Here is a 136,041-nt window from a genome sequence, read left to right as displayed (position 1 = left end):
CTGGCTTTGAACTTGTGATCCTCTTGCCTCAACCCCCTCAGCCACTGGGATTACAGGCATGGGCCACTTTCCCAGGCTAATTTCACAATTTAATAGAAGATATTTATTTACAGGAAAATGCAAAATTCTAATAGAAGAATAAAATAGATTCATGAAGACAAATGCGTTGTTCTTGTGGAAGAAACCTAAGGAAAATATTAACATGTTCACTATTAGAGCATATTAAATACGAGTTGCAGTCTCCAGCCCACCTCTTGACAAATTTATAGTGTAGTTTTTCAGGAAAGATCAGTAAGCAAGACTACCACACAGTAATGATGATGACGGTTATAGTAATAATAGTAGCATCTTAATGCTGGCACCCCCCCAACCCATGGACTTGGTTGGTACTCCCTGGCCCCACATCAATTAATGTTTCATCCTCACCAACTCCTTATCCAAGAAGAGGAAAATTCACATCCAGATGTAAACAAAGAAGTAGTGGGAGCAGGAATAATTCAAGAGGAAGGATGGGAGATATTTTAATAATTAAAATCTGGTGGGTTAGATTTGCTAGTAATTCCAAAAAGGTAACTTTAAAAACTATTCTAAAAACTAGGAAAAAATGGACTGGCATATATTTACCTCAGTCATGGAGGAATGAAGCATGATAAACTGTAGTCCATGTTTAAATATTTTGACTTGTTTAAAATATTAAAGGAAAAGCAATTAAAGGGACAGAAACATGTAATGATCTATTGATAAATAAGAATTTCAAGTGCATAAGGTTAGTGTCTGGTTCTACTTGCTTTATAGTCTATGTGGACAAACACTTTACACGTGTAGACTTACAGAAATCAAATTATCAAAATGAAAAATTAATAAACTTGTTCAGTTTCTAGCACGGTTCAGTGGCATACATCTGTAATCCTAATGACTCAGGAATCTGAGGCAGGAAGATTGCATGTTTGAAGCCAGTGGCAACAACTTAGCAAGACCCTGTCTCAAAATGAAAAATAAAAAGACTAGAGATATAGCTCGGTGGTAAATGCCCCAGTACCAAAAAAAAAAAAAAAAAAAAAAAAGATAAAGAAAAGACAATCTAGGGCACAATTACACATTTATTAAATTTAAAATTGAAAACAAAATAAGCTTAAGATTAGAAGCACAACTTGGTAGGAGTTGGAGGGTGGGGGAGGTAACAGATGCAGGCTTACAGCCACAAATTCATTCTATCATTCAGAAAATTTATCTAGTGATGAAACCTATATAAACCAATGCCCTTTAACTTGATCATTCCTGTTAGGGATTTTAGTCAGTGTGTCAGAAGAATTAACACAACCCTGGACAAGTTATTTAACTGCTCTTGGTTTTGTTGCTCCAACTCTACGTAATGGGTTGGGCTAAAGATAAGTTTCTCACTTTTAGTGTGTAAGTCAAACAAATGGCCCAGGCCAGTCCAGACTCTCACCAAAGAATGGGGGTGTCCAGGAGAGGTATGGAAACTTTGCTTTTCTCCTTGCTTAGAGCAGCTAAGACATGTCCATATTTTTAAAAGTAAACTTGGATTACAAAACAAAGGTAGGAATTAAGCAAAGAAGTATTGGCACCTGGTGACATCTAGCCAGAGGCTGTGTGAGGCTGACACTTTACTTAACTCTCCAGGTGACTTCAACACAGAATCCTTCAGCCCCTCCAGCTAGACCTTTGACTCTAGGAGCTCTATTAGGATAGCAAAATCAACAACTATGCAAAAACAAACAAACAAACAACAACAAAAAAACCCTACTGAGAGCCTTCTGGGTATCAGACACTTTAATAAACCAAGTGTTTTCCTGGAATTTATCTAAAGAAACTATCCCAAGTGTGCAAAATATTTTGAAGTACTGATAGATAGATCCAGGATGTGCTTATTAAAAGGCAGATTCCTACATTCCACTCTCTCCTTTCTCTTTTTTTTTGGTGGGGGGATGGGGGCAGTGGGCATACTGAGGATGAAACCCTTAGACAGCCTAAGTTGCCCAGGCTAGCCTTGAACTTGTGAAGATCCTGCTTCACCTTCCTGAGTAAGTGGGATTACAGGTATGTGCCACTGTGCCCAGCTCTGAAAGCTATCCTTAAACAAAAAGTAGACCTACAGGAGCTCTAAGATCTCTCTTGACTCCCCAATTTTCTGAATCTATAATTTATTTTTGATAACCTAAAACTTAAAAAATAGCTTACATGATAAAAAAAATTGAGAAATGCATAAGGAAGTCAGTTTCATACTAAGGAGTGGTAGAAAGGTCTATTTGACAAATTTATTTTGCAGAGACTTTAGTGCTCTTCCATTCATTAGATAATAAGAGTCCTGAAGTCCAGGGTTCCCATTTTTCTCTCACATCTATTATTCACTCAATTTAGGAAGCTCGCCTTTGGCTTATGTCTTTTGTTAGTGAGATTCACCTCTCCTCCATCTGTCACATCAGTGATTCCCCACCTGGCCTGATCACCTTTCAAGTCTCTAACACTGCAGTAAGAATGGACTCCTTAAACCTTGTATAGTAAAGAATTTATCTTACCATTCATTGTGCTACGGTCTATCCACCCCCCTACTGCTGCTGGGTTTGCGATTGCCGCTCGCTCCAGCTGAGCTCAGAGTAGCAGCAGCACTAGGGCAGGGACTGACTCCAGCCCTTGGACTTAGGACATCGCAGTACCTTCCCTTGCGTGCATGACTCTTTCGCACATCATTTCTGTTTATGCCTGGGGTGGGGAGAAAAATCCCAAACCAGGATCACTAGGCAGTGCTGAGCTGACGTGGATCTGGGGCGAACAGTCTGGGCCTCTCAGAACACACACTGAGCCCGGATCGGCTGAATTCAAGCTCCCGTTCGCCTGCTTCCCGAAGACAAAGAGCTGTGACTCAGCACTAATCCATCCGGCTGAAACAACTGGTCAGCCCTTCTGATCCTACGGAGGTAAATGCCTACCGAGCCTTCATAGGTAGTGGCCACAGGTTTGAAACGGGGCTTGGGAGAGACAGTAAGGACCCACCCGTTGCATTGGTCGCCCGGCAAAGGGAAACGAACTGTCGCCATTTGCAAGAGACACCACCATGGCAGAGAACTGACGTCATCAGACTGCGGTGGAGGAGATAACTTCATTGAAACCTGCGACTACAGGTGTGTAATTCCCTAGCCTTCCCTCTCCACACATCGGGGAAACCTTAAGGGCCCCTCCCAGCTCTACCGTGAGCGCGATAGCCAGCCCGAGGGAATCAGAGGTGGCGCGGGACCCGCGGCGCGGAACTGCCGCTCCCACCAGTGCTAACAGCTGAGGTCTCTTGCACCAGCTACCGGGGGCGTGGCTACCGGAGGGCAAGTAAAATTCGCTGAGGATTCTCAGCCCCAAGCTCTACAAACTTAGGGTCTGAGGGAATGGCAAACTGGAAGAGTGTGCCCAGTCGTTAATGAAAACAGGGCTCCAGGGCTCCCGGGAGCAGCAGACCTGGCGTGTAGCCAGTATTGTGGTGAGCAGCACCCGTGAGAGGGGCCTGGCTAGAGGAAAAGTGGGGAAGTGACTAGACACAAGAGGAGGCCCTAGGCACTCAGGATTGGAGACTCGCCCAGTCTGGGAGGAGCTGCTGCACAGTGATTGGTTCCCACGTATTGACAGGAGAAACTTGGCCTGGTGGGCACAGCGCCACCTACTGGAAGAGAAGTTAATCAAACTCTAAGACTGCATTTATTAGGTTTTTTTTTTCTTTTTTTCTTTTCTCTTTTTTTTTTTGATTTGGGTTTTTCTTTCATTTTCATTTTTCTTTCTTGTTGTTTTTTAAAATTTTTTTTACAATTTTTAAAAATTTTTTTTCTTCTAATTTTAATTTTTTAATTATTTTTTAAAAAAATTTTTTTCTTTTTTTATTTCCTATTTTTTTCTTCTTTTGTCTTTTCATTTCTTTTCAATTATCTTATCCCCCCTTCCTTGAATTCTACCTGCTTACTCTCATTCTCTTTAGTGACTTCTTCCCTTCCCTTCTAATACCTTTCCTCCCAAGCATCAAATAAATTTATAGGAGTAAACAGTAACTCAGCAGTCAAACAGAACAAGAAGTAACATGAGCAGCTTCAAAAAGCAAGGAAGAAAAGGAGTACAAACAATGCAGGACAGCATAAATATTCAGGAGGCCCTAGAGTCATCAGAAAAATGGTCATATAAAGAACTCAAGGAACACCTTAGACAGATGGAATGGAACCTTAAAGAGGATACAAGACAGCAAATTCAAGCAGCGAAAGAACACATTGAGAATGAATTACATAAACAGATAAAAGAAGAAGTTAAGCATCTTTATCAGGAGATAGAGATTATAAAAAATAATCAAACAATAATTCTAGAAATGAAGGAAACGATAAACCAAATTAAAATCTCAATTGAGAGTATCACTAACAGAGTGGAGCAAGTAGAAGCCAGAACGTCAGATAATGAAGACAAAATATATCATCTTGAAACGAGTCTAGCCAACTCAGAAAGGCTTGTAAAAAATCACGAGAAAAACATCCAAGAGTTATGAGTAACCTGCTGAATGAAATAATTACAGAAAACTTTCCAGAAATAAAAAAGGAAACAGATATACAAATTGAAGATGCATACAGGACACCGAGCACATAAAATCACAGTAGACCAATGCCAAGACACATTGTTATGAAGATATCCAATATACAGAACAAAGAGAAAATATTAAAAGCTACAAGAGAAAGGAGACAGATTACACTCAGGGGTAAACCAATAAGGTTAACAACGGATTTTTCATCACAGACACTGAAAGCAAGAAGGTCATGGAACAATGTATTTCAAACACTGAAAGACAATGGATGCCAACCAAGAATTCTGTATCCAGCAAAATTAAGCTTCAGGTATGACAACAAAATAAAAATCTTTCATGATAAACAAAAGTTAAAAGAATTTGCAGCCAGAAAACCAGCATTGCAAAGCATTTTGAGCAAAACACTACATGAGGAAGAAATGAAAAACTATAACCAAAACCATCAGTAGGAAGTGCCTCTGTAAAGACAGAGGGCGAGGGGAAGGATAATCATGGAGAAACAAACTAAATTTTTTTAAAAAAGGATAAATAATCAAACATGGATGGAAGTACAAACCATATATCAATAGTAACTCTGAATGTTAATGGCTTAAACTCTCCAATAAAGCGACATAGGCTGGTATCATGGATTAAAAAAACAAATCCAACAATATGCTGCCTCCAGGAGACACATCTGATTGGAAAAGATATACACAGGCTGAAGGTGAAAGGATGGGAAAAAATATACCACGCACACGGTCCTCGTAAGCAAGCAGGGGTGGCCATCCTCATATCGAATAAAATCGACTTCAAGACTAAGTTAATCAAAAGGGATAAAGAAGGACATTATATACTGTTAAAAGGAACCATTCACCAACAAGACATAACAATTATCAATATTTATGCACCAAATAATGGTGCTGCGACATTCATAAAACAAATTCTCCTCAAGTTCAAGAATCAAATAGATCACAACACAATAATTATGGGTGACTTCAACACACCTCTCTCACCATTGGACCGATCCTCCAAACAAAAGTTGAATAAAGAAACTATAGAACTCAATATCACAATCAATAACCTAGACTTAACTGACATATACAGAATATATCTACCATCATCAAATGGATATACTTTTTTCTCAGCAGCACATGGATCCTTCTCAAAAATAGACCATATATTATGCCATAGGGCAACCCTCAGTAAATATAAAGGGGTGGAGATAATACCATGCATTTTATCTGATCATAATGGAATGAGACTGGAAATCAATGATAAAAGAAGGAAGGAAAAATCCTACATCACATGGAAAATGAACAATATGTTACTGAATGATCAATGGGTTACAGAAGACATAAAGGAGGAAATCAAAAAATTCTTCGAGATAAATGAAAATACAGACACAACATATCGGAATCTATGGGACACAATGAAAGCAGTTTTAAGAGGAAAATTCATCGCCTGGTGGTCATTCCTCAAAAAAAGAAAAAACCAACAAATAAATGAGCTCACACCTCATCTCGAAGCCCTAGAAAAGGAAGAGCAAAACAACAGCAAATGTAGCAGAAGGCAAGAAATAATTAAAATCAGAGCGGAAATCAATGAAATTGAAACAAAAGAAACTATTGAAAAAATTAACAAAACTAAAAGTTGGTTCTTCGAAAAAATAAATAAGATTGACAGACCTTTAGCCATGCTAATGAAGAGAAGAAGAGAGAGAACTCAAATTACTAACATACAGGATGAAAAAGGCAATATCACAACAGATGCTACAGAAATACAGAAGACAATTAGAAATTATTTTGAAAACCTATATTCCAATAAAATAGAAGATAGTGAAGACATCGATAAATTTCTTAAGTCATATGATTTGCCCAGACTGAGTCAGGAGGATACACACAATTTGGACAGACCAATATCAATGGATGAAATTGAAGAAGCAATCAAAAGACTACCAACCAAGAAAAGCCCAGGACCAGATGGGTATACAGCAGAGTTTTACAAAACCTTTAAAGAAGAATTAATACCAATACTTTTCAAGTTATTTCAGGAAATAGAAAAAGAGGGAGCTCTTCCAAATTCATTCTATGAGGCCAACATCACCCTGATTCCGAAACCAGAAAAAGACACCTCAAAGAAAGAAAACTACAGACCAATATCTCTAATGAACCTAGACGCAAAAATCCTCAATAAAATTCTGGCAAATCGAATACAAAAACACATCAAAAAAATTGTGCACCATGATCAAGTAGGATTCATCCCTGGGATGCAAGGATGGTTCAATATACGGAAATCAATAAATGCTATTCACCACATCAATAGACTTAAAGATAAGAACCATATGATCATCTCGATAGACGCAGAGAAAGCATTCGACAAAGTACAGCATCCCTTTATGTTCAAAACATTAGAAAAACTAGGGATAACAAGAACTTACCTTGACATTGTAAAAGCTATCTATGCTAAGCCTCAGGCTAGCATCATTCTGAATGGACAAAAGTTAAAGGCATTCCCTCTAAAACTGGAACGAGACAGGGATGCCCTCTATCACCACTTCTATTCAATATAGTTCTCGAAACACTGGCCAGAGCAATTAGACGAAAGAAATTAAAGTCATAAAAATAGGAAAAGAAGAACTTAAATTATCACTATTTGCAGATGACATGATTCTATACCTAGAAAACCCAAAAGGGTCTACAAAGAAACTACTAGAACTAATAAATGAATTCAGCAAAGTGGCAGGATGTAAAATCAACATGCATAAATCAAAGGCATTTCTGTATATCAGCGACAAAACTTCTGAAATGGAAATGAGGACAACCACTCCATTCACAATATCCTCAAAAACAATAAAATACTTGGGAATCAACCTAACAAAAGAGGTGAAAGATTTATACAATGAAAACTACAGAACCCTAAAGAGAGAAGTAGAAGAAGATCTTAGAAGATGGAAAAATATACCCTGTTCATGGATAGGCAGAACTAACATCATCAAAATGGCGATATTACCAAAAGTTCTGTATAGGTTTAATGCAATGCCAATCAAAATCCCAATGGCATTTCTTGTAGAAATAGATAAAGCAATCATGAAATTCATATGGAAAAATAAAAGATCCAGAATAGCAAAAGCAATTCTAAGCAGGAAGTGTGAATCAGGCGGTATAGCGATACCAGATTTCAAACTATATTACAGAGCAATAGTGACAAAAACAGCATGGTACTGGTACCAAAACAGGCGGGTGGACCAATGGTATAGAATAGAGGACACAGAGACTAATCCACAAAGTTACAACTATCTTATATTTGATAAAGGGGCTAAAAGCATGCAATGGAGGAAGGATAGCATCTTCAACAAATGGTGTTGGGAAAACTGGAAATCCATATGCAACAAAAAGAAACTGAATCCCTTTCTCTCGCCATGCACAAAAGTTAACTCAAAATGGATCAAGGAGCTTGATATCAAATCAGAGACTCTGCGTCTGATAGAAGAAAAAGTTGGCTCCGATCTACATATTGTGGGGTCGGGCTCCAAATTCCTTAATAGGACACCCATAGCCCAAGAGTTAATAACAAGAATCAACAAATGGGACTTACTTAAACTAAAAAGTTTTTTCTCAGCAAGAGAAACAATAAGAGAGGTAAATAGGGAGCCTACATCCTGGGAACAAATTTTTACTCCTCACACTTCAGATAGAGCCCTAATATCCAGAGTATACAAAGAACTCAAAAAAGTAGACAATAAGATAACAAATTACCCAATCAACAAATGGGCCAAGGACCTGAACAGACACTTCTCAGAGGAGGATATACAATCAATCAACAAGTACATGAAAAAATGCTCACCATCTCTAGCAGTCAGAGAAATGCAAATCAAAACCACCCTAAGATACCATCTCACTCCAGTAAGATTGGCAGCCACTATGAAGTCAAACAACAACAAGTGCTGGCGAGGATGTGGAGAAAATGGTACACTTGTACATTGCTGGTGGGACTGCAAATTGGTGCGGCAAATTTGGAAAGCAGTTTGGAGATTCCTGGGAAAGATGGGAATGGAACCACCATTTGACCCAGCTATTGCCCTTCTTGGACTATTCCCTGAAGACCTTAAAAGAGCATGCTACAGGGATACTGCCACATCGATGTTCATAGCAGCACAATTCACAATAGCTAGACTGTGGAACCAACCCAGATGCCCTTCAATAGATGAATGGATAAAAATAATGTGGCATCTATACACAATGGAGTACTATGCAGCAATAAAAAATGACAAAATCATAGAATTTGCAGGGAAATGGATGGCACTAGAGCAGATTATGCTTAGTGAAGCTAGCCAATCCCTAAAAAACAAATACCAAATGTCTTCTTTGATATAATGAGAGCAACTATGAACAGAGCAGGGAGGAAGAGCAGGAAGAAAAGATTAACATTAAACAGAGACATGAAATGGGAGGGAAAGGGAGAGAAAAGGGAAATTGCATGGAAATGAAGGGAGACCCTCATTGCTATATAAAATTACATATAAGAGGTTGTGAGGGGAATGGGAAAATAAACAAGGAGAGAAATGAATTACTGTAGATGGGGTAGAGGGAGAAGATGGGATGGGAGGGGAGGGGAGATAGTAGGGGATAGGAAAGGTAGCAGAATACAACAATTACTAATAGGGCATTATGTAAAATTGTGGATGTGTAACCGACGTGATTCTGCAATCTGCATTTGGGGTAAAATTGGGCATTCATAACCCACTTAAATCTAATATATGAAATATGATATGTCAAGAGCTTTGTAATGTTGTGAACAACCAATAAAAAAAAGAAAAAAAAAGAATTTATCTTACCCAAAGAGAAGCCTGGTCTTGGCCCCCAGCTCATGGAAGGTGATCTCTGAGCCCTTGGAATATCTTGCCTGATAATGTGATTTATGGTGGGGCCTTTGGACCATGAAGTATCAGTAACCACCATAGGGGCTGGAGAATGAAAGTCAGCCATATGGACAGTGAACCATATCTATGTGTCTGACCTCAATAAACACCCTGCTTGCTAAAGTTGGGGTGAGCTTAACTGGTAAGACAATACTCCATGCATACTGTCTCACATCATTGCTGGAAGAAGTTAGCTCCGTCCATGACTCCACTGAGAGGGGACAATGGAAGATGTCACACATGGACTCTTCCCAGATTTTGCCTCAAACATCTTTTTCACTAGCTGATTTTAATCTGTATCCTTGAACCATAACATGAGTGTAACACCTTCCCGTGAGCTCTGGGGATCTTCTAGCAAATTACTGAAACTAGAGGTTTTCTTGGGACCTACCTAACTGCATTCTTGTAATGTTCTGAACATCTCAACGTCTTTCATTCTTCTAGGGCTTTCCTCAGCTTAATATTCCTGTCCCCATGACCCTCCTCTCCCCAAGTGCCCTGGAAAACTCCTGTTCTTATATTTAAGATGGTTTAAGACCACCTCCTTTGTGATTTCTCACTACATCTCTCTTTCAGTCAAAATTAGTCATTCCCATACTACCCCCATGATGCTTCTAGAGTTCTGTCAGGTCACCCTGCAAAACCAGTACCTAACAGGGGCCTTCCTGCAGAGTAAGTCTTTAGTACATGTAGGGATTGAATGAATTAGCTATGGAAATGAGTATTTAAAATAAAGAAAAAACCAGATTAGAAAATATGCACAAATGAAGTGCAACCCAATGACAAAAATGTAAGGCTATTAATAAGCATCCATAAGGAATGCTAAGAAATGTCTATTTAACATTTATTATTAACTATCACTTATAACTTTAAAAAGCCAGGTTTATTTTAATATGAAAAATGAGGGTAGACAGCTACAATAAAAATAATTCACCAAAGAAACAAGGTTAGGGAAGCTAAAATATAATGTGTAAAGTGTTACTGAAATAGGTAAATTTAACATTTTAACTCATAAGCAGATTTATTTTTAGCAATCCAATTACTTTTGGCAATAAAATATATCATTACATTTCCCCTCCTTTTTTCTGGCCAACTAAATTTAGTTGACTTCTTCTTTAATTGATGTTAGAAAGTATTTCAAAAATATTCTCTTTTAAGTACATTCACTCAAAAAAAAAAAAAGAATGTGCAGAAGTTCACAGAAATTATGTTGCTATTATTATTGCATGTTAATGTTTATGTTTTATTATGTTAAAGTAGCTGCTTGATTATGGCTTATCTTTTTGGACTTCCACATTTTGAGAACTTGGTTTAATCTAAATGAAGTATACAACTGATAACATTTCAAGACAAGGCTAAAGTAATAACTATATAAAGTGTTTGTTTTGATTTCAGGAGCAGGAAGGATGGCTGTTATGACCTTTTGCTTCGGTATGAAAGCATTTGAAAATAATTACTGAAACTGGATATTAGTGATTACCATAAATTTGATGGCTGCTCAGAGGCCCTTAACCTTAGAATGGTTAGGAAAACAGGACCTTGTAAATGAGTGATATTGTGCAGGTTGGTTTTGTTTTGACTCATTTGTTTATTGTTAATGAGAAGCAATTGTCCTGGTACTAAATTATCATTTTGTTTTTCCATTTGATAATCAGTTTTTAATGTTTATTTAATTTAATTAACTAATTTATTTATTTTTTCTTTTCTTTTCTTTTTTTTTTTTTTTTGAAACAGTGTCTTGCTAAGTTGCTCAGGCTGGCCTTGAATTTCCCATCCACCTGTCTCAGGCTCCCCAGTAACTGGGATTACAGGTGTGCACCTCCACACCCAGCTTAATCTTTATATTTTGGAAGTAAACGTTAGCAATGTCTTTGGCAGCAAGATAATTCACCCCTACAACTGTCTGAGATACCATAATTTATTGTTCTCATATCTACACTCAAATCAAACTTCCTTGAAATGTTTTTAATCCCAGTACTATACTGGTGAAGTGCACTGGAACTAAATGTTTCTGGTTATGCAGCCTCAGCTTAGCAAAGTAACATCGCCATCCTTTTTTCAAAAAAGAAGAATCAGTGAGGTAGAAGAAACAATTATATTTGAAGATTGGCTCATGATATTTATCATAACAGTACATTCACTGGGTTCACAGGAGGCCCCTGGACATTTTCAAGGCCAATGTTGATGGCAGTTTATCTTTTAAATTTTAGTTTCTACTTCTGGGATGACAGTCTGAGGAACTCTGAGGACCCACTCCCCAGCTTATGAGCTTAGTTTTAAAAAGGTTTTTTTTTTTTTAATTTTAAAGTCTTTGAAAATTGTCCTAACCATACCAAAACTCAGAACAATAAGAGTATATGGGAGTTGAGTCATGTCCCTCTTTTTTCTTTATAGCCTGCAGCTCAGCTGATCCAGGTGGATATGGCCAAGAAGGTGGAGCTCCTTTCCCCCTACTATTTTTTTTTAAGAGAGAGAAAGAGAGAGAGAGAGAGAGAGAGAGAGAGAGAGAGAGAGAGAGAGAGAGAGAGAGAGAATTTTTTAATATTTATTTTTTAGTTCTCGGCAGACACAGCATCTTTTGTTTGTATGTGGTGCTGAGGATCGAACCCGGGCTGCACGCATGCCAGGCTTGAGCCACATCCCCGGCCCTCCCCCTACTATTTCTCACACCTTTCAACTCCAAGTGCAAGAGGAAAAGTTCCTGAACAGTGCAACCAAAAGTCTGGGAATTCCACCCAGCACTCACTTGAAGGATGGAGGCTCTGCCTCAGGAGCACCAGGCCAAGAACACTGGGACCCCAAGTATTCTCACTTTAGTTTATTCAAAGAGTAGAGCTTCCATGGATGGAGAGGGCAGCCAAGAAGAGGAGAAGCTATTGCCCCACCCACAGTGCTTCAGAGATGTTTCCCAGGAGAAGAGGTAGTTCATAAGAAAATAATGTTTCATAATTTCTCCAGAGTAACTGATTTTATTTGAACCAGAGCATGGGAAAGTTCAAGCTTAAAGATACTTTAGAAAATAACAGCTCCTTTTAATGAAGGGCAACAGCTAAAGCATAGGTCAGGCAGCCCACCAAGGAGAACCAGCTGCACTGACAACTAAAAGTGCCCTCCTGGGGTCAAAACAAACCTCAAGACTGAACTCCAAAACTACCCCTGCCTGAATTTAATTGGGTCAGACTTCAGAGAAATTTTTGCCCTAGATTATTGTTGAAAACAATAGGGATAGGCTGGTAATTCACGAAGCCCAGCAGTTGGTTGTGCTACCAAATCAGGCAATTTAGACTAGGGGAAAAGATAGTCAAAGAAAACTCTGCTAAAATCCCAATGGGACTCTGTGTAAGCTCAAGGCAGTGCCTTCCACATATGAGAGAAAATAGTCTTTAGTAAAATGGTATAAAAAATGCAAGCAAAGAACAACAAAAAGGTTCCTGAGAGAAAGAAAATCAATATCCATAGCCACAATAACATATTGTTAATTTTTTAACAAAAATTGTAAGATAAACAAAGAAACAGGGAAGTCTGAGTCATATGTGGGAACAAAAGAAATTACACGTGAGAGGAACCAGATGCCAGATTTAACAAAAACTTCAAAGTAACCATTACATATGTGTAAAAGGACCCAAGGAAATGATGCTTGAAGGCATAATGGAAGGCCAGGTGTGGTGGTACATGCCTATATTCCCAGTGACTCAGGAGGCTGAGGCAGTAGGAACACCAATTCAAGGTCGATCTCATCAACTTAGTAAGCCCCTGTCTCAAAAAACACAAACAAAAACAAAAAACTAAAAGGGCTGGTATGTAGCAGTTCAGTGATAGAGCACCCCTGGGTTAAAACTCTGATACTACAAAAAATTAAATTAAACAAGGGAAGTTATGATGAAAATGTCCCATCAAATAGGGAATTATAATAATGAACCAAATGGAAATTCTGGAGCTGAAAAGTAGAATAACTGAAATGAAAATTCATTAGAGGGGCTTAACTAGATTTGAAGTGGCAGAAGAATCTGCAAACTTAAAGGTGAATTGACAGAGATTATGAGATCAAAACAGAGAGAAAAACAGAATAAAAAAATAAGAAGTCTCAGAGAAATATGGAACACCTTCAGTGCTAATATATACATAATGGAGGGATGAAGAAATAATTGATCACATTTTCAAATATATTGAGAAAATGTTAATTTACACATTCAAGAAATTTGATGAAACCCAAAGGAGGACAGATGAAAAGGGATATAACTTGATAGTAAAAGTGCTAACACACAGGATGAAAAAGAAAATCTTAAAAGCAGCAAGAGAAAAACATCATATAAAAGAAAACCCCAATAAGATTGATAGGTCAGGGCTGGGGTTGTAGCTCAGTGGTAGAGCGCTTGTCTTGTATGCGTGAGGCCCTGGGTTCAATCCTCAGCATCACATAAAAATAAATAAAAATAAAGATATTGTGTCCATCTACAACTTAAAAAATATTTAAAAAAAAAGATTGATAGGTCACTTTTCAGCAGAAAAAGTGACAGCCAGAGGCAATGGGATGACATATTAAAAATGCAACCAAGGATTTTATATCAAGTACAGTTATCTTTCAAAACTGGAAATGAAAATAAAAATATTCCTCAAATAAACAAAACTTGTAAGAATTCATTGCTTTGCAGGCAACATTACAAGAAATACTAAAGGAATTCAGGTGCAGTGGAGCATACCTAGAGTCCCAGCTACACTCAGAGGCTGAGGCAAGAGGATTTCTTGAGCTCATGAGTTCAAAGTCAGCCTGGGCAACATAGTGAGACCCTGTCTCTTAAAACAAAAAAAAAAAAAAAACAAAATGAAATATCACAGGAAGTTCTTCAAGCTAAAAGAAAGTAAACCTAAAGGGAAGTTTGAATCCACATAGTGACACAAAAATTATGGGTAAAGAGGTAGAAATAGACTGAAGTATAAGCACTTATTTCTTCTTTCATTTTTGTTCATTTAGCTGATTTACGAAGTAAACATATGAAGCTACCCATGTGTATATGGCCACGTGTGTACATTATTGTGTCTATACCAAATAGAAATACAGTATGCTGGGCAATGATAGCAAGAGAAGATGGCCTGGAGTAAAGTATGAGATTAAGGAAATGACACCAACTAGTGACCCAAACCCACAAGAACAAATGAAAAGTAACAAAATGGTAATAAGAAACAAGATCCAACTATATGATGTTTACAGAATACACATTTTAGATTCAAAGACCAAAAAAAATAAAAATAGGTTGAAAAAGGAAGCACTGGTAAAGATATGTTATGCAAACAGTGAACATGAGAAAGCTGCAACGGCTATGTTCAAGCAGACAAAACAGACTTTACAACAAAAAAATTATTAAAATAAAGAGTGACATTTTATAATGATAAAGGATCAACCCATTGGAAGACATAACCATTGTAAACAAACAAATAAAGTCTTATTTAAGACACCCACATAAAGACTGTATCAGGTTGAATAATAAGTCCCTCCCCGCCCCGGCCCTGAAAAAATTTAATGTCCACCTGGAACCTCAGAATGTCCTTTTATTTGGAAGTAGGGTCTTTGCAGATGTAGTTGGTCAAGCTGGAGCCATACTGGGTTAGAGTGGATGCTAAATCCTTGGCTGGGGTTCGTATAAGGGCATGTAAGGACACTAGGGAGGAAAGCCATTGATGACAGAAGCAGAAATTGCAGTGATGTGGCGACAAGCCAAAACCTGCAGGCAACACTAGAGGTTAGGAAGAAGCATAGAAGGATTTAAGAGCCTTCAGAAGTTGCATGGTTCTGCTGCCACCATAATTTCACACAGTCTCAAAAAATGTGAGAAAATTAGTTCTGTTGTTTTGTGCTCATTTGTTAACAACAGCTCTAGGAAACTAATACCCCAACCCTGAGTTACTGGAATACATTTTTGTTTATCTTCTAACTACTTAATATTGTAAGTAGGGTAAGAACTCTACTATCATTGAATTGTTTATTTGTTCTGTCAATTTTTCTTTAAGTATTTTGAGGCTAGTAACAATTTTTTTATTTGGAAGTATAACGATCTGATATTAGTATAGCCACACTGAACACTGAGTCCCTTTGGGTTGCTGTTTGCATTTTGTGTGTGTATGTGTGTGTGTGTGTGTGTGTGTGTGTGTGTGTGTGTATAGTATGGTGCTGGGATTTGAACCTAGGTCTTCACCTGTGCTAGGCATGCATTCCACTACTGAGCTATCCACCTAGGCCTTCTTTTTGGATATATTTTTTAATTTTCAACCTGTGTCTGTGTCTTTAAATCTGAAGCATATCTCCTGCAGTCATCATATAGTTTGGTTTTTTTTAACCCAGTCTAACAATCTCTCTTACTTGTATTTTGTTCCTTTTCCAAACTACTTAAATGTTTATTGAGTTCTTAATTTTAGGTCTTGCATTTTTCACTTCTAGAATTTCTAGTTGATTTTTTAAAAACTAGATTCAGGCTCTTATGAAATTCTCCATTTTGACTTATTAATCATTTTTAAGTCTATCTCTGATAGTTCTAGTAACTGTATCATCCATGGATCTGGAAGTTTTATTTATTTGTTAGTTTACCTCTTTTTCTTTTAGCATTCTTGGGAAATTTTTTTTTATGCTAGAAATTGTATATGACACTTTGTAGAGTCTTTGAATGATATCTTCCTTCAGAGAGGGATCACCCTATTTCCTAGTAGAAAACAGAGTAGTAGCAGGTAGATCACATTAGTTCAATCAATAATTCAGGTGACTTGAACCAGGTTGCTATTTTAATAAGGTTTAATTTACTCTGATTCTCCTGTGTTTCTAGGTTATAGCTCTCCAGAGTTCTGGGTTATATTTTTGTTTTGTTTTTTATTTGTGGAGCTGGGAATTGAAACCAGGACCTTGTATATGTTAAGCAAGCATTCTACCACTGAGCTACACTCCAGCCCCTCTCCAGAGTTCATAATTGAGATTCCTGGATGTGTCCAAGGGCCTTTCTCTCAAGGGGTCCCCAGAGACAATTTTTGCCTGATTAATACCATGATGCAATTAATACAAGCTTCCAAAACCTATGCTATGGCTTTCATAAGGTTTTTGTCTTCCTTTTCTTTCTTTTTGTTTGTTGCTGGTTTTGTTTTGTTTTGTTGTTTTAATCTTTCTGATTTGAGCAATCCAAGGATTCAGCAAATACTCAAGCAGGGAATAGGCAGAGTGTTACAGAATCACTTCTCTGGGCCTCTGGCCTAATTGGGATCCTTGCTCTCCCAGTGCTAGTTGGCTTAGTGGCTCTTAACTTTCACCTCTCCAGTCCAGTGCATGGTTGCCATAATTTATTTCCTTCTCTGATTCTTAGCAGTAACTAAAATATTTTTTGTGCCCAAATTTGTGCCCCAAACTGGCCAATTCTGTAAAGGAAAAAGTAGCCATTGGCTATCTGCTCATTTCTCCTGTTATCTTCTGTATTGAGAGTCCTTAAGATCTCACTGCCACCCCAGGCTCAACAGACAATTGTATTCATGGCTATCATTTATTACAGAAAAACAATACACAGTAAAACCAGCAAAGGTGCATGGGGTGAAATCCAGAGGAAACTAGGCACAAGCTTCCAATAGTCCTTTTCCCATGCAATCATGCAGCATGAGACTAATTCCTCCAATACTATATTGTGGTACGGTTAACATTTTGTCTGCTAGGGATGTTTATTAGAGACTTATTGCCCAAACTGAATATTGAGATCTGGGCATAGACACCCCCCGCCCCCGCACCTGCCCCCTGCCTCTTGCCACCTAGCACATATCATGATTCCAGACTCCCAGAAGGAAACTAAGTATTCAGTACAGACCATGTTGTTTGTATGAACAGTTTATACAGCAAAAACCACCTTATTACTAGGGGAATGGTGTGACCATTCCTGTAATTCAACTTCCCAGACATAAACCAAAGCCCAACCTTCTAAGAAGAGCTAAGGATAGTGTCTCAGCCTACCACATTAACTCTTTTGGCATGTTTTCTGAGATTTTGGCTCCTAGAGTTCTGTTTGGCTGAAAGTTCTTCAATGGTTTTAAACGGATATTAAGTAATTTTACCTAACGTTGCTAGTTGATACTGAGTGTCACTCTGCTAAGGAAGCATCTGGCTATATTTTATTCTCTGCTGAACATTATATTTGAGAAATTGTAGAACTTGGGGCTTAAGATGATGGGACTTTTCCCCCTCCATGGAATATTTGTTTATTAACAGGCACCTAGAGGATTACTTTCACACAGTTTCAGGAATTGGGATGATTTAAGGCTGTGCTGAATTCCTTGTCCATGTATCTGTGAGAGAGTTGTACTTTCAGTTCACTTTTATTCCCATGGTGGCACATCGTAAGGCCAAAGCATAGCAGTTTTCCAGTCCTTTCCCTGACTGGCTGGCATTGACATCCAGCTTTGTCCTCCTCCAAAGCATTCTTTATCTCCTTAAGTACTGCTTCTCCAGGAAATAAGTTGTGCCAGTGCTGGTCTTGTCTCTTTAGATTTTCATGTTTAGAAAAAGAATTGTTCAGATTATCCAATTGCCAATGGAAAAATAACATTTCTGGAAGTGGATTTCTACCTCTACTTGACTTCTTATGCTTGAAGGTTTTCAGATGGTGATAGGGCTCTTAGTATAACCCTTAGAAGCCTGTCACCCTGGGATTTACGGGGATCAATTCCAAGAAGACAAACAGCTGCTTCTCCAAGAAGAGGAGATTTGATCAAATCAATCTTTCATTAAGCAGCTGTCTGGTCACCTTGGGGCTCATCTTACGATTGGTCAGTACTCCTGGAAAATTGGGCTCATGGCCATGGTGGTAATCAAAGTAGCCTTGGTGAATGGAGGTCGATCTTGTTGAAATCTGTGTAGAGCCAAGATCCTTGCAATATAGACACTTGAATATAGACTAGTTGAACAAGGATAGGATACCAAAGAGCTCTACTGACATCCTCGGAGTCACCCTAGCCACCTGGTTATCTATCGCCTCCTTCACAATAGGACCTTTGCTTAGTGTTTATGTGGGAAACAATCATTGTTATGATCAAAATCCATTTTAAGAAGTCTATCCATAATTTTTTAATTTTTCCTTCCTTCTTTTTTAATGGTACTGGGGGTTGAATCTAGGGGTGCTCTACACTAAGTTACACCCTCGCCCTTTTTATTTTTTATTTTCGAGAGCCCCCTCACTAATTTGTCCAGTCTGGCATTGACCTTACAATCCTATTTCCTCAGCCTCCTGAGTCTCTGGGATTATAGGCATATGTCACCACTTCTGGCTCCAACCATATATTTAGCACCCAAATTTTATCACTCACCCTCCAATACTAATAATTCCATGTCCCCAGCCACCTGGGTGGGTGTAAATGGCATATTCTTGTGATATCTCCCCTTCCATGAAAAGCAGCAAGAAATACTGCTCAGATTTATTCCCACTGGAAATAATTATTTTCCTTGCTGTCCTCAAGAATTATTTGATGGGATTGTAATACCACAGTCTACTTCTAGCTAGTAACAGTGTACAGTGTAGTTCTGCTGTATGTATAAGCAGGCTTAGTTTTTTTCTCTTCAGTGAACTGGCAAGTTTACTATTCCTAATACACATATAATTCATAGCTTTTGTTGCTTGCATTTTTCCTCCTTTCAGGCATATCGCTGCTTCATCAAATTTAACTTGGTTAATGTAAATGAATTAAAAGACTTGAAAGAATAAACATTCAGCTGGGGAGCAGTGTCTGTAATACCAGCAGCTCAGGAGGCTGAGGCAGGAGGATGACAAGTTCAAATCTAGGCACAGCAACTGAGCAAGGTCCTAAGCAACTCAGTGAGACCTTGTCTCTAACAAAATATAAAAAAGGGCTGGGGATGTGGCTTAGTGATTAAGCACCCCTGGTTTCAATCCCTGGGACAAAAAAAAAAAAAAAAGAATAAACACTTGAACAAGATTTTGAACTACTGTGGAATTAGAAGAGAAAGTGGTACCATGTTATTTTGGTGAGGGGTTGTCTCATTTCAAGAGAAATGAGAGAAGAAAATGTTAGCAGAAAATAATGGACAAGACTAAAGTGGAAACCCGTGGCTGACTGAGGAACTTTACAAATTCTAAGGTAAATGTACTGTAGGCCTTCATGAGTAGGTGTATGCCTACAATACAACCATCAAATAAACTTGTAGTTTCTACAAAAGGAAGCAAGTGAGATAAAAGCGAGAATTCATAGCATTGAAGTGTGACCCAGTGCTGTAGGGGCCAAAATCTTCAGTAAAACTCTGAAGGGTCACTACAGACATATCTATATGCTATACATTTGACTTACTGTCTTTGAATAGGGAGAGATGAAAAAGAGAACTGAACCCATCAGTGTCACTCTGGCTTAGACTGCAGCCCACCTATGTCCATGAAATTTAGTTGCTTATACCAGAAAATCTGTGCCCAGGACAGAGAATATTGTAAACAAACAAAAACAAGAATGGGCTCTAAATTTTTGTTTGTATAAGGGGATTCTGACAGGTTGGAAACAATAATTGCTTCTTAAACATGTTGATATATTAAGACTTTTGAAGAGCCTTGCTTACTGTGACCACCATTCCTAAACTTCCCTTCCTAGACAGAGATGCCTTAAACCATCTGTGCACAGATCCCAGAGTCCTACAAATATCTCACTTCCCAGATCTGAAACACAGCTATGCATATCAAGGTGGCACATTGTATTTTTTCAGCAGAGTTTTATTCTTTGGTTTTTCTTTAATATCAAATTATCTAATAATATTTTGGGAAGTTAGACAATAACAGTTTTTTTAAAGAATTGCTCATGTTAATTTGTACATACTCTTGTACAGAAAAACCAGGTTTCTATGCCAGGTCAATTCATCTTTCACTAACTAGTCTATGTTGATGTTAATCAGTGTTAGTTGGCTTCATATTAGGGAAGCCCCATTTAAAAGACAAGACCCTTGCGATAAGTCCTTTCTAGCTAAAATCCATTATCAGATAACCAAATCATTGCTGTCAACTACTATACCAAGTCTGAGTTCATGAGTATCAAACTGAGGAACTTGTTGGGAATATAGGTTTACAAGTTTCATGCACAGTGATTCTGATTCAGGGGAATTAGCACAAGACCTAAGAATCTACATATTAAAAAAAAACCTGTTTTTCACAAATGTAAACTGCATTTATACCTCCCTTTGAGAAATAAATGCTCTCCTCCCCATATAGCTGTAAACACATGTATATTACGCATATATACACACCCACCTTAACTATTCCACTCACTTACAATGAAAGTGGGGTCATACTACATACATATATATTTATATATATTTAAAATATATGCAACATTTTATAATACATTTTCCATGGCATGCTTTTTCCAGAACATATTATATAATTTGTCTAAATCATCACATATAGATTTGCATTTTTTAAATGGCTATATCATATTCATATATACACACACACACACTATGATTTATCCATTTCTCAATTAATGATGCTTAGATTGCTATGGGGGATGTATGTTGTAGATGGGCACAATACCTTTATTTATTTTTTTATGTGGTGCTGAAGATCAAACCCAGTGCCTCGCATGTGCTAGGCAAATGCTCTGCCACTGAGCTACAGCCCCAGCCTTGCTGTGGGTGGTTTTTTTTGTTTTGTTATTCTTTTCTCTCTTTCTCTCTTTTTTCTATTATAAGCAATGCACAATGACTACCTTGCATGCTTATGTTTATATATTAAGCTAAATTTTATACAGAATATGGAAAACGGAATAAACATAGGAGAGTAGGACTGCTAGGTCAGAGGGTATATGATGCATTTTAAAGATTGATAGATCCTGCCTGTTGAATTGCCCAGTAATTCAGTTTGTACCAATTTGCAGTCCTAATTGTCTCAAAGTAATGACTTCTTCTTCCATACTTATACTAGTATCAGCCTTTTTCATCTTTATCAATCTAACAGATTAAAAAAAGCATATTTAAATTTGATTTTACCATATCTTTAATATCAGAATAACCAGAATTCGGTTTACTATGGAAATAATTATCAAGTTTTACAAAACATATCATAATTTCATTTTAGGAACTTTTACTTTATTTTATTTTAAAACTTAGCCCTATAAAAAAGACTAGATGAATGAATTTCACTAGGTAGCACTTACTTAGCATTTTCTTTTACAAAGTGATATAAAAGTGAGAGTTCTAAGACCTGTGTTCGAAGTCTGGCTTTACCATTCATCAATGAGATGTTCTTGGGCAGGTCACCTACCCATTCTTTTTTAATATTTACATCTTTTTAGTTGTAGATGGACAAAATGCCTTTATTTTATTTATTTTTATGTGGTGCTAAGGATCAAATGCAGTGCCTCACACATGCTAAGCAAGCGCTCTGTCCCTGAGCTACATAATCGCAGCCACCCCGCCTACCCTTTTGAGAGCTTCAGTTTCCTCTTTTGTGAAATGGGGCTTCCACTCATAAAATGATTGTTTTGAGTAAGAAATGAGGTAATCATCTTAGTTACAAATATTAGCTGTTACTACTGCCACATTAATAATGCAAGGGAAAGTATCAAATAACTAAAATTGCAATCTTTCTTTGTAATTATAAGTATGTTGATGTTAACAAGTCAGATTCTATTAGGTGAGTCAACTATTTAGTCATATATCATAGGCTACCACACTGTCCATGAAATTGGATTCTGGCTCTGGTTTTCTACAAGTCCTCCCCTAAAAGCAGCTCAGGAAATCTTTCCTAAAGTACTTAGTTCCTTATATGAAATGGAATTATCCAAATACACAGTTAATTATACACCAGAATTTTTTGCAAGTTTCTAAGAGGGTTTTTTTGTGAAGTACATACTTCATGTAATGCCTTTGAGATTTCCTAAAGCCAAAGAATGAAATTCTAAAATTTTACCCTAAAATAATACACTAAAGCTGGCATCAACCCAACTCAATCAGTGTCTAAAGTGCCTAGCATAATTCCCTACATAATCTCTGTATTCAAAAGGTAAACTCATATTCAAGTTACAAAAAAGAATAACCTAAACTTGCTTGTGCTTCTGGTATAACAAATAATCAACCATTGCCACATGACCCATGAAGCACTTCTTCTTTGGATAGATACTAATGGACTTCCTGCACTCCTCATCCCTAGGCTATGTCAAGTACAAAAGCAGGAATGAGATATCATCGTCCTCTGGCTTACCCCTACAGCTCTCAATGGCTCAACTCACCTAAGTCTTCCTCTTTTACTTTTTCCATATCACGATGTTTGCAAATTTATATAATATTTTTTAATGAATAAAATGATCTGGAAAAATATTTTTTCAGTTTTTATTTCAATAAAACAAGAGGCAACACTTGCTGTATAAAGTACTACATATGGAGAACATTTACACAAACATACAAAACTTAAAAAAAACTAAACTCCAGTTTATTTCCATAGCCTTAAAAAGGTATAGAGCACATAAAAATATCCAAAATCATGTTTGTTCTTTAGGAATGTAAACTCCAGGAATACAATTAGAAACAGTTATGCTTGCTAGGAAGAGATTAGTATCACTACATGATTTGAAGTAAAGATGAAAAATATACTCTCAGGTCCTGATGACAAAAGAAACAATCTGTGAAATAGGATCTTGTGTTTTCCAGTAAAAGCTTCATATTCAGACACAGGTACTCTAGAATTCTACTATCAAAACACGAAAACATCAACAAAAGTGTTCACTGCCAGTCTCTTCAGACATGCACAAGTTATAAAGTACAGAAGACAACATATTTATACTCTCTGATGAAGAAGTTAACAATATTAAATATAAGTCTGAATGAATCAAAGTATTAAGTACAATTCCACTAGAAACAAATCTAAAAGTACACTTTCATGCTAATTAAAGGACTACAGAGTTTTAAGTTTTCATTCAAAGATTGGGAAAACATTATTATACATTATTTTTTATCTACAATATTTAATTTAAGTATCCATCCAATCATTTGTCTTTCTAAATGGGTTTTTAAAAATATATCCTCTAATTACATTATTCACTGTATGTATTTCCTTGATGTGCTTTCCTTTAATATAGATTTATTGTGCCTATAGACTCAAACATTAAACTGCCTTGTTTTAAGTACTTGTTTAAAATTAGGTGAGTGCCTTTTTTCCCTCCATAACTTAACAGTTTAAACTTTTTTTGTTTTATTTTTCCAAAATAGGCAAAAATCCCTTAAAACTGGGATTATGTTGATCTATTTTGGTTTAAAATATACATTTCCCCTTAAGTCAACTTTTTTTAAAAAAATGAGCAATATTTGCTGAACAGCTGCTTCACAATTGAAAAGAGCAATGAAATATATTGCTTTTTCAAAACAAACTTTAGTCATCATTGAAGGACTAAGAATTTCCACTCTTCAAGTCTGCAAAACTTGTCTTAAAGAGTTCCACAGTGATATACAAAAGACTCCAGGGTGCTTTCCTGTGGCTTCAGGAAGAAAAAGAAAGACACCTGCCCTGGGTACTCTGGGATATTCCCTTGAAAAGTGTACTTTTTTTTCTCTCCTGCTTAGATTCCAAGAGGCTAGTGCTGGGTCCAGTGTAGCCAGACCACTGTACCAGCTGGGTTTCAAGAGTGAGAGACTGAGTGATGTCAAGAATCTTTGGAGTTTTAAAATGTGCAGTGGAGCTGCATGTTTTGCTTAGATCCTCTGAACTGAGTGTGAGACCCCAGTTCTGTGTGGAATCCTTTTGGTTATTATTCTGGATACACAAGAGGTCTGTTAGCATCTTTATAGGAAAGTAACCTACCAAAGCTACCACCTTTCAAATTTGAAAGGTGAGTAGAAAAAGAGTAGTAAGCATAATAACAATTGTTGCCACAGTTAATATTATTCAATTTTCATAATTATTAGAAAAACTTTCAGGGTATATCCTTATTTGGAAATAGTATCAAAGGTATTACCAAAAAAATTTATTAACATGATTCCACACTGCAGAAAATCAGCTGGTACAAATCACTTGGAGCAGAAATTCAGAATCACTCATTCAATGAGTAAGCTTTCAGAAAAAAAAATTTAAAAAGTATATACACATGCAGATTTGTTGTGCATTGTTTAAAAGGATACCCTTTTGTACTTGAACTTGGAAGCATCTATAGCTGATTTCATTTGTGGTTAACAATAAAAATACTAAAAGTTACATTTGTATCACAAAAATTAATGAGAATCATTAGGAATTTAGAATTAGAAGACTTAAGAAGTCATGCATCAATGTTATTAAAAAGTTAATTAGTTGTCAAAAATAATGACAATTATAATGATCTACTATCTAGTATGTTTTATCTACGGTTGTGAGGCCACTGAAAATCCAACATATTCGACAACTAATTTGTCTGAACTCTGATACTCTCTTTTCAAATACTAATGTGCATAAAAGTCACTTGGGGATCCCATTAAAATGATGATTTGATTCACTAGGTCTGGACCTGAAATTCTGCATTTTTAACAAGATGCCAGGTGACACCAATCCTACTTACTAGTCTTTGAACCACTTGAGTAGCAAAAGCCAAGAATAAAACCCAAATGAGGTTTCTTTACAGTACTACAACTTCAAGATTTGATCTTGCATTTGTGACAGATAATGTTTCTGCAAACTTATTCTGTTTTCTAAGCACCTCAAATTGCTTAAAAGGCCAGTCTTTAAAATTAGTTCTTAATGTTTTCAATACTGTTAGTAACTATGCCTAGGGGAAATTTTTTTGTTAAGGAGTTACAAAAAGACAATAGTAAGTTCACAGTGACATTTTACAAATATTTTACATTGTACACAGAATTACTATTAAATTTAATACAATGTCAGCTTTCATTGTCTGGTTTCCCTATAGTTTTTGACTATACTTCATGACAATCAATATTATTCCATTTTATTGCTGGAAGTAAAAATATCAAATACAGTTATGTTAAACTACACTGTACTCAAGGATAATGGATAAAAACTAATTCATGCCTTTTGAAGAATTAGGTTTAAACTGATAGGCAAAGAAGTTATAGTCAAGCTGTATTCAGAGTGTAAATGCTTTAGCACATTTCAACACATCAAGTTTTTCATGTGTTTGAGTTGTACAGAAGCCGGAAGAAGAAGAAAGAATTAGCATGTTCTCTTTGTGAGAAGAGACCAGAGCTAGGGACCACGAGGAAGGACACCACTGCATACAACAAGTAAAGCAGCTCAAGAGGTGGACAGCTTCCCAGGCCCTCTTCCCCAGTCACCTTCTTTAATCTGCAGCCCGTCTTCCTTTCTCTCACTCTAAATTAGTTCTTAGATATACTTGCTTTACAGGGAACTTCAACCAGAGCTGTACTGACCACTACAAGAAAACAACAAAAATTTTTTATGTCCACCTAGAGGTCACCTAGTTCCCAATTGCTGCCTAAAAATTTGTTCAGCTTCTACCTTTGTTGCCGTTCTTATTTTTGTTTTTTGATTGGGAGCAACTGAATTGACTTGTTTCTATATCATAACAAGAACATTGAAAACAGGCCTGTTCACAAACAAGAAACACATTTCACTCTTCATATTTTAAATTTAAGAATACAACCATAAGCAAACCTAAATTAGTTTACATGTAAATGTCCTTTGTTCATATTTCACTATCTTTATTTTTTTCATGTCATTTTACAGATGAAAAAATGTATCTAATTTCCTTCATTTGCAATTCAATATCACAGCATCGATGCTGGTTTCTTGAGAATTGTGTTGCAAGATTTACAGTGATTTCCAGGATGTCTTCAGTGATGTGTGCTCTAAGTTAAAGGGCTCCACACTAACTAGGATGTCCAAAGTCCAGAAGCAGGGTCAATCAGATGTATGGCCTATCACACCTTCAAATTGACAAGAGATTTTTTCACCTGCCAAGTTCAGATCAAACACTTCAAACAACATTTTCTACCAGCAGTCTGAGTTTTGACATAAAAATGTTCCAAACATATCAAGAGAAATGCCCCTACCCATCTCTGGAATCACATAATCATCTCAAATAACTGAGTTGTCAGGCATTTTCCAGTGCTTTGAACAAACTGTTCTAATCTTCAAGATGATCTGGCGACAAATATTTTTTATCAGGCACTTTTCATACTCATCCCTTTTGTTTTCTCACATGCCTGCTTGTCAGCGTGGCTTGCTGAAAGACCAGCTGTGCAAATCGTGGACTTGCTCCTCTGCCCCATTCTTTATGACACAGTTCCCTTACATGAGACCCCCTTTGACTCTGAAGGGCAAACACAGTTATGAAAATAGGAGGCATTAAAAACCAACTCACAACCTCACATGAGATGTAACCAACTTGATTAGACAACCTGCCAAAATTTACTGTTACACTGACAATCTCAGGGCAACAGTAACAAATAAGATTAAAACAAAACAGAATCAAAGGAAAACAGGAATGGGCAGCGAGGTGGGGTGCGGGGAGAGACCAAATAGCAAGAAATAACAAAATCGTATTTCAACTTACTGCAACCTAAACATTGTCTCCTTCATATAGTCAAGGGAGCCTTCAGAATTTAAGACATGGGGCTCCCATCAGGAATAGACCTGGGCATTTTCATAAAGAAGCAAAGTCGTATTTTAGGTGCACTGGTTGTAGAAGAAAAACATTACAGATTAATCTGTGGACAGAGTAATGCTAATACTAGGAGGTCTCTGTGGACCTGCTTGATACTTCAGTGGAAGGTCAGTCCTTTCTGAAACGTAAGCGAGCCTTTCATCTTGGAGACTACAAGCAGAAAACCTATTGGCATCTGTCCCAGTCCCGAGACCCACGACAGAGGGTGGGTTATGCGGAACTGTGACCCCACTGACTTGTTCAAAGGATTTACTAAAAACAGTTGAAGCAGTCTTAGCCAAACTATGGCTACTAGGCTTAGGCAGGGACTGGCTCGTGGTTAAAGTTAGTCTCTTCAAAGAGAGAAGCTCAAGATTCTCACTTTGGGCTCTCTGAGTTTGTTTTCGAGCAAAGTGATCTTTGCAAGATTCCCCTGGAGTTTCTTTTTCTTTTCCTCCAGTTTTGCTTCCTCCTGACCGTCTCTGGTTCTTTCCTACACTTGTCTTGTTACTACAATTTTGACTACTGTTTGATAAACCCGACTGGCTGGTACTAGACGCAGCCCTGGAATAAAATCCCTCGTCAACTTCAGATATCTCCATCAGTTCTTCTTGACCTGTTAATTCTGTATTTCCTAAACAAAGAAATGACAAAGATTAATTAACATTAAGTATCTCAAGCAATTCTTTTAAAAAGATTAATACCAAATCAATTGATCATACTGAAATCAATTAAACTTTATCATAATTTCACAGAGCAACAGATTATAGAAAAAAATCAAAGGATAAATCAAAACAGCTATTCTACAAAAATGACAAAAAAAATAGTTTATTGGAATTAAATGACAGCTATTTAGAATGTATTAAACAAAAAGCATGCCATAACCACAACCCACTATGTTTTTAGAGAGAGTTCTCCTATTATGCATGCAAAAGATCAGAAACAATTAGAAAATTTACCACACATTAAAAGTAGGGGTAAATTCTCCCCAGTAGCAAAACAGTATAAAAGCAAAGCTCTTACACCAAGTAACATTAAAAAAAATAGTATTAGAATGTTTTAAAGTGCTTTTTTTAGAAGGCTGAATTCTCCATTCCAGATTGTTTTATCAAATTAAAAAAATGACTATAAATATCACAAGCTCAAAACTTCTTAATATTCTATGTACATTGTCCTTCATATCAAATATGACAAAAATACAAAAATGGATAACTAATTTTAGATACCAAAACACAACCAGAAAATTACTTTGGAAGCAATTTTCTGTCTCAGCTTTCATAGCAGTTTACTCAAGAGACAACATAGGTATTACCATTCCAAAGAGCATTAAGAGTCATTGAGAGAGTGTGATGCATAGGTCATGCACTTTGATTATTAGATGACATGCAAAAATTTTGTGACTGTGCAGCTGTTGTTTAACATGCATCAGTGTCCCTTTGCCTTGAGATACCTTGGAGTGCAGCTATAAAGTGCTCTGCTAAAACTGCACTCTGCCAGGTGAGTTTATTCCATCCTCCATCATTTTTCTTACAGATTTTTGTCTCCTGATCTCTGGCAAGCCTTTGCTCTCAGTTCTAGGATCTGTGGCTGTTTCCTGCACACCCTGCATATGCTGAGCATCAATCTCTCCTAGTGTTCTGCCTTTTTCCCCATTTCCGGTTCTCTCTCCGGACACATTTGTGACACTAATCTCAGGAATGACAAGGATGCCCAATTCAGTAGTATCATTATTGTTGTCAGGTTGCTCTAGAATTGAAGATGATAAGACAAAATAATGGCTGAAAACAAAACAAAATAAAAATGCAAAACAAGAAAAACAAAAGACCCAAAACAAAAATTGGACAACTGAATGTTATGAATTAAGCCAAATATTTACACCATAGAAATTTTCATAGTTTACAATACTCTGACAGCACTGGAGACAACAGGATCATTTTCTTTAATTTTACAATGACAAAAAAATTCACAGAGCATCAGTTAATGTTCTGCATTTTTCACACAAATATTTTACATGGAATATGAAACAAATTGTTTGTAAATCAAAACAGAATTTCTATTGTTTTTAAGATAATACTGTGACCACATGAACTTATGTCAAGCCTTAGGCAAATGCTCAAGAATGTACAACCCTAGCTCTTAACATCAGGAATGAAGCCACTTCGAAATTCCATTCTGTACCCTTAAAATTCTATTTTTTATTAGACTATACTGAGACTGATTTAATAAGCCATGATATTTGGGAAAGTGATTTTTCATTTATGATACCATGGTTAGCAATGCCACAGGTATAGTTTTTGTCTCACACACCCACCATAAACATGAATTTGGCTGTGAGAGAATTAAGCAGTCAATTTCATCAGACTCATACTGATTCCATAAATTTAGGCCAGCTTGTTACACTTCACTACTATCCTGGAGAAAAATAAAAATTGATTTGAACAAAACAATTGGCTGTCAGTTCTTTCTTTTGAAAATAGCCATTATAATAGAAACAACGGAACAAAACCCCTAACTAGTTAATATCTGTAGATGTGATTTTATTCTGTGTCTTAAATCACAAAGTCACAGTTCTATTCAAAGCTGTTAAGTAACTATCTGTAGCAAATGGAGGGGAAAATAACATAAAGAGATCTAGAATAGTCCAGTTCAAAACAACACAAGACTACATGAAACAGTATATACTCATTAAAATTGTAGACACAAATCTGCCTGAAGAGCATTACCTTCTATTTTCAAATATTTTTCACTAATGGTGCAAAAGGCTGATAAACAGTATCAGGAAGTAAAGAACTTAGACTAGAGCCACACAGTTTCATTGCCTAAGTTTGCTGCATAATGGTATCACTGGGGCATCTGTAAAAACTATGGATGCCTGCCTCCTCCTACCCCTAGACATTCTGATTCACCATTAGTGTGAGGACCTGATATTAGGGGTCTTAAAAGCTACCAGGTGACTAATATGAAGAAAAGTTTGGGAAGCACTGCTCTGTTCTGATTCTTTCAAATTGGGAAAACTTAGAAGTTGATGTGGGGGTCCTGCACACTCTGCCCCGCAGCAGTACACACTCCTGGAAGTGGGCACGACCCCCAGACTGGCCCTGAGCCTGTGAGCCAATGTGCTGCTTTGAGTAGTTCCCCTTAACTTAAGTGCCTCACACACTTTCAACCAAAGAATCCGTAAATGAAATTTCAAGTTTCTAGATAGGCTAAAGACTGGGTAAAGCAGTAGTGACCAGCTGCTCCTGGATGCCCTGTACTAAAGGTTTAATGAGACTAAAAAATCTAACCAAACCCATTTCCCATTGCTAATAGCTGTCTTCAAAGTCTTACTGAGGTAAATACCAGAGGTCACTGGAGCTGAGAGGAAAGTCACCATGGTGCTGTTGGGCAACAGCCAAGACTTGTCCATTTACTTTGTAGAAGCCATTTCACAAAAGACCATTAAAGGGACCTTCAGTCCCAAAAGAAAATCATAAATGGTTGAAATTATACAGACAAAAAAAATAGCTTACAAATATTAAAATGTAACAAAATTAAAAGATACACACAGGCAGCCTAATACAATAGAGAACACTGAATGGCACTAAATAGGTTTTTATTTTTGAGTATTCATATAGATTATTCAATGATATTCATGATATTCTCAAAACAATATGTTGGTGAGCCTCTGAGGTAAGCCGCTTGATTCTCATTTACAGAAAAGGAAACTGAAGTTCACATAGAGCTACACAACTATTCACTGGGGAAGCTAAATTGTGAAATATTTTGACTTCAAATGTCCATTTTAATATACTAGAAATTCTAACTCCTCAATTCATTAGAGTCAATTTGAGTTAAATATCCTCTGACATCTCCCAATTATGTTTAAGTTATTTGCTTAGATTCCTGGTCATTTCATAGACAGCAAATTATTTTACTTTGGCTGAACACAGGGCTAGACCAAATAAATTCTGAAAGAAAGTCACAACTCCCAAAGTTAGGTTTTTTGTTTGTTTTGTTTTTTAGTTATGGGATATATATATATATATATATATATATATATATATATATATATATATATGAAAGTTAATAATGTAAATATGCTTCAATGGTGAAAATTTGCAAGAAAAACTAGAAAATGAAAAAAAATATTATATAAAGCAGCACTGGGCAATTGAATTATTAATCACATTTATCAGGTTAGTGGTAAAGATCTTTAGTCTGAGGAGAAATTATACTTATATAGTTATAAATTATATACTTATAAATAATTATAATTTTTTAGAAACATGAAATTAAATGGCATAGAGAAAAACGAGATCATATGTTTTTCTACAAGAACAAATCTTTGACTAACTGATGTATGCTAACAGTAAAAAATGGTGATAATGGGAGATTTTCTAAAACTGCTTATTAAACTCATAAAAAGAAAAGCATGTAATTCTATACAGAACAAGAAATAATAGAAACATAATTCTCAGGAAAATTACACACTGAGAAGGGTAATTATGTAACACAAACAAACATTTGTTACTTGATCTTGCTCCTTAACTAATCTGGTGATTTCTTCCTGTATCCAACTCTGTGACCTGATCCCCCAATCAGCCTCCACTTTCTTACTGGTCTCGTGGCTGTCCTCCAGGCGGAGAGTGCTATCCCCCGAGTGGCTCCTTAATACCTCAGGTCTTTTCCCAGAACACTTTTCAGTGAAGCTTCCCTGGTCAACTCCACAAAAGTTTCAATATTATATTTGAAATGCCCTCTTTACCTATTTTGCTTCTTAGTATTTATCACTTTCTAATGTACAATTACTTATTGTTCTTGTTTACTAGATAGATTCTTTTCTTCTGGTCACCACTGCATACCTAATATTTGGAAAAGAAGCTTCTATATACTAGGCATTCAATGAATGTTTGATGAATTGAAAGAATCTCCTGTTATGAGGTGAAATTACTATTGGAGTAAATCAAGGTGGAAAAACATGCAGAAGACCCAAGAAGTGTAACCTAGGAATGTATTTTTTTTCCTTTTATCCAGTCAAGTAATATACAGATTATGCTAATGAGAATTTTTAGATGGCAAAAATCAGCAAAGGATCTTTGTTTTGGAAAAGTGAAGCAGCTATTTCTAAATATAAATTCTAGTAAAATGCATAGTAACATCAAAAAGATCTTTTAAAAAGTGTATAGTTGTTTTTAATGCTTTCCAAAACATAACATACATAACTAATAAGAGTAATTAATCATTTAAAAAAATTATATAAATGATGTTTTAGGAGAAGATAAATACTATAAAATAGAATTTGGTTTTCCCAGAACTTAAAAAAATCTATACAAAAGGAGTCAGGGTTAATTCATATCTATAAAATGTTAATACTTAGATTTGATTTCCAATAATTTGAAAAGTTCAAAAAGATCTAAAGAGAAATTTCTTAGAGAACTTTTATTTATGTAAACTCTATGAGTGTAAATTCTCTCTGTATTTGGAAAAGAATACTTTTAATAGACATTTCTAAATTGGTTTTCAAAAGCACTAAAAAATTTCTCCCTAAATGATTTCTTCTTCACTTTGAAAAAAAAAAAAAAAAGTACAGCAGATGGGCCGAGTGGCACACACCTGTAATCCCAGTGATTTGGAGGCTGAGGCAGAAGATCTCAAGTTTGAGGTCAGCCTAAGCAACTTAGGGTAAAAATAATAAGGTAAAAATGACTGGAGATGAAGCGTTAGTGTTACAACACCCCTGGACTCAATCTCCAGTACTGAAATAAATAAATAAATATCAAAATTAAAGTTTAAAAAGGGGATGTAACATAATGTAGAGTTTTTGCCTACCATGCACAAGACCTGGGACTTAATCACTGGCATTGCAAACAAACAGAAACAAAAATTGCAAATATCATTAAAATTGTTCATAAAAATTTATGATTTCTCTTAAATATTGAATTTTATAATCCCAAGTATCTATTCCATATGTCACTTGTGAAACAACCCCAATTTTTGCTATTATAATTTATTGTATGGCTACCCTGCTTTATTAAAGATGACAATATTAATAAAGAAACACTTTGCATATTTATAGAATTTACACATCTTTGTGAGTCTAAAGAGACTGACTACGATATGAGTCACTTACAAACTTACTTATGAAAATAATAAAATAAGCCAAAGCTTTTATTATACTTATAATGTTTGTATAATACAACTTTTGACATAATTATGAAAAGTATTTCAGAATAAACTCCAAAAGAAAGTCATACGCATACCTTTACAACTTATTACATAGACATTTTAAATGGCATAAGATGCCTGAACAAATTCATACTCTTCAACCCAGTCATTTTATAATTACAATTTATTCCATCCAATGGAAGAAAAATATCTACATTTAAATCTATAACACTGTTCCTTGCAGTGTTATTTGTAGATGTAAAAAATAGAAACAAATTATTTAATATATTAGGGACATGGATAAGTAATTGACAGAATATCAACTCAATGTGATATTATTTAGTCGTGAAAATAACTAAATTCACTAAGAAAACTTGAGGAAATGCTTGACAATATTAACTGAACAAAAAAAAATACTAAAAATATTTAAATAGGGTGCAATTATGAAAAAATCATACATATATGGAAAAAACTCTAAGCACTGGAATAAATGAATAACTCCTTACCCAGTTTACTATCATTTTATTATACTATATTTCAATAAGAAGGAACAAGTTACTTTTACCCTGTCATAAAATTTTTTATCATGCATTCACACAGCCATGCATTCAACTACAATTTATTGAACATCTAGATTGTGTCAGATATTGTTTTAGGTACTGTGGATACAATAGCCAATAAGACAGACAAAGACTTTGCCCTTGCTGCAATATAAGAACTAAGTAAACAAGAGAATTGAGACAGAAAGTGCAATGAAGAAAGTAACCAGGATGGTGAGGAAGAAAGACTTTAGATGGGCTGTCTGGGAAAAACTCTCTGTCAAAGGGATATTGAAGCTGAGATTTGAATGATGTAATGCTGGCTACATAATGATCTGCAGGAAAGTGCAATTTGACACAATTTCATAATCCAAATTTTAGCTCAAATATCCCAAATAACTAGATCAAGCACTTAAGAGAGAAATGATTTAGTATGTTAAAGGGATAGAAGAAAAGAGTCTAGTGGACCAGGGTGAAGTAGTCTTAAACAAGGTCAGAGTAGTAGGTCATAAATGTCATAATATAAAGGCTGGATTTCATTCTGAGTGAAATGAGCAATCATTGACAGGCACAAATATAAACTATTTGCACTTTTTATGAATAGAAATAACACTGTGTAACACAAAATATTGAGCATAAAATATACCCAAAGTTAGAAGAGATACATTGTAGCAATGTTCAACCTCAGCCAGTAATTTGCAAAGCAGATTAGAGAAAATGTAAACTGCCACAGAAAGAGTAAGTATCAAGAAGTTAAAGGGCTGCCCTCTGAGCAAGGATGGAAACAAAGACTTGGATACAGAAATCCTGCTCTTTAGGTAAGAAAAGATCAGCCTAGGGCACACAGAGAAAGTCTGGACCAGAATAATTTATTTAGACTCATTGGAGCTATTTCCAGTTTTCTCAAGTAAAAAAACAAATATTTCACTTTTGTTGTGCACATAGAAAATGATAGAATTCTCCTTACTGAGGTGAATTCAAACACCCTCAATTACTTCTTTTGTCATCTTTATTAAGCCTCAAGTTAAAACACACACACACACACACACACACACACACACACACACACACACTTTGAGAATTGCAGCATACAAACACTGCTGGCCCAGGTGAATGCTTTATGACTATTAAAGATCCTTGTGACTTGAGAGACCAACAACAGATAAGCAATACCTATTACAAAGCTATCTATAAAGTCTAATTTCTTCCTTGGTATGCAATGTGCAGCAAATGCTCATAAAAAAAGTGAAGGGGCACAATATTCATTAATAAACAATAATTTCCTTAACTATAGCAAGAATTATATAAGGCCTCCTTAGTAAAAACGTAGAACACAGTAATTTACAAACCAGTGCTTTTGACTCATAAGACCAATAATTCTGAGCTGTCTTGCTGCTGTGCAGATTTTTTTAAACTTTATTATATCTGGAAATAGAGTAAGATTTTTTGTTCTCTTAAAAAACTGGATAAGACAAAATTCTCTACAGTCTTTTCTCTCTTGAGCCTAATGTTCACATGTGTCAAATGTACCAACAACATAACATTTTAGCTCTTTAGCTACTATGTCCTTTTTTGTTGAATCATCTAACATTTCCTAATATTTTTCTTTGCTCTCCATGAATATAAAGTTTTCTATCAAAAATGCCAGTTCAGTCAGAAGGAAATTTTTGGCCCAAATGTTTTATCATCTATATTGGGAAAGGAAAATTTGTTCCTCAAATAGCATCTGAGAATGAAGAAATAGAGCTTCTCAAAAAACTGTCTTTTTTTATAAAACTTCCATAAATTGTTTTATTTTTTAATTTTCCTTAAGTATAAATAATTTCTAAAATAAAGCATGTATATTATAAACTTCTAATTGAAGCTAAAGAAGTGATTCCAATAGCCACTTCCTAAAAGTTTGCACTTTGGAGCAAAAGTAGGTTTTGCTACTTTTAATTTTAAGACTAATTTAATTAATTTAAAATAATTTTAAAACTTTTAAAATCATTACCATTTCTTTGTTTTCCAATGCTTTTGTTAACTCTAAGGAATTTTATTTCTCCTCAGTTTAAGACTTTTCTCATAAAGTCATGATTCACAAAATAAATATTCCATCTGAGGATTTATGACAGTCTGTTTTCTGCAGTATCTAGAAAGACGATCTTAATATTTTGAATATTTATAAACATTTATTTAAAAATATTTTACTGAAATATGTTTACAATTTTTCACACTTGTTTAATAGTTATAAATTAGTTTCATGCCTCAAAAATGTTATTATATTAAAAATTCATTAACATTTTCTATATCACTAACCAAATTTAAATAAATTATTTTCAAACATGAATTGTACTTTTTATTATTGCTTATTTCCCCCTCATGTAACAAATTAGTACTAAACCACTGAGAAAATAATAACACAGATTTCTTTCTTTTATAATCACAAATCTCTAACTTAGTTACAATAATTTAACTTTATTTAAATGCTATGGCATTCATTAAATAGAAACAGTTTTACAAACCAAAAATGTAATAAAATTGTTGTAACAAGATGAAACTGCACTTTGTTTGGATTCAATATATGTAAACTGTATTTAGTTTGAGTTTTCATTTAAACATTTCATATGATTATATATTCTAAAATTCTCAGGATATTTATTTTATATCAATAATTAGAAGATTTAAAGAGATAAGAGTTCTTGCCAGGTATGGTGGCACACACTTTAATCCCAGTGGCACAGGAGAATCACAAGTTCAAGGCTAGCCTCGGCAATTTAGGGAGAGCCTGAGCAAGTTAGCAAGACCCTGTCTCAAAATAAAAACAGGGTAGAGATGTGGCTCAATGGGTAAGTGCCCCTGTTTTCAATCCCCAGTACCAAAGAAAGAGGGGTGAGGGATCCATCTTATTTTCAATTTATATTAAATACGTTTTCTAGTAGATGGACACAATGCCTTTATTTTATTTATATGTGGTTCCTAGGATCAAACCCAGTGCCTCACATGTGCTAGGCAAGCACTCTGCCAACTGAGCCACAACCCCAGCCCTCAATTCTTTTTCACTACTTAAAATTTTATACTCTTAGATTTTTCAAGTCAAAATAATTTAAATACAATGTTATTAAAATAAACTACTTAACATATCTGAGGACCAAAAGTAGGACAAAATTCAAAGTATCTAGTTTGTAAGTATTATTTTTATTATTGCAACCTACCTGTTTGCAAAGGTGTAACTATACATAAATGAGAAACACAAGTTCAATCTAATTCTATTTTGACATTAACTTGAGATTAGGTGAGGATAATAGGTATTAAAATAACATTTTTAAATTTTAAATTTTGTAGCAATTTTCTTTTTTAAATTTATTTTTAGTTGTAGTTGGACACAATAGCTTTATTTTATTTATTTATTTTTATGTGGTGCTGAGGATCGAACCCAGGGCCTTGCACACTAGGTAGCGCTCTACCACTGAGCCACAATCCCAGCCCCTGTAACAATTTTCTTGAATCAGGACACAGATAATGTTTATGTTGTGATTGGTTTAAATATGTTCAGTGTTTTTAAAATGTATTTCCTATATATTCCCTTTGCCTCTTCAATAAATTAGGCTATTTGTCCTGAAGAAAAAAATAAAAAATAAATAAATAAAATTCTGACTGCAATAGTGACTTAAGTGTTAAATAATACAATTCTATATTTTAGGACTACAAAAATCATTAAGATGATTTTTACGATTTCATAACATATATATACTTCTGTGCTTTATAGTACTCTTAAACTATACAAGTCTATCTCAAAGTATCCAATTTATTAAAGGGCTAATCTATCACAGAACTATTTGAACAGCAAAGTATTCAACAAAAACCACAGATACAATTACTGTGTAGGTAATAAAACTCATTATAGTTCTTAATTAACAATTGCCTTTATGTGGTGCTTTAAAGTATACTAAATACTTTCCACTTACTTGTCGAATCATCTCACAAATACACAAGTGGAAAGAATGGTAGGTAGTAAAAAAGATGAGGATTTTACTGGTTAAGCCTTTTTAAAAATATTAGTTGGCAAAAATTATAAGCACTCACTATTTGCAACCATAAATAAACCAGGGGACTTTTATAGAATGAATGAGTGATATTTCAATAACTATTTTAAAAGAAAGAAAAAATGTTTATGTTGGAACAACAACAAGTATAGATAATTTTTTTAAAAAGTAGAATAATGAGTCATATGGTGGGGGGACTCAGGGGAAGCAAACAAAAAATAGCAAGGAAATTTGCTCTGGAAGAGGGGCAGCAATGGAAATAAATAAAAATATATTGTACACTAGAATCAATGCTAGAGACCCACTCAGGTTCAAGAAAAGGGGCTCTTACAGTTACAGGGGTAGATGATGAAGATAGCTTTAGAAACAATATTTAAGAAAAACTATAAAAATAAAGCTTAATTATAAAGAAATTCTTTGTTTCCATTTTAGCTATTGTGTTTATTTTTAAAGGAAATATTTAAGCAAAATTGCCCTTTTTGATTAACTTTTTAAAAAATTATAAAAAATTAACATATTACTTCACTAAATTTTAGCTTATTTTTCTTAATGGAATTTTCATTTTGATTCTTGTTATTGTGATCATCATCTATTCATTTTTCTCTTCCTTTATTTAATACTTTTTGAAGTTTACTCTATTTTTATCTTCCTGTAATTGTATTTTCCTTTCCAATAATGACTTCTAGATAGCCCACAATTGTAGATGGCTTGAAAAATATAGGTTTGAAAAATAAACCTTTGCCTTGAATTATCTACCATCTAGACTGAATGAAAACTACCACTATGCAAATAAAGCTGCTATTTATGAAGTTATATTCTTTAAAAGTCAAAAGCAATAACACATTCTAACTTTAGTTTCCAAACATATGCATTGATATGGATTCATAAAAATCAATATAATTTTTCAAAGGATTAAATACAATGTTTAAAATTTTTGAAACACACAAAATTTTAAGTTAAGCCATGTCAGTACAATGTTAAAATAATCAAAGTGAAAAGTGGTGACAATCAGGTGAACATGCTATTAAATGTCAAATAATTCTCCAAAATAATACCTCTATTGAAACCAAACTTTAAAAAAATTCCATTAAAATAAGGATGCACTGTCTGATCAAAATTTGAATTATAGGACCTTATGAATGCACTCTAGTGTGGGATGTTGGTAGTGGAGAAGGCTACATGTGTCGGGGGCCAGAGTAGAGATGAGGATGCTCTGTACTTCCTACTCAGTTTTGCTGTGAACCTACAACTGCTCTTAAAAAAAAAAAATGAAGTCTATTAATGATAAAATAAAATACAGGGTCAAGCAAATAATAGAATGGGTCAGAATACAATTCTGAAACTTTGGGTTATTATTTAACAACAACAATAAAACTGCAGCAAGGGATGTATAGTCTGAAATGTGTGAAAATGTTAAGACTAAAGTAATTTTTTACCTTTCATTAGGATACTTTGCACTAAAACATAAACAGTGGATGGATGCGTGGAGCTTCAGAGAATCCTGAAATACATTCTAGAATAGTTAAAAAATCTTTTAAGATATAGTAATTAAAAATAACTTTTAAAACACCAGAGTGTAATTTTTGGTTGTAAAGATAATTAAAATTTGTTTTCTGTTACTAAAAATAGAAAAGAATAAATGTGGCTTATTGTTACAATTAACGTATTTGTTGCTGTATAATAATTTCTGATGTCTCAGATATGCAAACACATTTGTTCACTAGTTTAATTGTGTATAATGATAAAAGGAAATGGAAAGGAAACAAGTGAAAAAAGAAAGTCCTGCTTGGCTGCTTCAGTGGCAGAGCCTCACTTTTTCCCTCTTCTACCCAGATACAAAGGAAAGAAGGGCAAGCAGAGAGATATGGGTGGAATGGGAAACATATTTATGGCTCCATAAATAAAAGAATCCTAAATGTGTTTTCAAACGGTCACAAATTGAATTTACATTTTACAGTACTATATTCTTCAGAAACATTGTGGTGTAAAAAGGCCCTTGTGGGTTATCCTGGAATTTGGAAGTCTTTTAACACTGTTTAAAGAAATGTATTAATTACATTTTGTTGTTATATATATATAAATATAATTTACTTACAAATATAATTTTATGTATAAATAAAACCAAATTTAAAGATTTATAATCTGAGAACTATCTATATATTTAAGAGATATATAAAAGATATTTATCTTCTCCACAGGAATTCCATGCTGGCCAGAGAGCTCAGAATAATAATATACCCTTAGAGGAAGAAAGACCATGAGGATTGAAAATTTTAAAAAAAAAGCCTTTAATTCAGCAAAACATGGTAACTTCATGAGAAATACTGCTTTAGGAAAGTGTCATGGCTTAAGTGTGTTTCCCAAAGGTCCATGTGCTGTAAGCTTAGTCTCAGTGTGATACTATGAGAAAGGCAGAACCATTCAGAGGTAAGACCTAGTGGCAGGTATCTGGGTTACTGAGGATGCTACCCTTGGAATTAATTGATATAGGACCCTGATAGAGTGGGTTGCTATAAAGTAAGACCACCCACAATGGTTGGCCTCTTCTGTGTGCAGCTACTTCTCTTTCCTCTCATTGACCATGTTGTGACCATCTGGCAAGGGGGGCCTTGCCAGATGAGGGTGCACCAAACAGATGATGCTGCCTGATTTTGTTTGGACTTTCAATCTCTAAATCTGTGAGCCAAAAAAAAATTTCCTTTCTTTTTAAGTTCTCAGCTTCAGGTATTTTGTAATAGCAACATAGCAGGAAAGCTAAGACAACCTTATAAAAGGAGAATGCAACCTATCTGTAGAGACAGAAGGACCTTTGACTAGGAATACCATATAGTCCACCAGATGAAGAGAATTCACACTACAGAAGGTGGCAAACAAGGCTCAACTGTATTCTGTATCTGCTCATGCATATGACCTGCTTTTCATAGTTGACTCTCTTCTATGACCTTTTTTGCTATCATAAGCAGAAGTTGCTCAAGTGTTAGAGTTGTGAGGTCTGAATAAGTATAGGGGGGAAAGGCTACTTTAGTGAGGCTGCAGCCTTGAAACAGTGCACAACCCCTCAACTGGCAGCCAAAATTGAACCTAGAGGATATGTAAAAACTTAATAGACAATATATTTAAATAGTCTTTTCTCTTGTTTTGGTAATTTTTTCCTTACAAAATATTTCTGGAAAACAGCTTCCATTTTAACCAGTGTAATACCTCCTTCTGTTAAATACACACTTAGACATGCACACACTCTCACATATACATGCTCAAGAGAGCTTTGATACTTTTCACATTTTTAACTATAGGACCTACATTTTCCCCCCTAATTCCCCAAATGACAACCTAAACAGCAAGAAGGGAAAGTAAAAGAGAAATTAAAATTCATTCTTGCATTTTCTGTAGCAGTATTTTGGTCCAAGTATGGCCATAGTGTCCTATAGGGTCTAGTTGGTTGCTTCTGTGCCTATTTTCATACATTAATGCCATCACAGAAAATTGGAGGACTCCCATATCTATCTAAATTACTTTCTACCTATAATATAGTTTCATTCAACAGCATAATTTTTATTGAAAAAACTGGAGTATGTTTAGATTTTGTTGTTTTAAATAGTACCATAATTTGATAATTGCAAACATCGCCACCTTTTTTATGCCTTCCTATTGGACTTTAAGAAATTGTCACACTGACTTAAAAACAGAAAATGAGCAAACATAATCACTAGTTAAATGAGATCATTTCATCCTCATTTTTTTTTGCACACAATCCCCCAGAGTGTTTAAGGGAGAAAATGGCAAATGTTCTCATCAGCTTTCTACTCCACCATACATAACCTCTTCCTTCTCACTTTCCCTTTTCTCTATAGAGACCATAGAGCAGCTGAACTCAATACAGTATACCAAAAGAGCTACAATTTTCACCTCAGTTTATAGTAGAAAAACAGAGACAGGAATTTGTTTTATCCCCAATACACATTTTGCTTGGGGCAAAAAAGTAGCTGCTTGCCTCTCATCCAAAGGTCACCTTCTGAGGAAGGTAATAATAATCCTCTTCATGCACTGATTCTTGCCACTACAATGAATTCTAGGTAGGAGGAAAGTTATAAAAAGAATAAGCAATTAAATAAGGAAAAAAATAAAAGACAAAGGAGGAAAATGGGAAAGTATTAAGACCATGAATAAAATTAACTTCCAGTAAAACTTTAAAATAATAAAATTAAGCAGACAAGAAGAAAGATTAACACAAATAATCTTGAAAGAAAATTAACATAAAAAATTGGAAATGCCTAGGGTTGCATCAATACATCTTTACCAGGAAGTCCAGACAAGATGTTTAAAGTCCTTGTTAGTTGTTCTGCTTTTATACGCAAATTTACCTGCTAAGGGTTCATTGAGAAACAAGAAGCATTTATTAAGAGAATATCTGAAAGTAAGAATAGAAAACCAAAAGGCATGAATAATTGAAAATGCATTTTTCTAACTTTCCTATTCTATTGAAATTCAACTTAAAAACTAATACAACTTTTAAATAAATTTTCATTCATATGTGTACCATAGGGACTCCATTTTCCTTGTCTATTGCCGCTGGATGATAAATTAGGAATTAAAGTGACTCAGTAGTCCCTTCTTCCAGGATACTATTTACTAAAGTTATAAGTTCCAGCACCATAAGTGCAGAGCAGAATGTAAAGAGCCATGGATGCTCTAATTGGAAGAGTTATGTATTTCTTACCATGTCTTTTCCACCTATGACCTCTTATTGACATGCTGGTTACTGCATTTCTTGATATTCTAGAGGAAGTTGGTGTGATTTCAACTTGAATACACCGTGTACCTTCCTTACTAGATTTCATGGCACCATGAGGCAATGAAGCCTTTATTGCATTAGCAACCTAGGAAGGAATAATACAGTTTGAGATTGACATTAACAGACGTATTATTTTGCCCTGAGATAAAACAGGATAGGATTTTTTGAAAAAACACTCTAAAATATTCCATAAGACAATACATAAATCCTCTAGAATAAGGAGTAAGAGGCTCAGAAGGAAATTTACCGTTAAAAACAATACGTATGTGATGAGGTTAAAAATTTCAAAACATTAAATCAAGCTTCCGAATGTCTACATTAATTAACAAATGTACCTTAAGGAAAACATTATGTTAAGTTCCTAAACATAAATGCTAAGGAAAAATTCTCATAAGTTAAAAAGACTCACATATCTAAGAAGTTCATGTAATGAAATTTTAAAATTGTAAACATACCCCTTTAAGTGTAAAACTTCCTATATATAACAAGAACAGAATCACTGAGTAGTAATGACATATCAATGCACTATGAATGACTTCTTCTTAATTTATAATTCTAAACTGAAAAAGCATAAATTTTAAAATATATATAAATAAGCGAGGCACCTACCAGCAATGGCTCTGGATATAATTCTAGCTGGGCTCTGTATGTAATATCATCCAATGCTTTTTGAGCTAGATCCCATTCTCCATTATATCTACAAAATTAAGCAAATTAAATAAAGTGTTATTATTTTTAGTTAATTTTATATTATTGAACAAAATGTAATGAAGAACTATTTACTGAGGAAAATAACAGATCACATTAGCACATTGCTTAACGTTCTATTCTCCTTAAAAATGAATTTTCAAATCTTTTGAGTTTCTTTCAATTGTATCTGAAATCCTATTAATAGCAAAGAAAATTTTATAGATGTACATTTCTTCTCTAAAGAACATGACTATTTATAGAACAAAATCAAAAAAGCTAAGGCAGTTTCAAAGCATTTTATATTTTTAAAGCAAACCAGAACATAATAAATTATATACCTTAGAATAATGTTCAGAACACTTTATGGTCAAATTATTCTGTATCTCCCGTGGCTTTTAATGAGAACCAACCACTACTCAGTGTTCTGGGTACTTATTTCTTAGTGCACATGATGTATGAAATATGAGGGGGAAAGTGTGTGTATGTTGGGGTGTGTAATACATAAGAATAATTTTCAAAGGTGTACCAAACCCTTCCTAACCATCAGCTAAATAATAGAGGTAAACAGAGATATAATGACTTGGTCATCTGTCAACAAAACAGAGAGTCATGAATGATATCTAAACAACTGGAAAGAGAATTACTTCCATCCTAAAAAACAAGATAGATCCAGGTAGTCTTTAAAATCATTACTTTTCATGAATCCATCAAAGAGCTAAGGTCCTAGACAACCAAACAGCCAGAACCCTAAGATGTGGGCTCCAATATAAGTGCATTTTGCATCAAATTCATCTAAACCTCTTAATAAATTCCTTAGAGCCAAAGTGCCAAATGGATGAGTCACTGGCTAGTGGGAGAGTAGAATGTCTGGGGAGCACATACAAGGTAATCCTTTATCCTCTCAGTCTCTTCTCCACACACCTCTCATAGGAGCTCATGTAGAAGCTCACAAGAAATACTGGAAACAGGGCAGGGGACCAGTGAAAGCTGCCCTGGAGTAGTACAGGGATGAAGGACCTGAGTGGCCACTCATATGGCAAAGGCACGAACACCTAGCCAGACCCTTTTCTCATGTGGAAAAAAAATTTTCAAAGCTTTAGGGGAAAGAGCAGCAAACCTTTTCACTCTAGGGCATAGGTAAAGACTGTGGTTCTGAGGAAAGCAAAAGAAAGTTTAAAACCTCATTCTATGTGAGATCACTAGGGGTCATTTACCTAGAGAGGAGCAGAGTCACTGAGAATTCAGGGGCAATAAGCCTGCTTAGAGCTGAGGCTGGACCAGGACAATAGAAGACACTGTTTGCTACCACACCCCCATACCAAAACCTGCAGGCTACTGCACACCTAAAAACAATCAGCAACACTCTACTGCTAGAGGAGGGGAAGAACACAGAGAGAGACCCTCTGTGAGGTACAGGCACTCAGGAAAGCTGACAGTGGAGCAGGAATATGGAAGAAAACCCTCCAGCAACCCAGCTCCCACCCTAATACCAGGTAGAACTAGAGGAAAGGGAAGTAAGTGGTACCCTGGAGGTAACCATAGCAACAGCAAAACCCAACTCCCTGCCACACACACACACACACACACACACACACACACACACACACTCCTGCCCATAATAACTCCACCAGCAGCCTAAAAGAAAAGAACCATGCCCATTTCAGGCATAAATATTTACCTCAGTCTCCACTGTCCTATCTCTGAACAACATCATAAACAATAAAAAATTACAAGGCATTCAAAAAGCAAGATTAAAAATAATCCTGTCAATAAATAAATCCATTAGTAGACCCAAATTCAGAGATTATCTAGATATTGAAGTTGTCAGGAAAATTAACAACATGCACAAACAGATGGAGATTTCAGCAGAGATGGGAACTATTAAGAGTTGAGTGAAAAAGCTAGAAATAAAACAGAAACAGAGATGAAGAACACCTTCAGTGTCCTCACAGTAGGTTATGTCAAGTCTACAAATTGATAAAAGAATAAGCTAATGTGAAGATAGATCAACAGAAATTACTCAAAATGAATCAGCATCAAAGAACTCTGGGACAATATGAATGATGTAACACAGGGAACAAAAAACTTTTTAAAGGACCAAACAAATATTTCAGGCTTATGGGCCATATAGTCCTTCTCACAACTACTCATCAACTCTGCCAGTGCAGCAATAAAGCAGCCATGGTGATACGTAAACAAATGAGAAAGACTGTTTCAGTAAAACTTTGCAAAAACGAGTCGCAGGTCAGATTTGATCCAAAGATCTATAATTCTGCCTTCAGCCAAGAAGCATACAATCAATGCGGGAAAATTAAAGTGTCAAATGAATATAATCCAAAGTATAGTATGATATGTATGATAGGAGAATTACAAAGAAAAAATTATGGTTCAAAGAAATAACTAGTCCCTACCTAAGTCATTAGGTAAGACTGTACCAATATAAGAAATTAATAGTAAATTAGTAGCAAACTATTTCCAAAGTGGTTCTAAAATGCTTTGGAAGAGAAAATTTCTGGAAACAGTAAAAGACATTCACTGGGGGAAAAACCAATTTGGAATTTATTGCAAAAAAAGAGTAATGAAGAAAGGAATGATGGATATATTATGGTATTCATTTTCATTCTGTCCTTTAATTAAAGAAAAATGATGTGTTCATAATCCCAGATACTCCAGAGGCTGAGGTAGAAGAATTACTGGAGACCAGGAGTTAAAGTCCAGCCTGAGCAACATAATGAGAACTCCCCCACCCACACACACAAAGTTAAGTCAGGCGTGGTGGGATATGCCTGTAATCCCAGAAACTCTAGAGGCTGAAGACAGAGGATCATAAATTCTAGGCCAGCTTGTGCAACATAGAAAGACCTCATCTCAAAAGGAAAGGAAATGAAAGGGAAGGGAAGGGAAGAGAAAGGAAGGGAAGAAAAGGCAAAGAAAGGAAGAAAAATGACAAAATATTTTAGTTGGTTTAAAATTCTTCAGAGCTTTAAAAGATATGCTTTAAATAATAAAACTATTATTAAGATATTGATTCTTATTCTTTCATAAAAATATGCTGATTGAGACTATAATATAGTAAGAAATAATAATAATATAGTATAATATGCTATATTATAATAATATAGTAAAAATATGCTATTGAGATTATAATATAGTAAAAATAAATTAACAATATAAAATTTTCCAAAGATCAAAGGTTTGCTTTGTATATGAGATAAACTTACAAGGCAAAATAAATTCCTGTTAACATTTGCACCATGAATCCTGAAGAAACTGGTATCCTGCTACTTACACCCTTGTATTTTCTTACATGTTGTCGAGGATATCCACAAACACAGATTCTAGAAAGACAAAAACAAGTACATTTGTAAAATTCATAAAAGTTTAAGTAATTAATTTTTAAACATTTTAAGACAACAATAAATTAGGTATATTCTTATAACAAACCTCGTGGTATCTATAAAGTCAGAAATCAGAACATTTGTTTGCAACATTTTCCTGAATAAGTTAGATTGGAAAAAATTTATAAAGTTAGAGGAATGCTGATATATAGTAAGTAAACCAGATTCATTACTGGTTGGTCTAATAAATTTGGTCAATTCAATTATTAGTGATTTTTGACAACAACAAAACACATTACACAGAACTTGTCATCAATAGATCCACAGTATGACTGTCAATTCCTGACAAAGTTCTTGATACAAACTTCAGGATCAAAAAATTACTATAAATTTGATTCAAAACTCATGCAATATACCATAATAAATTTCAGATATATTATTCAGAATATGTTATGATACAATTAAACTTGATAATTTGAAAGTCTAAATGACAGGAAAAAGCTGTATAAAATGACACATCTGAATGATCACACTTTGTAATAAACAAAGAAGTGTCTAGTATGTTCTAAAACTAACATATACACAGTCACAGTTATCTCTGATTTGTGGGATTATAGATCTATTTTCTAATTTGTCTATATGTATTTTCTGAATTTTCTACAATATATATGAGCTTCTTTTAGAATTATGCATTTCTATTTTTAATAAATTTACTAGAAAATAGCTGCTTTCTCATAATGTGTTATGTTTGGTATAGTACTAATTAATATAGTACTAGCCAGTAGACTGTAATCAGTTATCCACTTTCTCCTCTGCTCACTGCCTAGAACTTAGTACTTAGCCCTCTATTCAATAAATCTATACCTTCATTTCAAAATGCCTAAATATCACAGATCATTTCAAAAATATCTCCCTGGGAATGTTTTTCAACCAAAGCAACTTTATAGAATAAATACATACACATTTGATATTAAGAGGATCTCAGAGTTATTTGGAACTAAGAATAAAAAGTAAGAGAGAGACTGACATGGTGCCAAATAAAATATTAAAATTAAGTCTGGGGATATGGCTCAATGTTTAAGCGCCCCTGAGTTCAGTTCCCAGTACCCCCACTCCCACCACCAAAATAAATAAATAAATAAATAAAAGTAAGTGGGAAAATAGAAAACTTAGCTTCATGTGAAATAAATAAAACAAACTAATTTTGTCTGAAGTTACAAAAAAATTATACCCAAACTAGAGTAAAGACTCATCTTACTCTTGTTATCTAAAGAAGCAAATTTAGTTTTACTTTCTTACTTTACCACAGAGTGGTAGCAAATAACAGAGAACTAATGTATGAAAGGATAGGATTTTTCAATTAATCCATTTATCTATTCAGTAAATGCTTATTAGAAATTGATATTGTGCCAGATACTAGTAATGCAGATGAAAGATGTAGTTCCCATAGAGATCCACAACTGAATGATGGAGAATGTGCAGTAGGCAAATATCTGCAATGAACAAGTTCCAGAGTTGGCAAGAGAAAAGAATGGACCTCAGGTGAAAGAAGTAGATGGTCAGAAAGGGCTTCTCAGAGAAGTGTTCCCTTTGACCTGAGTCTTGAGAAAAAAAAGTGATACTTTCCATTTGGAGAACAGGAAAGGGCAATGGCAGAGGAGAAATAAACAGCATGACATTGAGGAGCCCGGGTAAATTCTAGTCAGATGATTGCTGGAACACTAGCTCAGAAATAGCAGAAACTAGCTAGCAAGGTCAGATCCTGAGGTGTTTTATAATGAGTAAGGTTTTATTACATAGAAAATGGGAAGCAAATAAAGGTGTTTGTTTTAAGCAAGGAAGTAACATGATCAGATATATTTTCTCTTCTCTTTTTTTCTTTTCTTTATGGTGCTGAGTATTGAGCCCAGGTCCTCGTGCATACTAAGCAAGTGTTGTACCACTGAGCTACATCCCTAGTCCTTTTTATTTTTTTTATTTTGAGACACAGTCTCACTAAGTTGCTGAGGCTGGCCTCCCAAGTAGCTGAGATTACAGGCATGCTCCACTATGCCCAGAGAAGTTGGGTTTTTTTTTTTTGTTGTTGTTGTTGTTGTTGTTAATATTACTGTAGAGAGGGAAAAGTAGTACTTTAGAAAAGATGGTCCTGGAAGGACTTTCCAAGGAAGCAACATTGAGCTGAGACCGGAAATCTAGCTGTATCTTAACTAATAGCAGGATCTCTTTTCTCCATTTCTTTTAGTACTTGAGAATTCTTTGAATCATTCTTGCATTATCTGATCTCTCTATCCAAAGATATTCATTTCTCATATACCCTTCACTGTATTTAAATAAAATGCAAAAACAAAACTAAAACTGATACAGAAATACTGATGTTTCAGTTCACCAGGGCTTTTCCCTGAAGTCCTTTGATTTTCCTATAAAATCCAAAACACAAAAGTCCAGCCTTGACAAAGGGTAACTAAGTGGTATCATCTCTATTCTGTGTTCAGTTTACTCTGTGGTTATAGATGTCTGTCAAATTCTTAAACTATGTTAAAATAAAATCTCTTTTGGTAAGTATTGTGCCAATACATTTGCGGGAGAAGATCTGAGAATCAATTTGTAAGTGAGGAAAACCTGGCTGTGACTCTCATTCTCCATTGAGAGACACTTGTCTCATTCTTAGGGTAAAGTAAACTTTTGAGATTGCTGTTAATAAACTTCTGCATCATAAGTTCTAAGGCAATCAGAAGCCCCATTCCAGTGAGGTTATTTAGGGAGCTCATGTACTCATGAATATACCAGAACCTAAAGTGGAAAAGAAAGGCCAACTACTATGATCAGATCTCCAGATCACCAGACCAGTGGAGAAGTCTGCCTTAAAAAGGAAGCAATTGTTTTTCTAATTTTTAGTTTGAAAAAATATTTAAAATTTGGTCCAGTTGCACTTCATAGCCATCTGGAGAAAAGATATGGAATATGAAGTGATATTAACCAATATCAAAGCTGCTTTCCTTTCTGTTCTGCTTTTTAAGAAGTAGGGAGAAGAACAGAAGCCTAGGAAAGCAGAAGAAGGATAATTTAGGGAGAAAAGAGAAAATGGAGAAATTGCCTAATTAGTAATGAGTGCTTTTCCCCCCCCTTGGCCTTTTGTTCTCCCAAATTAGGAGATTAATAAAGACTGCATCTTCTGTTACTTCCCATAAGTGAAATCCACACACTAAAACTATGATCAAATAGTTGGAGGAAAGGTTATTTTGATTGGACTAGGAAGGATGGACAAGATTTAGATAGGTTAGAAAAAGGTTTCCAAATAAAATAACAAGCAATGGAAAAATAAGCCTTAGATTCTTTCAACAAGGAATCTAAAACAACCATCACGTGGCCAAAGGACTAGATTTGCCCCACAACCAAGGGATCACTTTAACCTCTGGGAAACCCTATACCATCCCCAGCAGCATCATGAAGCTCATAACTACTGTCATCATTCATAACTTACTGAAGTTTTGTCAACAACTTTCTTTCCATAGATATGAATCAGGCTTAGTTTGACTAAATACAAGTGTTTCTAATTATTTCTGATTCATCTTCAAAACCTACAAAGTTTCTAAATTAGAATGCATCATAATTGATTAAGGGAGCCAGGAGTTAATGAATAACTGGATGTCACCATTGAGAATAGAGCAATAGGGAACCAAAAATACAAATTAAAAACCTAAACTAAAAAAAAAAAAAAAAAGGAATGACAGTTTGATGGAGTTCCTCTTAAATACTGGCTTAAGAGTTAGTGTAATTTAAATCTTTTGAAGTACTCAGATTTCTTCCCCCACCCACATTTCCTTTACAGCTGGTGAACATAGAAATAATTTCTCTTGGGGTATAAATTCATCTAATACATTCCTACTAAAATCTTCCTTGGCCAAAATCCTACAGCTAGAGAAACATAGGCCAATCTATGTTTCTCTGCTTTCAAAACAGACTTTTACTTGCATTCTTCATTGAAGTGTTACTCAGTTCCCTGATTAGGTAAAACTGTCAACTGTCTACCATAATTATCAATTGTCTACCTATAATGTAAAAGTAATTCTATTAGAAGGCAGTGTATTAGAGTTACAGAGGACAAAACAAGCCACACATATTCTTTCCTAACTTTTCCATCAGTGGTTTTGGGGAAACATCTACAATGGTTCTTATTAGGGCAGTATTCGAACATCTATGGAGCTTCAAATTTACATATTACACGTAAACAAACACATGTTCACACATACACACACATATACATACGTGTGTGCACATAACATATTCTTGGGTCCTATCATCTGACACATTGCTTCAAAGTTTCAGATCAAGACCTAGATGGTGTAGTGTGTTTCAAATTCTACAAGCAAAAACTGCTATATCAAGTTTCTACTTAAACTAGTATTTCTGAAGTGTTGGTCCTTATACACATTTTAGTACATAACAAAGTATTTACTGGACCACAGTGAAATCAGAAACAAGGAAAGCTAAACTTAACCCACTTTTCATTTATGAATTGTTGTTCTTCCCTTCCAATTTTTTCCCTTTTTGATTTTAAAAATAGTCTCCCTTGGGGCTGGAGATATAGCTCAAGCCCCTAGGTTTCATCCTCAAACACACACACACACACACAAGACTCCCTTTTGATAAATCATAAATAATGTTGATGTTAGATACTTACAAAAACTTAGCAAAATAAAAAGTTGGTAACACCACGTCGATAACCTACATGCTCCACCTCTTTGAAATGTTTGTAGATCTGTGGAACTCAAGCCAGGCACCTCTGTCTTTAGAAGGTTTAAAGCAAGGATTATATCAGAAAGTTTCCATAAGTGAAAGAGATGGCACTGGCATTATCTTTCAAGTTTGCTGTAATTCAGAAATTATCTGAAAGACTCTTTCACTTCTCTAACAAGCCCCTTGTCTTTTTAACTCCTTCCTCAGCTGATCTTGCATGACCAAGTTCTGCTTTTTTTGTTTATTTTATTTTAATTGATTTTATTTCTAAGTATTGCTCAATAGACTCTCCCTCTGGCTAAGTTTTATGTTCTCAATAATTTCCCCAAATACAAATTGTTTTCTACAATTTCCTTAAGTTTATTTGGGCTATCAAAAGCAATAATTTCTCTTTTTTGTTTCATTTTTATTTTATTTTATTTAAAGGTAACATGTTCATCACAGAGAAGTAGAGAATCATGGAAAAATTACAGAGGAGATAATAGAGGGCAGCTATAAGTGAGCTATTATGTTATATAAGCTTATCAGTAACAATAAAAAGAAAAAGGAAAAAAGACTTTCCAAACCTTCAAATAAATCATAATTCCACAAATGAGAGACAACCATTGTTAATATCCTTGTCATATTCCACAGATACAAAAATAATAATATACCTTATAGTACATATGGTTGCCATCATATTATATATGCTATTAAATATTTGAATACTATTAAATACTTGTTGATAAGGGAAGGAGTTTTTAATGTTTGCATAATATACCCAAAAATATTTATTTAACCCACATTTTCACTCAATTTTTCTTTGAAAGAAAAAAACTTAAAAACATGTATCTCCTACTTATTTCTTGGTACCAAATTAAAGGATGGTAAACATAAATAAATAATAGCAAACAACACAACAAAAAGCCCAACCACATTCCAAAAATGGTAAGGTCTCAGGCATTCTACCCTTTCAGACATGCAGCATAATCCCTTTTTGATTAAATATTTCATTTAAATGTGATCTAGCTTGACAGTCTCCATTATGCTTTTTGTGGCTATCACTTAGAGGGAGCTTTCTATGTATTCCGTAGACTGAGCTCCATAGGACCTTACTTAAAAATTTAAACAAACAGTTACATAAAAACAAAAATAACTGAGGTATGTAACAAACTAATAATCCTAGATTAAGATATTCCAATATTAAAACATTTAAATTTCAATTTACCTTGAACAAATTTGACACAGTGATTGAAGAGAAACACTGGGCATATAGGTTAAGGCAGCGTTGTAACACAGCAAAAGGAATGTCAACACTTCAAACCTAAGGAGGAGACAAAGGAATGCTAACACATCTTTAGAATTCTAAAAAGTCAACCATAACAGGGAAGAGGGCACCTTAGGTGAGCTATTATGTTAGAGAACAGATTTATACAACATAAGCATATCAGTAACAATAAGAGCTAAAAGGAAAAAGGACTTTCCAAGGGATAACAGCCATACACAACATTTTAAAAACTCAATGTTCCAGATGACATTTGAAGCAGGGTGCAATGACAAATCTAGATGTTTTTCTATTCTACAAAATGACTCAATATTCAAATAAGTTACTACATATAACTTCATTAAACAGTATTCAAAAATTTACTGAAATCATTTTTTGAAAAATTATTGTGGTAGGATAAGAAGTTTTGGCTCCACAGCATACCTATTCTGTGCTGTCAGCATCTCCCTTTGAGGATGAGGTCCACTGTACACGACTTTTGATAAACCATGTTGGGAGAGCGCACTCTCGGTCAGAGCCATGGACCCAATACTGGAAGGCTAAAGAAAAGACATTTGAACAAAGGAGAAAACAGCTATTCTGTTAAAAATGTGATGTTTAGAATATATACCATACCAAGAATGGCTCCTAGAAACATAAATCTTAACAATATTCATTCAAACTGCCTATCAAATTTTCTGCTCAAAGATTTAATAAAAATTAAAAACCAAATCACAAATGACAAGTAAAAAAATAGCATAAATTCCAAATATTCTACCATGAAAATATACAATTACCATGTACAAAAAATTTTAGACTAGTCTTACCTATAAAAAATAGCAAGTATTTCAAAAATAATATTTTCAATAGATCTCTGAGTATCTGATTTTAGATCAATGCTTAATGATTTTGATTTTCCATTTCATCTTGGAAATAGTAACACTTTGGTGCTTTATAATTTTTTAGACATTAAAATTTATCAATATTTTTGCATATGAAATTATAATCTAGTTTCTGACCATATCAAAGCTTAGGACCCAATAAGCTTACTTTGATAAAATGTCACTTACTTCATGATATACAGATGGTTTGGATAAAGATGGAATCGTAAAACTCAATACTTTGCTATGTCCCTGTTTGTCAACTATTTCCTACAAAAGTGAAAGAAAAATGCCTTAAAATATTTGCTTTTATACACACGAATCTTAAAACTAAATTTATATTGTTAGGCTAAACTATTTTTTAAAAAACTGAGTAGAAAATTTTAAATTCTTCAAACTCTTAGACAATGACAATCCATTATCAATTATTCATAAATAACAGTCATTTAAAAGTACATTCTTCTACATTTAAAGTAAAAAATAGGGCTGGGGTATAGCTCAGTGAATGTTTGCCTCTCATGTATAAAGCCTTGGGTTTAATTCCCAGCCCTGGAAAAAAAATTCTAAAATAAAGGTAATACATACTTTCTAGGATAACTGAGATATAGATATACTATCTTAATAATCATTGATCTTTTTCATGCAACAAGCTACAGTTTCTAAATTAATTAATGACTTAAACATAAAATATGTCAAGAAAAGAATCTTAAAATTCCTTTCCATACAAAATGTACAAGCCATTAAGTTTATCATCATAATTAACACACAAATTACTAATAATGCAAAATACATATAAAACAAAGATGTAAACTCTGGAGATAGCACAGATTTTATAGAACTATGACTGGTGAATATTAGACTAAATCTTTTCTAAATTTTTTGAGAAGCAGCCTATAAAAGTTTAAATTGTTTTTATTTAAAATTTTATATAATATTAATATTTTGCAGATACCACTATAAAAATTTTGAAATCATATGCTTTTCAGCTTTCAAACAATTCATAAAGGTATATTTAAATAATTATATGTGTTGACTGTAGAGTTCCCAATTTCCATAAAAAGTTATTTTGGGGAGAATACATAAAAATAGTACTAGCTTTATTAAAACAAAAAGTAGTTGCAAAATTATGTATCTGATTTTGCCAAAAAAGCATTTGTTAATACATTAAATACAAACCAAATTGTAAACCCCTAGAAGAAGAGCTTCAATACATCCACTGCTATGCACATTTCTGCTGGCTGAGACTGCAAGGTAGCACCAAATCAGTTCTGGGAGAAACTGCAGTGTAAATCGAAGCAACTGTTCCTCTCCACTTCGATAGAATTCAAAGAGCTGGTGGCAGACAGGTTCTAGCAACTGAAAGAAAGAAGAAATGTTAGTTCAAGAACTGAACTCTGTTTGAATGACACTATCATATAAAATATAAAAAGTTTTCTCAGATCGATAACTACAGAAATATACAAATGTTTTAACTTTTTAAGCAAAGTATTCACTGCTAAGCTATTAATAAACCTTTTGAATTCTGGTAGAAGGACAAAAATGCAATGCAAGTATTATGGACACATGTTATCTTTGACATATTCTGTAACTCTGAGGTAATATTGTTATTTAAAACATGTCTTTGAATGTCTTATAATAGCTAAGTTATAGGAAGTTTCTTCCTTAACGCCTTTCTTCTTAATAAATTACTTGTGTGTGTGTGTGTGTGTGTGTGTGTGTGTGTGTGTATATATATATATATATATATATATAGTTATAGGGTAGAAGAAATTGAAATGGAAATCCTGGGCAGTTACTGTCACACATCACCCCTGAGCTTATAATTAGGCAGCATGTGACAGCAATGACTGAAGTAGAGAGGCTAAATAGTTACAGAGTGCCTAAATCTAGATTCTTATTGCAGCCATGGTTAATTGTCCCTGGATAATCTAAACATTGCTGTAATTTTGTTTTAGACATAGTTCATAGTCACTTACAACATTTTCCTTTCCCTCATGCTACCAATTTTATCAAGTTAGTAGAATTGACTGCATCTTTATCATACTCTTCTTAAAAAAACAGCCAAAAGGCAAGATAAGAGAACCACTTATGGGGCTGGGGATGTGGCTCAAGCGGTAGCGCGCTCCCCTGGCATGCATGTGGCCCGGGTTCGATCCTCAGCACCACATACAAAGATGTAGTGTCCGCCGAGAACTAAGAAAAAATAAATAAATGTTAAAATTCTCTCTCTCTCTCTCTCTCTCTCTCTCTCTCTCTGTCCCCCTCTCTCTCTCTTTAAAAAAAAAAAAAAAAAAGAGAACCACTTAGGTAAGTGTTGTCTTAAAGCCTAAACAATGATCACACACAAATCATAATCAAATATGCAAAGAGATTAACAAAGGTACTCATTTTTCAAGGAAACTATCAGTTTATTGTATTTTTCAATAAATTATATTTCACTGACAGTGAACAGATTTGAATCAATTTACTAAACAAATTTTCCATTACCAATAATTTTAGTGAGCAGAAACCAACTTACAGTAGACATTTTTATTTCATATAAGTCAAGTATATAAATAATATAAAGTCAAATATTATTTGTACAAGTTTAATAAACACTGACTATATCAATAAAGTCTATCCTAAAAAATTATCTAACTTCTAACAATTATTCTTCCATAAAGAATAGTTTTTCCAATCTCTAATGGTCTTTGGAAGACAACTGATATCCATTCTATCCATGGAAGACAATAGGAAATTTAAAGGCAGGAGGCAAAGTACTCCATCCATAGATGGCAAGAAAAGGTTTCAGGGTAGGAAATTGGAAGAATGGGATTAGAGGTGCCAGGAAAAAAGACTTTTAGAGAGAAAGGTCTAGCTTTTGGAAGAGTTTTTAAAAATTTTCTTTGTAGACCAGCCAAAATAATCTTATAATATCCCTAATTTCTAAATCCCTGGGCAAACTTTGATTAAATCATTTCATAAAACTTGATAAGTCTAATAAGTGTTTGCAAATTGGAAAATTTATTCAAGACAATCTACTTGAACATAAAATCAATTTTAATCAAAACATACTCAAAGACTTTATAAACAGTTTCCAAATCCCAAATTAAATGGGTTTTTGCTTAATGAAAGCAGAACAAAATAAAGGTGGATTCAAAGGGAGGTAGAATTTATGTTGCAAAAAGATTAAAAGAAATTACCTATTTGAAACCATTACAGATAAATATCAACATATGTTCAATATTTTATAGCTTGCAAACAACTTCCCACATATGAATCTGGTCAATTTCCACGTCACTACAGGTAGAATAGCACTATTTACACTTTCCACATAATGAAATTGATACAAAGAGGCTATCCACCATGAACAATATCACACAGCTTACAAGGGCCAGAAAGGAGTTAGGTCTTTTGACTCCTTTACAACCACACCTTTAATATGTCATAAAAGAATAAAATAAAATACAATGTGGGAAATACAGGCAGTGTTTGACACACCTAACTTGAATATATTTGAGGCAAGCCATGGAGCATTAGAACATGCTGTGCTCTTAGTGTCTGGGTTGAATTCTTTAATGTATTTTCTCATGGAAAATTGCCATATATGGCAATTGGGGTTTTAAGTACTAGTAAGAAAGAACCGCACCTCAAGTATATTTTCATGAGTTAGGTGGGCTTTTATGAGTCTAACAAGAACCCAATCACTATTATTCTCTCCATTTTAACATACTTCCTAAGTTCTAAACTAAGCTCAAATGAACTTCTACAACAATCCATTCATCAATTAGAAGTCTGTATCCTAAGAGAAATTTCTAAAGGTAGAAATACGACACAAAAATGTCCCCTAATCACTAACCTAGGAAAAGGCTCTTAACTAAGCAAACAAAGAATAAAGTTTGAAGAAAATTTTAATTGAATAATTACTGATGAATATGAGTAGGAAAAAGATACAGAGAAGTTGTGAAGGCACTGTTCTGGTACCAGCAGTCAATGGGACCTGACCTCCTTCACGCTGGGTTTCCTACTCCTAGAACATAGGAGACTCTATGTCGCTCTTTAAAAAAAAAAAAAAAAAAAGAAAGAAAGAAAGAAAGAAAGAAAGAAAGAAAGAAAAGAAAAAAAACCAGTTGATTTCATACAAGACTTAAGCTTTGTTATCTTATAATTTCATATTTATCTTAAAATTACAGTTAATGAAAAAGCACCATCCAAACAAACTGCAGGTATGCCTATACAAACTGTCTCTTTGTACTTTTCTTGAATACAACACACATACCTTAGGGCCCCATGCCCACTGTTCCCCTCCTGGAAATCTCTTGCCCTTCCTTTTTTTCTCTGATTCAAATGTTGACTTTACCATCACCTCCTCAGTCCTGATATATATGTCCCCTACTCCATTTTATTTAGCTTCTCCGCTTTGTCATAGCATTTATTATAATATACATTTAGGTGTTTGTTTAATGTCTATTCCACCTACTAGAACACAAGTTCTATATATAAGATGAAGAATATAGTATATTTTATTATCTGCTATATTCCTACCTGGTTCCTGACATGTATTCAATAAATATTGATTAAATGAATAAAACTGAATAATAGAAAAATACTATTAGTAAAATACAAATACCAAATTTCCAAAACTTCAACTAACACCAAAATCAATGTTCCAAATTTCAAAAATGCCAAGAGACAGTCATATGAACTCTTCAGGAATATTTCCAAATTCAGACACAAAGTATTCTAAAGAACAAAAGGGAGGCAACAAAGTTAAAGTAGAGCACATTATTACATTTTAGAAGACTGGAAAGGCTTACATTGAAAAGCTGAGTTGTCTTTTAAGAATACACAGTACACACTGCCTCACCACATTAATCAGAATGAAAACATAAGACAAAACATTTATAAAACTTCTGAAACCAGTGCTTCTCCAAGTGTGGCCCTTAGACCATCCACAAACTGTCACCAGTCCCCAACAACAAAAACACAGAAATTGAGAGGAAACATTTAAACACTCTTAAAGCAATTTTATACTGTTGTAGTAACCAAGTGGTAATCACCAGACTTACCAGAGTTTAGGTCAGTTAGGGATAACCAAATATGTGTGATGCCTCACATCTGATGTGAGTTGTGCCTCATATTATGCACAATACTAGTCTGTGACAAATTGGAAGCAATTTTTAAAAAATATTGTAGTGAAAGACTACAATAATTTAAGAAATATTGCTCTCAATCACTAGAGCTGTAGTCACTAAATTTATCTTAATAAAAGAAATGCTCTAATTAACATACCCAATCAGAAATTTATCCTATGAACTCTTTCCAAAGTAGCCTGGTTAAAACACATGTCAAAAGAGGAATAATTTTTAAGCCTTCCAAAATAATAAATAGTACCTGACAAGCAAGTTTAATTTGTTCAAAAAAAAAAAAAAACATAGCTATACTTACTTTATTAGGTCAAATAATTCTGAAACAAACATGGGAAACAAAAACAGTTCCAAAAAATGGTTTTGCTTTTAAGGCAAACCTTTCAAGAAAACAGGCTAGCTGGGTACAGCAGCATGCACTCATAATCCCAGCTTCTTGGGAGGCTGAGGCAGGAGTATCACTTTTTATTATTATTATTTTTTTTTAGTTGTAGATGAACAGAATACCTTTATTTCTTTCTATGTCATGCTGAGGATAGAACCCAATGCCTTATAAGTGCAAGACAAGCACTTCACCACTGAGCTATAACCCCAGCCCCAGGAGGATCACTTGAGTCCAGGAATTCATGATCAGCCTGGGCAACATAATGGTACCCCATCTTAACAAACCAAATAAATAAATAAATAAATAAGAAGAAGCAGGCTATCCATACATTCTATACAAATTAAGAAGCTCTGCTTTGGAGAAGAGGAGGAAATAAATCGAATGTAATTGTTAATTGTTATTCCAGTTAAAGTTTGTTGGCTTGTCAATATAATCCCTGTAGCATTTAAAATGTATAATGAATGTATTTTATAGTACAATAAATAGAAGCTGGGCTATTCTACACTACCACCAAAAGAGATTAACTATTCAAATAACAAAAATGCTGGGTTGGGTAGTTTCACTCTAAGGATATATGGATCCACTTAAGACTAGACTCAAGCCTATGTCTCTTTACCATTGAATGATGAGATTAGTGGTATTAGAGACTATTACCTCATTTGCCAAACTTAAGAACAAAAGAAATTGTGCAGATCTCTCTCCTGTACCCCACTTCTCTCCACCACCACCCAGCCCTATCCAGGTTCAGGTTCTTAATAGCTCCCTGCTAGGCCATTGTTTGTTATAGACAGCCCCCTGTCTTCCTGCTTATACTTTTCCCATTCTCCAATCTACCCGCCAGTGAGGGGGCGGGGAGTCTAAACTACTTAAGATAGAAGTCCAGGCTCATCCTGGTTAAGCCCTATGGCTATCCTTTCAGCTTCAGTTCTACCAGTTGTACCCTCTTCTTGTCAACTATTGCATTAGCCTATTTGCCTTTTACCAAGTGCCATGCCTTTTTATTTTTCATGCCATTTTCAATCCTTTTCTATTTCTCCTGTGAGTAGCAGGATTTATAAACATCAGAATCTGTAGTATAGATTATCATCTTCAAATAAACTGGCTTCCTGACAAAAAGAAAAAGAGGAGAAAGGGAAAAGGCTCCAGTCTATCCAAACTACTTGTCCTTACAACACCTTGTACATTCTCAGGCCTCTCTTGGAATGTTATTTGCTTTGCCTCCTGGAAAACCTGTCCTTATCCAAACTCTTAGTCTATCTTGTGTTGCTGCTATAACAGAACATTACAGGCTGGATAATTTATAATAAATAGAAATTAATTCCCTCATAGTTCTCTGGGCTAGGAAATCCAAGCTTAAGGGGCTTCTTGCTGCATCATCCAACAGCAGAAGGCAGAAGAGCAAGAGGGTGCCCAATTGGCCCTCTATAACAGCACCAGTCCCACCCATAAGGATGGAGCCCTCATGGCCTAATCACCCCTTCAAGGTCCCAACACTTAAGACTTGTTACAGCGGCATTTAGATTTGCAGGGGACAAACAAGCAAACCATAGTGCCCATAGACCCAATTAAGCATTGCCTTGAAAACACATTTACTTATCTCCTCCTCATTTTCCCTGTTAGGATAAAGATCATGTGTTATTGATCTCGTGATTCGCTATTGAACAGCAGAGCAGACAGCTTATGATGGGCACAGATATTTTCTAAATGAATAAAATGTATGTAGCTACCTAGAGTTTTCAAAAGTACAGAGATACTTCACAGTAAAAAATCAGCAATTGATCAACAGAATGGTACTAGCATAATAAACCATAAGAGTACTTACCTCACTTTGTGGCTCCTGGATGACTTTATAGAGTGATGAAACTAAAGAACTCTTGTCTTTCAAATTTGTGGCATAATTTGGTAAAGATGTTTCTGGCAGTGTCTAAACAAATTTAAAAAAAAATTCATTTTATTTTTATGAAATTCCAAAATAAGCAAAAAAAAAAAAAAATAGATTAGCTGTTGCCAGAAACTGGAGCAGTTGGTGGGGGCGGTGACTGGAAGTCACTAATAGGCACTGAGTTCTTGGGGGATGGGAATGTCCTGAATTAAGATGCTGGTGTTGGTTGCAACATTGTGGATGTACTAAAAACTATTGTATTCACCTTAAAATAGTGAATTTTATATGGTGTGGATTATATCTCAACAAATAAAATAAAATGTATTTTATTCTCTTATCAACAGAAACATAAATTAATACCAAACCTTCATCTTTAATTACAGTTTGGGGTTAGAAATGAGAAAACAAACTGGGTTTAAAGCTATAGATATATTTTTGTAGCATTGTATAAATTATAGTTTCATTAACTATGTTGATCCTGCTTCATGTTATATACGGATTTGATAAAATTTCCACCTAAAAGCCACAGATCACCTGATCCAAGTAACTACTGAGTTACATGTTGAGATTATTGAGCTGATCTATTTTCTGGATTTGGGCAGAAAATTTAAGACTTTTCAGAACTGGAGAAAAACATATCCATACCCCCAGCAAACTAAAATGTCATTAAATGTGTGGATAACCAATCACAGCTTGCCAGGCCTACCCACCCACACAGGACACCAAGACCAGAGAGGAATGGAAAGAGACAAAAATTCAGTAAGAAGTCATAAAACTTTGGGTAAAATAGCAATAAGGAAAAGGAAAGAAAGAGAGAAAGAAAGGGAGGGGAAACAACTCATTATAACAATAACAAAAACATATGCTTCTAGAGCATACCCCCTTCTGTAGCATTGTTATTTTTCCTCTACCAAATGACTTTTTTTTTTTGAGAAAAAGAAAAAATAAGTTTTATTTCTTTGCTAGCAAAGAAGAAACATATGAGACTCCTGTCCCAGAGGTTGGGATTCTGCCCATCCAGGGATCAGGGGGCTTTTTTTTTTTTTATTGGTTGTTCACAACATTACAAAGCTCTTGACATATCATATTTCATACATTAGATTGAAGTGGGTAATGAACCCCCAATTTTACCCCAAATGCAGATTGCAGAATCACGTCGGTTACACATCCACAATTTTACATAATGCTCTATTAGTAATTGTTGTATTCTGCTATCTTTCCTAATCCCTACTATCCCCCCTCCCTTCCCCTCCCATCTTCTCTCTCTACCCCATCTACTGTAATTCATTTCTCTCCTTGTTTATTTTCCCATTCCCCTCACAACCTCTTATATGTAATTTTATATAGCAATGAGGGTCTCCCTTCATTTCCATGCAATTTCCCTTTTCTCTCCCTTTCCCTCCCATCTCATGTCTCTGTTTAATGTTAATCTTTTCTTCCTGCTCTTCCTCCCTGCTCTGTTTATAGTTGCTCTCATTATATCAAAGAAGACATTTGGTATTTGTTTTTTAGGGATTGGCTAGCTTCACTAAGCATAATCTGCTCTAGTGCCATCCATTTCCCTGCAAATTCTATGATTTTGTCATTTTTTATTGCTGCATAGTACTCCATTGTGTATAGATGCCACATTTTTTTTATCCATTCATCTATTGAAGGGCATCTGGGTTGGTTCCACAGTCTAGCTATTGTGAATTGTGCTGCTATGAACATCGATGTGGCAGTATCCCTGTAGCATGCTCTTTTAAGGTCTTCAGGGAATAGTCCGAGAAGGGCAATAGCAGGGTCAAATGGTGGTTCCATTCCCATCTTTCCCAGGAATCTCCAAACTGCTTTCCAAATTTGCCGCACCAATTTGCAGTCCCACCAGCAATGTACAAGTGTACCATTTTCTCCACATCCTCGCCAGCACTTGTTGTTGTTTGACTTCATAGTGGCTGCCAATCTTACTGGAGTGAGATGGTATCTTAGGGTGGTTTTGATTTGCATTTCTCTGACTGCTAGAGATGGTGAGCATTTTTTCATGTACTTGTTGATTGATTGTATGTCCTCCTCTGAGAAGTGTCTGTTCAGGTCCTTGGCCCATTTGTTGATTGGGTTATTTATTATCTTATTGCCTAATTTTTTGAGTTCTTTGTATACTCTGGATATTAGGGCTCTATCTGAAGTGTGAGGAGTAAAAATTTGTTCCCAGGATGTAGGCTCCCTATTTACCTCTCTTATTGTTTCTCTTGCTGAGAAAAAACTTTTTAGTTTAAGTAAGTCCCATTTGTTGATTCTTGTTATTAACTCTTTTGCTATAGGTGTCCTATTAAGGAATTTGGAGCCCGACCCCACAATATGTAGATTGGAGCCAACTTTTTCTTCTATCAGACACAGAGTCTCTGATTTGATATCAAGCTCCTTGATCCATTTTGAGTTAACTTTTGTGCATGGCGAGAGGAGGGGATTCAGTTTCATTTTGTTGCATATGGATTTCCAGTTTTCCCAGCACCATTTGTTGAAGATGCTATCCTTCCTCCATTGCATGCTTTTAGCCCCTTTATCAAATATAAGATAGTTGTAACTTTGTGGATTAGTCTCTGTGTCCTCTATTCTATACCATTGGTCCACCCGCCTGTTTTGGTACCAGTACCATGCTGTTTTTGTCACTATTGCTCTGTAATATAGTTTGAAATCTGGTATCGCTATACCGCCTGATTCACACTTCCTGCTTAGAATTGCTTTTGCTATTCTGGGTCTTTTATTTTTCCATATGAATTTCATGATTGCTTTATCTATTTCTACAAGAAATGCCGTTGGGATTTTGATTGGCATTGCATTAAACCTATACAGAACTTTTGGTAATATCGCCATTTTGATGATGTTAGTTCTGCCTATCCATGAACAGGGTATATTTTTCCATCTTCTAAGATCTTCTTCTACTTCTCTCTTTAGGGTTCTGTAGTTTTCATTGTATAAATCTTTCACCTCTTTTGTTAGGTTGATTCCCAAGTATTTTATTGTTTTTGAGGATATTGTGAATGGAGTGTTTTTCCTCATTTCCGTTTCAGAAGTTTTGTCGCTGATATACAGAAATGCCTTTGATTTATGCGTGTTGATTTTATATCCTGCCACTTTGCTGAATTCATTTATTAGTTCTAGTAGTTTCTTTGTAGACCCTTTTGGGTCTTCTAGGTATAGAATCATGTCATCTGCAAATAGTGATAATTTAAGTTCTTCTTTTCCCCAAATGACTTTTTCTTCTTCAATCGATGCTAATTCAGTGGATACCATGTCTCAAGATATTCCTAACTGTCACTCCAAGATATACACTATCTTACATATCTGATAACCTTGCATTTCATGATTTAACATGGATTGTGGTATGTGATATAGGTATTTGTGTGCATAAACAGGGGTAGAAAATTAAACCACCGACATTCTCATAATTAGGATACTTGATTCATTTCTACTTTATTGTGTGCTCCTTGAGGGAAAGAACACTCTTATCGTGTTTCCCATTCATGTCACTCAGCACAAAGCCCCATACTCAAATCTTTGCTGAGGGAACATATTACAAAGAAACAAAATAAGAAATAGAAGCTGTCACTGTTTACCCTTCAGAGGGTTCTTTCAAAAGAAGTTATATTTCACCTTAGGATACAAAAGTGGATAGTTTTGTTTTAATCTAATGAGAGAATTTTGTTTACCAGAATGGTAAGTTAATGTGAACTATTTGGGAACCTTCCACCATTTCCAGAGGAAGAAAATACTTTCAGTGTACTGCTTACATAAAGAAGAGATTAGGGCATTCTTCAATATTTCAAAAGCAAGTAACAAAAGATATCCAGGTAACATTTCATTTCTGTAATTTGATTAAGAGTAACCTCACACTGGGGAAATTTATATAAAAGGGAGTAATGGTCAAATATACAGCAGATTTCTAATCCCTGAATAGAAACCTACAAGCCTAAATTATAAGTATAAAATAGATATAGATAAATATAGTCTATATGAAAACATTATATAAATGCCTAATATACATACCTAGTTACATATATTTCTAGTATAATTATATCTATAAAGTTTAAGAATAAATGAATTAAAAATACAAATATTTTAAAATTGCTATTGAATAGAAAATTATAATATTATCTATACTATCTAGGCTAAAATTGGAACAGTCACTAAAAACACAAATTATAATCCTCAGTGTATGTATCAATTTAGCTTCAAAGAGTACAATCTTTTCTGTGAAACAGCCAAAGGAAGAAAAAAAACAACTTTTTTTTTTCTGAAAAGTCAAGGCCTGGGAAATACTTTGAATTGGGGCTACTACAGTTGAATGAGAGAAAGGCTATCTTAAAATTTAGTGCAAAATTATTATATATTATTCACAATTCTGTCATTATTTCATTTTATGAATGTCTGTAAAAGCAGTGGGATATAACTGCTATGTTTACAAGGGATGCTTTGAAAAACTTAAAATCTGAAAGAAACAGATGAATATAAGTACTGTTACAAAAAACATTTAAATTAGTAAGGTTTCTCATGTTTCAAATGAAGATGAAAAGTAATAATGGGAAATTATGTTGAAATTATTCTTGGCAAAATTTGAAGAAGACAGATGCTTCAGACTGAAGTATCATTTGGCAGATGGTTTTTCAAAAATGTAAGGAAATAATATGGGTTGGGTGGAAGAGAATTAATGAAGATGGACAGATGGGTAAAGAACCACTAAATAAAACAACCTTGATCAACAATATCACACTTAAAACTGGATTTTGAGTAATATACTGAGATTTAGTGACTATCAGGAAAAAAAATGGAGTCTGGAAATCTGTTAGCTATTCTGAGAAAAACAATATAATTTGCAAGGTAATATTGTATAAATGAATCTTTGGAAAGATAGAAATTAAACCATTCATGAAATCTTAAAATGAAAAATCCAAGTTTCACTTGTTTATAATGAAAATACTAATAAGAGATTGGATAGCTTTTCCAAAGGAAAAAAAAAATGTTTCTTTCATTTTTAAGATTTTAAACAAAATATTTGCACAAAGCAAATTGCTGTCTCTGCATTTCAGAGTCTGTTGAGTCAGGTTTTGAGGTTAGGAGTTCAAATTGTCATCATGGAAGAGCACAGAACTAAAATCATCTTCACAGAGCAACTACTTCAAATTTTCTGAAGACACTGAGATGTGGAGAAGTTATATGATTTTCCCAATGTCATAAAACCACCTAGTAGGAGAATTAGGATTAGATCAAAGGTTATCTGACTCTAGGTCTACTTAATAAATCACAATGATTTTGGCCTTATTAATGCCATGGTTATTATTAAACAACCAAACTGAGATTTCTCTAAAAATAAGTATGTACCCTCAAAACCTTCCTTCTTAAGTATTTTAACTAAAATATGCAATTTAATAACACAAACCATTTCAAAAGACAAGTTACTCTAATTTTAAAAGTACTTTGCAGATTTGTTCCCAAGCAATTTTCTACCTTCTATTACCTCTGGTATGCTGGTTTAGCCTGACAATCTTGTTCTTTTATCAAAACACAGAGCTGAATTCAACACACATTAACATAATTCAGAATAACACTCAAAATCATTTTCAGGAATGCCTATCAAATTAGTCAAGGAATAGGAAATATCTTTCCTTAAACTGGCTGTCATAAAGACTTGAAGATAATTTAAACATTTGTGCTAACAAATTTATTGGAAACTAGGTAAATTTAATATGGAGGGTAGGGAGAAAATAAATTATATTATTTTTTATTCCAGGTGGCCTATGATTTCACTCTTTCCTCCCAATGGAAAATTTTCCTTAACTTTACATTAAATTAATTTTAAAATTTAAGAAAATATTGCTACCCAGTGTAAGGATGGCCTTAGGTTTTAGCCTAAGCAACTCCATTTTAAAACTCCAGTTTGAAACCTGCAGTCTCACCCGGCACCTATAGAGCCCTCCAGTATGGCCCTCAGGCACAAACAAGTCACTTCTCTCCACCCTGATACAAACTCAGAATGAAGTCTCTGGCAGACCTGCCTCCCCCCCCCCCAAAAAAAAAAAAAGGGGAAAAAAAATCATGATACTACACATCAAATCATATTCAACACTTTTAAAGTAGAAAAGAAAAAGCTTAAAAACATCTTGAATGCTTACTACTAAGACAAACTTAGCAGAAAAAAAGCACATACAAAATTTAATCAAATTATTAAAAATTATATAAAGCACTATATACTGCACACTTTTATAACATTCTGTAACACTTCACGATGACAAGGGATCCATATAGAAGGATGCTCAATTCATGACTATAAAAGCTGAGAAAGTAAAAATCTACCCAGACACTCAACAGGATTAGATAAGAGACAGATAAGGCCAGCTGCAAAATGAATAGGATACATTGCTTCTCCCAAGGTCACACTGCAATTGAAAAGTGTCATAACAACCTCCTTTTTTGAATGATTACTGAATTCTTACTCCCTGAAAATCCTTGTTGTCCAAAAGAGATTATCAAAAACTTTGTTATTTAAACATATGTCAGTAACAATGAAACATCCCACTCTTGTCTGAGGACATAAGTCACTTTGACACAGAGAATCAACCTTGATTTCCAATGCAGGCGCAGAGCTTCAGATAAAGGGTTTCTGAATACAACAGTCCAAATCCACGTTACTGTTATAGTTTTCCAGACTGCAAGATCCTGGATCCACTTTGAAGTCCACACCAATGTGCCCATTACAAACAGCTCTGCTTTGTTTTGAATTTATCAAAATACAGACAGCTTTATTTAAATATCACCTATATTCTACCATTCCTTTTATACTGTTTATCTTTTCCTTTATTTGAGGAAATGTCCTTTCTTGTGCAATCTCCCTCACTGCAACAAGTCAATAAACCTGATAATGTCAGACTATAAGTTTCTCCCTGAGGTTTTGGAAGTGATGGGTTGAACAAAATCAAAGTGACAATTTCAGCCCAAACCTTTTGCTTCTGTGGTTTATGATCATGAAGCTCACACAATTTTGGTGTTGTATAAGGACAGAAAAAAGGAATTAGCTGGTTTAGGGAACACAATTTTAGTTGTGATTAAAAAGAATTCATGAAACAAGCAAACATGAGATTTATGTCCTTCACCAACTAATAAAGATTATATACTTCTTAAATAATCACTGGGTTAGCCAACTGAGAAAGACCCATTGGTAGAAACCTGGGCAAGTACTTTCCCATCTTCTCTCCATTGTTGATCATGCCCGGTGCCACTGCCCTCCCCCATGACTGGGAGAAACATTTTGACAATGAATCATTGATGGTCACTGGAGAGTCACATCAACATTCATAACCATTCTTAGTGGAGCTGCCGTGAAGGGAGAAAATACGCAAGCAAATAAATGGATAAACTCTGAACCACCACTCAGGAGAAAACAGAATTAATTTTCTAGAAAAAAGATTACCATGTGTAAATAGTTCTCTATTAAGATATTATTAACATGCTTGTCCCACAGCTATTTATCTTTTCAGTCATATACAATTTAAAAAGTCACTGAAAACTTCTCTGAAATATAATTTTTAGATTAACAGTAAATATTACCTTAAACTCTGACAACCATTCCTCCACAACCCCTTTCTCTGAAGTAAACATCTTTCCACATCTGTTCCAAACCTTCAACCTGAAAATCAACATAGAAAAATGTTAAAATATGAATATTTTTTATTCAGATTACTATACATAGAGGTAATCCTATAATGTTAAGGCCATTTGTGAAATTAAAATCATTCAAACATAAATTACCACATTCATTTCAAAACCAATGTGCTTAAACAAGACTTAAAATGCAAGTATTTTGACAAAAGTATAAATACCATAACATGATAAAATTGGCTGTGTAATTGATTCAGCTTTCAGGAATGCCAGCTGCAAAACATATTGAAATTTTTTCTCTAGTTTCCATTAAATAATTTCAAAAAAGATCATTTGTCTTAAAATTGCGGAAAATATTTCAAAACTGTGAAAAATTAAGAATACACTCAAAACTGAATCTATAGAAAGAATTAAAGTAATTTAATTTGCTTATTTTTCAGCTCTTCACAGCAGCAACTACCTAGACAAGACATTCAGTTCCTGAATACCTTAATATTCGTTTTTAAAAAAAGTGACAATATACAAAATACTAACCCTATTCAACAGTACTTATTCAGAAGATTGGGCTTTACATAAGTAAGAAGGGAAAACAACAACAAGCTAAAGGAAATGTGTAATTTTTTCTGGGGGTGGGGGTGGGGGTTACCAGGGATTGAACCCAAGGGTTCTTAACCACTGAGCCACAACATCCCCCAACCCTTTATATTTTTTATTTTGAGAGATGGTTGTCAAGGCTGGCTTTCAATTTGATGATCCTCCTGTCTCAGCCTCCTAAGACACTGGGGTTTTAAGCATGTGCTGCCATGTTCTGAATAATATTTTTATTTCAAGCAAATTTTTTGTTAAAAGTACAATCTATTTTCCTTCAACCATCCATCTGTATGCAAGTATACTTAGAAACTGTTTCCTAAGGGAAAACTTTAGCTCTGTCTAAACTTCCTAACCCCTTGACTCTACACAAATACTGGAGTAGCTTTCTTCACTTTCATCAATGTTACAATGTAGCAGAACCTGAGGCAGAACTGCCAAAAACTGAATCCTGATTGTTCTATTGCTTATTTGTAGGATAAACTTTGGGCAAGATATTTGACTCACTTTTCATCAGTGAAAAAGCAATAACCATAGAACCCATTTTCAAGGGATTACTGTGAGGATTAAATTTTAAAATGAAGATAAAAGCACTTATTACAGGGCCTGGCAATAGAGTATTATTACAAGCAGTATTATTATTAAAGAACATTACAAACTCACATAATCTTTGCTACGCTGTTCATCAAAGTATACTGAGCTATCTTAATGAAAAACAGAGATTCTTGCGGATGAATATATTAATTCATTCATGATGACTTGAGTTTTATGTATCTCATTTTTTAGAATAAAAAATAGCTCATTTTTCCTTCAATAGAGTCACACTAACAGAAAAATCACATATTTCATTACATTATTGATTTGTCAGAACTGTATGGACAAAGTTGGCTTTGGAATGTTATCCTAAATGTTACCAAAAGCATGCTAGATCACATTATCTCTCTTATAAGCCAACAAAGGACAAAATTCACATCCTCAGTTTTCAGTACAGGAAAAGTCTCCCTTAAAATAACTGGGGCTGTTTTGTATTATGAGTATTTTGAATCTCATAGCTGATTAGCTTTGCTCTAATTCTAACAAAATTGGGAGCCAAAGTTTCTGCCCTAACTTTGTTCACATAAAAAGCAAGCCTAGATCAACTTTTCTATTACCTTAATTTATATCATTACATTTGTTTTCTTTTACCCTGTATCTACTTAGTTTTACTCCTTTATGCATATTTATGAAGCAAAGTAAACATAAATACACAAAACTTTTCCTTTATATGCTCTATTGTTTAATTAGGATTAAAAAGTCATCACAAATAGTACACCATATCAAGTTACAAAGAATGCGGCATGTATTTTCCAAAAAAGTTCCAAATAACTTTATAGTTAAAATTAAGGCAAGGGCTGGGTTATGGCTCAGGGCTGGGGCTGAGGCTCAGCAATAAAGCACTCGCCTAGCATTTGTGAGGCCTTGGGTTCAATCCTCCACACCACATAAAAATAAATAAATAAAATAAAGGTATTGTGTCCAACTACAACTAAAAAATAATTTTTTAAAAAAAATTAAGGGTAATTTTTAAAAGAATCAGTAGGAATATGCAAAGTTGCCAAGTAAGGCATCTTTGAACAACAGTGATGGAGCTACACTTCTAGATAGCAAGGCTTACTATGAAACTTACCAAAACTATACTAAAATGATATTGTCATAAGGGTAGAAAAACTAACAAGGAATAGAACAGAAACAGACCTGCACATACATGGTCACCTGATTTATGGCAAAAGTGACACTGAATTCTTCAAGGAAGAGACTGTCTTCTATAATAAACAAGACCAGGCCAACTGGACTATTACATGAGGAGGGAAAAGAGAACTATGATCCCCTGGCTCATACCATATACAAAAAACAGTTCCAGTGGAATCATCTGATTATGAATGGTAAAACACAAAGTTTTCAAAAGAAAACATTAGGAGAGTAATTTCATAACCTTAATGTAGGGAAAGATTTCTTAAACAAGAGGCACAAAAGCACTAATCATGGAGGTGAGAGAATAAATTGAATTTAAAATTGAATTTTACTGTTAATGAACAGTAAAAACCTCTAATCATCAAAAGGTACTGCTAAAGGAATGAAAAGGCAAAGTCACGGAATAGGAAGAATTACTTAAAATTCATATATAGATGATAAAAGCCTTATATCCAGAACAAATGAAGAACTCTTATAAATTAAAGGCAGACAACCCAATAGGAAAAACAAGATCATCCCTTAACCAAGTGGAAATTTGACACAGGAATGGTGCTCAACTTTGTTAGTCATCAGGAAAGTGTCAACTGAAATGTAGAATGAAATATACTGCACGCGCACTAGCGCACATACATATACACACACATACACACTCCAAAGTATGGCTGAATGAAAGATAATACCAAGTATTGTAAAGTTGGGAGCAATCATAATATTCACATAGAACTAGTGTGAATATAAGCTGGTATGATATATTGGAAGACTCTTTAGCAATGTATATCCTCTAAACTTGAACATATGCACGTTCTATGCATTCAACAATTTCATCCATAAAAATTATACCCAATAGAAACATGGACATATACATATGTTCAGGAATGTTCATAAGAGCAGCAATTTTTTAAATAGCCCAAACAGGGAACAAATGTACATCAAAAGTAGAATGGATAAAGTTTGGTATAGCACACAGAGTATTTCACACAACAAAATATCTCTATGAATAAATAAATTAAAACTACAACCATGCCATGATGTTGGGCAAAAGAAGGCAGATAAAAGAGTACATACTCTATAATTCCATTATATAAACTTCAAGAAACAGGAAAAATTAATTAAGTTAGAAGTTGGGGGAGTGGTTGCTCTTGAGGTTATGGAAACATTCTGTTTCATCATCTAGGAGCTGGTTACATAGGTGTGTGCATTTGATGAAAATTTACCAAGACTAACACTTATGATCTGTGCATTTTTCTACATGAATATTATACTTTAGTAACAATAGTCAGCCCCAGGCATCTTATTTTCCATCTGGGATCAAATGGGAGAGCTCCTTGTATATCTGAACTCACATGAATATTCACTTGGTTAGTATTGATGAGCTCAGGGGAAAAAAAAAAAAAAACCTGTCCTTCCCTGTATCTCTTTGTCTCTTTTTGCAGAACTCAAAAAGGAGTTAGGGAAATGACTTCCAAACAGAAACTTTTGGTCTTACCATTCCTCTCCGCCTTAGGTCCAATGGGACTAAAGTCATTATTCCCTTCATCCTTGTTGGTATCAGCACCACAAAAAGCTACAAACTCCCAGGCTATCCTCATCTCCTATACACAAATCTTCATAACTCTTTGCACATCCTCTACCTATCCTAATCCTATCTCCTATCCTACCTATCCTAATTCTGAAGAAGAAATCCCTCCCCTGTACCCTCTGCAATTGACCAGCAGACACTGCTTTCCCTGCATGCAAATTTCTCAAAGTGACTCCTTTTCCTCACACTGCCCTGGAAGAAATCACTGGGCCTGAAGGTAAAGCAGGTATCTTCCTTCCTCCATGTTATCACTCCAGGTCATTTTCCTTCTCTCCCACTGAACCATCTAACCAACACTACTTTGGAATGGGTAGTTTTCAACCCACACCCATGCTCTGCAGTCTTCCATCCCTCCCTCCATTTCCAGATGAGCTGAGCTCCGGGCTCACTATCACCCTGTCAAACCACTCCTACTTAAATTCTTGGTGATTTTTTTCCTCACCCCCATGATTTTTAATTACTCCAGCAATATTGTTTTCCTCCTTGTCTGAGCTACTTAACTTTACGATCATTGAGCTGTTCTCAAACATGGTCATGGGCACTTTATGCTCTTAAATGTCAATGTAACCTTAACAAACACCTAATGGTCAAAATAAAACAAAAGTGTAGTCCTGATATATAACCCAAAGTATAAAATAAATATATACAAGACCCCACTAATTGTTATTGTTTGGATATAAGGGATCTCCCAAAAGCTCACGTGTGAAATAATGCAAGAAGTTTCAGAGGAGAAATAATTGGATTATAAAACTTTAACCCAATCAGTGAATTAATCACTAATGGGATTAACAGAGTGGTAACTAGATGCAGATGGGGTGTGACTGGAGGAAGTGTGGCTATGGGGTATATATTTTGTTTCTGGAGCTGGAGTCTCTCTAGGCTTTTTTTTTTTTTTTAGAGAGAGAGAGAGAGAGAATTTTAATATTATTTTTTAGTTTTTTCGGCGGACACAACATCTTTGTTTGTATGTGGTGCTGAGGATCGAACCCAGGCCGCACGCATGCCAGGCGAGCGCGCTACCGCTTGAGCCACATCCCCAGCCCCTCTAGGATTCTTAACCACCATAATGTGACCAGCTTCCCTCTGCCACACACTCTGCCATGATGTTCAGCTTCACCTCAAGCCCTGAGGAATGGAGCTGGCCTTCTCTGGACTAAGACCTCTGAAATCATGAGCCTTCAAATAAACTTTTCCTCCCCTATGGTTGTGCTGATCAGATCCGTCAGAACAGTGAAATGGCTGAATAAAACACTGATATAAATCAATTATTAAATAAATAAATAAGAGATAAACCCTTCTTTCAAAAAAAGTCCCAATAACAAATGTAGACCCTTTCCCCTCCAGGAGAAGGAGCTTAGTACCTGTCTCACCTCTAAGGGTAGGCTGGAAACAGTGATTCACTTCTAAAGAAAAGAGTATGGAAAGGGTGAAATGATAACAGTATAGTGGAGAACACTGGGTTGACCATAGTTATCATCATCTATGATGCCAAGTGAATATCATATATGATTTGATGTGATGAGAAGGGCACCTTGCTCTGTGATAGTCTTTCTAAAACTCCATAAACCCAATATAACTATGTGACAGACACTAGAGGAAACTCATTATGAAGAATATTCTACAAAATAACTGACTAGAGCTCCTCAAAACTGAGGTCATGAAAAACAAGAAAGAATGAGAAACTAAAAACTAAAATGAGACCAAAAGAGACTAATGATGAAACTAAATGCAATATGGTATCTTAGATTAGATTCTGGACCCAAAAAAAAGGATAATGATGAACACAATGGTGAGATACTAATAAAGCCTAGAATTTAGTTAAAAGCCATGTAATAGAAGGACAATGTACATTGGTAAGGTAAGATGACAGCATTGTGAGACAAAAAGAGGTATAGGGTATAAAGATATTCTCTGTACTATCCTTGCAGCTTTTCTGTAATTCTAGTTATTTGAAATAAAATAAAATAAAAATTATTGAAATCCCCAAAAGACTTTTTGCATATGTAGGTTAATAGCTATTGATATTTACTGTGTCATAAATTATAAGACTTAAAAATTTCAAATGAAAACATATAATTTTAAATTACCAAGTGAAGCCAGCTCCTGGAGGATGTTATGCTAAGTGAAAGGAGCCAGGCTCTGAAAGATAAATACTGCATGATCTCATTTATATATGGAGTCTAAAAAGGTCAACTCTGAGCAGTAGAAACTAAGAGAAGAATGGTTTCCAGGGGTTGAGGGTAGAGGAGATATGTTAGCCAAGGGGTACCAAGTTTAAGCTAGACAGGATAAATAGTTCTAGAAATCTAATGTATGTGAAAATTTGCCAAAAGACGAAATCTTTATATGTGTGTGTGTATGTGTGTGTATACACACATACATATATATGTATACATAATTTTTTTAGTTGCCAATGGACCTTTATTTTTATTTATTTGTATGTGGTGCTGAGAATCAAACCCAGTGCCTCACACATGCTAGGCAAGTGCTCTACCACTGGGCCACAATCCCAGTCCAAAAGACTAAACCTTAAAAGCTCTCCCACCCCACCCCCCACAAAAAATAAGTATCTTAGGAGATGGATAATTAGATTTATTTAATCATTGAACAATGTATACTCATATTAAAATATTACATTGCATACCATAAATATGTGCTGATTTTATTTGTTAATTATACTTTAATAAACTGAATATCCCTCCCCCAAATCTGCATAGGGTAAAACTTTTTAAATTCTTTCAGGTGACAAGTTTCTTTTAACTTCATGAAAATGAAAATATCTTAAAAACAAGATAAAGCATATAAATATTAAAAATGGTATTTAAAAATTATTCATTTTGTGAAAAAGAGGATTATGTGGATAGGTAAGTTTTAAAGAAATAGAAGATAAAAAAAACACTGTTTGTTGACTGATACTTTTCTTTGTCCTCACCACACTGTATTTAAAAAAAAAAAAAAAAAAAAAAAACTTTCCATTTGCCCTGGGCTCCAAGATGAGTAACAGTTATAACTACAGGCATCACTAAAGACTAGGTAGGACAAAAAATAAAGTAACTACAAAATAGAAACAATGATTTAAAAACTGTTTCTCTCTACCAGCAGGCAGCAAGAGTCTTTCTACAGTTACTAACCCAGCCCTATATTTTATACCTAATATGTAACTTATTAACATTATGGCAAAGCCTTGATTATGTAACTCTGTAGGTTGTATAAACCTAAATAGATACATCAAGTAATATTCAAAACATATTCTCACATCTTTAAAATATATATATATATATATATATATATATATATATATATATATATATATATATTCTTCTCTAAGGTAAAAGGAGTAAAATTTAAAAAGAATCTTCCTGCTGTATAACAAAACTTCCTATTTTTCTCAAATATGTTCAAGAGAAGAATATTTAAAATTGTATTAGAAAGTTTACTGAGGTTGTATGCAGTACTTCACAAGGAGAATTAATCTGTACAAAATTAATTTTTATATGTAATATATAATAAAATCATTTTAATCAAATATATTATTCTTCAATTTTTGTACTATATTCTTATCTTAACTCTAATAATGACTACCAGATTTCATCTTCCAGTGTTGTCACCAGAGACACAAAACATTAAATTGTTTTACTATTACCCAATTGAGGAAAAAATACAAAAACAAAAATCTGAACTGTAAAACTAGAAATTTCCTAATTTCTACTATTATTTTACATTATCTTCTTTATTATGTGGTATTAACTATAAACTACAACAACAAAAAATTGTATCCATTTGCCTTGTGTATTATGAAAATCAACCTTCTATAAATTTAGAATAACCAAATTTCTATACACAGATTATGACATATCACTAAGTTTAAAATTTCTGTCCTATGCAATAAAGCCATTGAAGTGTTTAAATTAAGTGCTGTCAGATTAATAAAATTCTCAGGTGAAGTTCAGGAAAACAGAAGAGAAAGAAATGTCCAAATTATATTACAGAACAATATTGATACCATCTTAGGTATTTGTTGTTGTTGTTGTTGTTTAGAAATGGACAGATCAACTGAAGAGTCCTATGAAGGAGCAGGAACTCATGAAGGAACAAGGAATCTGTGCTATTTCTTGAAATGAGGGGTTGTTGAATGCCTCATGGCAGGCCTGTGCCCTTGAACAAATAAAGCTTCTGCTCAAGGCACAGGGAGATGCAATATAATTCTAAGCAGGAAGTGTGAATCAGGCGGTATAGCGATACCAGATTTCAAACTATATTACAGAGCAATAGTGACAAAAACAGCATGGTACTGGTACCAAAACAGGCGGGTGGACCAATGGTATAGAATAGAAGACACAGAGACTAATCCACAAAGTTACAACTATCTTATATTTGATAAAGGGGCTAAAAGCATGCAATGGAGGAAGGATAGCATCTTCAACAAATGGTGTTGGGAAAACTGGAAATCCATATGCAACAAAATGAAACTGAATCCCCTCCTCTCGCCATGCACAAAAGTTAACTCAAAATGGATCAAGGAGCTTGATATCAAATCAGAGACTCTGCGCCTGATAGAAGAAAAAGTTGGCTCCAATCTACATATTGTGGGGTCGGGCTCCAAATTCCTTAATAGGACACCCATAGCACAAGAGTTAATAACAAGAATCAACAAATGGGACTTAATTAAACTTAAAAGTTTTTTCTCAGCAAGAGAAACAATAAAAGAGGTAAATAGGGAGCCTACATCCTGGGAACAAATTTTTACTCCTCACACTTCAGATAGAGCCCTAATATCCAGAGTATACAAAGAACTCAAAAAATTAGGCAATAAGATAACAAATAACCCAATCAACAAATGGGCCAAGGACCCGAACAGACACTTCTCAGAGGAGGACATACAATCAATCAACAAGTACATGAAAAAATGCTCACCATCTCTAGCAGTCAGAGAAATGCAAATCAAAACCACCCTAAGATACCATCTCACTCCAGTAAGATTGGCAGCCACTATGAAGTCAAACAACAACAAGTGCTGGCGAGGATGTGGAGAAAAGGGTACACTTGTACATTGCTGGTGGGACTGCAAATTGGTGCGGCCAATTTGGAAAGCAGTTTGGAGATTCCTGGGAAAGATGGGAATGGAACCACCATTTGACCCAGCTATTGCCCTTCTTGGACTATTCCCTGAAGACCTTAAAAGAGCATGCTACAGGGATACTGCCACATCGATGTTCATAGCAGCACAATTCACAATAGCTAGACTGTGGAACCAACCCAGATGCCCTTCAATAGATGAATGGTTAAAAAAAATGTGGCATCTATACACAATGGAGTACTATGCAGCAATAAAAAATGACAAAATCATAGAATTTGCAGGGAAATGGATGGCACTAGAGCAGATTATGCTTAGTGAAGCTAGCCAATCCCTAAAAAACAAATACCAAATGTCTTCTTTGATATAATGAGAGCAACTATGAACAGAGCAGGGAGGAAGAGTAGGAAGAAAAGACTAACATTAAACAGAGACATGAGATGGGAGGGAAAGGAAGAGAAAAGGGAAATTGCATGGAAAAGAAGGGAGACCCTCATTGCTATACAAAATTACATATAAGAGGTTGTGAGGGGAATGGGAAAATAAACAAGGAGAAAAATGAATTACAGTAGATGGGGTAGAGAGAGAAGATGGGAGGGGAGGGGAGGGGGGATAGTAGGGGATAGGAAAGGTAGCAGAATACAACAATTACTAATAGGGCATTATGTAAAATTGTGGATGTGTAACCGACGTGATTCTGCAATCTGCATTTGGGGTAAAATTGGGGGTTCATAACCCACTTCAATCTAATGTATGAAATATGATATGTCAAGAGCTTTGTAATGTTGTGAACAACCAATAAAAAATATAATTTACAGGGCTAGTAAGAGAGGTGTAGAGAGTCTTTCCCAAAGCCCATTGCATAGGTCTTTTCTCCTCTGAATTAAAAAAAAAAAAAAAAAAAAAACAAGTATCTGGCTATCAAGAAGTGAACATAAATTTTTACTTAGGGAAACATTCTTTGACTAAATCATCTTTTGCACAACCCATGGATAAGATGACATTGGGATTTCAGTGTACTATGACAACCAGCCCAGTGTTTTTCTGTTGGGAAAGCTAGAGTAATAGAAGGAAAGATAACAATCCCTCTTCTTATTTCCATCTTCCTGTTCTTCTCAAATCTTCTAGAACTTCAGAAGAATATCTGATTTGAGCTCTAATAGGAGTTTAGAAAGAAGTATTTTTCAATAACCATGTTGATATCTAGATGGATCCTCTTAACTAATTAACTAATTTCTCACAAGAACATAATGAACACAGTGCCAGAAAACCTTTGAGGCCGGCCTTAAGAAATCTGCAGCTTCCACCTTCATGCATGTGTCCCTCTGGGAATCCAGTGGGCACACTGTATGAAGCCCAAACCACCACAGAAGCTTGCAGGAAAACAGCTGAGGTGCCTGCTGAACTGCCAGCTGAGAACACACTACATGCCGACCATGGGACTGAAACATCTTAGACCTCCCAGCCGAGTCAAACCTCCAGATAGATGATTGCAGTTTCTGCTACCAACAAGCAGAATATCTGCCCAGCTAAATTTAGTCAGCCTCATATTTTTAAGAGATAATAAATAGTTGCTATTTGAAGCCACTAAGTTTCAGGATAGTTTATTAGGCAGCAACAGAAAAACCAAAACACTATCTTAACCAAATATTTGGACAGATCGGCTTGGTGCAAAGCATTACAGTAACTCCTAATGGAGTTTAGCTTGAGCAAAGAGATGGTCCCTCCCATCAAGGAGCATTAGGTTGAGCAAAGAGATGGTCCCTCCCATCAAGGAGTTAGACTTTTCTCTGAAAACTTGTAATAAAACCCTTTGTACACAGGACATAATTCCTGAATTGTCCAATAAAGGTGATTACATTCTTCTCAGGTGTACTTTTTTGCTTGATCCCTATTGTCAATAATGACAGACATTATGAAACAGTTGGCTAGAATTCAAAGTTTAGAGAACCATGGCCACAGAAGAAAAGAAAACTCACTGGCTAATAATCATCTTGTCATAAGTGTTATACTTAATCAGTGGAGGAAGCAATCACAATTGCCACAATATTATATAAAAGCTTTTTATTAAGCATAAATAATCTAAATACATACATATCTTGATGCCAGTTCCCTAGAATACAATCTTCCTGAAATGTCAAATGATTTTATTTAAATTTTCAGTTAATAAAAATTGTTTCATCTGGATTTTTCTGCTTTCTGGTATTAGATCTTTAAATTTTCGATGTAATTAATATTAAAAAAAAACTTTTAAAATGTAGATACAATAAGGAATTCAGGTTTGATAGAATAATTAATAATCAATAATGCTTATCAATGAGAACTTCAGTGTAAGACAGACTATTGAAAGAAAATAACATTTTCAAAATGATAGATTGTTTTTTCCTCTTTCTAGGTTTAAGAAAAACTCATAAAAATTAGGGGGAAAACTAGAAGATTTCTAAAGTCCCTGCTTAACCTACAACCATACATAAAAATAAATTATTCAAAAGCAAGTTGACTAAGATATTCAATGTAAAGTAATACTTGCTACAATTAGACATTTTTACAGACAATGCAATACTTTAATGTTATAGATAGGGACATATGTAGAAGACCATAAAATTCATTTGTCCAATACTCATACTGACTCAAAGCATCAGATGAACATACAGGTTGCTTCCACAATGTTGATGTTTTCCCAAGGGATGATTTTTATTAATTTGATGGCAAAATCCAGAACATAATTCTACGTAAAATGAATTCAAATTAATCCTAAATTTGGGGGTTTATAAAGCCATCCATTCCACAAAATGGAGGGATAAGATAGACACAAGAAAATTGGTACAATGAAACTAAGAAACACATTTCCACTCCATTAGGAAACCACAGGTCATAAAGCCCATCACAAGCTATGGTATGGAACAGAATGCTTTAAAGAAATTACTGAACCACTCAGGCATGCATTATTCTAATATCAATAAAAAAAAAGTGCTCATCTCACCATTCTGGAACCTCTTAGCTCAGAGAAATCTAATTCATCAATAAATTGCACATGATTTTAGTCTAGGCTATTTGAATGCTAGCTCAAAAAAGTGGGAGAGAATAATTGTATATATATTTTTAAAAACTGCAGAAATCTAACGATAGGAATTGTAGCATAATGAGGACTTAAGGAAACTGGACCTAAAGCTAGAAACTAAAACCCGGATCTGTTTTCTAAAGGTAGCCAGTTTATTGTGACTTCTCTGATTTGTTCGGTGCACTCTCTATTTGCTGACTAGTTTCTTAATTACCCTGCTCTTTTGGTTTAGACATATGTCTTCCTAAAGCTCATATGTGAGACAATGCAAGAAGGTTTAGAGGTGAAATGACTGGATTATGGTCCACATAACCCATCAGTGAATTAATTCCCTGATAGGGATTAACTGTAACTAATAGGTAGGCAAGTAGGGTGTGGCTGGAGGAGGTGGGTCATGGAAGGGTGTGTGTCTCTCTCCTTCTTTCTCTTCCTCTCTCCTGCCATGTCCAAAGCTGGTTTCCTCTAACACTTTTTGCCTGATAATCTGCCTCATCTTGGGCCTGAAGAAATGGAGTTGGCATAGAATAAGATAGACTAAGATCTCTGAAACTCTCAGCCTCAAAATAAACTTTTCTCTCTCTAAATGTTCTTGTCAGATCTTTTAGTCACAGTGGTGAAAAAAGCTGACTGTAAGACACTTTCCTATGGCCCATGGTGGTTATTCTAATCTTATCATGACCTTTTTTTCTGTTCCAGGCCCACATTCTCCTCTGCAGCAAACCTGTATTTCTCAATTTCCCAACTCCAAATTCTTTATATAAATCTCTGATTTTGCCAGTTCTTTATTTTGAGTGTGACTAAAACTGGCCAGTCCAGAGATGGCCTGTCCTTGAAATAGATGTCTACCCTTGGGCCAACATTTGAGACCAAAAGTATAGGATCATGTAGATACAGTTTTATTTAGAAGAGTCTTTGTATGAGCAGAAAAGGTAAACATATCTAGCATCTAGTGCAAATGTAACAGCTTAGAATAAATCTAACAAGCTATCAGGCTACAACACGTCTATCAAGAAAACCTAAAATTGTATAACCTTCCTTAGCAATCAAGTATCACAGAAAGTGTTCATACTAGGCTTGGAATCAACAAAACAAGAAGACCATTTTTGTAAAAACTCCTTTCAAATAAGGCTACTCTTATCATGTATTTACCCAATTTTTTAACACCTGTTATAATGAAACCTTGTTAAATTGATTTACATATAAACAGATACATAAACATTGTCCAGAGAATGAATAAGTGAACAAAATTATAGATCTTTACTAGTTTGAACCCAGGGCCTCATGCATACTAAGCAAGTGTTCTACTGAGATACATCTCCATCTCCAGGAAGACAATCATATTGTTTTTATTTTGAGACAGGGTCTCACTAAGTTGCCTGGACTGGTCTCAAACTTGCCATCCTCCTCACTAGCTGGGATTACAGGCATGCACCATGTCTATCTTCTAAGTTTTAAACACCACATTTACCTCATTAGTTAACTCTTCAAAGTAGTTGTTAATAGTTTGGATCCCAAATGTTCCCCCAAAACCTCTTGTTTTAAAGGCTTGGTCCCCCATGCAGCAATGTTCAGGACTTTTTGGAAATGATTAGATCACAAGGGCTCTGACCTCATCAATGGATTAGCCTATTCAGTGATTTGTAATTTGATGGCATTATTGGAAGGCAGTAGAAACTTTAGGAGGTGAGACCCAGTTAAAGGGAATGTTCCTTGCAGGCATGCCCATAGGGACTCTGGTCCCTCATCCCTTCTCTCTCCTCCTCCATGTGCTTCCTGGCTGCCATGAGCTGAGCAGCTTTCCTCTGCCCTGCCCTTCCACCACCATGATATACTCACTGACCCAGAAACAATGGAGCCAGCTGACCATGGACTGAAACCTCTGAAACCATGAGCCAAAATAAATATTTTCCTCCTTTAAGTTATTTTACTCAGATATTTTCTCACAGCAAAGAAATGCCAACACAGTTGTTGATATTATAACATGCAGTAAAAGTTGTTCTAGAATCCGGGAAATTCATACTAGAGAAAAACTAAAGAAATTCCAGTGACATGTTGTAAAGTCATACCAATATAAGTAATAGTTAGTGCAATATCAATAAATAAAGATTCCCAAAGTAGACATAGTCTAGGCATAGGGGGGCCCACACTAAGTAACTATCCATGATAAAAATCCAAATCTTAATATGTTTAGTATGGGAAAGAAATAGGGGTCTATGCAGAGAAAGGTTCCAGATTCAGCCTTAAGATAGAAATCTCTGAAATATATAATAGGAGATTTACCAATGAGGAAATAGTAAATATGTATAAAAATCAATTACCACAAAGAATATGATTGTCCAGGAATACAATGCAGAAAGCAAAATAATTTTAATGAAGTAGAATCATCAAAAGCCAGGTTTTCATTAGGATCTAATGGAGAGAATATAAAAACAATGATGTGGGCAATTTATTTGCAATTATAAAGGTAAGAAAAAAGTATTTCTGCTTTTTGTAACTGAAGACAATGCCATTAATGGTAAATTTTTCACATTTAACTTTCTCATCAACAAACCAATGCATCAATTACTTGTAAAATGATGAATAATTGAACATACTTCCATTGCCTTACTCTGCCTTTTGCCTATATTCCAACATGAAAACTATTATACATTAGCCAATATTACTTATAAAAATATTCTAATGTAGTTTTTACATATTTTGGTGTTGAGAGCCACAGCCAAAGGGGCCCTAGCAAACTTCCAGCTGCCAGCAAACTTCAGACTGCCAGCTGATGATTGGCTCACAGCGCCCCAGCAACATCTAGCTGATTGGCTCCTCCACGGAGCTGCTCATTGGGGGACTTCTTTGGCTCCGCCCACGCAACCCAGCCAATCAGCCTCAAGAGCAGGAGGATTGTGGGAGGTGGTGAGGTGTGTGGGGGTGAGAGGCTTGTGGAAGCGGGTGGTGGCAGTTGGGCTCTGAGGGTTTTTTCCTGAGGAGCTGTTTTGTTTGGGGTTTGTAGTTCTAAAAATAAAGTTAGTTTCTTTTGACAAGTGGCTCCTGAATTGTGCCCAGCCAGACTGCAGCATTTTGGATTCATATATATTTTGTATCATTGGCTTTAACCAAAGAAATGACCTTGAACTTAAAGTACTTTTCAGTTTCCTTTAAACTAACAACCTTCTCTAGCATGCTTGATGTAAAAATCACATTTACAAATGTTTAAAACTATAATATAAAGTGATAATTTCATTGCAAGACTGAAGAGAAATGGCTTTTATTATGCACTTCTAGAACATTCATAATCATTCAAGAATATAAATATAAGCTGTCTTTAAAAATAAAGCCCTCTGGTCCATTTTCTTGCCAAAGGATTTCTTACATTCGTGATTAAGTAGCTGCCTTTCAACTTGTTAATCAAATAAACCATAGAACAGTTAGGAAAATTAAGGGGGAAATGTTTGCTTTTCATTTAAGAAAGGTCCTCAACATTCATTATTTTTAACATCACAAATTCCCAGAAAACATTAAGAACTTCACCACCGGGGCTGGGGATGTGGCTCAAGCGATAGCGCGCTCACCTGGCATGCATGCGGCCCGGGTTGGATCCTCAGCACCACATACCAACAAAGATGTTGTGTCCGCCGAGAACTAAAAAATAAATTTAAAAAAAAAAATTCTCTCTCTCTCTCTCTCTCTCCTCTCTCACTCTCTCTTTATAAAAAAAAAAAAAGAACTTCACCACCAGTGTATATAATTCATTTTTTGAAATCATAGTTTTTAAAATAAAATTATATAACAATTACAGGCCAAGTTAGTTCAAATATTATTAGCATAACCGCATATAGTATCTAATAAATAGTTGTTGAATAAGGGAATAAATTTCATCTTTCATAATGCCTGTCAAATTTACCATCTGCTCTCCATCTCCACAGCAACACCCTGAGTTTGGGCTCTTACTGCTTCTGCATAGGCTGCTCACACAGCACTCCTGTTTCTGGTCGCCTCCCTTCTGCAGTACACTAGGCATGTTACTACCATACTAATCTTCCTGAAATACCACTCTTATCCTGAATATATCATAAGATTAATGAGATCTTTAACTGCAAACTTGCCCTGTAACATGGCCACAATTTACCTATCCAAATTTCACTTATCATAATCTTCAAAATACACTAAGTCATTCCAACTTCCATGTGCTTCCCATTCTGGCTTCCTTTTTTCTCCTCTGCTTTTTACAGACTACCCAGGAAAAACTCAGCTCATTCCAATGAGTTATATGAGTTGCCAAGGCAAACTGTCAGGAGAGAATTATGGCACTGTACCTGTGAGCCACAATAGCATCATTTGATGGTTTAAAGATTTATTGATGGATGTAGATAACCTTGACTTAGAAAATCTTCCATTACCATTTTTAGAAATTCTAGAATCCATTCATTTAGGCACTTCATTAAATATCACAAGTGAATTATTTTAAATGTAGTAGGTAGAAATCTGTAAGAGCAATTATTGACTGAAATAATATTTTCCAAAATGTTTGTATCATCTTTTACAAAACACAATGATGGCTATATTAAATGATTCAAGTATTGCCTCCGTAAGTCAAAGTCCATTTAACCCTGACAACTAATACATACATTATAAAGTCTATGATGACAGATTTTAAGAGATTGCTATAAAAATTTGAACTTTAAAAATTATCTCAACAGCATTTATTGACATGATTATTGTACAATTGCATGGTAAATAGCATAGGGATAAGGAATGCTTTTAACATATAGACCAAGATCTCAAGTTGACATATTTGTTTTCTATCCTTCAAGTTCATACTATTTATTAGACTATAGGCTCGATAGGTAGGAACAAAGGAGAATAGGACTAGGCAAAAACAGACATAGACTGGGAGGTCATGTTAAGAGATAATGCATTCAACATTTTTATGTACACAAAAGTCAATACTGCTATCTATTTAAACTGAAACATTAATAATTCAATAAGCCATTGAGTGCTTTAAGAGTATAATGCAAAGTGATTCTATTACTTCGAACAAATGGCAAAAGAACAGTAAAATATGGTCTATGCCCTTAAGGATCATATAACCCAGATGGCAAAAGAAGAGAATGGAATAAATGAGGAGAAAAATGAAACAAGGTAGCACCCTACATTTTCCAGATGAATAATTACAAGTGTTAGTATCATGATAAAATTATAAGAACTACACAAAATCATTCATGTAGAATTTAAATGCAGGTTCTGTTTAACTATGCAACTATAAAACAATCGCAAAATTTCTGTTGAGAAAAAAAATAAAGCAAACAAAAAACTGAACACTTTGGTAGAATACATATCTTCTATATCCTCTAATACTTTTAGTCATCAGAGTTCTTTTTTAATTGCTATACTTACATATGGATTTCCAGTTTTCCCAGCACCATTTGTTGAAGATGCTATCCTTCCTCCATTGCATGCTTTTAGCCTCTTTATAAGATAGCTGTAACTTTGTGGATTAGTCTCTGTGTCCTCTATTCTGTACCATTGGTCCACCCACCTGTTTTGGTACCAGTACCATGCTGTTTTTGTTACTATTGCTCTGTAGTATAGTTTGAAATCTGGTATCGCTATGCCGCCTGATTCACACTTCCTGCTTAGAGTTGCTTTTGCTATTCTGGGTCTTTTATTTTTCCATATGAATTTCATGATTGCTTTATCTATTTCTACAAGAAATGCCGTTGGGATTTTGATTGGCATTGCATTAAACCTATACAGAACTTTTGGTAATATCGCCATTTTGATGATGTTAGTTCTGCCTATCCATGAACAGGGTGTATTTTTCCATCTTCTAAGATCTTCTTCTATTTCTCTCGTTAGGGTTCTGTAATTTTCATTGTATAAATCTTTCACATCTTTTGTTAGGTTGATTCCAAAGTATTTTATTTTTTTTGAGGATATTGTGAATGGGGTGTTTTTCTTCATTTCCATTTCAGAAGTTTTGTCACTGATATACAGAAATGCCTTTGATTTTTGCGTGTTGATTTTATATCCTGCCACTTTGCTGAATTCATTTATTAGTTCTAGTAGTTTCTTTGTAGACCCTTTTGGGTCTTCTAGGTATAGAATCATGTCATCCACAAATAGTGATATTTTAAGTTCTTCTTTTCCTATTTTTATGCCTTTAATTTCTTTCATCTGTCTAATTGCTCTGGCCAGTGTTTCGAGAACTATATTGAATAGAAGTGGTGATAGAGGGCATCCCTGTCTTGTTCCAGATAAGTACATGAAAAAATGCTCACCATCTCTAGCAGTCAGAGAAATGCAAATCAAAACCACCCTAAGATACCATCTCACTCCAGTAAGACTGGCAGCCATTATGAAGTCAAACAACAACAAGTGCTGGCAAGGCTGTGGGGAAAAGGGTACACTTGTACACTACTGGTAGGACTGCAAACTGGTGCGGCCAATTTGAAAAGCAGTATGGAGATTCCTGGGAAAGCTGGGAATGGAACCACCATTTGACCCAGCTATTGCCCTTCTCGGACTATTCCCTGAAGACCTTAAAAGAGCATACTATAGGGATACTGCTACATCGATGTTCATAGCAGCACAATTCACAATAGCTAGACTATGGAACCAACCTAGATATCCTTCAATAGATGAATGGATAAAAAATGTGGCATTTATACACAATGGAGTATTACTCTGCACTAAAAAATGACAAAACCATGGAATTTGCAGGAAATGGATGGCACTAGAGCAGATTATGCTAAGTGAAGCTAGCCAATCCCTAAAACACAAATGCCAAATGTCATCTTTGATATAAGGAGAGTAACTAAGAACAGAATAGGGAGGAAGAACATGAGAAGAAGATCACCATTAAACAGGGTCGAGAGGGAGGAGGGAAAGAGAGAGAGAAGGGAAATTGCATGGTAAAGGAAGGAGACCCTCATTGTTATACAAAATTACATTTAAGAGGAAGTGAGGGGAAAGGGGAAAAAAACAAGAGAAGAGAAATGAATTACAGTAGATGGAGTAGAGAGAGAATATGGGAGGAGAGGGGAGGGGAGGGGGGATAGTAGAGGATAGGAAGGGCAGCAGAATACAACAGACACTAGTATGGCAGTATGTAAAAAAGTGGATGTGGAACCGATGTGAATCTGCAATATGTATATGGGGTAAAAATGGGAGTTCATAATCTGCTTGAATCAAATGTATGAAATATGATATGTCAAGAGCTTTGTAATGTTTTGAACAACTAATAATAAAAAAAATAATTGCTATACTTAAATCTTTACCATGTAATTGAGAGAAATGTTCAACCTTCTCACTGTTGCTATCATGTTCTTTAGAAAAAAAAGTTAGTTGTGCATTATTTTGAATATTTTTCTATGCTACAAAAATAGCAATTCTCAAAACTTTACTCTTAAAAATTATTGAAAGCATCAGTTTATACCCAAAGGACCTACAATCAGCATACTACAATGACACAGCCATATCAGTTTTTATAGCAGCTCAACTCACAAATAGCTAAACTATGGAACCAATCTAGGTGCCCTTCAACAGATGAATGGATATCACAGGGTGACCAACATCTCTGCCAGGGAATTCTTGCCTGCTCAGAGGAATAAACCTCCTGAGAAATTAAAGTCTAGAATAATTAGTGAAGAACAAAAAACAAAGAGTCAGAAAGGATAGTTTTAAGGAACTGGACCCCCGATAGGTCCAGTCCACATAGGAGCTGGAGCTAGACAATGAGAAAATGGCTCCCTTGGTTTATTTAAGGGAGTACATCAAAGGTAGGGGAAGGTTTCAGGGGGTGGAGTCTTACTTCCTGACATCTTGCAGTCAGCAGGTTGATTGGCATCTTAGCAGGTCAACCCCATCTCCAGTGCTGTGTGGGATGTGGCAAAACTTGAATAAGGTTCACAATGTGTCTGGGCAGTCTTCCACAGAGGAAATGTCCACTAGAAGTTCTCTGACACCAGAATTCCCTATTCATTAGGCTACAATGCACAACAGTCCACACATAACTCCAACAAGTGGCTCCCAACAAATGGATAAAGAAAATGTGGTATATATACACAATGGAATATTACTCAGCCTTAAAGAAGAATGAAATTATGGCATTTGCCAGTAAATGGATGAAACTGGAGAATATCGTGCTAAGTGAAATAAGCAAATCCCCCCAAAAAATCAAAGGCTGAATGTTTTCTCTAATAGGCAAATGCTAATTCACAATAAGGGGAGGGGATGGTTAGAGAAGAATGGAAGTACTTTGAATTAGGCAAAGGAAAATGAAGATGGGTAGGAAGAATAGTAGAATGAATTGGACATTAATACCTTATGTGCATATATGATTACACGACCAGTGTTATTATACATCATATACATCCAGAAGAATTAGAAATTATACTCCATTTATGTATTATGTGTACGAATGCTTTCTACTGTCATATATAACTAATAAGAACAAATTTAAAAAGTAAAAATAAAATTATTGAGAATTTGAAGAGTTTTTGGTTATGGTGGTTATACTTACTAAGTTTTATCATATTTGGAATTTTTAAAGGCAAAGTTTTAAATATAAATTCATTTAAAAATAACAATGATAAATGTATTATGTGTCAACACAAATAACATTGTTATTTAAAAATAATGATTTCCTAAACAACAAAAATTATTGAGATGAGTAGCATTATTTCACATTTTTGCAAATTTCTTTAATATCTTGTCTTAATAGAAGACATCTAGATTCTCACAATTGCTTTGGAATTTAAACTAATATGATTATTTTGTTTTGATTGAATATATACATACACACAAATACACACATGAATGAAATATATATAGCAAAAATATGTATAGCAAAGCACGGTGGCACGTGAATATAATCCTAGCAGCTCAAGAGCCTGAGCAGGAGGATTACAAGTTCAAAATCAGCCTCAACAACTTAGTGAGGCCCTAAGCAACTTGGAGACACCCTGTCTCAAAATTTAAAAACTAACAAACAAAAAGGGCTAGAGATATGGTTCAGTGGTTTAGTGGGCTTGGGTTCAATCCCTGGTACCAAAAGAAATACATAAATGGCATACTGGGCATACTGATGGCAGTTAGACTGCAAACTACAGAGTCTATAGAAAGAACATAATAGGGTACTGAATTAAAATCTTCACAGTTAGATCCAGTACTGCCACTTGTTTGCATGTCATTTTGAGGAAATTCTTGGTTTTAGTATTTTCCTCAGTTGGAATGAAGGGAAAGAAATGGGATTTTTAAAAAATTATACTAGAATGGGAATGGGGTATTGCTCAGTGGTAGCATGTGCTCAGCATATATGAGGCCCTAAATTCAATCCCAAGAAAGAAAGTAGAGAGCAAGAGAAGAGAGAAAGAAAGAAAAGTATATCACTGTTATTTACCATAGTGCCCACATACCAGTAGCAAGGATGCTCCAAACATATACAAATTTGACTGATGTTTAAATGCCAAAATTAGACAAAAATTCTCACATCTTTATAAATTGGAGGTCTCTTGTCTATTTTTCTTTGCTTTATGACAAACATATCCCCACCCACCCCGGGACTAGACTTTTATCCCACTATCTAGTTAATTAAGTTTACCCTACTTTCAGAACTCTAGTAAACTACCTCCAAATAATGAAAGAACAACTGTTTTATTTTTTGCATATATTCAAAACTATCTCTTTCAGCAAAGTATCTCAAAACATTATAAAAGAATGACTAAATACAGCACTATTTGATATATGACTCAATTTTTAAATGTCAAGGAGAAATAAAGGGTAAAAATTGCATACATAGTTAGCATGTAATGAAAAAATTTTGAAAATGGCCATAGCAACTCAGTATGACTGGCTGATGATTACAGGGTGTGGCAATTACCAAAGCAATGTGTATGAGCCCAAAGGTCCTGCTTTACCCCTGTTTCACTATACTGCAGACAGAACAATGTTACTAATATTATGCATAAGCAATAAGCATAAATTAACACCATATTTAAAATTATTTTACTCAATCTCCTTCCATTTTCTACTTTGAAAAAGCAACCAAGTCTATTAGCAGAGGTTCTTGAACACTTAAGAAAACAAATGACCCTGTCCATCTCCTCTCTAAAACAACCCATTCTCTCCCTTGAGAGCATTTTTCCCTGTCTTCGTTCTCTTCTAATAAATTTTGCTATACTTAAAAAAAAAACTTAAAGCCCCATAAATACTTTGTCCTTGCCAAACCAAATAAATCCAATAAAACTAAATATTAACCAGATGCTTGCCACTGTATTGGGAGAAATTTGAAAGGAGGAAAGTAATTATTACTGTCTCCATTAAACTATCCAAATTTCTCTCTCTCCCAGGGGAAACAGTAAAAAGTCTTGAGGTTTTGGCATTAAGTTTAGCAATCTGTTATTTGGGAATAGGCAAATTAAGGGTATTTGAGGTTTTGCTACATCCAAGCATACAAGCCATCTACATTAGTTTGCTAGAGCTGCAATAAGAAAGTACCACAGACAGAGTGGATGAAGCACAGAAATTGATGATGTTCTCATAGTTCTGGAGGCCAAGAGATGTCAGCAGGGTAGATTCCTTCTAAGAGCTATGAGAAAAGGATTTGTTTCAGGCCTTTCTCCTTGGCTTATGCTTGGCTATCTTTCCCCCCATGACTTCACCCTGTCTTCCCTCTGTCTGTCCTAAATGTCCTGTTCTTTAAGGACACCAGTCATTCTGGATTAGGGACCACCCTAAAACCCTCATTTTAACTTCATTGCCTCTGTAAAGACCCTACTTCCAAACAGAGTTATAGTCTGAGGTACTAGAGGTACACATTTATTTTGAAGGGGACACAGTTAGCCCATACAAGCACCTAGGACCCAGCCATGAATCTGGCTCTTTTTTTCTTGTACTAAACATGCTTAAATATCAACCACTTATTCATAAGCTACTAACATGTCTACTCTGCCCTTGATGCTAGGTTTACAAAATGAATATGACACAGTAGCTGACTTAAGGGATATGGTCTATTAAAGGAGACAAGTAAACCTAAAACACAGGAGAAGGAAGCACCTCTGAATCTTTTTTGAAATAAATCAAGGTATAAGCAATAAAGTAAAGTAATAAAAATAAATGCTCTGAGGAAAATGAGGAGGCACATAAAAGAAAACACAAAACAAATATTATGTTTCAATTATTTTGCTATCATTTTGCTTTTAAGGAGGGTAAATCCCCTCTTTCCTCTCTCTTCCTCAAACATAAAAGTATACAGAAATACACTTTCCAAAGCACAGCTCTACTTTAATTCCTTAAAGCTTTTTGCGTTCTAAGTAGCAGTTTTCCCTACTGCAATGGTGGGGACAAAGGAAGAGGGAAATGTCAAGAGAACCAAATTCCAATTAACTTGTGGGTTGATGTTTTAGCATGAGTCATTGCCCTTTAATAAGCTGGAATGAGACTCTCAATCATTAAAGAAGTGTGCCAGTTGAGACCCAGATGTTCAATAGAAAATGGGGGGCAAAGAGGGAGGTGCAAAGAGAAAATGAAAGAAAATGTGGTTGATGGTAGTAAAGTCTCCTGAGAGGGCATCAAAACAAAAGAAACAAATCTTGACTATGCAAAATTCTATTTGATTCTTCCCAATCAGAAACTTAGTGGATCTTATTCATGTAGTTGTTTTTCTTGGTTTAAAAAGATCACAGTAAGCAAAGCAGAAATAAATAGTTCAGTATAATCACCATTGTTTGTATTAACTGGGATAGAAGCTGATTTGTTTTAGCAAAGACTGAATTATAAAATTATTTTTCAATAATATCAAGTCTTATACTAATATAACAAATGTACACTATACATTGCTGTATAGCTGAATATGAAACTAAAATTGGTATGGCAAAAAAAAAATTCTATCTTGGTTCCTCCCAAAGTATGTGAAAGTGCTATAAGAATGTTTAGATCCCTAAAGTATTTTAAGCATTTTTTTTCCATTATGCATTGCTTCTGAAGAAAGGGTTTATTCCAAAAAAAAAAAACCCAAAAATTTGCTTGGACCCTTCTACTAGTAATTCATTCCAGATTGATGGAATCAAAATTCAATACTTCACCTTATATTACAATAAACTCTCTGGAGCTTTATAACCTGGTGATATGAAGAATATATCCTCTGATTACTATCTTGTGACCAACTCAATAAGACTGTAATGAAGAGGCTGACCTTTTTTATGAGAAATTCTACAATATATTTATGTCTCTCATGGTGAAAACAAGTTTCATTCTTATTTATATATTCTTTCTTGACCTATCCTTTCTTTCCTCTCAACCTTATTATCATTATTATAAGTAAAAAAAAGTATTAAAGAACATTTTATCTACAAATAACAGCAATTATTAAAAATTAGATATTAGTATATATAAAAGGTTATTAATAGGATTCCTTTTATAAAACAATTTAAATTAAAGAATACAGTTAACACAAATTATGGCAAGCATACTTGAAATTTTGCCCATTCTTTCCTGTAAGGTATGACACCTTATATTCCTCTTACAACATTCAATAAACAGAAAGCACATGGCATAACAAAATTAATGCCAACTTCAGAGACAAAAAAAAAAAAAATGACACCTCAGCAAGTTACTTAACTTTCTGAGTCTATTCTTCCTCAACTATGAAAGGTGGATGGTAACTTATACCAAATGAAAATGTTTTAGAGATTAAAAATAATACAAATAAAGCAGCAGCATATAGTAGATATTTAACAAACAAATTATCACTAACAGAGTATTTATCATTTGGACAACTGAGAATTTATTTCAGGAGCTTACAGTTCCAAAAAGAGGGGTCCAAGAGGGGGGTTTCATCAGATTCCAGTACCTTTATTCTTCACTGATCAACTCTAATATTGTAGCCTTTACCTCCAATGGCTCACCATCAACCTATTCCTTAATGTACTTTATAACATAAACTGGATTTTCATCATATATTCTCCATGACCTTATAAACAAATCTATAAGCTCTTTCTCAATGCTCATTCTTTCTCTTTAACTTTGTAACAAGTGTCTTCCCCGCTGAAACTCTGTTTCTTGACTTCACTTACTTCAAATCTTCTTGTTCCATCACCCATGTAACCATTTCCCAAATTTTGAACACTTATTTAACAGTCTGTTTGATTTGCACATTCTAGTTGATGATGCCTTACCTTATATTCCTTATACTTTATATCCTCTTACAACATCATACCTTATATTCCTCTTACAACATTCAATAAACAGAAAGCACATGGTCTCCCATTTCTAAACTACTATAGCCATTCTCTGTCCCCCATTTCTAAACTACTATAGCCATTCTCTGTCCCCCATTTCTAAACTACTATTACCATCCTCTCCATTTCCTTATCAGGACCCACTTGAAGTTTCCTAATTTCACAAAATGGTCCCTTCCTCTTCTCAACTACTCAAGTGTGCACTGCTTTAGGCACTGTGTTGTGTCTCTGCCATAATAATATCCATTGACTAAATAAATCAGCAGAAACTTTGAAATTCAGATCAAACAGGAATAGATATGTCCAGAAAGTTCCAAGAGGCCAAAAGGACTTTTTATATCTCCAATGGAAGGAGATGGGAGTACTGTTTATGTATTGATTAGACCCAGGACCCTAAATGAATTAATTAAACAATGTATATTTTAAAAGTGGAAAGACAAAAGAGTTCAATTTGATAAAAATGGAGTTTGTAAATGTTGCCCAATTTAAGCACTTTTAAGGCTTACATTATTCTCTTAAATTTCCAAGCCTACATGTCACTTTATACAAAAGTAAATGTATATCTTTCCATAGCTGAAAACTAAAATAATTTGCATAGTACAGTTTTAGAAATCATATATAATATTTTCATTAAGTCAAGCACAATGACTGATGAATCCTTATGCACATATAGGAGAAAGAAACTTATGTTCATCATCTAACCAAAAGGCTTTTTGTTCAAAAATGCACAACCAAACAAATATCACTTACCAGTTACTAAATGCTACCCTGTTGCAAGAATCAAAAACAATAAATGTTTGAACTACAATAAAAAAAATACTATGTTTCCAAAACTCCTCTATCTCTTCTATATGATACATTTAACATAACATTCTTTACAACATACAAACAGATTCCAGAATGCAAATTAATCTTGAAGACCCACAAGTTGAAATGTGAAGTATAATCTTGAAGACCCACAAGTTGAAATGTGAAGTAAGTATATTATGCAAATATCAATTTTAAGTTTCTCCATCTCACCCACCCCACTCCAGGGTCATTTACTTTAACTTTATTAGGCTATATTTATTAAAATAGCAGATGTGAATTCATCACAGAACTGACTGGTAATAATTGTAATGGGGTTACCAAAATTTGAAACAAATTGTACAAAAGAAAAACTTTAAAATGCTCAAATAAATGATTAAATTTACTTATCAAGTATAAGTGAGAGAAGTGTCACAGAAAAAAATTAAAAAAATTGATTTTCAAATAGAATGGCATCAGAAATTGAGTTTAAATTGTCTGTACTCTACCACTAACAAGGTGTTGATTTGAACAAGACTTAATCTGTACAATAGGAATAATGATTCTTACTTCATAAAATTAAATAATTAAATGAAATTAATTATGCAAAATATTCTGTAGTACTTAACCACATATTAGGATTCAATAAAGTATATTAAAGACCTAGATATTTTTACAGGTAAACTACTTTAATCCTTCCAAGGAAGAGATTAATTGCCAGAGGATACAGAAAAGATGGACAGCTTTCTCTCCCCGCCAAACCTAGCATATTCAAAAACCAAAATGTTAAAAGCAAAATATAAAGGATATTTACTATATCACTCTCACACAGCAAATCAAATATAGCATTACTTTTAAAAGACAAGTTATTATCAAGTGACCTTTATCCTAATTTGGTGAAATATATTGAAAATTTTCTAATACAACTCATTAACCAATAGGTAAAAGAACAAAACCATATTATCATCTCAATGTAGTATGAGAGAGTTTGATCAAATTTAACATCTATCTCAGTTCCAGAAATGGGAAGGGGATAGAAGAGTATTTTCTCAACATGCCATAAATAAAAATTTTGAATTCACAACTGTGAAACCCTAAAGTAATTCTCATTTAAATGAGAAATGAGCCAACAATGCTCACTATTTATTACTATAATTCAATGGTATTCTAGAAGTTCTGATCAATGCAACAAAAGAATTTATTGTTGACAAGAAGACCAAGTGATAATCATTTATAAATGGAATAAATGAGTTATTACAAAACCCATTAAATGGGTAATGGTTAGCTAACTACTATCTCTTCATTCAGAATTATTAGAAAGAGCATAAATTTTCAAAAATTAATTTGGTAATTAGACAAACTATGGTAAATCCATATGCTGGAATATTACACGCACATTTTAAATTAATGTTATGTTGTAAAATATAATATTTTATTGATGTGAGTAAGCATTCACAACCTGTTAAGGGAACATAAGCTGGTGAAAAAGCAGCACATAAAAAACATTTTATTTATTTATTTATTTTTTATTGGCTACACAGGACATTACAATGATCTTGGCAATTTATACATTTGAATCAATTGGGGTATAAATTCTCATTTTTCTGAATGTACAGATAGCAGATTGTGTTTTTTTAAAAAAAATGTAAATACCCATTCCAAAAGACCTATAAGGATATTAATAATAAGTATCTCTGGATGATGGCAGGTAAATGATAAACATTACTTATCATTTGGAAAATATTAAATAAATATTGACTTATCATTTAGAAAATTCATGAATGCATAATAATATTATCATTTATCATTGTCCTTGTCCTACAATGACATTAGTAATTAGGAAAATGTAGAACATTTATGATATTCTTGTGACAATAGGGACAATTATATCTAAAATCATGCTAACATTGATTCTTCTATTGTTTTAAGCTGCATTTTAATCGATATGAAAGAAATTTTCAGAGTTCTAGAAGACAATCAGACAAAATACTTCACTCCATCTTTACTTATAATCAAATACAATGCCAAATAATATTCAGATATTAGCCATACTATTCTCATTCCCCTGCAAAAGATAAGATTCAAGAGTGAGGAACAAGTTCTGAACCTCGATATCCAAATCCTGAACTAGAAATTGTAAAAAGAAAATGAAAGTGGTAGGGAAACTTATGTATTATCTTCCTCAGGTGAAGAACATGGGTCTTTGACAACTAATCTCAACTCTCCTCTGTCTCATTTTGGAGACATCTCTCCAATGATTTATAAGGCAATATCCAAAGGGCAAGCACACAGGATTTCTTTTGAGTAAAGATGCTTTAAACAGGAAATTGTCAAGTGTGAAATGTTCCCTTTCCTCCAGGCAGATATGCAGCCTAAGAGAAGGCCAAAAAGACTCTGGCAGTACTTGATTCTCAGTAATAAGCAATTGACAAACTGTTGATTCCATCTGCTCTCCTCCAAAAAAAAAGACGAAGCATTCCACAGTGGTGCCAGGGGTCTCAGGCTTCATGCAAGGGGCTTTTCTAAGTGTATCCATTTTGACAACATTAAGATGCTCTCAAATATTTTTGAGTACCTGAGAGATACTACATAGACCCAATATTGACACTATACAACAACAATGCTGGTAATAAAGGAATATACTATCTTTAACACAATTTGTTGTTATTGTTGTTAGAGATGTTTTTTCCAGAATTTCTTACTGGCCAAGGCTCTGAATTCCTTCCATTTCTATTTTCTCAAGGACTTAGTTCCAATAATCATCTCATCTTGCCTGCATCTCTTACCTTCTAGTCTCTACTTTGACTTTTCTTATGTGTGTAAACAAATAAATATAACCTTCCTTCAACCTCTGTTCTTTGGCAGTAGTTTTCAACCATGTCTGCAAATTGAAATTATCTAGGGAACTTTTTTTAAAAAAATGCAAGTAATCTGACAGGAAGTGGATTGCTGGCTTCCTTGGATGAGAGGGAAAGATTATGAAGGCACATGAGCAAACTTAGGAAGGTGATGGATATGTTCATTATTGTGATAGTGATGATAGTTTCACAGTTGTAAATGTGTCAAGCATTAAATTCCATAGCTTAAATATGTGTAGTTTGTTATATGCCAATTTACTTCAAAAAGCTCTTGTTTAAATAAATATCAATGTCTGGGTCCTATCTTGACCTCAGTGGAAGGTATAAGACTCCTTCTGGCAATCAAAATTCTCAAAATTCCAGGATATAGGCATGGCTATACATGCTTATAATCCCACAGTCAGGAGGATTGCAAGTGTGAGGCCAGCCTGGACAACTCAACAAGACCCTATCTCAAGATAACATAAAAGAGGGCTAGGGATATAGCTCAGTGGTATAGCACCCCTGAGTTCAATCCCCAGAACTGGGGGGTAGGAAGGAAGATGCCAAATGTGTAGTCAATTTCAAAAACGACTGCTCTACAGCTATTATTTTCTCCTTTGTTCACTTTATTCTTCCTGAAAAGCCTCAAACACATCCACTTTGTCACTATCCATTCTTTTTCAACCTTCTGAAGCTTGGTTTCTGAACCAACCACCTCTCAGCTAACATGTACTTGCAGAAGTTACTTCTGAACTCCTGACAAAGTCACTGGTCACTGGGTCCTCTTCTTATACACCACTTTGCAGCATTTAAAATTACTGACCTGTTCCTACTCCATTTGAAAATATCTCTACCCTGAGCATCTCTCCTGCTGCTCTTCCTATATTTCTAACTACCACTCCTCTATTTCTTTCAGACTATTCTACTTGTTTCTGCTATCTATCAGAGTATGTGCTCTGGCTGCTATTTTTATCATGCTGAAGGCTTTCTCTGAGTCATTTCTACAAAACCAAATCAATACAGCTTCAATTCAACCCCAAATCTTCTCTCCAATCCTGATTCCCTTTATAAATTCCACATCCATAGACCTAAACATCTCTCTACATCTTTATCTGCCTGATCCACTCACTGCTTCCTCAAAGTAAAAAAAAAAAAAATAGAATTTATCATCTTTCTTCAATGTATGTGCTCCTCATTTCCTATCAATGAAACCAGTTCAAATCCTCATAGTCTTTATTCCTCCTCTTTTCTTCCTACCTCACTAAGCCAGAGTGAGGGTATAAAATATAAATCTAATAAAGAATTTCTCATTCATCACCTTCAAGCCAGTCTCTTTAGCTAAGAGTAGAATGCCCTGGCATGACCCTCTACCACCCTCACTACCTTATCTCCTGCCATTTGCTTACTACCCCTTCATCAAGCCATGTCAATATCAATGTTATTGACTTTGTCAACAATGTTAATTGACATTGACCTGTCACCATCAGTGACTTATCTAACTGCCACGGTTTTTCATACCTCCTTGCCTTCTCACTCATTATACTTCTTTGAAAACTCGTTACTCACCTCTCATGATCAAAACTGAGCTGCATGTTTCCAACCTCACCTACAACCAAAGTGAGTTGGCCATCTTCTACACAAGCTCCCTTACTACACCAGGCAATCTCTATTCATAGTTATTACATGGTATTATAAATGTTGCTCTACTGTAATATTACTAATATCTTATACATTAGACAGTAAATTCCTTGAGGACAAGAACTATGACATTCATCTCTGTACTCCTAGTAACTATTCAGCTTGGGGTAATGTAAAGTAAATTTATTTTGACATAATTTTAATTATACAAAATGTCTTGAATACTAAAAAATTTTAAAGATTTTTTAGGATTCACTATAAAATAAATATTAGGAAATAGAATGTTGAAAAACAGAGTTGACTGAAATGTATTTCTATCTATTGTCAAAACTACACCACTCTAAAAACCACAACCAAGAGCAGACTTTATAAAACAGAAATACAGCAACAACAACAAAACAAAAAAAGCACAGCAGGGACATCACACAGGCCTAGCCCATCTCTCATTACGTATCCACACCAAGGTACTGTTCAGGGATCTTCTAGTCCCTCTATGGTAATAATTTTAATAAATCAAATAAGGATAAAATGAGCCAAGTCTAAATGTGTTTTCTAACTATGTGATGGTTTTTCCCCTTGTCCGTTTATGATTTGAACATCTGACTGAAACCATTCTTGATCAAGCAGATCCTAAGGATGTATTTTTCATTCCTGCCTGAAATTCAGGAATATGTTGAGTACTAATATTCATCTTTAAACCTTAAAATGTATTAACCTATGGGTGGGGGGAATGCTTACAAATGATGACTTTGGATGTAGAACGTTCTTATGGAAAACAAACCTCCCAGAACTACCACATTGACTCAAGGTTACACAAATCCTTATGCCTTAAAGTCGACAAAATTTTTAAAACCTCAAACTGTAAAGTATTCCATGAACCAAAGAGTTAGCATACCTGCTCTAAAAGCTACTGTGTAATCCAAAGGACAAATAATTTGCCAAAGGACCCCTTGGCCCTTCTGCCTGTAGTAGTGCAGTCTCTGAGATAAGTAGTAGCTGCCAGTGCAACACACTCCCCCTACCTGAAGAGTGGAGCCGCTGCTAGGCGTGTGATAGCGTATTTATCTGAGAACTGATTCTGTGCAGCACCAAACCAAGAGGGCAAATTAAAATCTTTCAGGAATGTCTAAACTCTGAAGGTACAAAGCACACATGTGCACGCTGAAGGGTGGCTGTCTAGTTTTGCTGTAGCGTGCAAAACTTGGGGTCTTTTAATGCAACAATTTTGAGCTAAAACCCCGACGATTCTCGAATATGATAAAGTCAGCCTCGGAAGAGAAATAACTCATGGAATGAAGAGGGCAAGGGCTGAAGAGATTTTCGTACATAAATAACCAAGGAAGGAAATGTGGTTGCTTTCTGAACCTTTCTGCCTTGCATGGGACCAAAGATCAAGAGGAGAACGCTGCTTTCAAACAGGAGCGGGGTCTACAGTGACCATTTTGGCAACCAGACTGGCCGAATAGCGGTGGCCTCCCCAGAGTGCAGAGACAGCGTGGGAGGGATAGGAAAGGCGGGAGCATCTCCTGCTGTGAAAAAGAGGCAAGGGGGCTCCCACTTTAGGCCGACTCTGCAGAGGGGGCCGGGGGTCTGCGGCACCCGAGTCACGCCCGGAGGCTGGACCTCTCCCTGCTAGGAAGGAAAGATACTCGTGTTCGCGCGCACAAAGCTGCAGTCTTCCAGGCACCCAACTTCGGGGCAAGCAGCGGCCGGCCGCAGCCCACCCAACATCCGTCCCGGACGCCCCAGCGCCCAGCGTCGCCTCGCGCTCACCCACCGAGCCTAGCGCGAAGCCGTTACCCTCAACGAAACCGCGGCCCTGGGGACAAAGCCCTGTCCCCTCCCCGCCGCCGCCTCGCCCCGGCTCCTCCCTGACAAAAAAGTTATCGGTCGCCGGCCGCCCTGGGGCCCCGGCGTGGGTCGCTCGGCCAGACTCACCAGAGCAGCTTCCAGAGCTCCGGCTACAGAACCTCGACTTGTGCGGCTCGCAGCGACCACGGCGGCGGCTGCTCTGCTTTCTCCAGAGTAGCAGCACCACCTGCCCCCCTTCCTCCTAGCAGAACGGGTCCGGGAGAGCCATCTTCCCCCTCCTCTCACTGACTGACAACCCAGCCCCGAGAGCCGCCACTGCCGCCAGCCACTCTGACAGGCACTACTAGGGACCCGTCCCCAAGCAGCCAACCACCACCTCCCCACACCAGTTCAGCCTATCGCCGTCCACCAGGGTGGGACCAGAACAACTTCTCCACCAATGAGAGTCTTCCGCTGCTGGGCTTAGGGCGGGGCCATTAGGTGGGAGGGAGGGCGGCTTGAGTGGGCGTGGTCTGAGCAATGGGCGTGACCGGGGCACTTGGGGGAGATGATTGACTGTAGGGTTTGCGGTGGCCGCTAGGAGATAGCGATCAGTGAAGGTCTCTTAAACTCTGAGCCCTTGGGGGTTTATGGTCTTCTCACAGAAAATAAGCCTCACCAGTTGATGTGAACTGTAATCAGATAAGAAAAAACAAATTGATATTTTAATTTATTAGTCAAGAGGATTTACTTTCCAGTAATTCAACACACAAGAATTTATCAAAATCTTATCGGATCCCCTTAGGGGAAAAAAGGTTGGGGGGGGGGGGGTTGCAAAGGGTAATTTAAAACTCTCCTCCACTTCTTATATCATTGTGTTTGGCCTTAACCTGAAGAAAATTCCAATATATTTCCCTAAATTGTTTCCATGGACTGTTTTTATTTTCTCTGTCTTACCTCCCCTAGCTTCCCCCAAGACACTACACTAAATATGGTGTATAAGGACTGGAAACCTGACCATATCTGAACCAATTCCTGCATATAGTTCCACCGTTTTTTACCTTGCCACATCCCTCTCTACTCCAATCTAGATTAATTAGAAGGAAAAACAGACCTCCAACCTGGAAGACAGGAAGTCATTCTAGCTTTACACTAGAAATGGGAAGGATTTCTTCAAAAGCACTCAGTGATCTTTTCAAACATGCCAAACACATAAATAACAAGAGGGAGGGGAGGGAAGAGTGTATGGGGGCAGGAAAGATTCATTACCCTAGGTATATGTATGACTGCACAAGTGGTGCGGAGCTACATCATGTACAACCAGAGAAATGGAAAGTTGTGTGTAGTTGTGTACAATGAACCAAAATTCACTCTGCTGTCATATATATATATGTATATATATATATATATATATATATATATATATATATATATATATACATATATATATATGTATATATATATATAATTAAATTAATTAAAAATATGTCTGGGTATCAAAAGGGTATCAAGCAAGCATTTTCAGGTAATCATTAGAGCAGATTGCTAAAATAGTAAGAATCCCCTCTCCGAGGGCATAGCCAGATTTATAAGAAAATAACACAAAATATAATCATAAAGGCACCAGAGCCAGGTTCATGAGCAAAAAGAATTCAGGGCAAGAAACGATTGGGTTTTAGAAAATCAGAAATCTTCAAAAGGAAGATGATGTTTGAGTTGGAGCTTAAAAGATAAACAGGAGTTTGCCAGAGAAGAAACGTAGCAGTCATTTTAGAAAAAGGGAACACCATGTTCAAAGTCGCAGAACTGTGGAAAGGCACAAAGTAGTTGGGGAACGTTGAGGAAATAGATGAGGCTAAAAGGTGAGAAATAGTCAAAAATTGGGCTAAAGCAAAAGATTGAGATGAAACTGTGAAAAGCCTCATGGGCTGGTATAAGGTATTTAGAGCAGCTCTGTCCAAATGTGCTTTCTGCAATGTCAAAAACGTCCTCTATTTTTGTTGTCTAAAATGGTAGACACTAGACACATATGGCTATGGGGCACTTCAAATAATTCATGACCAAGGAACTCAAGTTTTAATTTTACTTTTAGTAACTCCCTGTTGGACAGCTCAAGTTTAGATTTTATTCTAAAGGCAATAATGGACCAACCGAAGTTTTTAATCATGTAACCTACATAATCAGATTTCTTTTAAAGGGTGAGAATTCTAAATAACAGTGTATAGAGTATCTGTTCCCTTTGAAAGGAATCTTAATAGATCAGACCAGGGTACTGTTGGAGGATTGACATGAACATTTATATCTCCTGAGTTAGAACCTGGTAGGTGGGAGGATTTACCTAAAGCAATATGGACAGGAAATTCCAGAGAGTATATTATGCCCTAACTTCTTAGAAAATACATCCAGTGAAATCCAAGAAGTCCTGGGGAATAAGGAGTAAGGGACCAGATAGAGAAGGAAAGCCAAAGGATCAACTAGATCATAAAATAAGGAGAAAAATAAGAGTAAGGAAAGAAGTGCACATAAATGTGCTTGTGCACATTCTCTCTCTCTCTCTCTCTCTCTCTCTCTCTCTCTCTCTCTCTCTCTCTCTCTCTCTCTCTCTCATTTAATCAGCTTTTACTGGCCATTGGCCATGTGGACCACTGATGTGTTAGCTGGATTTCAAGAGTCAAGGAGTCTGGTGGCAGGAAAGCTGGTTAGGAACAGGGCAGAATTGCAGCAGCTGACGACCTGAACCACACCTGCAGAATTGGAAATAGAAGGTAGGAGAAAATATTGACTTCCTGTGCTCTGCAAGGCATTTGGTTTGTCAAGGATGCAAATGAATGCTAGATGCTTACAGTGTAGATGGCTGGATAAGAAACAGGTGAAAAGTTAAGCAAAGATTCATCATTTAATGCAACAGAAGAGATGACACAAGGCAGGGGTTCAAGTGATTTTCTAGGGGCAGATCAAGCCTTCCAGTCACACCCATCCCCATCCCATCAAGGGTGGTCAGGGAAGGCTTCATGAAGGAGGTATTGATAACCTGAGCTGGGTCTTCAAAAATGAGAGGAATTTGAATCAGAAAAAAAAAATGTGAGAGGAGGAAATTTATAGAATGACTAAGAAAATAAAAGGAAGAGGGGAAGCAAAAAGTTCAGAGGGTGTCAGAGGAAATTGGGGCCAGACAGAGCCTGGCAAGCTTAACTGTAAGTAGATAATAGAGAACCTTGAAGACAGAATGAATGTTCAGAAGGAAAATATTCTCTTTGTGCCACGTGGCTTCTTGTCTGCTCATTAGAATCACTTAAGATACTTCTAAAAATATTAATGCCCAAACCACATCCCCATTCCAAGTAAATCAGAAAATTGGGGTTTGAATACAGAAACTTTTCTTAAAGCTTCCCAAGTGGTTAGAAAATCATCCAGGGTTGAGATCAGGGGGGTGGCATTGTAATATTTTAATTATGCTGAATCAGGATTGTACATAGGATGGATTGAGTAGATAGAAACTGAAACCTGTAGGGGCTAGGTTGTGGCTCAGCGGTAGAGTGCTTTCCTTGCATGTGTGAGGCACTGGGTTCGATCCTGAGCACCACATAAATAAAATAAAGATATTGTGTTGTGTACAACTAAAATAAAAAATAAAAAAATAAAAGAAACTGAAATCTGCCTATGCATATTTTTATATAATTTGTTTTCTTCCTGCCAAAAGACAGGAAGCAGTTATTGCCTAACTTCACTTCCCGTTTTACAGTGGTAAGGTAATATAAAAGTCAATCTAAGACTTCCTCTAAGTCAAAGTAAAACCAAAGTACAAGTTTCACTCTCCACCAGAGTTTGTGCATATAAAAATAATTTCCAACAATAACAGTCTGCAGTTAACTGTTACACATAACCATTTATATTTTAGTAGCAAAACACCAGGAAAATGCCTAAGAGAACATTCTGTTTTAAAAGGGAAATGCTTTTAACCTACTTTATAATAGGCAGCATATTCTAGACCCTTCCTATCCATCTTTGCTAGTCTCTGATATCTGGAAGCACAATTCTACATTAGCTATTAAAATACATTTACCTTCTTTAAAATAAGTTTTTGAAAAGGCCTGTGAATATTATAAAGCCTAAACATTGTCCTTATAATATTAAATTTCAGGGACATTAAGGAAAAAAAATAGCTCAAATATATTTCTGATAAAGTCAGCTAAGTAACATGACTTTTACATAAAACAAGAGATTTTTTGTCTTGAAAAAAGATGTAAAAAAGTGTTAATATTTTACTTTAATGTTTTTATGTTATGTTATAAGAAAATGAGAGAGAGAGGGAGGGAGAGAGCATGTGCATCTCAAGGGTCACTGAAGGACTTGCTGTGTCAGAGGTCCTTTCTAAGGAAACTACCCTGACCAGAGCCCCCAATTGGGGTGACAAGCAGCATGAACCCTGATCTGTACCATACAACCCCCTTCACAGAACCATGTAACCTGGGGGCAGTCAAGCTTTAAGTAACCTGATACAAAAACTCTAACGAAACAGTGATGGCAGTGACTACTTACACCCAGTGTCATTTAAGAATGTGAACTGGAAATGGGAAGAGAAAATCAATCACATGGTGAAGCTAAAAAGGCATTAGAAAGCAGATTTGAGAAGCCATAAGTGGGATGAGTAATGAGTAAACTGAAACCATTAGGTAGAGAAGAGATGTACATAGTGAAGAGCAAAGTGATTGGCAACAAAGGTCCAATATAAGTAGAGATAGCATAGAACAGGTGACAATCACAAAGTAAGGTAGGGAAGTCCTGTTGTTAAGGGAACAACAAGATAATCCATTTCCTGAAGCCACACTGGAGTGCCCCAGTTCCCACATCTGTGAGGTCTAGTTGCATCTGTTCCCAGAATCCCATAAGATTCCCATCTCCCTCACCTAAACGTATCCTAAGAGAATATGGTATTCTAAATGAATTGTCATAACTTTTACCCTGCATAAAACACTAAATGGATTTCCAGAATTGTGGACTGTGACGCTATGATACATATTTTGGTTTTCATCCAAATTCCTGACTCATAACTCCCATAGCCTTTGTTATTTTCTAAGTGACTAGAACAAGTAGGTTAAAGTATTTATTTGGTCATTAGTCTTTGGTTCCTGAGGCAGCCTTAGAACAGCTTCAGAGGGATAAAGTTGAAAGATGATCTTTTGCTGTAATGTTGGACACTCTAGGCCTCAGATGTAGGCCCTTTGACCTTCTCTGGGCCTCCTTTCACTTGCTCCTCTTTCTCCCTGAGGGAGGCCAAAGAAATTAGAAACATACTCTAATCGTCCCCTGCCTTTTAGTCTTGGAGCTAATCTATAGAGAAGTTCTTGGACCTACCTTGTCTGATGGTAGATTATAAGACCACATTTCAGAAGGGGTCCTTCCTTACACCGAGGCAGAAGGAATGCTGCACAGAGAAGCTGAAAAGAATCTGAACAGACAGGCTTTGCCGGGCTTCCCCACTCAGTCTGTTAGCATTGGATCATGCCCTTTTGTCTAATCACATATCTAATGATTGTCCATGCTTCAATCATACTTATGCAATGAAGTCCCCATAAAAACTCAAAGGGACAGGTTTCAGAGATCTGGAGAGCTGAACACATAGAGGCTCACAGGTGATTAGGAATTCATCCAGGTGCCGGAGGGTGGTGCTACCCCACTGAATGGGGACAGAGCTCCTGCACTGGAGACCCTTCTGGACTTCACTCTATATATCTGTTCATCTGGCTGTTTATTTGTGTCCTTTAAAATATTCTTGGCAAGCCGGCAAACCTAAATAGTATTTCCCTGAGGATAAAAGATAGGGGTCATGGAAGCCCCAATTGGTAGCCAGACTTTCAGAAATTCTGGAGGCTCTGACTTGTGACTAGTGTCTGAGTGCTCAACCTGTGGGATCCACGCTATTTCCAGATAGTGACAGAACTATATTGAATTAGAAGAAACCCAGCTGGTGTCTGCTGCAGGATTTCTTGATTGCTTGCTGATGGGGAAAAATTCTCACACTTTTGGGGATCATAGAAGTGATTCCTATTGTGAGGATATAAGAGGAGAAACTGCATTTTTTCCCTCCATTTCCTTAGTTGGATAAAGTGAAAGAAGCTGGACCAATTTCATTATGCAAAGAGAACTTTACTCTTCAAGGTTGGTAATGGGTTCTTCTAGGAATAGCATTTCTGGAAAGAAGAAAATATTCTTCATATCTTAAAAAAGACTCATAAATTAAAACTTCATAGTAGGTATTTTAAGGAGGAAAAAAAGTTGTCTTCTTCTTGTCTTTTAATAGCTGAGCCAGCCTGGCTCATTTTTATAAGCAAGCTATACAGATAGGGGTGGAGAATCCAATGATTAACTGCTACCTCAAGTGATTGGAAATGAAAAATATCCACATATATCTTCTAAGACATCTTATTAGCCAATGCCTGCTAGAAGAATTTTTATTGAGAGAGAAATATCACACATCTTATAAATCATATTTTTGAAGAATATTTTATGATACAGGAAAAAGACATTTCTTTTATTACATTAGATGAAAAAGATGGACTACATGCATTCCATAGTCACAATTTCATAAATGTTTATGTCAGGAGGACATGTCAGCAATAGATAAGCATCGAGAAATCACATAAGAATATTACATTCTTTTTCATGCATGTTTTTAATTTACCAAATGTACTACAATAAATGTTAGTTTTATAACCAAATAAAAAGCAATACACATTATTTTTTAAGATTAAAAGACTGTACATTGCTTATTGTTAATTCTGCCTAAGTGAATCTCAATTAAACATTCTTCCTTTCACTTTAAACCAATGCATTATTTTATTTAAAAAAATTAAATGTACTCATAAATCCTAGAGAAAAGCTCTTCTTGTTGCTGACAAGCAGAAGACCTCACCAGAGAGTATAAAAGTATGAACTTGTATATAGATTTTCTCTGCCAAATGAGGACCCAGAGAACAAAAAAAAAATAACACAGAGGAAATATGTTGGTAAATATGATAAACAGTGACTCCCCCAGAGGAAATTGACTGTGGTTTGTCATCTTTGGGTCCTCTGCAGTAGTAAAATGCTTAGGCCATAAAGGAACTTAAGAAACACAAGTTAAATGAACACATGAAATGCTGGTAGCATTCTTCCTCTGTCTCAGTTTAGTTTATGAATTTTTTTCAGGTTTGCATGCCTATCCCCAAGTCCCGAGGCCAAGTATTGGAAAACATGGCATTTCCCCTTTTTGACAACTTTCTGCATTCATTAGAGTAATGCATTTAAAGTTGTGTTCAGTTTAATATCTCATTGTGTGTCACTTTGAATGTTTCCAAAATCCTATCTCTTGTGTTGACCTCTGTGCCCAAGAGCAGAGGCAGCACCCGGCCACACACTTCCTTTGTTCCCTTGCCCTTGGCACTGGACTGCCAAGTCAATTCAACAAGCTCAAGCACTGAATGAAGGGATGGATGAGCCTGAGACCTCGAGGCATGAAGAGGGATGAAAGGAATGGCAAGAAGAGGCACACCCTCAAACAGTTCTGCAGCCCACTGACTCTGATTTCTAAGGGCTAAGGAAGTCCAGCAAATGAATAATACTTGCATTTTTTCCATTTTGGTCTCATCTACTTAGTCATCATCACCACACCCTGGTATTTATGCCAATAAAAAAAAAAGTGCCAGTGAGTGAGCACACCACCACTAAATGTTCAGTAAGAACAAGCCTGGCTTCCATCAATTCCACCACTACTGGGAAGTGGCCCAGCCCATCATCGAGACAGTCTCTCATAATGCTGACAAGCCAAATCACACATCCTTTCATCTCCTGTGTTTACCTTAGCACAGACATGTTCAGGACAACTGCCCTGTGTCATTTAAAGAATACCATCCACAAAACCTCTACCTATGGGCTGGACACGGTACTAACCCTTAACATCTCTCTTGAGGATTTTTTTCAAAGCTGAGGAGAAGAAGCCACTCAGCCATCAAAAACTAAGCAAAGATTAAGTGGTAAGTCCCTAAGAAGGAGTGGGGTTTCAGGAAAGTAAATGGGAAGAGTAGAGAAAGGAATGTAGATATCTCAGTACATAGTACATAGGACTCAAGTTCTGGAGACCATGGGCAGGATGACACTAACTGGGGCTGAGAAGAGTCAAGATGATTGTTTAAGGAAATTAGACAAAATAAAGATCAAGGAGAGGTGGGCTATATAGACCTGGGTCAGTCCTATCAGTTCTTCAATTGTAACCTTTTAAAATCCAAGTACAGTACTTCCCCCTTCATGGCAAAGGATTTGTTCCAAGACTTGCAGAGGTGCCTGAAACTGAGTATAATGGCCAACTTGATACATGCTGTTTTTCCCTACACCCACATACTTGTGAGAAAGTTTAATTTATAAATTAGACATAGATTAACAATGATAACTAACAATAAAACTAAACAATTAGAATATGCTGTAAAAATTGCTAGCAACATTCTGCTTGTACCTTGGGGCCCTATTAAATAAAATAAGGATTGTTTGAGCACAAGCACTGCAATACTACAATGGTCTGACAACTGAGATGGCTGCGAAGTTACTCATAGGCAGGTAGTATATATGGTGTGGATACACTGGACAAAGGGATGAGTCATATCCTGGGCTGGAAGAAGCAAGACAGCATGAGGTTTTTATCATGCTACTCAGAAAAATTTTACAGTTATGAGCTATTTATTTATGGAAACTTCCATTTAATATCTTCAAACAGCTGTTGACCATAGATAACTGAAATGGTAGAAAGCAAAACCTTGGCTAAGTATGAGACTATTGTACCATAAAAATATAGAAAAATAAAGAACACAAAAAATATGATTAGCTCAATGTATTGTCACAAGGCACACACTATGACCAGGTCAAGAAAAACAATAATGATTCAATCTAGAAGCCTACTCCCAACCACCACTACTACTCTTCTCCCCAAAGATAACCTGTTCTGACTTCCAATGCTTTAGTATATTTATGCCTAATAACTTTCATTAAGTATAATCAAATAGAATAGGTACTTTCCTGTCTGGCTTTTTTCTTCTAATATTATGTTTGCAGAGTCTATGTTTCTTGTAAATTTGATTTGTTCATTTTCATTGTTGCATGGTATGAATACACCGTGATTTATTTGATGATTTAACAGCTGATGGACAGTTGGGTTGTTTCAATCATGAAGGGGCTTTAACAAAGAATGCCTCTGGGAGAATTCTGGTACCTGTCTCTTTGGGCACATAAATTAGTACTCCTGTTATATTTGTCCAGGAGTGAAATTGCCCAGTTAGGATCAGCACATGTTCTCCTTTAGTGTCAAATCATTTTCCAAAGTAATTGTGTCTCTTATACACCCACTAGTGGAATATAGAATTCCAGTTGCTCCAAATCCTTGCCAATATTTGAATTATCAATGTTTTAAATTCTAGCTATTCTGGTGGGTGTGTAGCTCTATCTCATTGTGGTTTTAATTTGCATTTCCCTGATGACTAATGCAAACCTTTTCGTGCTCTGCCATTTTAAAGCATCTCCACATGTCTGCTTCATTACAAATCACTGCTCAGCCACATTTAGATTTGGAATCAACAGTCATTTATTAAGTTCCCGCCTGTGAGTCAGAGTCTACATGTGTTTGATGCCTCTACATACTCAATGCCTCCATGGATTGGGCCTAAAGATGGTACTGAGAGAATTTTTCTGGACTGGGTAGTCTCTGGCCAGGCCTGCTGGTTTAGCTCTAGGATATGTTATCATTGACATTGTGAAAGGAGAACTTCTGGGTGAAGAATGTTCCAGCACAGATAGGAACAAAGGGGTAGGAATAAGATTGAATGTGGAGAGTGAACACTAGGGATGGATTTTCAAACTTTACAGCTTGAAAAGAGTTGATGACAGTTTCTAAAACTAAATAATTTAACCTATCAGTCATATAAATAGGATGATAATTAATACTGATCCAGATAATGCCAGTGCTCATAAGCAAGAAAAAGGTGAACTGGTATTGGATGGTATTGTGAAATAAAACTTTCCCAGGAAAAGCTTTCCCTGAATGACTCAGAGAAAACAGGCTGTCTGAAAATGTGGGTGAACCTCCAGTAACATGATGTACTTTGAAGGCCAAAGACAGGTTACCTTCCCTTCAAATTCTACCTACCGACAGAATTTTGCCCAACGCTGATGAGAGGCTCTTTCTATTTTAGAAAAAGGGTCTCTGAATTACCCTCCTATGAATCCCAGCCAAGAGGTGGCACTGGCTGGACCTGCCCTTGCTGCTTCTTTTTCAGGATGACTGAAGTGTATGAATAACCCATGCAGGGTCTACTGATTATACTGAGATACTATAAATGTGTAGAGAGTGGCCAGTAATAAGAAGATTGGGAGACAACTTGGGAAGGGTAACACATTACAAGTCAAATAGCAACCATAAACAGGCACACTTTAGTTAGCTGAAATCTCACTGAAAGGGAAACCCTACAGGACAGATAGGCCTCTAATGAGTAGAGAGACCAAGAAGAGCCTAAAATAGGGGGCTACATTCAAGGAGCAAAGAGAGCAGCTCCAGGGCGAGCCAGGAACTAGCTGGAAAGGGAAGGAGGAATTGTGGAAGGACATGGAAGCATGAGGTCACCTACAAATTTTCCCTAAAGCCAGCCTTGCCACCTAAAGAACCCTGAGTTCCTTGGGCAGCCAAAGCCACCACTGAACTTAAGAGAAATAGCATTTTGGCCTCTTCATCCCCCATTCAGATTGCCACACAGCACACCTGGGGTGCACTTGGACAGATCAGGTTGACCTCACCTGGTGAGCCAGTTCTTCAGATCCATCCAGCTGGCCCAAACAGACACAGCTGGGCTATAATATAGGCATTGTATTAGTCAGCTTTGTGTCACGAGAATGAAATACCTGGAGCAGGCTGCTTCTGAAGAAGAGGTTTATTTAGCTCACAGTTTTGGAGGGTCAAAGTCCAAATGATATATGCAAGTTTTAAAGTGAGGGTTGACTTGGCTGCATCATCTCATGGCATAGATGTCAATGGTGGGAGCAGGTGCAGGAACAAGAAAGAGGGACAGAGAATAGAGCAACACAGAGGATGGGAAGGCCCTTGCAAGGCTTGCTCCTTTTCTACCTACTCTCTCACAAGAACTGCCAAGTGGTAATGCAAGAACTGCCATACTATCCAGTGACCTGAGGACTTCTCACTAGGTCCCATTTCTTAAAAGTTCTACTATCTCAGTGGTGTGGTGGCTCACACCTGTAATCCCTGCAACTTGTGAGACGGGAGAATCTCAGTTCAAAGCCAGCATCAGCGACTTAGTGAGACCCTAAGCAACTTAGAGAGATCCTGAATCAAAATTTAAGAATTCTTTTAAAAAACAGGGCTAAGGGTATGTCTCAGTGGTTAAGTGCCTTTGGGTTCAATCCCTGGTACCAAAAAAAAAATAAATAAATAAATCCTACCATCTCCCAGGAGCACCAGCATGAGGACCAAGTCTCTACAACAGAAATCTTTGGGGTGGGCGAAGGACACAATTAGATCATCTCCAAGCCATAGTGGGCACATTTTAATTTCTGTGCAATTTATACCTCATTTTGTTTGTAAGAACTGAGAACACCCTCCTTATTCAGATGGCTAGGCCTGTGCCAGTGGAATATATCTCCCTGGAGAGAGCTCTTCATCTCTTTTTCCTTCCCTGGGAGACAGAGGAGATCTCGGTAACTGAATTTGGATTCAAAAGTTAAATAACTTCTAGAACCAGAAAGGTTGTAAAAGATACCAAGCGGGGAGTAGAATGAACTAAAAGCTGAAAGCTCACATTTCTCATGAAAGATGGGTGACCTTGGACAAGTCACTCATGTTCTCAGTTTTCTCACCTGTGAAATGAGGGGCTTGAACTCTGATCTGAAAGTTAAATATTTCCTTAATTGACACACAGTAGCTTTGCTCAAAGTTTTTCCCTGAGGTTGGAAGTATGGCAAAGGAGGCCTGGAGATGCTCCATTTCCTCCTCAGATCCTGCCTTGTTCTGTCCCTAAAAGGCTCTCCTTGCTCTGCATCTCCTAGTTCCCTTCTCTCTGCATCTGCCTGTATCTGGCCAATGGAGACATCTGCAGGAGAACTAGGGGTTGGAGGAGAGGTTGAGAGAGCAGGTGTTAGGGTTTCAATGTTTCTCCCCTCCAAAATTCATTTGATCACACTCAAGTCATGAGGTCTTTCTTGCCTTCTCTCTCTGCCCTTGGGCCTTTTGCCAATGCTTTTGACACGGCATTCAAGATGTCATCTTGAAATCTAAGTCACCAAATCTGTTGTCACTTTGATATCGAACTTCTCAGCCTCCACAACTGTGAGCCAATATATCTGTTCATTATAAATTACCCACCCTGTGATATTCTGTTACCGTCGTGCAAATAAGCTAATACAGCAAGGTATTTCTCCTCTGCTTCTTTTTGCTTTGGTGTCCTGCATCTGCAGGAGCAAACTGCGACCTTTTCCCTTTTCTCCCCTTGCTATCTCTGCCTACCAGCAATAAGAGCCTCCCACTGCTGCTTATCCTTGAGTACCTCAGCATTGTTGCTGACTCCCCTAACCATGCCTTCATCTCTGTAAATAGTCTAAATATGAAATCAACCTAAGTGTTTATCAACAGGTGAGTGAATAAAGAAAATGTGTATACACACACACACACACACACACACAGTGGAATACTATACAGCCTTTTAAAAGGATGTAATGTTGTTATTTGCAACCATATGAATGAAACTGGAGGGTATTATGTGAAATAAACCCAACACAGAAAAACAAATACTGCATGATTCATCACTTACATTCATCCACTTACATAAAAAAAGTTGATCTCATAGAAGTTGAGACCAGTTACATTGCTTAGCAGAGGCTGGAGAGGAGAGAGGAGAGGAGAATGGGAAAAGATTGATTGATGAGTATGACAGTATGATTACATAGGAGTAATGAGTTCTGGTTTTCTATTACACAGTAGGGTAACTATTGTCAATAATATATGGTGTATTTCAATATAGGTAGAAGAGAGAATTTTGAATGTTTTTACCACAAAGAAATGAGGTTTAAAGTAAGGAATTATTCTAATTACCCTGGTTTGATCACTATATGTTGTGTACATGTATCAATGGATCACATTGTACCCCATAAATATGTACAATTATTATGCATCAATCAAATACAATTTTTTTTTTTTACAAAAACTCTGCAGTGGAACTATTTTGAATAGGGAACTTGATTTCCTATCAGGACTTGGATATAAAAACTTTCTCTTTGAAAAGGAAATTATGAATTATGGCCCATGACTTCATACATATACATGCTGAGGCTTTCACTCTTTTCCTGGTTTCCAAAAAGAGATGCGATCTTGTGGATTTTATTTACTTGGAGAAGAGAGAGAAATACAGAGAGAGAGAGAGAGAGAGAGAGAGAGAGAGAGAGAGAGAGAGAGAGAGAATCAAAGAGCTTTCTTGCTTTTTAATCACTTCGACTTTTGTTTTCCAATTGGACTTCTTGCCATGCAACAAACTTCACACATAAGAAATCCAGGAGGAGAACTGCTTCAGTTATCTGACTAACACAAATGGCCCCTCTCCTCCCTCTGCACACCTCTTCCTATCCGAGTTATTGGACTGACTCCGAAATGGAGCCAGATTCATCAGGCAGTTTCCAAGTTTTCCCTTTCATTTTGCATCCCAAGATAGACATGATCCATGACTTTCATTTGAATACATTTGGGTTTCAGTCGGGAGTTGGCAGTTTTTCAGAAGGGCTGTGCCAAGTTTTCATTTCCTTACTGAAATTTACATTCTCCATTCTTGGTTACAACTTTCCTCTTCATGCCCTCTGACTCCCCATCCCCCAGCCGGGCCACCCAGTCATTTCAGATGGAGGTCACCACCTCATCCAGCAACTGAGGGATCTGAGAAACTGAACGTCTGTCACAGATACCCTAAATTTGACTAAAAATGTCTATGAGGCCATTAAGAACTAGAAGCATTGAAAAAATACACAAGAACTAGAAATGTTGAAGTTGCAGAAGATTGGGACAAATGGGGAGTTTGCACTTGTGGAGAGATGAAACCTGGAGCTTTCAGAGCAGTAGAGAACTTCGAACTAGAAGTAGGACTGAAAAAAAAATTTTTTTAAAAAAGAAAAAATAGCACACATCAGCCTTTTCTGGGGAGCCTACCATAGGACATAGTGCCAAATGTGACTCCTCTTAGCCCCCAAAGCATAGTAAAAGCTCCTACAGTCATAAAGCCTTTTTAATGGTTGAATTCCCATGCCCCCCCTCAAAATATTTGGCACAAAAGCTTTTTAAAGATCACCTATTATCACTATCTGGTTGCAATTTCAAGGAACACAGTTTGAGAAACACATACCAGAGTGGCAACAGAAACTCAGGGAAAAACATGATTTCTCTTGTCCCCATCTTCTGTTTCCTGAGCAAAATGGATCTTGCCTTGGAATCCCAGACTGCTGTTCTTTTTCATCCTGATGAACACCTTAGCAGAAAATGTTCTGCCGTACCACACTAACAAGCGTTAGGTGTTCCTCAAATGTTCATTGAATGAATTACTGATGGAATGAAATGAAAACCACTCTGAAGCACTTAGTGGAGGGTCTGGAACAGAGTGAAGTGGGAACAATGTGATTTTTTTTTAAGTTCAACTAATTTTTTTTTAGAGAGAAAATTTTAATATTTATTGTTTAGTTTTCGGCGGACACAACATCTTTGTTTGTATGTAGTGCTGAGGATCGAACCCGGGCCGCACGCATGCCAGGCGAGCGCGCTACCGCTTGAGCCACATCCCCAGCCCAACAATGAGATTATTGCTAGTCAGCATAGTCTTTGGTTTGGGGGACACAGAAAAACTTAAAAACATGTTATTATTGGTTCTCCTTCCATATGACTTAAGACTTAGACTCTGTCCTAAGGTAACACATTTTTCTGAAGGAGAATCAAATATTTCTCACAATAAGATGACCTTTCACACAGAGAAGCCTACATGAAACTGTATCCAAATCACAGGCAAAATATTGTCTGCTTGTGGTCATAAACAATGAATAGCGTGTTTCTACAAGTAAGAAATGAACTGAGTAAATAACATACATCTTCCAATTCTGTGGTGCTACGAGGCAGATCTAATATGCTATTTGAGAGTTTGCCTCTTTCTCTTTAATATCCTTATCAGAGTTGCAGTTATTTATGGGAACAATATAAAAGCATGAAAGAGTCAAAGTAATTTATTTTCACTTCTGGCCCTACCTGGACTCATAAAACAGAACAGAAGCTCTAACTAACTGGCACTCGTTAAGATTATGTGGACCAACTTCCTTAGAAGGAACGTATCTTGTCTGAGAATTTCAAGTGTTTCCTAATTTAGTAATGTACTGGAGTATGTTTCTCACCAACATCTACTAACTAATCGCACTGAATCTTTTGAAAGAGAATTCTTTTTCCTGCCCACAGTATAGCAAGAAAGCATTAAGAATAGGGTCATGGTTTTTTTTAGCACTTTCTTTGATTTAAAGCTCAGAAATAAATGTGTATTTTATGTATTTATGTATCTCATTAATGAAAGATAAAGTCTCCCGTTATTAACAAGAGGAAAAGCTGGCACTAAATTAAAATGATTGTTTTGAATACATATATTCAAATGAAAATTTGACTGAGTCTTAGGAATTGATCTGACTTTAAGTAGTTAAATATGACCAACATAACAGAAGCTCTGATTTGAATTAGCCAAACAACAAGGACATTTGCACAATGTGGCATGCTGGGAAGTACAGAGGAAGATCAGCCTCAGGCTTGGCTGATTCCATGGCTCAGTGATGCCATCAAAGGCTTGGGCACTGTCCATCTCTCTGCCATCTATAGCACTGGCTACTGAGGCTGGTTTCACTCTTCATGGGGATAAGACTGCCACCAGCAAATTGTAGAGCAACATCATTTATTATTCATCGGCTCTAGGACAGAGTAAACCCTCCAACCAACTACAATGAATCCTTGCCTTTAATCTAATTGAACCAACTGACACACAGGCCCATCCCTAGAACAGGGGAATGACATTGGTCGTCTTAAAACCAGGATTCTCAAAATGTGGCCCATAGACCATCAGTTTAAGCTGCCAAAAAGCTGTTGGGAATGCAAGTTCTTGGGCCCCACTTCAGATCTACTGAATTGGAAATGCTGAGGGTGGGGTCCAGCAATCTGAGTTTTAACAAATCCTCCATGTATTCTAAAGTTTCAGAAGCACTGTTTTAAACTAATTAGAATTCACCCCTAGAGATGGGGAAAGGGTGGATATGTGGAACAAATTAGATTCTGTTAGAAAGAAAGAAGGACAAATTATGCCCTTCTTTCAGTGTCCAAATCTTGGAATTTTCAAGAACAGTTTCCAATTTTCCTTTTCACTGGGGGTTGCAAAACATGGTACCATGAAGACGAAAACCTCAAACTCTCTCGTATGGTACAATGTCTTGGAAAGATAGTGAGAATATACCGTGAGAGCTGAGTTCCAGTTTCAGTTCTATCACTGATTAACCCCATGTCCTTGAGAAGTTCACTTAGACTCTCCGGATCCCATGTAAGAGTGTTGGTCTTTAAATTCCTAAGGACAAAAATGTAGCCAGCATTTATTAAGCGCTTATTATGTACATGGACCACCAAGGATTTCACCTATCACTCTCTCATTTAATACTTGAAATAGTCCCTTGAAGTATGTAACTTGCCCAAACTCATTGGGCTACTGAGGGAATAATCTGGGATTCAGGTCTGTCTGACACCACAAATTGATTTGCTTAGCCACTATGCTGTACTTTCCCACCCTCCCCCATCCCCTAACAAACTCTCTGTGATTCTGTCATTTATTTGCTATCTTTTAGGACTAGCTCTTTATACTTTTTAACACAGAGGCAGTTTGATATAATGAAAAGAATGAAGACTTTGAATTTTAGCTATAATTTTAATCTTGGTTTCACCACTCCCCTGATAAATGATTGGATAAAAGTTATTTAGCTTCTCTGAAACTTTAATTTTCAATTATAAAATAACACTTTACGGGAGGGGAGGGGAAGGGGGATAGTAGGGGATAGGAAAGGTAGCAGAATACAACAATTACTAATAGGGCATGATGTAAAATTGTGGATGTGTAACCGACGTGATTCTGCAATCTGCATTTAGGGTAAAATTGGGGGTTCATAACCCACTTCAATCTAATGTATGAAATATGATATGTCAAGAGCTTTGTAATGTTGTGAACAACCAATAAAAAAATAACACTTTACATGGTATTTGTAAAAATTAAAAGAGGATAGATAGATAGATAGATAGATAGATGAAATTATACATATAAAAGTGCTTAGCTCAGTGACTGGGCTATAGTAGATATTCAGTAAGTATTCATTTCCTCCCTTGGTTGTTGCCCTGTGGGAAATGTTTTCTGCTGAATGAAGGGGGATTATTTTGGAACATTTATTTATTTATTTTCCCAAAATAAATATTTCCATTCATAAGTGACCTTACTAAGTACCACCAGAGATGACGGAAAAATTCTGCCTGTGACTTATTGCCTAAAACTTTTCTAGACATAAAAACCCAGACAGAGGGCCCTGTGCATACAAGAAAAGCCCTCCTCTCCATCTCCCCTTGTCCGTCCTCTCTCTCAACATCTCTTCTCATACTGTTCTTCAAGTGGGATGTGCAAGGCGTATATTTGAATACCAAATAATATTTTCAAATTTTGGAAGTACCTCCTCTTAACCTGTGTTTATCTCAAAATAACATAGTCTCTATGGGGTATGGAATCTGCTCTTTCCTTTCACAGGCCCTTCTGGAGGGGTGGACAGCACCCATAGGGTTTAGAGAAAGCTATTTACCTCATAACAATGAAGACCATGTTTCCCAAGAAAGAACATTCACTTTGAGCAACCACATCAAGGAGGAAAGAATTTTGCCCTGTGAACTCAGAAGGGTGTGAGTTGTACATATTTCATGGTTTGCTTTTATAGTTTTGGAGGATTGTTTAAGACATGTATGTTGTAGCATAATCATCATATTATTTTTAACAGCGAGAAGTCGTAAATTAGGAAACATTCATTTCAAATGCTCGAAAAGTAAGAAGCTCCTTATGTTTGCTTTAAATTTTAATGCTCCATTGGTTGTGAATAACAGACACTTGAACAATAACAGACACTTTGTAGTAATGGCTTCTGAAGTTACTTAATGCTTATGCTTTTTTGCAACATTATTTGAGCAAAGTGGTCATTGATGGCTGTGTGTTTTCCAAGACCATGACCAACACCCATTATAGTCAGATTTTGAAGTAAATGCTTGACATCAGATAATTTAACTAGAAATAACCCTCTAAAATGCCCTTTTATTGTAATCAAGAGGCAGTAACAGATAATGAAGATGAATGTATACCACTTCCCTCTGGTTGATACATAAAACCCAAAATCATAAAACAAAATTTTATGATCTCTTTAACACAATGCCAAGAAGTCCAATAGCCATTTATTTTCTGTCTTTATAAGAAGGGAGAATATAAAATTGAGAAAATATCCAAAAATATCACTGCTGGTAGTCATTCTTAATCATTCAAACCCTATAATTGTGTCAGATTTTCCTGTAAGTTTATATATAGACAGATAGATAGATAGATATGCATAATGTTTAATTATTCTAACTCTACTGTATGAATACATGTTTTTGGTTACTAGAACAATAACTGGTTTAATACCAAGGATCTTGAGATCTTTGTGTGGGGTGAAGGCCAGGAGCACCAGTATTTTTTAAAGTTCCCCCAGGTGACTATAAGGTACAGGCAGGGTTGAGAATCATTCATCCCAAAGATTCTACCAATGACACTTAAACATGATTGTTTTTGTTTTTTGTGGAGAGTGGAGTTTATGGTACTGGGAACTTAGGGGCACTCTACCACTGGGATATATCCCCAGGCTTTTTTATTTTTATTTTAAGACAGAGTCTCACTAATTTGCGAAAGCTGGCCTCAAACTTATTATCCTCCTGCCTGAGCCTCCTGGGCCTTGGGGATTATAGGCATGCACCACTGCACCCACTGAACACATGTATTTTTAACTTCACTGGGAAGGTATTAAATACTTCTAGCAATATACTTTTCCATCTATTTCTGTGGTATAGGCAAATTCTGTACAGATTGTCACCCAGATCTCTCTTTAACTTCCCATTGAGCAGAAAAACCAAGACAGTTATTTGTTGGTGTGTGTGGTGTGTGTGGTATGTGTGCGTGTATGAGCGCGCATGCATATGTGTGCAGATATTTAATAGCAAAGCTCTTTGTCCTCTTTCCAAATGAAATCTCCTTCTGAGTTAAACCAAGGACACTGAACAAAAGAGAACTGTCAGCGTTGGACAGGAGAGGGGAGGGCTCATGCCTGTCCTATGTTGCTGTTCCTCCTCCATTACCACTGGAACCCAGGGGCTTCCCACAGCATCATTTTAAAAATCTGCCTTTTAAACACTAGGGAACTTCACTGTCTCCCAGAGTGACTCTCAAGGGAAGGCCTATTTCACAGGTGACATGAAGGCCTCCAGAACAATCTACTGAAGTCATGAAACAATCAACCCCGCCCAGAAAATCCTGGATCTACCTCCCCCTGACCATGACGCACTATGAAACACCCATGACTGGAAGATTGCTCTCCTTTAACTCTTGGTAGGGATAGCGGTACACAGAGCATTTTCTAATGGGTCTAAGAATGAAATGAACTCAATGGTAGACGCTTCTTCCTCGTACCCACTGTCCCTCTGCCTCCAAACTGGGTCTCAGGGAACATCCCAAAGAATCCGAGAAGGAATACCCACTATGAGAAGGCAATCATTGTCCTGAAAGTGGTATGTGGGAAAACTCAGCCATTTTGCTTTAATGATCTAGGGATGGAGTTGTGGGCAGGTGGCATATGAATCTTGGTTTTTGTTTAAAACAAAACAAAGAAAGGCTAATTGGCAATGGTTCCTCTCTGTTGCCACCTTGAGTCTCCACTCAAGTCCTCTTCAGGCTTTGTACTGAATCACAAAGACATACACTGATCATTGTGATTCATCATACAAAAGAGAACTTGGAGGAAGATGCCATCTGAAAAGTGCAGCGTGCAGAAATGCCCCCATGCTTTTAGGCAATCCAGTGTTTAATTTTGTTATTTTACAATGACATAAACCAATGGTCAGAGAAGTTAGCCAACTCCACCCAGGTCACATAGTGGTGGAAATGAGGCTTTGCCCCATACCTTTCTGACTCCACAGCCCACTAGCTTTCCACTGTTAGCCTAACCCAAGGGGAAAGAGTTTTGTTTGGAGAATGAGATTTTTTTAAAAAGTGAGCTATTTTTGAGAGCAGATAAATCTGGGATCAGACCAGGCTGAAATCAGTACTTTAGTAAGGATCTCTAGAAAGGCATACAAAAATAGGGACCCCAGTTCCTCGCAATCAGGGAGCTGGGAAAGAAGGAAAAGGAGAGGAAGGACCTTAGAGACAATCATACCCAACTTCAAAATCTTGATAATGGATTCTGATATCTAGGTATTAACTAAATACATACAGTTCTGATAGGATTTCAAGATGGCAAAAAAGAGAAAGTCATTTTCTTGGCTATGGCATGAAACCAAGAGGGCGGCTGGGCAGCTTCTCAGTAAGGTGACAAAGTGGACTAAGAATTGGCTCCTTTACTACACAAGTGGAACCCAGGGGAAATCCCAGGTTGCAGTCTTCAGCATGGACCAGCAACTGCTGGGCCCTAGAGGTGCACTGATTTAAAATTTCCAGACCAATTGACATTTACCAAAGGGCCTGGAGCCCAACTAAGCCTAAACCCTGCCTGCAGGAGTTCCACCTATGGAATTACCTCTCCCACTCTAGGAACCCCACCCTGAGTGTGGAGCCAGCATCATACTCCAGACAACCCCACCTAACTGCTGAGAAAAAAAGATGAGAATCTTTTGAACTCCAACAGAAACAATTCTTTAACTTTTCATTAAGATCTTTTTTTTCTTTCCTTTTTTAAAAATTTTTGTTTGTTTAATTGTGACCTTAATGGTTCATGGATATTTGTACATATTCATTATTGTTATTTTCTCATTTCTAACATTTTTGAAGCCAGTTGTTTTTCATTGATCAGTTTTTTGAGAACTAGATGTTTGGTTAGTATATTGCAGTTTGTTTTCTTTATTTTTATTTTATTTTTAATTTTTAATATTTTTACTTTTATATTTTTTTTCTCTCACTTATCTGTTTTCCTTGATTCTTTTTCTCTTTTCTTCCACCAACAGCCAATCTCTATTGTTCTCTCTTTCACTCTTCCTTTAATTTTTTACTTCTATCCTCTCTCCTCCTCCTTCACAATCATTGTATCCTACATCACCTCTGTTCTCTTCCTGTCCACCGTTTGAAATTAGAAATCCTTTTGCAAACTTATGGTTTTTATTGTAGGCAATAACTGATCGTAACATTTCTGTTTATTGTGACAACAATGTAGACATCATAGCAGGAACTATTTGTTTTACTGCTGGATAGTGTTTGCATTGGTTGTTGTAAATATTTGTCTACCCCTAAATGGTAAGGTACTGGAAACATTCAGGGACACTATAAGTTCACAGGGTATAATCTCTACTGCTTCAGATCCATAGTGTTCAATGGGTAGATACACAAACAATATGAAAAAGCAAGGTTTGGAAAAAATTACCCCAAACAAACCAAGATACTTCAAGAATAGGATCCATCAACACCTCAGTGGAAGAAATATCAGAGAAGAAGTTTAGAATGTACATAGTTAACTGATCTATGAGATAAAGGACGATTTAAGGAGTGAGATCAGAGAGAAAATACAGGAAGTTAAAGATCACTTCGATAAAGAAATAAAGATTCTGGGGAAAAAATCATGCAAAAATCCTCAAAATTAAGGAATCAATAAACCAAACTAAAAATTTAATGAAAACATCACTAACAGATTAGACCACTTGGAAGACAGAGTTTCAGGCAATGAAGACAAAATATGTAATCTTGAAAACAGAGTTTACCATACAGAAAAGATGTTAAAAGAAAATCAAGAGAACTTCCAAAAAATGGGATAACCTGAAAAAACCAATTAAGATTTATTTGGATAGATGAAAGCTTGGAGATACAAAAGGAAGGAATTCCCAAGTTTTCTGTGAAATAATATCAGAAAATTTCTCAAGCCTAGAGAATGAAATGGAAAATCAAATACAAGAGGCTTACAGGACCCGAGATTTACAAATCTCACATCATTATGAAAATGCCTAACATACAGAACAAGGAAAGAATTTTAAAGACTTCCAGAGAAAAATGAAAGATCACATTTAGAGGGAACTAATCTGGATCTCAGCTGATTTCTTAGCCTAGACCCTCAAAGCTAGGAGGTCTTGGAATGATACATATCAAGCTCCCAAAGAAAATGGATGCCAGCCAAGAATACTATACCCAGAAAAATTAAGCTTCTGGATTGATGAAGAAATAAAAACTCCCACGATAAACAAAAGTTAAAAAGAATTCACAACTAGAAACCCTGCACAATAAAATATACTCAATAAAATATTTCACAAACCTACAGAATGGGAGAAAATATTTGCTACCCATACTTCAAATAGAGATTAATCTCTAGGATATATAAAGAACTCAAAAAAATTAACACCATAAAAACAAATAACCCAATCAATAATGGGCAGAAAAACTAAATAGACATTTCACAGAAAAAGAAATATGATTGGTCAACAAATATATGAGAAAATTTTCAACATCTCTAGCAATTACAGAAATGCAAATTAAAACTACACTGAGATTTCATGTCACTCCAGTGAGAATGGCAATTATCAAGAATACAAGTGATAATAAATGTTGGTGAGGATGTAGGGAAAAAAGTATACTCATACATTGCTGGTGGGACTACAGATTGGTGCAACCCCTCTGGAAAGCAGTATAGAGATCCCTCAGAAAACTGGGAATGGAACCATCATTTGACCCAGATATCCTACTCTTCGTATATATCTAAAGGACTTAAAATCAGCATAATATAGTGATGCGGCCACATCAATGGTTATAGCAGCACAATTCACAATAGCTAAACTATGGAAACAACCTAGGTGCCTTTCAACACATAAATAGAAAAGAAAATGTAGTGTGTGTACACAGTGGAATATTACTCAGCCATAGTGAAGAATGAAATTATGGCATTTGCCAGTAAATGAATAGAACTGGAGACTATCATGCTAAGTGAAATAAGCCAGTCCCCCCAAACTAAAATCTGAATGTTCTCTCTGATAGGTGGATACTAACACACAATAAGGGGGTGGGGAGGGAAGGGTAGAAGTTCATTGTATTAAACAAAGGAGAATTAAGGGAAGGGAGGGAGTATGGGAATAGGAAAGAAAGTAGAATAAATCAGATATAACTTTCCTATGTTCATATATGAATACACAATCTGTGTAACTCCATGTCATGTTCAGCCACAAAAATGGAAATTTATATCCATGTATGTATAATATGTCAAAATATATTCTAAAGTCATGTATTACTAAAAAGAACAAATAAAAACTATATATATACACACACACACACACATACACACACACACACAGTTTTTATATTTCCTATCATGTGACATTTTAACTGTATAGATCCACATTCAAATTTTTTGCTCATTTTATTCTTTGGCTTGTTGAAGCAGTTAGCAGAGGAAGCCAAGATATTCTGATTTGTCACAGGTGGACAAGCATGGTGACATTTAGCTTTGGTTAAGGCACCCAAGTGAAGAGTGATGTCCTACAGATGACTTCTGGCAGTCTACCCAGATCTATCTTGGTAGAGATCCACAGATCACTTACTGATCATTAGTTTATTTGCAATTTGTCCTTGAGTAATTCGTAGGACTTGTGCTTGTGGATAGGATGATAAATCATAATGAAGTGAAGCTTAAACAAATTTAAACAATGAGCCTTAAGTAAAAATTAGCCCAATCATCCTCATTCAAATAACCAACTGCAAAAAAGAATGTATAAGACAATCAAGAAAAGATGAATGCTGACTGTATATTTGATAATATTAGAAAATTTATTCCTACTTTTTCTTCCCCCAGTACTAGGGATTGAACCCAGAGGTACTTTACCACTGAGCTATACCCCCAGTTCTTTTTATTTATTTATCTTTATATTTTGGAACAGAGTTTCACAAAGTTACTAAGGGTCTTGCTAAATTTCCCAGGCTGGCCTTCAACTTGTGATCTTCCTGCCTCAGCCGCCTGAGTTGCTGGGATTACAGGCCTGCAATAAGCCATGTGTAGCTTATTGCCTCTTTCTACTGGTGTAATGGTATTATTGTGATTAGTTGGCTTCTTGTTTGTTTGTTTAGAATATTTATCCTTTAAAAGTACATATAAGACAATCTGATACAGGCTTTATCTCTGGAGCCTGCATTCTTGAAATCTGTCTCTAGGGTCCTTCTCATAAGCTCAAAGGCCCAGTTAGCAAGTGTTGAAAGATCCGTAGGAACAATGCAGTGCACCTTGAAAGCCAGAAAATGTAATTGCTGACATTCAGGGATGTGGCCCTGCAGTTCTCTCAAGAAGAGTGTGAATGCCTGGATCCTGCTCTGTGGAATTTATATAGGGATGTGATGCAAGAAAACTATAGAAACCTGGATTTTCTGGGTCTTGCTATCTGTAAGCTATCCCTGACCACCTTTCTAGAGCAAATGAAAGCATCCTGGAATTTAAAGAGACAAGAGACAATGGGCATATATCAAGAAAACTTCATTTTTGCCAAAATAATCACCTCTACCATGAAATTTCTCATCCTAGGGTTGGGTCTAAAACCACAGTTTGCTAATTATTCACTCTAGAGAGTAACTACATTTCTAGGAGAATTATTTGAAAATCCAGTGCATTTAATCCTTTTTCTGATTTAAAGAAGAGAAACTTGGCAGCAATGGCAGATCTTGCAAGTAATTGACAGCGTACCCCATGATTTCTTTCCACTGATACCTGAGAGTCCTGGTCAGACAGCACATTACTACAGCTAATTTTAGTTTTTATAATGCCTACAAACTACCTGCTTATTCAATGGTGTTTGTTGCTGCATGCATAGGGAGTCAAAGAATTGCAGACTCCAAGGACAAAAAAAGTGCAAATTTCAGAAGACTATTTTTTCAATTATTTTAAATATTCTTTGCAATATTATTTGATGGAATGATTGAAATATCTAAAATTTCAAATATTCTATAGGGCAACATAGATACAAGAAGGCAAAATGAAATTGTAGCAAATTAACTTACTATTTGAGAAAAAATTTTCATTGATAAAAAGCATATTTTCATTATAAAACCAACATAATTTGTTAATAGAAACAAATAAAACCATAATATTTAACAGTCATCTTTAAAAGAATGAATTAAAAATATATTTTTTTAAAGAGAGAGAGAGAGAGAGAGAACTTTAATATTTATTTTTTAGTTTTCGGCGGACACAACATCTTTGTATGTGGTGCTGAGGATCGAACCCGGGCTGCACGCATGCCAGGCGAGTGCGCTACTGCTTGAGCCACATCCCCAGTCCCTAAATATATATTTTTGAGATAAGCACATTTTTTTTCAAATGTTTTCCAAATGAAATCATATTTAACAGGTTTAAAAATCTACCCAAAAATCACAGTTCATGTAATTAGAGTCAGCTTTGTAGTTTGACAAGTTAAGGTTTTGATGTATAGATTTTTCTTCCAAATTGAACCCAATATATACATTCCTTGGGATAATATCTATAACTTTCATTGGGATATCTATAATTTTGATTTTGGAACATTCATCATTAAAAAGATAATATCTGCGTTTTGGAAAACTGATAATTATGGGGAAAAAATCAGCTGTGATCAACAATGAGAACATTTTGCTTTATTTATGTTCAGCTCACAAACCTATGTATAACTATGCTGTAAATATTACAAGTACAATTCTTGTTTCTTATATACTTTATTTCACTTGGTATTAAATTGATATGCATTTTTCAAGTCACTAAAATTATTTTAAATTGTATAAAAACTACCTTCAAAAATATTTACAAATGAAATGACACGATGTCTGGAATTTATTACAAATAATTCCATGTTGGGGGGCAGAGTGGAGTGGAGAAATAGGTGGGCAAAGATGACACAAGACTGAGTTAATAATTAGAGAATCAGAAAACTACTTGGAGGCTTATTATAATATAATGCACATATATTATCTATTACTTACTATTCCCTGTTCTACTATGTTTCAAATTTTTCATTAAAAAGTTTTGGTTTTTGGTTTTTGTTGGGTTTTTTTGTTTGTTTGTTTGTTTAGTTGGTTGGTTGGTTTTTGTTTGTTTGGGGTTTTTGGTGTGTGTGTGTGTGTGTGTGTGTGTGTGTGTGGTTCTAATCATGAAGATATATGGAAATTTTGAAGTCTTTGGAATCAGATAGACCCGAGTACCAATACCTGTTTCATTTCACTCCCTAGTTAAAATCTTGCCTAAGTCAAGATTCTTAAGTTTATAGAACTTTTACTTCTTTATCTTCAAAGAGATGAGACTAATTTATACTTTATAAGAAAATTCAAAATTAAAAGAAATCAGCTCTACAGCTAGCGTAGTAGACATTCAGCAGCTATTGTTACAGAGGTAGAAGTCATTAACCATGTAGGTGTTTGAAACAGACTTGGAACAACATGTCTTAAGATTTCAATGGAAATCTCAAAGCAGAATGAAGTAAACTAACAAAGAAGAAGAGGTGGTACCTTTTCACTGAGAGCCTGAGGTTAGAATTTTTCTGCCCAGGCAACAAGACAATTATTCAAAACACAAAGGAAACAACTTTCTACTTAACTCATTTCTAAGGTAACCATTGTATCTCTAATGACACAGTTCAGGCATAAATTGGACATGGTCTGCAAGGTCTCAGATTTCATTCCTTTTAGGATTTGAATGAAAATTGCAAAGAAATACGTCCTTGCCTGGGGGAGAGAATAGGATCCAAAGGTTTTTGGGTTTTTTTTAATTGACATTTTTCTCTAATTTAAATTTGTGCTGTTTTTAAGTCTCTTGTGTGAAAAATGAATGCTTATTAGACATCTGTGTTTAGAATCTCCTATAATAACTTGGTTACTACATACTTTCAATTGATTATCAAGTCCATCAGTTTCATCTCTCAAATCTCTTTTGTAAATATCCATTAATCTATACTTACACAGTCATTGCCTTTGGACAGGTGTTCAACATCCCACACCTCAATTTCAGCAGTAATCACTATACTGGTTCCCTTTCTAGTATCTTCTTATTTTAAAAAATACTCCAGCATGCTGGCAAAATAATCATTTTAACACACATATCATATCATATAATTATTCTGAATAAAATATTCCAGTTACTTCCAACCATCTACAGAAGAAGTCCAAATTCCTTAGCATGGCATTGTTGGGAAAAGTATAAACGGCAGCCGTACCCCAGAGAAAAAACCCCAACATGGCGTCTAAGGACTTCTTTTTCCTACCTTCTTCTTCTCTGCAGTGGCTCGAAAAGTTCCCGCCCTTGTGAACTCTCCCGCCGGCGCCAATTTCAAACCTCGCTGGCGGGGAACATTAGCCCCAATGAGAACTAATTCCTTGGCGCGGGAACTGATATCTGGAAGAACTTGCCAATAAACGGGCGGCCTGCCATTTATCTAAGCCCTACCATCTCCCCTTTAGTTCTATATAAGCACACAGCTTTTTGCAATAAAATTGGAATTCTGCCGGCGAAGTGTCTTTGCGTGGGGAATTCTTTCAGGCATAAGAAGACCTTATGATTTTCCCTCATCCTCTTATCTAACTACATCTCCTCTTCAACTTTATCCTCTGTTCTCTGTGCAACTTGCATGCACATGCATATGCCTCTTTTTAAAAACCTTATAGAATTGCTGGACATGGTAGCCTGTGCCTGTAATCCCAGCAACTAGGGAGGCTGAGTCAGGAGAATAGCAAGTTCAAGGTCAACTTCAGCAACTCGACAAGATCCTGACTCAAAATAAAAAAAATAAATAAAAAGTCTGGGAAGGCATCTCCATGGTAGAATGCCAATAAATTCAATCCCCAGTACCACAGAAACACCAAAAAAAATCCAATAACATTTAGTAATATGTGTATATGTACACACATGCACATGAAAACACACACGCACGCACGCACGCACGCACACACGCACACTCCCATACTAGCCTATGAGCTTTCCTGGGAAACAAAAATCTTGACTTGTTTATTTTTACCTTAGATAGTTTCTTCTGCTTAAAATGTCCTTCTATTCCATTTCATTCGTGGCTCATCTTCCAATTAGCTTCTAAACAGATAACATCCTTCTCTCCTTCAGGCCTGACTCTCAGACCTCACAGATTCAATTTTTTTTTTAGCATAAAAATGTTGATACAAGCTTCTGGATTTCTTCTAAAATTAAATTTCTAGATTGAATCCTGGGTTTCTTCCAGTATGTTAGCCAGCTTTTAAACTTTTACTCAGATCTTTCTCTCATTAGGCCATTTTTAACAGTCAGGTTCATTGAGATAAAATTTACATAAGAGTTGGGGCTAGGGTTGTAGTTCAGTGGTAGAGCACTTGCCTTGCACTCGTGAGACCCTGGGTTCAATCTGCAGCACCACATAAAAATAAACAAATAAAGATATTGTGTCCACCTACAACTAAAAAAAAAAATTTACAAAGAGTAAAATCCATCCTTTAAATTGTACAATTTTATGAATTCTGACAAACAGATCCAGTCACATAACCACCACCAAAATTAAGATGTAGAATATTTCTACCATCCCCCTAAAGTTCCCACAAGCCCCTTTGAGGTTATCCGCAAGCCCACGGTGCTCCCTATGGTTTTAACTTTTTCAGAATGTCATATAAATTAAAGCATATAGCATGTGGCCTTATAGACAGTTTGTTTCCATTAGCATATGCATTTAGATTTGTCCTTTTTGTTGCTGAATAGCATTGTACTATGTAGGATTTCATTGTATGTAATATACCACAGCATGGATGTGCAATGCTTTATTTATACCTTCACAAGTTGATGAAAGTTTGAGTTGTTTGCATTATTTTGGTGGTTATGAATAAAGCTGTTACAAACACTTATGTGCAGGGTGTTGTGTGGATGTATATTTTCATTTCTTTGGGGTAAAACCTAGAAGATGAGTTGAGTCATATAATACATGTATTTTTAACTTTATCAGAAGCTGTCGCACCATTTTTAAAGTGGCTGCACCAGCCAGGGGGCACAATGGACACGCCTTCAATATCAGGTACTCAGGAGGCCGAGGCAGGGGGATTTCAATTTCCAGCCCAGCCTGGGCAACTTAGCAAAACCCTGACTCAAAATTTTAAAAAAAAATAAAATAAAAAGGGCTGGGGGCCATGTATATATGATGTGTCAAAATGCATTCTACTGTCACATATAACTAATTGAAACAACTTTAAAAGAAAAAGAATAAAAAGGGATGGAGTTTTATGTAGCTCAGTGGTAGAGCACTCTCCTACCATGTGTGAGGCACCAAGTTCAATTTCAAGTACCAGGGGGAAAAAAATGAAGAAAGGGAAAAAAGAAAGAAAAGAAAAGAAAGTGACTGCACTGTTACCTACCACCCACAAAGGTTTAAAGGTTCCTGTGGCACAGCATCCTCACCAGCACTAATAGATGTGCAGTAACCTCTCATTGTGTCTTTAATTTGCATTTCCCTAGTGACAAATGACTTTCATTGTTTTTGCTCCATCCCTATCTCTTGTCCATAAAATATTTTATGAATTTTTAAATGGACTTCCTGTTTTTTTGGGACTTTCCTCAACCTAATCTAAGGTAACACTATTCTTCCCTAATGCCCCCCACCTTATTGTGAATTAGCATCCACATATTAGAGAAAGCATTTGGCCTTTGGTTTTGTGGGATAGGCTTATTTCGCTTAGCATGATATTTTCCAACTCCAACCATTAACTGGCAAACGCCATAATTTCACTCCTCTTTAAAGCTAAGTAATATCCCATTGAGTTTATATACCACATTTTCTTTATCCATTCATCTATTGAGGGAGACCTAGGTTGGTTCCATAGTCTAGCTATTGTGAATTGAGCTACTATAAACATTGATGTAACTGTGTTACTATAGTATGCTGATTTTAAGTCTTTTGAGTATAAACCAAGGAGTGGGATAGCTGGGTTAAATGGTGGTTCCATTCCCAGTTTTCTGAAGAATTTCCATACTTCTTTTCTCATAGTCTTTTGAAGAATAGATTATTTTAATTTTGGTTAAGTCTGATTGTTGAGAGCCACAGCCAAAGGGGCCCCAGCAAACTTCCAGCTGCCAGCAAACTTCCAGCTGCCGGCTGATGATTGGTTCACAGCGGCCCCAGCAACATCTAGCTGATTGGCTCCTCTGCGGTGATATTCATTGGGCTGTTTCCCCGCCCTTCAGACTGCCAGCTGATGATTGGCTCACAGCGGCCCCAGCAACATCTAGCTGATTGGCTCCTCTGCGGTGATGTTCATTGGGCTGTTTCCCTGCCCTTTCAGACCACGGACCTGCTCATTGGGGGACTTCTTTGGCTCCGCCCACATGACCCAGCCAATCGGCCTCAAGAGCAGGAGGATTGTGGGAGGTGGTGAGGCTTGTGGGTGAGAGGCTTGTGGAAGCCGGTGGTGGCAGTTGGGCTCTGAGGGTTTTTTTCCTGAGGAGCTGTTTTGTTTGGTGTTTGTAGTTCTAAAAATAATGTTCGTTTCTTTTGACAAGTGGCTCCTGAATTGTGCCCAGCCAGACTGCGGTATCTGATATGTCAACTTTTTCTTTTCTGAAGGTTGGTACTTTTTTGTGTGTGCTAATAAATTTTTGTCTAACCCAAGGTTGCAAAGATTTCCAGCTGTTTTCTTCTACCAGTTTTATGATTTACATTTAGGACTGTGATACATTCTGAGTTAAGTTTTTAATACAATATGGGGAAATGAATCCAGGTTCTAATTTTTGCACACATATGTCCAATTGTTCCAGCAGCATTTGTTGAAGTCTACCTTTTCTCCATTGAACTATCTCAGCATGTTTGTCAAAAACCAATTGGCTATATAAGTGTGTTCTATGTCTGGCTCCTGTTTTGAGGGTTGGTCAACTTCTCCCATAAAGAAACAAATAAGATAGACCTTAGGCTTCAAGGCCATCCTGTCTCTTTCACAAATATCCTATTTTGCCATTATAGGACAACAGATGAGCATGGCTGCATTTCAACAAAACTTTATTTACAAAAACAGACAACAGGTCAAATTAGCCCTTCAAACCATAGTTTCACAAATTCTGCTCTAGTTTATTCTGTTGATTTATATCTTATTACAATATCTTGACTACTGTATTTGAAAAGTTTTGAAAATAGGTAGCAGTGTAAGTCTTCAAACTTTTCACCATTTGTTTTAGCAATTCTTTCAGAGAACAGTTTTGACTCTTCTTTTCTATGTAAATTTAGGATACAGTTGTAAATTTAGGATACAGTTGCTAGTTTCTATAAAAGATAAAGTCTGCTAGGATTTTCATTAGGAATTGCACTGAATCTATGATCAATTTGGAAATAATTGCCACCATAATAATTCTGAATATTCAAATCAGTGAACATATTTCTTTAGAGATTTTGATTCCATTGCCAAAGTTTTCTAATTTTCAGCATACAAAACTTACACATATTCTGTTATACTGAGAACTTAATGCTTTTAGTGCTATTGTAAAGTGACATTTTTATTTCAATTTTCAATTATTCCTTGCTAATAGAAATACAATTTTTATGTATATTATTGCTTAGCTTACTTATTAGTTCCAGTGTCTTTTTTTTTTTTTACATTCTTTGGCATTTTCTATGCAGAAAGCCATATTACCTGGAAGTAGAAATACTTTTGTTTCTTCCTTTAAAAATTTTTTTGCCTTTTTTTTTTATAGCACTATGACTTCCAGGAAGATTACAGCATTGAGGAACATGGATAACTTTCCTTGTCCTGACCTTAGCCATCTGCAAACCAGAAAGAGGGCCTTTGCCAAACATCACATCTGCCAGCAACTTGATCTTGGCTCTCCCTTACTCTAAAACCCTGAGAAACAAATGTCTGTTGTGTATGCCACAAAGTCTATGGTGTTCGGTTATAGCAACCTAAACTAACAAAGACAACTAGTAAGGATGGTATTAGCTATAGGTCAGCTATAGGTTTTTCATAGATATCTTTTATTAAGTTGAGGACATTTCCTTCTTTGTTTTGTCTACTTAAGAGTTTTTATTGTAAATGAAGATTAAATTTTGTCAGCTTTTTGCATCTATTGAAATGATCATATCATTTTTCTTCTTTGGTCTACTCATATGGTGAATTATATATATTTAGGTACAACTATTGAGCAACTTTGCCTTCCTGGAATGAATCCCACTGGTCATGATGCTTTATTATTTTTTTAGATAATCCTGAATCTGATTTGCTAGTATTTTGCTTGGAATTTCAGGAGATTTATTTGTGAGGATGTTGGTCTATAATTTTCTTATTATGGTTTTGGCTAGTGTTAATATTAAGATAATGCTGAATTTTTCCATGCCAACCTTCCCTGAACAAATCAGATAGCTTTTAAATTTTCACCCACTTACTTGATGAATATTTAAAAACAAAAGACCACTTCACAGTGACTTCCTATAATTAGATAAATTTGCATTGATAGAGACTCTCTAGGACATGGATGTTAAGCCATGAACTAGATTTCCCCAATGATGGAATGACTGAATCTAGGATACCAGCTCCTTATTATTAAAGAAGAAATCCTAAGCCTCGCATTATGTATATTGCTGTATTTTCTTAGTTTTTTAGTGGCTTTGGACTAGTTAAAGACACATATAAAATCCAAGTGAGTCTGTTTATATAATCGCTATTCTAATTTTTGTTTTTGAAAAATGCACACTCACTAGATATATGATCTCCTTTTGAACAGGACATATAACATATTTATCTTTGTATTCCCAATGTTAGTACAAACTTAGGAAATTTGGTGTGTTAGCATAATTTATTTAATGAACAAATGAGCACTTTAAAAATTAAATTGAAGCTCTTAATTTTTAGTTCATCTTTTTCTTGTACCAAATTTTTCTTATTGTTGGGCACAGTGGCACATATCTGTAAACCCAACTGATTGGGAGGCTGAGGAAGGAAGATCCCAAAATCAAGGCCAGCCCAGGCAACTTCAGAGACCTCATCTGAAAAAAAAAAAAAAAAAGAGGAGGAGAGGGGTGTAGCTTAGTGATAAAGTGGCCCTGAGTTCCTTAGTGCTGAAAAAAAAATTCTTTTTGTTAAAGGATGGTCTCTGAAGCAGCATAGATGTTATAAAGGCTAAAACTTAACTCTTTTACTTGAGGTATTCAATTTGTCTTTGGGGTTTTACAGAAGAAAATCCAGATTTTATTAAATATAATTAATGGTCGTAGATGGAGTCTGTTTCAATGTGGAGGCTTCAATTACTTCAATACCATGTTGAAAACTTTGAAGTCTCAAATTGCCAGCTATACTATGTATTGAATTATAATACTTTTGACTATGCATATTCTTTTCAGAAATATTTTAATTAGGCTTCAAAATCTCCTTTGACTTTCAAAGTAACTACAACTTTATGCTTCTGGCAACTCTGAATCTGTGCAAGAAAAGACATTTGCATGGTGCCCTTCTAATCTGTATGAGAGACAAAGTGAGATTGCTGAATTCCATGCCTTAGGTTAGTGGATGAGGTTAGCCAGCCTACACTAGGATGACATCTACTGGCCCAACCAGGACTGAACACCCAGAGGAAAATTTCAGAATGCAGGCAGCCTTTGTTTTCTTTTCTTTTCTTTTTTTTTTTTTTTTTTTTTTTTTGTTACTAACTGTTAACAGGAGGTACACTGTCCAAATTTCTTGAAAACAGAAATCCCGTGTTCTTGAGCTGTGTATCTCCAGTGCTATCATCTAGTCACATTAAAAATGTTCCAAAAGAAAAGATTAACATTAAACAAAGACGAGTGGGGGGAGAGAAAGGGAGAGAGAAGGGAAAGCATATGGAAATGGTAGGAGACCCTCAATGTTACACAAAATTACATAGAAGAGGATGTGAGGGGAAGGGGGGGGAAACAAGGGAGAGAATTGAACAACAGCAGATGAGGTAGAGAGGGATGATGGGTGGGGAGGGGAGGGGTGATAGTAGGGGATAGGAAAGGTAGCAGAATACAACAGTCACTAATATGCCATTATGTAAAAATGTGAGTGTGTAACCGATGTGATTCTGCAATTTGTATTTGGGGTAAAAATGGGAGTTCATAACCCAATTGAGTCAAATGTATGAAAGATGATATATCATGAGCTTTGTAATGTTTTGAACAACCAATAAAAAAATATTTTAAAAAAGTGTTCCAAAAGTATGTCGAATGACCATAAATGTCATTGACTATAATCTAACTTTTTTAAAAGTATGAGCTCTAAATTGAATCGATTCTGTTAGGAGTAATTTAAATTTAAAAAAAAATAGTAATAAAATTATGTTAAACAGAACTCTTCATTTTTGTTGTTGATAAACTCTTTAAAATTTCTAATAATAAAAATAAGTCCCAGGGGCTGGGGTTGTGGCTCAGTGGTAGATTGCTCACCTAGCATGTGTAAGGCCCTGGGTTTGATCCTCAGCACCACATAAAAGTAAAATAATAAAATAAAGGTATTGTGTCCAACTACAACTAAAAAATAAATATTAAAAAATAAGTCCCATCTCCCAGAAAATTGTACATAATCTTGCATACAATTTCATGAAAGTCCTGAATTCTGTTTCTCAACTCAAGATCAAGGACTCCAGATCCAGAAGATAGAAGTTTGTTTTAAGACACTTTAAAAGGTATGTGAGCAAATTAAGACAATGAGAAACCACTGTACACCTATCAGAGTGGCTAAGTCCAAACCCCTGACAACACCAAATGCTAATAAGGGTGTTGAGCATAGGAACACTCATTCATTACTGGCAGGGATGCAAAATGCTACAGCTACTTCGGAATACAACTTGACAGTTTCTTAGAAAATCAAATACATCTTACCATATGATCAAGCAGTCATGCTCCTTGGGATGTACCCAAATGAGCTGAAAACTTGTGTCCACACTAAAATCTGCATAAAAGGTTTACTGCTTT

General features: G+C 35.7%; 1 protein-coding gene across 3 annotated transcripts; it reads right to left on the bottom strand.

Annotated features, from left to right (window-relative positions):
* Positions 1–22,790: 22,790 nt before the first annotated feature.
* Positions 22,791–101,121, bottom strand: HYCC1 (hyccin PI4KA lipid kinase complex subunit 1). Of its 3 annotated transcripts, none has more exons than XM_081282917.1 (12): positions 100,935–101,121; positions 82,822–82,912; positions 68,420–68,498; positions 60,779–60,880; positions 54,622–54,801; positions 53,635–53,715; positions 53,009–53,124; positions 52,529–52,624; positions 46,468–46,584; positions 43,166–43,253; positions 42,482–42,641; positions 22,791–27,687 (listed from the first exon to the last, which is right to left on the bottom strand). In XM_081282917.1, the coding sequence occupies exons 3-12, from the start codon at positions 68,468–68,470 to the stop codon at positions 27,113–27,115; spliced, it is 1,566 nt and encodes a 521-aa protein (XP_081139043.1). In that variant the 5' UTR covers positions 68,471–68,498; positions 82,822–82,912; positions 100,935–101,121; the 3' UTR covers positions 22,791–27,112. The 3 variants fall into 3 exon arrangements, with proteins under 3 accessions (XP_081139043.1, XP_081139042.1, XP_081139044.1); XM_081282918.1 differs by lacking the exon at positions 82,822–82,912 and adding an exon at positions 28,504–28,799 and having other exon boundaries at positions 27,550–27,687; XM_081282916.1 differs by lacking the exon at positions 82,822–82,912.
* Positions 101,122–136,041: the final 34,920 nt, after the last annotated feature.

Source organism: Spermophilus citellus (assembly GCF_964194105.1).
Source record: "Spermophilus citellus genome assembly, chromosome: 3".
Taxonomy (NCBI): domain Eukaryota; kingdom Metazoa; phylum Chordata; class Mammalia; order Rodentia; family Sciuridae; genus Spermophilus; species Spermophilus citellus.
Note: the sequence above shows the minus strand (reverse complement) of the source record. Positions and strands in the feature narration are given on the sequence as shown.

What these genes read in the sequence shown, in the direction of transcription:
- HYCC1 (XM_081282917.1), bottom strand. Translation starts at nt 68,470, where the DNA reads ATGTTTACTTCAGAGAAAGGGGTTGTGGAGGAATGGTTGTCAGAGTTT. An exon ending in TCCAGGAGCCACAAAGTGAG is followed by an intron (nt 54,802 to 60,778) that starts GTAAGTACTCTT and finishes TCTTTCTTTCAG; the next exon opens with TTGCTAGAACCTGTCTGCCA. An exon ending in ACAGGAATTTATTTTGCCTT is followed by an intron (nt 43,254 to 46,467) that starts GTAAGTTTATCT and finishes TTAATTTTGTAG; the next exon opens with ATATAATGGAGAATGGGATC.